This window comes from Orussus abietinus, unplaced genomic scaffold (assembly GCF_000612105.2).
Source record: "Orussus abietinus isolate OABI.00-Male unplaced genomic scaffold, Oabi_2.0 scaffold3, whole genome shotgun sequence".
NCBI lineage: Eukaryota > Metazoa > Arthropoda > Insecta > Hymenoptera > Orussidae > Orussus > Orussus abietinus.
In genome coordinates, this window is record NW_019395984.1 from 2,717,085 (window position 1) to 2,861,263 (window position 144,179).

Sequence of the window (144,179 nt, forward strand, 5' to 3'; positions counted from 1 at the left end):
TCCCGGGTTTCGTTAGGAAGGATCCATTGAAGGTGGCTTCCTACGTATTACTCCGAAACGATACGTGCGGACCTTTCGGTGCTCGTCAGCACCTTGCTCGTCATCTCTGGGAAGGAAGTTGGGTCTACTAAGCCGTTGCTAAATTCCTGAGCCATCAATCGGCAGCCACTGACCCCCCAACCCAAAGGGGCAACGCTCATTAGTCTGCGAAGTTACACCGCAGCTCCTCGGAGAGCCCTTTCGGCTTCCATTGTCCGGAGCCGCACCAAAGAGGACGCTCGTTCGGTCACCGTTCGAAGGACCCCATCCCCATCAGGAGCACCGTCGAGTTGCCCTCTTTGATCACTTTCCTCGTGACAACGCGATCACGGCCCCACTCCGCACAGTCCCACCAAACTTTCATCTCGCCAAACTCATCGACACCCTTAATAACAGTCGGAAGGGTGCCCGGAAGGAGCCACCGCTAAAAGTTACGATCCCCTCTGTAGGCCCCCTTTTCCTCCCCCCGGAAATCCAGAAAACCTGGAAACCCGGCAGAAGCTTCAATCTCTTCCACCGATATAAACCACGAGTTTAATCCACCACTATAAACATCCAGGAGGAATAAATATAAATCCCCGATAAAAATCACCGATAGAAACCACTAAAGTATCCTCACCCATCAATCGGCGCGCCAGGTCCCTCGTGGATCTCGGACCCCGGAGTCCCCTCCAGGGCTCCTCTCCGGTCGGCGGTCGGGCCCCGACTGGCCTGGGCCGGTCCTAAGCGCGCATCCCACCTCCGCGGGCCCAATGGCAGACGTGAGGTCAGGCCGCGCGCCGCTTTGCCCCCATACGCCCCGTGTGGTCCTGGATCGCCGCGTCGCGCCTACCGGAGCTCGCGCACGTGCCGCGCGCGCGGAAGCCTCACGCAGACTGAACTCCGCTCGGCTCGAGGCATCGATTTTAAACAGTGCGCTCAGGACTCGGGCTCTCGCCTCGGACTTCACGGGGAGGGAAAACCGAGCCCCGCGAGGAAGCGGAGAGAGAGAGAGAGCCCGTCGAGCGTGCGTGCGCATCGGACCGAGAGAGAGACCAACCACCGCCTGGCCGCCGCCTGCGTGATGCGCGTTGCGTGCCGCCACCGATGCGTTTTCGCTACCCACGCATCGCCCGATCGAACGGCGATGCATCGCCGATTCGACCGACGCCTTCGGGATGACCGATTTTCTGGCCCCGCCACCCCGAGCCGGAAGCTTCGCGCTCTGCCGCTGTGGTACCACCAATTACACTCCGCATCGATAATTACCGTGGAGAACGTTTAAGGGGCCTCGATGCCCGAGCCGGTCGGATGAATCGCCTCTGGTAATTCCGAAATGATCGAATCCTTTTTGGAAATCCCTTTTAAAGTGTAAAATTCATTTCGATCACGGTTCGCCACCCTGCAAATGGTAAAATTTGTACGACGCGACCTGAGCTGGACGATGTCGGAAGATGGCCTCCGAAGACATTTCTAAGCGGTCTTTTAATCAACTCTGGCTCTAATTCCGCTGCGAAGGAGCCCGGGGAAAAAGTGACGAGAGGATCGCGGGATATCCTTTGATAATGTTATTCCTTTTCGCCGTTTTTAAAGCGGAAGGCCGAATTGAATGGACCGCGTTCCTGGGGTTGATGTTTTCCCCTGGCCGGTTGACGTTCAACGCTGCGAATGAAATGGACCCAGAAGAGGCAGAATCCTGCAAAGTCGATCCGTTACCCGATCCGAGCCCAACGGTGCTTTTTCATATATTTATCAGACTGCCGGTACACGGCTCTGGAAAATATAATACTCGGGAATTCTGCTCGGGTTTACGTTTCAGGAATCCGAGACCGTCCCTCCACCCGATGGACGATCGCATGGCCAGACTCGTCGCGAAGGATTTCAACCTTGACACCCATGGATCACCGAAATACGAACTGTATCGACCTTCCGTACAATCTGAACCGTATTTTCACGTTTACATCGAGAGAAAATAAATCCCATTTAGAGGAGGAAAAAAAAAGTGGTAAAATTGAAAAATGCGGGGGCGCAATTAGGGACCCCCCGCAAGGCGTTGGTCCGAGGCTAATGATCAGCCGCGGGTGATGCGGCCCCGAATGATTGTAGGCTGTTTGTAAATACCGCATTTAACTGGAATAAATAAATTGAGAGTGATGCCCGTTTACGATGGTGGGATGACCCAATGACACCGGCTAATGGGTCACAATCATCGCAATCGAGCTGGCTGATAGATGTGTAGGTTAGGATTGTCGATGGATGTTGCGGGTGCTTCTATTGGGTGAACGAGTGCGATCGGAGTCGATGATGGTGCTGATTACGGTCGTCATCGGATCCCAGGGTGCGCCTTTTAATTACCGACACTTGAGCCGGCAAACGTGACGGTTGATCCATTTTGTCCAATTAATGGGAATTAATTGTCGCGCGTTTTATTATTTCCTGCGAAAGTGGACACGCAAAGGCGGTTTTACGTCCTGATGCGATCGTTTCCACGGAGATGATCGATGACGCCAGTCATCGAGTCGCCGTTTGCCCAGCATCCCTTTTAGTCTCCGGACCGTTCATTCGGGTCCACGTGGAAGGACCGAAATGGATTTGGACGGCATCGTGTACCAACTTGGAGGTCCGTCGTCCTCGTATCTCTGCTTGGATAAACCGTCTAGCCCATCACGGAGGGAGTCGTGTTTTCGTGACAAATCATTAACAAACAAATAACGAAAGCTGGACCGCGCGGGATGCTGCGCCGGGTTTTACGACAAAGTGAAGCGGTTTAAAGCGGCGGAGTCAAAGGGTTTACGAGCCGGAAAATTTAATGCGAGATTTTACGATCGGGGTAATGGTAATTGAAACGCAGTAGCGAATATGCCTCACTTTTTTTTAACGTGCGAGGCGGCTTTGAATGAATTAAACCTGGGCCCTCGACGATTAACTTGGATGCGTTAAAACACGGATAATAATAACTACGTGAATTATTTACTGGACCAGGGGTAACATTTCGGATGCATTTATCTGAAAAGGTCGCAAGGATCGTTCGGCACAATGCGAGGAGGATCCTGAGGAATTTCGGAGCTCTCGATCTCCCGTTCTTCCGGCTTCTTTTACCGATGCTGGGAGGAGCATCAGGGAAAATTGGAGTACCTTTAGGTTCGATTCTACTTAGACGTGCAGAGGGTCTTTCGTGGATTGTTTGTCAAGGATGCACCCTCGTTAGGGTCTCCCGTGGGTCGGCCAAACGAGGGGAAATTTCCGGGAAAAGTGGGACTCTTCCGCCGCAAGGTTTCCAATTAAGCCGGCGCGCGGCTCGCGAATGTTGCTGGACAAATATTAGGCGACTCCGCGGCTCTCTCGCAGGTTTTATGAAATATTCTTGATTACGACGTGTACGCCCTCGTTAGGTTGCCGCAAGCGACGTCTCCACAAATCCCGGCGGGCCCGTAAGAAACAGGGACCGTGCTAATTTTGGGAATAATTGAGGCCTTTATGAATTATTTTTGGGAACCTTTGAATCCCCTCATTTAAGAACATACGAGCACCGCGAGGGAAAAGTCGCGAATCTCGACAAGAGACGAGACACCAAAAAGTAACAATATCCTCCACCGTTTCAGATATTTATGCAAATATGGAAAATTTTAATGTTTAGCTTTGACTTTCTAATGTGATTTCTATGGCTACCACGATTTTGCCCAGTTCGTGTTAAACGTGGGGGACGACGCCCCCGGAAAGGGGTGAAACGTCCCAGGGCGAGATTCGGTTAAACGACCAGGAGGTGACGTCAACGGCAACGGCACCACGTCTCAATGAAAATGAGAATTGAAATGTACATACGGGCCACACGGGCGTTCAATTCTGCCTTTCGGCTTTCATCTTAGGACAATACTTCTGACTCACGCTCGCGAGCAAAAAGCCCATTGGCTTTGCCTTCTGTAAGTCCCTCCACTCGGGCAGCCTTATGCTAGCCACGCGTTCGCCTTTGTTCCTCCATCCAAATTTTCACCTTTATGTCTACATGAATCAGCCATCGCCCATTGTGATCCGTGACGAACGCGGAGGGACTTTTCGCCGTGAATTATGAGACCCCGCGAGAAATTCCCACAGAGGAGCCTCCCCCCAGGGAACATTCAAAAGTGGCCAAAGATCGTAGGTCGTCGTTTTGCTAGCTTTTGGATCTGTCCGTGGAGTGATTTTTTTTTCATTCGAAAAATCAGGGGAACGCGATCGCTCGACCCAGCCCGTGAGCAATCTCCCAACTCATATTTGCTGAAAGTACTTGGCAGCGAGATAACTCCTAATTTTTCCTCCTCCCCATAGCCACGGCTAAAGGGCACCGAATCGGCTTAAAACCCGCCGCCATTATATTTATTCCGCCAGGAGTGATTCATAAATCGTAAAGAGATTAATGAAGGAAGGTAGAAAAAAAGAAGGGTTTTTTTTAAAAATTCGAGACCGAAGCGGAAGCTGCGGAGGAGCTGCAAATCCGGTATTTCAATTCACAGGGGGGTCCTTTTTCCTCGCAAAATGGGAAAAACAAGAGATTACGTATTCCGCATTTCAACCTCGCTCTGCCTCTTTCTGGGGGATTAATTTACTCCGAAAGTCTTGTAAAGTCGCGGAGGTTAATTATTGAAAGATATCCACCAGTTCCGTAGGAGAGTAGCGGGGGCGACGGCGATTCCGCAGCGAAGTTCCCGCAGATAATTCCCGGCTTTCCCATTTTTCCAGGGCGAACGCCGAGTCTTCTATCCGGCGCTGGCGCACTCAGGGCTCCGATTAAAAGCCGGATATTCGATCGAAAGTCGAGCCGCGTGACGCGGATTAGCGTCCGCCGCGGAACCTCCGCGCGGATGATATCGCGTATCGCATGCGCGCCCCGAACGCCTAATTGTCGTACAAATGCCGGGGATCGATGCCGCCGGAAACGGACGAGCAGGCCGACATTACGCGGCCAATTAGGCCGTAATCGGATGAAAATTGTACGCGCAATACGTCGTTACCCTGCCCCCTCGGATCCGTGGAAGATCCGATTCGCGTGGCCAAACTGACGGCGAAACCGACGAGGAATACCCGTGGTTCCTCGACAATCCCCTCCGCGAGTCGATATCCGGCCACCCATTCCAGAACTCCCACCAAGATTCCTAAATAACCTAAATCATGATAATTAGTGGTCCCCGAAATTATTCGCGAGACATGTCCTCGGATTATCGAGAAAACATGTATTTAAGAAGAAGGAGAAGGAACGGAATTAGTTATGAAATTTTTCTTTTCCAATCTCTTGGGACCACGCCGACTCTTCCGGTACCAAAATGGCGGCCGCGGAGAACAGGGTGGCGCTGTAGGTGGCGTCAGATTTTTCTTGGAGCTAGAATTTTCGACTCAGCCCGGGTGCCAGCATCGCACTTGTTACTAGTTAGACAAAGTAATTAAACGTTATAATCTGGCATCGAGTAGCCGTGGGAGTCCGTGCTCGGCTTGCATTAATAATGGCGGCATAATTCTCCGCGCAACGACGCGCGGCGCGGGCTAAGTCGAGGCCCCCTCGGCCCGGAAACGCCGCGTTTCGTAGCCGGCTCTAGATTTACATTTTGTCGAGGCCACTCTCGGGATATCGCTGTAACCGGGCCCTCTCGCGAACGAATATCGATGCCGGGCCGTTTGCTCGTTTGGGCGAGCTTGATTGCCCGCCAACGGCGAGAATCCGCGTGAATACATTCCGCAAGACGGAATAAATCTGGCGCACGCTCCGTCTTCGGGGTCTGCGGAGAATAGGTGTTCTCCAGTGTTCCCGTTTTCCCTCTATCTAAGCACGATAGGAATAAATTATCAAGGATGGATAAATACCATTTCTAAACGTCGCCATTTTGGGTAAGAGGTGGAATATCGGGTACCAATAGATTTTCTTCGGGTTCGGGGCAATTCTGGGGTTTGCCAATAAAAAATGTGGTTTTCAGAAATTCCCATTTCCGGCGAGATGGGGATTAACGGGTACCTGTAAATTTCCTTCAGGAAAAGCGGGTCCTCGAGTTTACGGCGAGCCCTGGGGCTTTTCGAGTTAAATTCGATTTTTGGAATTCTCTATTTCGAGCAAAATGAGGAATAACGGGTGCCTGTAAATTGTCTTTGCGAAAGACGGGTGTCGGCGGGGAACCCGAGGAAGGGTCTATCGCGGAGCCCTGCAAAACCCACGAACTCGGAGGCTGGAGCACGGCGTCTCGTATCTCCGAGGTACTTTATTTACTCCGCGGTCTCCGACCTTAGCCCCGGAGAGTTCGGAGGTGGCAAAGGTGTGCCCGGACCCGGGAACTTGCTCCGAGATAAGTTGCCTGTTGCAGAAGGGACCGGGAACAAATTGCCGAGCCCGCTCGCGAAACCCGGGTCCTTCGGTTTGTCCGAATCATCTCCAAATGACGATCCCCCCTCGTCGCAAATCCCTGAAATTACTCCCTGGTCCAATTGCCCGGAGCCCGTCCGTGTTTCTTGGTCTCGACATCAGTATTCTGAGATTTAATGAGGCTTTGGGCGACCAGACTTCCGCGGGAACCACGCATCTCTTCATTATTCACGGCTGAGCACTGCCGTTGGTCACCGTCTACTCTCTCCTTGCTCCAGGAATAGGAACGCCTGGTACCGCATCAATACGCACCCGGAAAACTGATTGTGAGATCGGAAATAAAAAATGAGGTCCTACCTCGTTTGCATCTCCCTATCTAAAATTTGATTAAACGATGTCTTAAAAATTAACCAATTTCTTTTTTATTATAGGATGTATGTCGCACAGCTCCCTGAGAATTCATACACTCGTGTAATAAATTCATAACACACGTTGCAAATGCGATATCATTTGGGGAGGAAATAAAATGACAATAATGAAGGTGAGACCGCGAAACGATATCGCTTGACAGTTTATTAGTGTTAATAAAGGGCATTGCGGAGTCGCTTGTCGAAAACAGCTGATGTCTCCCTATCGAGCCCCGAAGACCGTCATTGGTGGCGGCGCCGTAACTCTTCCCTCTTCCTGGCCGTCCTCCTCCTCCAGGGTCGGGTTAGCATCTGCGCCAGGGAAGGTATCGCCGGTGGGAGGTGGGTCCGATCCGCAGGTCCTGGATGAGCCAGGGTGGACGATGGACCAGGCGCCGCACCATGTGCTAACTTAACCGAAGGGATTACGAGCTTAGCTAATGGATGCCCTGCCTAGGGTTAGGGCGCGCGCCACCCCGTAACCGATGGATTTCGAAAATCTCCGGCAATAAATTCGAGATTATGGCCGCGGTTGACGTCGCCGCCGCTTTATTACTCGACGGGGACCGGAAGTGGGAGGCGGCCGACTTCCGGCCGACTTGGGCCGGCCTATGACTTGGGCCGGACTTAACGGGACGGTCGGCGATGAATTTTCGTGGGGTCGTTAAACGGCGACGTTCCGCGTCTCCGAGGAGGTTACGGCCGCCGATCGATGTAATGCCGATGTTACGTCGACGTAAACGTGCCCAAGGAAAGCCGAGAGCCCGGGAAGGATCGAGCCTTCGGGAATCTCGTCCATTCCCCGGGGAACTCCGAATTCCGCGATAAATCCGCGGACTTTGGGTAAGGAGCCCTACCCTCGGCCGAAATCCATGCCCACGTTGATCTTAGTTCCTCCCCACAATTAATGTTTACTCCGAAAAATTCCGAACGTAGAAACTATTACCCCAAAATTGAAATACACCCTGAAGTGCAGGCGTCGCGCAAGAGACTCCAGAATTCCGGCGCGGGGAAATGATTTTTTACGCGTGGAATTCAGGTGAAAAATTCAGATTCGTGAGGTGGCACTCCTTCGTATTGCTTTTTCGTATCGAAAAAATTCAAGTCCCTCAAATTTCGGAATTGTTCCCGCGGATATATGTGAGTTCTTTCACGTGGACGCGCCTACACGCCCAGGACGTGTTTGCGCCGTGCGGCCGATTCACGTTCCGTTCACGACTAATATTTAACCCGGGATTAAATATGTGCCCGGACCAGGGGTTAATTGAAACGTACTCCGTTTCATATTTTCCCTGCCCTTTGACACATATCGAGCGGGTCCGCGCTTCGCGGGGGGCATTTTATTTCCCCGCGCCGTTCGGGAGAACTAACCGGGCCACGATGTGTCCCGGGACATCAAACCGTAACCGGCGTTATTTATCGCCGGCAGTTTAGCCGGTGAAAACTTATCCGCGATATCCGCGATTTCCGGAGAGCCGTACGGCCCTTGGCACCCACAAATCTGCGCGGATATTGGCAACTCTCTTCGCCGCTTCGCTTTTTGCTCTCTTTTTCGCTCCACCTCGCCCAAACTCCGTTTGCAAGGCGATCTCTCGTTCCCCCCCCCGACCCTCTCTTCTTCGCCTCCGACTTCCGGCCGAGCTTTTTCCATCCGTTCCCCAGAACTTTAACTATTATCAACGCTGCGATCATCGCCGCTCTAGATATACACCGAGCTTTTTCCCCCACTTCCTTTCTCGGCTGCTTTTTGCGACCAGGCATTACAAACCCATTTATAAAGATCGATCGTGATCTTGATGAAACTTCCCGCTGATATCGCTGATAGGGTGGGTGATGATACACGTGGGTGCACACAGACACCGTGTTGCGTGCTTTTTGGTGGAGTTGGGTCATGGGTTATCACACGTGTAAAGAGTTGCCGAAGACATCTTGCCGGGTCTCTTGAACATGGATATCAAAGTCAAGGGCCTTGTTTCTTGTCCAAAGGGTCGATTCAAGATTTGGAGGGCCCTTCCACGTTTCAATCGCCTCCCGTCATTGCCACGCTCTCCGAATTGAGGGGTATACACACGTACAGGTCCCCGTTGTCCCGAGGCATTTAGGGTTACAGGGCGTAATGAACGACCCCGCCTTCCCCCCGGGCCACGCGACTCAAGACAGGAAATCCCTCTCCGTAGATTCGAGGGAATTATCCGAGGGATTACGAGCATATTAGTTATTTGACGTTTCGATCCCGAAAGGAGACCCGACGCAGCCGTGAGCTCCCGCACGCATCGCGACTGCGTCGTCGTCCTCCAAAAGTACCAATTTCGGTCCCTTTGCACCCCACATCAAAAAGCTAGACATACCCCACTAATTACATCTCGTCATTCAGCATCAACATCCCCTTAAAAAAAAAAAATCCCCCTGTTGGATTCGATCCCTCGACCGGTGTCGATGAATCCTTCAAAGACGAACCCCAATGTCCCCACCGTAAATTACGTTTCTTCACTTCAGTTACATTTAAAAATTTCACGTGCAACTTTTAATTAATACTATTCTAGTGTCCCTTATCATTTCTGAAAAATCGGAAGTGTTATTTACTCTTTTACATCGGCGAGTCCAGTCGCGTTAATTCCCGCCGATTGCGTGCACCGCGCATTATGGCTGTACGGTATGTACGTAATCCGACACCCTCGGTGTACGTAACCGGGTTCGGCACCGACGACGAAGCGTAAAACGTTGTCCGGTCCGTGGAAACGCTTCGCGGAAAGTGCGGAATCGCTTACGTGTCGCACGCGAAGTCGTCGCGGCCACGCTATCATCCTCTCCGCTCGCTTTCTCGACGCTTATCGCATGCCGCGCGACACGCCGTTTGATATCCGTCCATATCGATTCTTATTATTTTATACGTATTTTATACGCGGGCCGCGTTATCACCGCGCGATATCGCGCAGGTCCGGCCCCCGGCCAGCCCCGCGGCCCTGACGTTCCATTACCGCGCGGGAGAATTATTAACCGGGGAGCGAAAAAGGGACGCGTCGACGATCATTAATGAAATAATAAAGTGCCCGATTCCCCTGCCCCCCCGGCCCCCTCGATATGCCTCGATTACCGTCCGCTCGATTTTTAAAGGACTTGCTCGCCGACATATTTCAAGGGTTATAAATTACCCGAAAACGTTCGCACTTCAATAGAACTTTTTATTCCGCCACCGCGGAACCTGATTAGGATGATAAGTTTTGTTTCATTTTTAACCGGCAGGTCCGAATCAATTTATCCGTAGTCGATTTATCGCGGAAGAACGGCTCGTATCTGTAGTTATAAATATTGCAGCAATCGATTAGCACGGCCGAACATTTGGCTCGGCCTCGAATCGAGGGTCTGTATAATTATTTATACGGTTTACACCGTACGTTCTCCAAGCCGATACAGCGCGCTCCTTTTCACTCCATTCCCGACGTCGTAGTCGGCTCGTAATCGCGTAGTCGATTAGAAATTGCCCGGTATCGTTTCTCGATACTTTACGCCGTCATTGCGGCCTCTTTATATGGGTCACGCGGTAAATACCCGCAACGTGCGAATTAGATGCTCGAGGAAATCGATAATCGCCGCCGTTTCGCCGCGGAAATAACGCCGGTGCGAAATCTTTCATGCGTCGACGTCAGTGGCCCTCGTTCCCATTTTAGGTGACCCCCGATTCCGTCACAGTTGCATAAACCCTCAGAAACGTCATTTGCAAACCCTAAATGCCAAAATTCCTTCCCACAATTGCACCTAATGAATAATTTCATTAACCTCAAACCTGCTAAAAATGTCTCCCAAAATCCGCCTGATAAAAAAAATCGCAGCGATATTTAACGAAGTGTTTCAAAGTACATCGTTTAGAATTAGGGAATTATTTTTATAATGGAAATATTCGTGGAAATAATTCTTATGCAGGATGCGAGGGAATGAGCGATAACCCGAACTTGGAGTAATTACGGGTGGAGGGCGCGATCATCCCCTTCTTAATCCGGCGCCCTTAATGCAGGCCTATTTCACATTTGCGTAATGGGAGAGATTTATGGCCGCTGCTTATACAGCTGTTCCCGAGGGAAGATTCAGCGTATCGTTTCTCGAAATTCTGCAATTATACGGCTGGGCATTAAGTCCGGGAACGGAGGGGGTGCATCTCTCGCGAGCGCGAGGGTGGCGTCTCCCTTCCCGCAGGTGTAAAACCATAAACGGGGGATCGCTGATCTTAGAATTCCGCTTTTAAGATTTATGAGGGGGATTCACCTTTCTCGGTTTTCCGGAGACCCTATGCAAATTTATACGGTAAATAGTAATCCCCTTCGTGCGTCATCCCCCGGTTTCTCGATCCCTTCGGGCGCCCTGCCTCGTCCGAGGTCTCACCCTCTTCGGGCCGCGTTTCGAATAAATCTGCGAAAGCCTGACGCCGCGAACGCTTACAGCCATACCGTAACGTTTCATTGGCCAAATCCCCTTTTGATGGGAGACATTAACATCCATACTTTCCGAACGGTTCGACCCTGAAATCTGAATCCATCAAACGGGGATCTTGGTCCATCCAGCACCCTCGCGCCGCGTACATTGCACCCCACTTCAACCAACATTAGAGTCGAAGAATCCCCCGAAACTCGAATTAATGTATAAGATTTAGGATCAACTCATTTTGGATGGTCTTTTGTTGGATTTTTCCAATCTGTGTGGATCTAGGGATTTTATGGTGACTCTAGCTGAGGTACCGGTGAGGGTGTTCTGTTCTTCGTCCTCTTCAGGGTGATTGTCTGTGATCGAACGTCCTAGGGTGTCCGAAGGGAAGCAATGGGCAATCGCCTTGGCAAGACACATTGGTCTTGGTCGGCAGCTTCGAGGGATGGAGTCGTCTTCAGGGCCCGAAGGTATGCAGATGATGCGTCGTGGTCTTCGGGGTAGGAATCGGGGATGGGCCAAGGAGAGCGTGGCAGGAGTGAGTGCTTGCACGTTACCCAATTCGGATTCCTATATTCTCCACGTTGTGCACGATACTCATTCCGCTGTCCAATAAAATGGAAATGTCCGTCGCGGTGACAGGGGTTTCCTTTATTGTCCTTCGGCAGCGGAGCAGCCTGCGGGCAATGGATTTTTTGGGAGTCTTCTCCCGAAGGTGCCGGGAGGATCCTTGAAAGAAGACCCCCCCTCGTTCGCCTTTCCCCCGGGGGGACCAGTTCAAAATACCCCAAATTAAACAGCATCTGAAGACCCTCTCGCTACCATCACCAGCGTTTCGATTTCAATTCCCAATCCTTCTTTCACAAGGATTGGGATCGATTTTTCCCTGGTCCCACCGCAGGGTCGAAGTTTAACAGCGGACTGTGTTCTCGCTTCGGATATCCTTGGATACCAAGAGGGCCTCCTTCCCTATTCTGGTCCCCGTGTTCCGGGGCTCTTTTTCTTCGGCGGCGGGACGTGAGGAAAATAGGAAAATTTAATCGGCCGCCCGTGTGGAGGTACGTACATAACCTCGAAATACCAGGAATACCGCGAGGCCGAGGTATATATCGCGGAAGGACACCGTAGGAAATCCTTGTATCGATCCCGGTGCCCAGGACGAGGGAGGCCGGTGGACCTCCTGGGCAAGGAGTCGCCCACGTTCCAGGCGCCCGAGCTCGCCAGGAATTCGTTATCCCGTCGGGAACCAAGGACCTGGGGTGAAAATCATTTTTCACCGAAGATACCTACCAATTAGCACCACCAGATCCCGACTCTCCACCAGGACCCGCGTCCTCGGTCTCGGGAAGATCCTGGGATTCCTTGCACTCGTGGGGCTCCCGATGCTCCCGGAATAGCAATATGCACCGGGGACCTGACTCGAATCCTGTCACCCCCTGAAGCGATACCCGTGATAATGGGGGATGGTATTAGTGACGCCCCAACACGATAGAGACACGTAGAATCCACGTCTATTGAATAGCTCCCACGGAATCCGCATGTCAATGGAGATCACCATCATCGGAACTAGGAGTGGTACCCAAACCACCCTGGTCCATGCACCATGAAGGACCAAGGAATGAAAAAATCCCAGGGAAAGGAATTCCCGTTTGATGATTTTCCATCTATAGTACTCGGTGATCCCTACCAACACCTAACCTCGTATGGTCGTTTCTGCCCCCGATTACCTGGGAATGGAGCTTCCTGCCAGTGACCTCCATCTTTTGAGGTGTTCTCCATGCAGTAGAAAAATCCCTGAGGGTGGAATAACCTCCCATCCATGTCACGATGGGAGCACCATGAAGAAGCGATCCAGCACCCATGATAATCCTCCGCCTCGCTGCGGGCACTTCCGTTGCCCGATTTCCTGACAATGGGGCCTCCAGCGTGCATCCTGGCCTGACTGTTCCCTTTCTGGGTGTTTTGCGAGTCTCTTTCAGCAGAGGTGGTCGATCAGCCCATTCGCATGACAATCCCGCCGTCCCGTTGGACCGGCGCCGTCTCGAAGGACGCCTCGTAGGGGAGGATGGCATTGTTGGCGGTGAGCAGATACGTTATCAGAGGAAAGGGGTGAGACGCTGGCGGGGGGGTGAAGGGGTTCGTAGGTGGCGTCGGAGACGCCAAGGAAGCTGGTAACTGAAAGCAGCCTATGAGCAACTAGGGTGCACCTCCACTAGGTGAGCTCATCTAGTCGAGACGTCTGTCGTGTGTGTACACGGTGGAAGGGTTGAAGGGTCGAAGGGGATGTCGCGGAAGTGGGATCCAAGGGGAGGGGAAGTAGGCGTCGAAGGGTGAGGGACGAGGCAGCTAGGTCTACTCCTCCACCTGGGGGTGGAAGTGTGGATACCAGAGGGTGGAAGATGGCCTGCACCAAGGCGTCGACTGGGGGATGTTGGGAACACTAAGAGCACCCTGAAGTCAGACTGAAAATTTCGAATAAAAGACTCAATCAACAAGGAACCATTTACATCCGGAAAACTCGAGGATATTTAATTAAGAAAGTCTGGGAGATTTTCATTTAATAGCAGGGACATCCGAAATAAAGTCACTCCGAAGAAAAGAAACCACCTCGGTTCCTCGCGCTGATTAAATGGGCTTCCGCCAAATATCTGCACAGAGAATTTCCGGGAGAGCGCGAACACGTTCACGTGTACATCCCAGAGATTCGTCTTCGGGGGTGCATACCGGGAGGGGTGGGCAGATTTTAATCCAATTACTACCCCCCGTTGACTCAATTGCTGATTACTTGCGAGCGGAGGTACCGGCAATTAAACGGAGCCTAATGAAAGTCACGGTTCAAGGGAAAAGCGCAACCCTGAAGAATACCTCGGGCAGCCGGGGGCGATTAAATAAAAACGCCCCCAAACAGGTGTACCTCTCTCTCTAGGGGTGGCGGGGGGACATCTAGATGCGACCAGGGGGTTCGGAGTCCCGAGTTGGGAACTATCTCGGCTCGTGTGTGGGGATCTTCGGGGTGGGTGTATCGCGGGTGCGGTTGGAGGTGTTGGGGGTGTTGGGGGTGTTGGGGGTTGCCGAGTCTTGCCGTGTACCGGAAAGCGTGCCTCGGCATACCGATGAGCGTGTGCCGACCGACGGGGTTGGTTACCCCGTCTGAGAAGGACACCCTCCGGGCCCCCCCTACGTTGGGGGGAAGCAACCCCCCCGCGGTCTGTGTACTGTCTCTGACTAATTGCAAACCCCCCGCGTTTACCGCGGCCCCTGGAAACCGAAACCGGCGGAACCGACATTTTTCCGGAATTTTCAATCCCTTTCACCCCCCGACGTAGCCCGCGGTATCGCGCCATGCAATCCGCCCTTGCGACGCCACCAACCCCCGACTGAATAGTTGAGTAGCTACGAGCTTATGGGCTCCAGTGCTCGCCCAGAAGCTGGTCCAGCTGCCATGCCACCTAGATAAACGCAATTTCACCACATCTTTTAGTTCGCGCACCCCCGGTGCATACGTAATTCTCTGTATCTACATGCACGAGGTCCCCTCAATTTTCGAAAATTCCAGGATCGGCTAATCCCACCCTCTAATCTGGGAAACCCGAGAATGGCCGCCCTCAAAACGTCGCGATAGATGCGATAGAAGCGGGTGAAAAATTCGGGATTTTTTTTAATTTTCTATAATTGTCATGCATCCCAAATTTCGAAGATCGACTGGAACATGCCCTGGTTGATAATTTATGCCGATAACCAATTTTCCCGCATTTAACGGGAAATTTAATTTCCGCTTTAATTCCACACGTTGCGAGTTACGATACTTTGGGAGCGGACTTGAAAGACGTGGGGATTTTTTCAAAGTCGGCGCCGGATGAAACGCGCCGCGGGAAATTCAGTTGGGCGCGCTTTTCACCGCGTTCACACCCCGCGGAGATTTGTTTCGCAATTTTTTCCAAATTTCCGTCGCGCCCCTTAATTGCCAGGCCGAACAAATGCCGGGGGAGGTTTCTCCCGGGGCGGTTTTTCACGCGGAGTTACCGCCGCGGAAACGCCGCGTCATTAACCCATTTCGAGCTGATTATGAAAATAAGGTAAAACTCGGTATCACGAAAGGGAACAAACATCCCATGAAAGGCAGCAATTTCTGTTTTATCAGAAAACCTGGCGAACCGGGAAATATCGATTTCCCGTCAGCGCGGCATTTCTCTTTGAATTTTCTTCATACATTTTAAAGCAAGTACGTGGAAAATAGCGGCGGGAAACGCGGCGCAACAGTTACCGACTTTCCCAGGGAGAAATTAATGCATCCCCGTTTCTCTCGTAATGCATGATCACTGCACCGTTCTCGTTCTTCTCCATTTTTCAAAGTTAATTTAAAAAATCCAGGGATGGTCCGGCAATGGATCTTTTAATTGATAACTGCCGATTAATCGGGCCGATTAGTGCCGTTAAATATAACAATCGAGTCGGTACCGAGTCTTACTCGTCGCTTACTTGCCATTCATTCTTGATGCGCGCTGTTAATGATACAATGGGAACTTTCTAGGGGTTTCCTAGGGACCCTGGGCCTGTCGGCCGGCGACGAAGGGGTTAACTCGTTCGGTTAATTGTCGGACCAGGGGCGGGTGCAGTTCTGTCGTACACGGCCGTGGGTGGAGGCGCCGAGACGAGGACCGGGGCGTGTTTCTCCGGCGAGAGATAGGAGCCGATCTTCAAAGGATCATCGGTATTACCACAACGAGGGGCAGGGGAAGGACGGGATTATTCATAAGCGTCGCAGCATATCCGCTAAATTGGTACCAACGCCGGATAAACCTTAGACGCAAACGAGGCTTTGACCAAGATAAACGTCGCTTCTGGTCCGCAGGAACCGCAGCTGGGCGTCGCTTCCTGGACTTCCTCCCTTAAAAAAAATTAATAAACCTCATGGGGGAACGAATAATAGAAACATGTGTTTTTTAAACAAGTACACACGCTGGAAAGTTTGAGAAATAATATGCGAGTCGCATTTTGCAGAGTTCTGGGTCGACGGGGAGACTCTTCGGGAACGGCTGAGGGCGACTCCGATTGGGGATTAATTAGCCGAAATTCGTGAATTAATTAGTACGGCGGGTTGTCCGGTATTCCCGGCATTTCCTGGAAACGAAAATGAAAAAGCGACGGAGGGGCGCCGATTTTTCACCCCCGGGATCCGCAAAAGTGCTAATCGGCTCGGACCATTACCCAATACAGGGCGCGCTTTCTGGCGTGTACGGCGCCTCCACAAAGGGCCTTTCCCTTCCCGAAAGTGGAAGACTCATGGTCTTCCAGATCCCGCGCATTAGACCGGCCATATTCCATTCGCCCCCAATTTTCTTTCTGCGCCCCTTCGTGCCCGCTCTGGGCTCTTTCGCGTGCCTAAAAAGGTTTAGTCACGTTCGGCTTGGCATCGATCCGGCCTCCATGGTCGGCCCTTCCGCGCCATTTCCGCCGCCTTTCTCTGGATGACTCTCCGAGACGCCCGATGATAATGACAGGTTTCGCAAGAATCCGCACTCGGTCGTCGGAAACACCGTTCCCGGAGACCCTGGACCGAGCCACGTCCTGCGGAGCCAAGGTGGAGGTGCAGTTCGTTGCCGATGCCGATGCCAGTTCGCCCGGTGGAGTTCCCTCCGACGGGGTTCTTTTTCCTCGTTTTGTCAGGCCGGACTATCTGGAGGTGGAAAAGTTGCCGGTCCAAGAGGCGGCTCGGAGCAGGAAAAGTGCAGCGAATCGCACGATCGCGCTTCTCTTATGTGCACCGCCACCGGACCGTGAGGGACGGCCGAGGGGGGATGCAATATGGCCAGATCGGCGATCGCCGATTGAGATCGAGTGGACTCCTTCGTTGGAATGATAGAGTGCCCCTTAGGAAGTGATCACGCGAAAGGATACCACCATCCATACGGCTTGGGGTCTAGCATGGATGGTCCTGCGGAAGAGGTGGAGGCGCCATCAGCGTCGCCAGGAAGACGGATCCTCCCCCTCCCTGGTTCTCATTCTCCCTCCACCCCAACCGCCCTCGATAAGTCGAAAAATGATCCGCTTCCAATTTCCAAGTCGAGCGATTCTTTTTTCCTCGCGATCTTTTTTCAGGGCCAGGCGGTAAAAAATGGCGAGAATGAAATTGGCCCGGAGGTCTCGAGCTGCACTTGCGCAATTGCCTTTCGGGCTGGCGTGCCGGGGGCTTTGGAGGCACGCATGGCCGCGTGGAGACTCGCTATGCCGCTGCAGAGATGCAGAATGCAAGTGATTGCAGCTGCAATTCGGCGGCGTCGGTTTGCAGATCAATGATTCATCGGGAATCCGGGATTGACGTGTATACGCACCCGATGCGCCCGGTGTGTGTCGAGCACAAGACTTCCCTCTCCGCCGCCATAGCCAATCGAATATTCAACGCGGCTAAAATCTGACAGTCCTGGTTCCAGCGATGCATCCTGCGTCCTGCATCTAGCCCAAGATTCCGGGACGACGGCAATCAAATTTACCCCAACCCTGTAAACCGAGATCCACGTTCGAGCCTCCCCATAGAACTATTCGAACGGTTCGAAATGAATTAATTTGCAACGACGTCCCGAGATTACCTGATATCCCGATTATCACCCAGTTCATTTCGCCGGTGATTTACGCGAAGTCTGGAGCATCCGCGGATTACTGCAAGTGCAACCATGGACCACGGTTACAATAATAATGGCGGATGGATTCCTGGTATCGGGATTGTCAGATTTTACCCTCGTCGAATATTCGATTGGCCAATCTCGCGCAGAGTTTCATCGCGGTCCGGCACGTCGAGGGGATCGATCGATTTAAAATCCCATTTTACGTATCACCATAAAATCGATAAAATCAATGGTGAAGTACCTACCCCTTGTTGGGAGCTTAACGCTCATCGTCGATTTTACTAGCCCTGGCATTATACATTAATAAGAGGGAATTAATATATAAAAAAGGGTTGGATATCAGTTTTGCTTAAGGAGTTCCTGTCGCTTCGACCTGACATGGCCTTCATCAACCAATGGCCCCACATTGAATTGCCCCAGCCCTAGTTTTACATGCTGATAAGGACATGTTAATTAAAAAAGAAGCCTAGGTGCCATCTTTGCCTGAGAAGTACATGTCGCGTTGGGTTGACGTGGCGTTTGTCAACCGACGAGCCCAACGAGCGAAGCCAGCAGCCTAGCCACATTGAATTATCCTCCAGGCCAGCTGATCGATCACTCCTGTTGGAATGACCAACGACCCCGTGGCCAGGCCTGGAAGTACCCGACCTGGTGTACCGGCGATAATTCAACATGGCGGAGACCCTGGTCCCAAAGCTGTGCCGTCGATTAACCGAACGAGCAGTCCTGTTGAGTCCGGGTCTTTGGGCAGTACCTACACTGGGTGCCTACGAGTGCACTCGACTCAACGAGGCTCCTGATTTGGCACTTGGCAGTGTCGGATGTGGGGCCATTTGTCGAGAGACCTCGTATCAGCGTCCTGTCGCCGCATTTATCAGTTTTTGACCCCGCAACGGGGAATCAATCCCCCGGAAAAATTATTAAACGCCTCTTCGGGGCTCGTCCCGCGTTCCGAAGAGGGTCGATCGATTCCTACCCCTCGTTCGGGTTTTTCGTGGATCCCTGGGAAGGGAGCAGTAATCGAGGACTGTCTTCGGGGTCGATAATTCCCCCTCGGCCGAGACGCTTCCGGGTTTGCCCGGAACGCCTGACACGACCTCCGTGGATTTGTCGGTAATTTTCTGTCATCAACTTGTCCGCCAAGGAGGGACGTTTCCACGGACGGCGCAACAAGTTCTTCTTCGCGTACGTGGACGTGACCATGTGCGCGAGCTCGGTCCTCCTTTTCCCGAGATTAGGGCAAATTCGACGAAACGAACCAGTACGTCTTCGGGGGAATTTTGCGCCCTTATTTCCCCTCCTCGGGGGATTTCGACGGGGGGAAGAAATTGAAAGGGAAGCAAGACCTCGTGAAATGTATTTTCGCTTTGAATTGCAGCTTTCTGGGATCTTGGGATGGTTTGGTTGTCTCTGATTTTGGATTTACTTACCTTGATAATCTCTCCCCGCTTCTTCACGGTCGACCCAGTTCGCGGTCGGAGAGGTGAGTTCTTAAATATAAAATCGAGGAAAATGTCCTGAGTCGGCTTTTCAGAATTCCTTGGTCCTGGAACGCCAGGAATTTGGGACGAGGACCTTAAGGATGCCTCTACTTGGGATCTATGACAACGATCCCTTTTTGGCTTGGCGAGGACTTTTTATTCCCGAATATCTGAAATTAGAGGGGAATTCTTTGGAGCCTGGTCCAGGAATTCTGAAGGCTTTTGGATCCTCGGAATCTTTTCGGAGGAGCACGGGTCGAGCGAAGAAAAATCAAAGCGTCGAATATTTATTGAAAACGGATGGCTATGTACAAACGTTATTAAATACACGTGAACATTTATACAGGGGTCCGGTTAGGGCGGCGGAGGAGAGGAACACGATAGTCAATATGCTGCTGATAACAATAGCTCGAAACTACAAACACAACGCTGTACTCATTTACAACCCATTTCACGGCTTATTTGCTCTCGAGATTGCTGACGCATTGGTATAGACGCACGGGTGACGATTTGCCTAAACCGCTGTATGTACTTGGCGCGGGCCTCGTGCCCGACTCGAAGTCCAGCGAGGACCGCGCCAAGTTCAGGGAAAATGACCACAAGAAATTCCCCCCAAAAAATTCCTCAAGTTTTTCCACACCCTTAAAACGTCATTTCTGACGTCCTGAAATTTTTCCTAAATCGCTATTAATTATTTGGCACGCGCCTCGTGCACAATTCCAGGCCCAGCGAAAATCTCATCAAGTTCAATGAAAGTTGCCAATTGGTGAAAAAATCCTTGAAATTTTCTCTTACATTCGAGATATCATTTCTCGAGTCCCGATGGTCGTGGAAATCGCGGAGCACTTGATAAGACCGAATTTGATCAACATCTCACCCGTGTCAGGAAAATTGATACCGCTTAGTTAGGTGCCATCGAAGGGTGGAGTGAAAGGGAAACGGAGGACTCCCGAGATTGTCAGGAGACAGTCGGGACAGTAGGGCCCGACTGGTTACCCGAAACACCCGTCTGGCGAAGTGTTAGTTAAGAGCCAATTTTCCCGAGCACAGGTGCTCGTTAATACCCAGAAGCTGGCAGGCGACCGTAGGCTTTCGCGGCTTAACGACTAAACCGTAACATAACCCTTTACTGACCCGACGTTACCGACTGTTAGAGCAGGGAATATCGACAATCCAGGACAGACACATCGAGATATATCCCGAGATAAGTCGAGAAAATATTTCGCAATATTTGTCCACGTCTCTAAATTGAATTTCGTCAGTGACGTTTCGATTGCCGTGGCCCAAAGTCGAGGTCGTCGCTTCTTTCCGGCACAAAGGGGAGGTCATGCGCGCAAAACGCTTCCGATGGCGGGCCAGCGTCGGCATTCATCGTCGAGCAGCGTATTTAACAAAATTTAATTGCCCCGGAATGAACGCTCCTTTCATTTTGAGCGGCCCTTTTGTTCGTCGGAACACAGAGGGGAAATTTTTCCCGGGAGTCCCCTCCACCTCCGGCCCTCCCTTGGGGGGTGGAAGCCTTCGGGAGGGAGGCCCGTCGCGACAATTAACATCCGCAACTGCGGCCATTTTCCGCGGGCGGAATCTGCTCCGACGGAATTGCCCCCTTTCGGGGGAGGGCCTCGGTATTTGATAAATAATCGTCCTAACCAACGCCATTACATGGGGAAAATTGTATCACCCCCTCGACGCGTGCCACGCGTGTTCGCCACCCTCGGAATTGCGTAATTGCCCGTTGCATAATTGCGAATTGCACTTGCCTCTACTTTCCCTGTCGCGGCCCCGGATTTCACCCCCCGCGAAATTCTCACCTGCTTTTCCGGGAGGGTGTCGGAGTTCGTTTACATTTTCATCCCTTAACACGGAGCTCAACGAGGGCGGGAATTTCGCCCCCTTTTGGAGGAATCAGGAAAATTAGAGAAATTAGCGAAACAGGAATGAATGAAATTTTGAAAATTAATACTTCGACTTAAGTATTTCCCTGTCAGTTCTTTTTTTTTTTTTTCTTCCAGGGAAAGTAGATAACGTAGCGGATTATTGGAGACGCTGCAGTTGCATCGACGAGACTCCTCGTTACAATTATCCTTTTCCAGCGATGCGCAACTTCCCTTCTTTCTCGGGGGGCCGCCACCCCCCGCGACAGTTTCGGCGACCACCTCCACGAGGTCCTTATTCTCCAATCGGCTTAAGTCATGAAAGAAAAGTCCCCTTAGAAATCGCCGGGGAACTTCTCTACTTAGAGAGTCCGTCTCCAGTGCCTTCTTTCGCCCTACTTTCGCTCTCTTTCAGGGCGACTCCTTCGCGAGCAACGTCGGGGGTTGCTAACTTTCCGCCCCCTTGTTCTGCAAGTCGACGAGAGTCGATCCGGGTGTTTCATATTTCCAAAGAGATCGATACCACTTATCCGGAAATCTCTCCGCAGTCCAACCCCCTTGCACTTTGAATTTCTGCATTCCACCCTTAAACCCAAGAAACCGCCTGGAAATCACAAAACTCCTAATTGTCTCCCATTATCTTTAAAGCTCGTCTTACCTACTCCCTGTCTGTCTCAAGTTAGGAGTTCCTTTTCACCCTTTCCCTTGAGGGTTAAATAATTTTCTTGGTGCTAAATACCAAGGTGTCGATTCTTGCTCGGAGGGGTGTTAGAAGGGGTCAGTAGAAAAGGCGAGCAAAGTCAGCCGCGAAACGCAGGGTATTTCTATGGGCTACCGGATATACCTCTTCGTATTTATTAACATTCCCTTTTAACGTAACTATCACGTGTATTAAACTGCAACCACTATGGTATTGTCAAATATTCATGCACTCCCGGCTAAGCGCATTTCAAGCTTAACGAGCCCGGGCGAACTCGTCGACTCGCCCTTTGCAGAGCAACGCTGTTGGTTGCTCGACAAGGGCAACGTGCAACATCGTGCCCGAGAGATGTTGCACCCAACGGCGTTGCTCTTCGGCAAGAAACTTGGGCATCCCTAGCGGAAGTGACGCGTCAAACGGGCGGCCAGTTTCCTCCCCGAAAGTGACATTGGAAATTCCAACGAGCAATTTGCAAATTAACGATTCCATCTTTCCTCGGAGTTTTACCTAGGAAGAGGTTGAACAAATTCCCGAATATACCTCGACTCTTCAACTTCCGCTTCGGGTGCTCAAGCGCACACTTCCGGGCGCGTTGGAAACGTTTCTGGGTACGATTATCCGCTCCCCGTAATTAACATTAATTATGTACCTAGTTCTTCGAGGTCCTCGCTTCCTCGTCCGGAGGAAAATCGGACTTCGAGGTCGAAAACGAACGCAGGATGTGACGTCTCTTCGAGTCCTGCCTTGCGGAGCGGCACCTTCCCCGGCAGAGGATCGTTGGTCGCGATCGATTCGATCATCGATACTTATATCTCGAGTGCCTCGATTACCTAAATCCTGTTCACCGACTAAAAAGATTTACCCTGAAGAGGTTGGGCTAGTGGAACTCTATCTGGGTCCAATCTCCAGCAACGTAGCAAAATCCAGATACCTTCATCACCATTTCTCCTCCCTCGTTCGAAATGTAAAGTATAGGAAGTAAAGGGCAAAAAGTGATATAAAATCGCGAATCGCCATTATTTTACTTTGAAAAAATGGAAAATCTCGTAATGGGGGCCGTACCGGGAGTTTGTGGTAATGAAGCCAGGGTGATAATTAACTGATAGATTAGTTCAATGAATTCGTGTCATGACTTTGATCTGGAAAAAATGGAATAAAAAAAAGGAATCAAGCGGAAGGGATGCTCGGTATCGAGAGTACGTATTAGCGCGATGAAGCCCGATCGGCCACTGACGATCCTTCAGCGTCATCGACGCCTCGTCCGATGGCTCATCGACGAATTGGAATGTCATTGGAAATCGTGTCCACCAGTCGGCGTCTCTTTGATGCGTCGAGCCGGGTTGAAAAAGTGGACTCGCCTTCGGGAGAGGCCAGCGTCCCGATGCCGGTGCCAGTCAGCGAGCTTGACGTATCGATCGGCGCCGATTCTGAGAGCTTTCGAACAAATGGCTCGACCCGGCTGGAAATCATTATCGAGAAGTAATAAGTGTCCTGGCCGTAGGGGTAGCTTTCAAAGCCACGGCCCTCGACGGTCGATTCGTCAAAACGCGGCCGACCGGCCATCAGAAATGGGAGCACCTTCTGAGAGATGACCGGAAACTTCCATCCCGGAATCTCGGCGTCCCTTCGATGGGAATCGCTTCCCGGTGCCTCCTCGTAAAATCCCCCAAAGTTTCCCGAAGTCGCACAAAGTCGACCTAAAGTCGCTCGACTTGGAGAACCAATCGAGAACGAGAGATCATTAAGGACGGTACACCCGAAACGATGGCGTCCATCGAAGGGAGAACTCTGGACATTGAACTTAATGACTGCACGAAGTATGTGAAATTTGGAAATTAATTATTCATATGGCACTGGAGATGGGGGAGGGTTAAAGGTCTGAAGGGTGTTGGGGAAGCGTCCTTAAGTTTGTCTCAGGGCACCTTTTTCTGGAAGATGAGAATGATCCAGCCCATAAACTTATTCCATGACACCCGGAGAGTGGAGCGGGTTAAAAGGGAATTTTGAAAAATGATACGACCCGGTTAGAGTGCGCGAGGAGCCCGGAGGTGCGGCAAGAGGGTTCATCGATTGCGAAAAGAAGCCTCAGGTATCTTATCGCGGACGCTATACAGGGCAGCCCGTTAAGGACCTTAAAGTCATGAAACCGCACTTACGCCGGGGATAATTAGCGGGACACGTCAGGGAATAAATACGGCGATTGCGGGGAAACTGCCGAGCCGCAGACTCGGCACTTAGTGCGGACCATAAATTACATATTTCCCGGTTTCCAGAGGAAAAAATTCCCACCGTCCATAAATAGAGAATTAAATCCAGAACCTCCCCTTAAAGGAAGAAATTGAAAAGGCAGCGTTTACTCGAAAATCCCAGTGGAATTTTCACTTGACCTTTCCTTTGACCATTCATACTCCCATCGTTGCGGGAAAAGTGTCTCGAATGGCCGCGCCGCGGAAAAGCGATCGGTGGGGAAGGAAAACGCGGAAAAGGTATCGATTGATCGGCGAATTCCGAAGCGTTCCACTTCTTTGTCGGGCAGCTCGACTGATATCTATCCCAGATATCCCCCGACGATCGGCTCCTATCAGCATCCCAAACAGGGTGATCGGGATATCGGATGCTGGGCCGCCGATCGGGATATCGAATGCGGCCCTGTTTGGCAACGGTATCAATTGCCGAACAACGCCGTGGCTGTACAATTTATTGAACGTGCCCCATTGGCCGTTTACCGCTAACCGTGGTGTGACCCCAGCCAAATGCAAACTGGAGGCCGAGGTATAATCCGTCCGTTTCGATTATTTAGGCCGCATAAGTGTTCGTGCTCCCATGTGGATCTATCATCCTGCCGAGAATGAGGATCGATGACGAGATTTGAAGGATCGCCGGACTCGATTGGCAGAAATCAAAAGAAAATTGACCGTCAACCACGTGGTCATTTTTCGGAGTCACAGCCAAAAAAACTCTCTATAGTCAATGGGTTAATGACGGTTACTTTTCAATCAAATTTATCCACATTGCTGGAGAGACTGTTGCCCAAATGGAGTTGCGATCAATTTCAACATTTCCTTGAATTAAATTCTTTGATAGTGGCCTTTCGAGTAACACTGGTAATTGACACTGGTGATACCTGAGGATTTTTACTATTGACGAAACGGTGACGGACCAGGATCGGTGCCCATCGGATTGTCGCAAAGGGCTCGAATAATCGATCGACCAACAATTCCTCCGCCTCTTCGAGCTTCCGAGGCCAGGGAATAAACACAGGAATGGCGTCGTCGAGTCCTTAAACAATTATTTATTTACAAGCGATGCTCGAGTGTTTCCCGGTGGAGGGTGCGAGAAAGACCGTCCCACCGAGGTGCCATCATGCTACAGGAAGCCGGTAATTATGTCAAAAGACAGGGGAAGTTCGAGCGAGGACGCGACAACGTAACAGCGATTTCATGTTTCCCGGATTTCACAGTTTTCCTGGACATTCAGTCGGAATGTGCGGATCGATTGGGTCCCTTTACCAGATCCCGCGTTTTTCGGGAAAATTGGTGATCGCCCTCTTTGCGATGCAGTCGCTCGTCATCGGGAAAGCGGGAAGCCTCCGGAAAATATTTAATTGGCAGGATTTCGGGGCTGCGAAATGGCCAAAAGCGTCCCGGCGCTCCCAGGAGACTCCAGGAGGCGCCGAAAGTTTTAATGGTCACCTAAGAGGATTTCCACTGTTCCCGTGACTTTTCCAACTGTAGGGAAATGCAGGATCCTCCCTGACCAGATCCTCTCCTCGCGGAATCCTCCTTTTCCCGACTCCCACTCGTCGAACGAAAGTATTCTCCCCAAGGATAGTTGTCCACTTAGACCCCCTTCCGGATCCAGTGACCTCGGAGTGGCAGAATCCGAGATTCACCCCAGGAAATTGGAAAAGTCTCGCGTCGAAGCTCGGCACTAGGTGAGGAATTTTCAAGAGATGAGGAACGGTCGTCAGTTGATCAATGGTCAAAAGATGAGGAGCTGCCCCCAGCTGAGAAATGGCCAGACCTCTTCGAGTTCTGGGACCTGTGTCCAGGGGGTCCCGCCATTCCCGGTCATCCTGGTCATCAGATCCTTGGACTTCGTCTAGGAGTCACGATTATTGTCCTTCCTGTCATGTACTGGTGTGCAATTGTTGCGCTCCTTGTTCCAGAGATGGGATATCCGGCTCGGCGTCGTTGCTGATGGTCACTGACACGGATCGTCGGTTTCCAGCTATTCGCCGGTACGATGGACAGAAGATCAAAGATCAACCGATCGAGATCCCGATCACCAGGTCCCCTTTATTGGGCAGGGCGACGATTCCTGTTTCGGAGCCATCCCTGTTCTGATCTCTGCCTCGTCGACGTTCCCGGTCAATTCCAAACTCCTTGGTCGAGCGGCTTGGTAACTCCTGGCACGATTATTGTCCCCTTCGTAATATGTACCCACCTAGTTAATTTCGCGTCCCCTGGACGTCGAGCTACCTTGATTCCCTACTTGGTCAGAGGCGAGCAGCCCCACCAATTGCCGTTGGGCTCGCCGATCATAGAAAGCCGGATCAGGTTCCAGCCTTCCAGTTCTCTATATCAGGTGTCGTTGCTGTTGGGCTTGTAGCCGAGATTCTTGCGCTGAAGGAACAGATGGATCTCCCGGAAGCTGGGCCGGTCCGTCTCGTTTCGCTGCCAGCACTCTCTCATCAGGTCGTACATCTCCTTCGGGCAGTTCTTCGGCAGGGGCAGGATGATCTGAAAACACGTCCAAGTGGACGACCTTACTACGAGTTCGGTGCCGACTTCGACATCCTCTTCGTGTGTGACTTATCGATTATTAAGCAAGAGGCCATCAAACGTACCGATTCTCGCTACGGAGTTCCCTCTTCAAATTTGATAAGCACCCGAAGTAAGGAAAAATTCCTCCACGGAGGAAAATATCACGTACCCCGGAACCCAAGAAAAACAAAGCCAGCGCCGCGCTCCGCAAAATAATCATCCCGAGAGGAATTACATCCCTTTCTAGGAGGTCGATCGAACCTCAAAAAAAATTCCCTCCCGAGGGTTGGCGAGCGATCCCTCGTTTTTCCCGTCGCTTTCCCGGACGGCAGAAATCGAAGATTCCCACAAGCAAAGTGATACTATGAAAATTCAGATCAGGGAGGGGCTAGCAAAGGTATTCACGGGTTGCAATTGGATCTGTCCGGTATATTTGGGGCGGAAATAGGAATTCATTCTCCATTTAGGGGGACGTGTCGGTCGACTCACCCTCCTCTCGTCTTCCTGGTAGAAGTGGGTGGCGTTTTCGACGATCCGATGATCGGGCAGCTCCTCGAAGGGCTGCTCTCGCGCGAAAGTCAGGATCTCCCAGAATGTCACGGCGAAGGCCCACACGTCGCTCTTCACGGAGTATCTCGCCTGAATCAGAGCGTGACTTTAAGCGGTTTTCCCGATTTCCCGGGACCCCTACCTCCGGGAAACATTCCCCGCTGAAAGCTCTTTCTAACGAACGCCGCTCGAAGAAAGTCTACCCCGCGCTTTAACCTAATTTCTAAATCCCCGAGAATTCAACAAATCGGAACGCAGATTTTCCGAAGCGGCAAACGAGAGATACACGCACTAGGTTCCTCTCGACGCGGCTTTTCACACATTCCGCGAGACTTTGAGCGAGACGCCAGAGTCAACTGGAATTTGAAAAGTCGCGGAAAAAAATTTTTTTAATTTAAAAACAATTTTTTTAAATTTAAATTAAAGGCCGCAGTGCTTTATTAAATTGTATGTAGCGCTGTATTAAATTTTTCAGACATATGGAAATTATTGTATTGGGATCGAGTCATCAGGAGGCGGGATGTCTCGGGTAGTCCTGTTTTGCAGGACCTCCCATCAGCATCCGGATATCGCCTGGACCAGGCACAACTATATCGGGTGTCTCCAGGTTCTTGAATTCGCTCTGGAATCCCGAATTTCACCTGGGGATGACTCTTGGAGGAGTCATCGAGGACTCGCCAGGACCTCTAAGGGCTTCAAATGGACTCGCGCGTTAACTGTTATTTAATAACAGGGAAGCATTTGACGAACGGGAGTAATTCCTGGCTCCTCGTGCGAGTACCGAAAGTTCCGCCTCCGAAGTCGAGTTTGAGAAACGATTTGACGCGGTTACTCCGCCTCCCTCCGACCCCCCTCAAAGTTCTCGCGAACACTCCCAGGGAAGAATTTCAAAGGCAAGGTGAGGCGAGAGAAAGCCTGGGAGGAGGAGAAAAGGGGAAAAAAAAATCCATTCTTCGACGAGCACGGGAACTCGAGCTGCGCACTTACCCCCTCGCTGCCCCTCGACGTCCCAAAGTTTCCCGCAAAAGAGACACCCAGCGCTTCGCTGCTCCCACTTGTCTCTCTTCCCTCCTCTATATATACATATACCGACACTTCCAAGTCCCAGGACGTATCGCTGCCTCGCAGGGCTTCAGGGAAAAGGAAGGACTCGAGAGACGCGAGGGAAAGGACCCGCGAGGTCCTCCCAGCGAAAACAGAATTTCGCGAAAATTGACCCCCGGCGGCAATTTTAAACCGAGTGGAGCGAATCGACATTAAATAACTCCTTTACGTAAGAACGGTAATATTTTAATATTGACAACGAAGATAATGAGGATTTTTCGATATCGAAGAATTACATCGAAGACAGAGAGGGAAAAATCCTGGAGATTTTCCATCGGGGTAGAGACCTTTGAAATTTTTGGAACAAACGGGATTGGAGACGTTTTAGGGGTGAAATTCGAAGGGTGATTTGTGGCCCGAGCGATAGCCATTTCGCACATAAACGCGTCTCATTAGCAGGACATAATGACCGGGAGGAGAACGCGAGACAGGAAGAGACGGGCTCTGCTGGGGGTGGTCCAGGGGTGCGTCCATGAGGCGGGATAAATAACGAGGGCATAATGAAACATTAATGACGCAGTCAATTTGAGGCGACTATGCAAATGTATGCTAAATGTTATATTTCCAGTTTGCTATCGCCACCGCCGCGGACATTAGGGGGTTAATTTGCAAAACATCGGGGGAGATCGCGCGACACCGTCCCGGGTGCAATTTCCACCCCCTGGGGGCGAGTCCCCCGCGTTTTCTGAAATTCTGTCCGCGACTAATCTGCCGCAATTAGCCCCGGTCGTGTAACACTCGCGGAACTCGTTTCCACCCCCGTCAAATGGGGTTCCTTCGCGAGACCAGGACCGGCCAATCGCGGCAGGGAAAAAATGGCCAACGGACAGTGTTGGACTCAATGGACCATTTTCCTTCTCGAGTTCATTGATGAGCAGCGGCTAAGATTGCTCTTCGTTGAGCCCTGTTAGACTCCTACAGCCGGATGGGCTCTAAATGAAACGATCATTGGTGGGGTCGCTTCCCGCTATGGCGCTTTGTTGCTCACTCGGTTTCCTTTGAGCAACGCGAGAGCTCCGTGTCAAGTGTACTCACCATTAGCATTGACTCCCAGGCCATCCATCGAATGGGAAGAGGAGGTCTTCCTTCAACCCTGAAGTAGTCAGCGGCGTAGGCGCTTCTTCCTGGCCCCAGGTCCGAGACCTTGACGGAATACCCCCGATTCACCACGCAGTTCCTGAGGATTAAAAATTCCGCCCCCTTCTCGTCACCACTCCCCAAGAACTCGACCTTAATAAACGATATAAGCGATATCGAAGATATGAATTCCACCCGCTAAGAAGTCATTTCAATTTCTCCTACATCCGTCACCTTGGATCTATTCATAGGGACTCAGCAAATTAAATTAAATTAATTATGCGACGTAATGGAGTTATCCAGACATTTTCAATTTGATTCTTCCGAGATGATCGATTCGGCTGATTCGGGAGCCTCTCAAAAATTGGGCCGTTATTACCCACCGTATTACCGTAAAAAAAGATTAATGCCGAGCTGATGTATCGCGAGCACATAATGGCCAGTCGAGGGCATCGGCATAAAACCCCATTACTCACGAGCCTAACCTATTATGGATTTTCGCACAAAAGCGCAAAAATATCCATAGGGTCCGGACACAAAGGAGCGGCTCCTCCGCTACCAAAATGGCCGTCGATTCCCGTCCCGGGGACGCCGTTCGGCGCAAATTCGTTTCTGTAAATTACGCTAATTAATTCCCGTCCCTGCAGGGACCCGGTTTAATGCGCGCCACTACGCCGGGGCGTATTATAATTAAAGTTTATGATTAGAGTTAATAACTTAAACACGCTCCGCTACACGACGGGACGCGCCGCCATGTTGGCGCGCAAGAACAGCTCCCCTGCAGGTACTCACGTTCGCCCGTTTTTTAATCGGCTAAAAATCCTAGGAAATATTAATTTCATTAATCTTCCCGTAGATTTAGGCGTGGATATGTTGGGATGTAAGGGGAAAGTCGATTTTCCCTTAAAGGGACCTCCCGAAGGGAACCGGCGTCTCGGGGCCGAGGGAGCGTTTGGCCCAAATTCGTTTCTATAAATCAGGGTAATTAATTCCTGCGTCCACCGAGAGCCGGCGCATTAATGCGTGGCAGTACACAGAAGGGCATTATAATTAAGGTTTATGATTAGAGTTAATAATTCGAACACGTGCCCCCATTAAATGGCAGCGCGTGGCGCCATATTGGCCGCCGTGCCGCCGCCAGGCAATATGGCGACGCGAAGGGTGCGAGAGAGTGACGGAGCGATGGACCGACCGAAGGCTAGACAAGGATGGACACATTCACCCTCCAGGACGGGTTAAAGCACCAGAAGCGATAAAACAATGAAGCGTGCCCCCCTAATAAAGCGATCGCAGTAGCGCACCCTGAAATTCCCGGCGATCGATCCACATCGCCGGCGATTAACTCGCAGAAGCGAAATAAAAAAACCAATAGTCGATTCCATCCCTCTCCCCCCTCTGGAACGACCTGCACGCAATGCCTGGCGAACGTCTTCAGGGTTCGCGTTGGGAAAAGAATTTATTTATACCCGAAGAGCGCCTCCTTGGTGCCCCTTATCATCCCATGCCAACTAGTTTGAAAGACTTTTGTGAGTCTGGAATGAATTCCAACCGCTGTTAAGTAATGATCTAAATTAATTGAATTTAATTCGATATAACTTGAGGTTAAGGACCATTCGGCAGAGGAGAGACTTCCCTAATTGTGATCGCAGGGGGCACGTTGCAGTTTCCTCGTGCACCCTGCAAATGTCCTTACCTGGTCGCCAGGTCGCGATGCACAAAGTCCATCTCTTCAAGGTACTTCATACCGGAGGCTATTTGTGTGGCCATGTACACGAGCGCGCCGAAGCTGCAACACACACCAGAGTCAAAGAACAAGGACGGTCAGTTGTAATTGCAGGCAGGTCCGGGGATGCAGTTTTGTTTGCACCCCTGTACGCAAATTGCGTCCCCGCGCAAAGCGAATTACGCGAAAGGAAGTGCATCCCCCCGAGCGAAGAAATGCACGGCCGGGCCGGAGGTGGGTTCGCCTCGTTACTTGTAACGCAATTAGTGAAATTAAAGAGTCCTGTGGGAAAAAAAAAAAATAAATAAAAATGGGAAAAATGAATAAAAGATGAGAAAATCCGCCGATTCGTGCGTTCATCCTTGACGGGTCTATCCGATGTCCATCTGGAGCATGGAGTCTCGATTCTCGTACCCCCGGCGATTTTTCGAATTAACTTTGAATGAATTCAACGTGAATTACGGGGCTATGCGTAGGCGCACCGCAAAAAGGGCAATTAGACATCCCCTCGCATTTTGACGGGCCTTTTCACTTTCGGCCCGGATTTCCGAGGCATTGCGCAGCATGTCAGAGCTCTTTCCGCGTGTTTTGCTTTGAGTGGTGCCCTCTCAATGCTCGTCGGATCGCGAACGAAAATCGCCGATGTTAATGTCAACGTCAGCTCCTTGCTCCACGGAAGAGAAGGGATTGATTTAGTCGGCCATATTAAAAAACCGCGCGCCCGGAAAATGTCACGGCATTTGTAATGCCGTCAATCGGGATATTGGATCGGGGGATGCACTCGCATTCACGCATTTATCCTGGCACGCATGAAACGGTTTACCCGCGTCGACAAACTCGCACACTTTCCTGGGAGTATATACAGTTGTTTGTAATATTGTTCATATATTTACGTAAATATTTATATGCAAAACAGGTCGAGGGGAAGAGGATCTAGGAACGAGAGAAGGCGACGTAATTGCATTTATCAAGGAATTTTGTGGACATTGTTCCTCTCCAATTTCGAGAGAGAGAGATCCTCGAGGAGCGGGATCGTTCAGAGGTCTTAAACGGGAAATTCGAGGTAAATAGTTTGTAACTTCAATTACTCCTGGCCATGAAAATCCGGCGCATCCTGGAAGACGGAGTTACGTCCAGAATTTGCATAAAACCGTGTACACCCGGCATGAATACCACGAGGGTATTCCTACCGCGCGGAAAGAAATGGCCCATAAAAAGCACGAGGATTTTTTAGCATTTTCGAGACCCGCGCCTATGTGTGCGCGCACACACACACACGCGCGGACTCCGGCAGAAAGGGGGAAAGAAGGACACAAAGGAAATAAAACGACGCAGGCCGACTTTCCCCCATTTTTTTTTTTCCCTCGTCCCAGAAGTGCCAAAGATCCCGAAAACTCTTCACGCCCCATTTCTCCTCCACCTTTTTGTAACGCACATTAGTCGGATTAAGTCCATCAGTGGAATTAAACGAGGGTCATTGCGCCGAAAAATTTTGCGAAATTTACGGAGTGCTACCGAAAATTCTCTAAATCGCGTACCTAACCTTAAACCCCAATATCCGTATCTACTCCCACGCGTGTATACCAAAAAATTCCTCAAGTACATTGAATTTCTATTGAATATCAATTTCAACCGAAACGTGTATTACATCTCCCCTAAAATATCCGATCGATTGAAGCCAGCGATTTGATCAAGCGAAAATTCGGTTTACTTATATCGAAACGTGTTCTCAAGTGTACCGAGTTGCAGTTCAAACGACTTCGTTCAACGAGGAAATATTTTTCTTGATGTTCGCGGGTACTTAGGGAGCAAACTCGACCCATCTTCGGGGAGGCCGAATCGTAATTCATAGTGCGTACTCGGGGCGGCCTTTAAATTGCGAAATCGCCGAGAAAAAGGGAATTATTTATGGCCGTTCGAGATGCACCGGGGTGCATCGCGGACTGGAAGTCGTAAATACAGACCTGAGAGTTTTCGCGGTGTGCACGGTGGATGTCTCGGCGATGTGGCTCTGCAGGTATTGATTCAGGTCTCCGTACTTGCCGTACTCGGAGACGACGCACATGGGGTCGTCGACGAGGCTGGCACCCAGAAGACGTGCTACGTTCCGATCGGCGAGTCGCGACAGCCTCTTTGCTTCTTGTTGAAATTCTATCCTGAAATAGAGGGGAAGCGTTTCACGGTAATATCTTTATGGCCGCCAGCGGTCGGTTCTCTTCAGGGATATCGGATGCATCTGGCAGTCGCCTGGTCTAGCCACGAAGTTCCTGGCGATCGGACCACCCACTTCCCACACCCGAGGAACAGGAACCCCACAATAAATAGAACTGCGAAAGCCCCCTCAAAAACGAGACATCTATTGAATTTTTTATCGACTCTTCGGAGAGGTCTTCAGGGTCGCTAATCGGTCTTGGTCTGGCATTTCGTTCCCACAGGGTCGCGGCAGGTGATTTCCAGCACTAAAATCCAGGATTTCCTGAGTGAATGCCCCTCGTTCCGGGTTTCCTTGGGGGGTTGGTATACGTTGACCTCGTCGTAGGGGTGCAGTTTTCGAATTGACCCGATAGGGCGAGATGAAGAGGGAGGTGGGACTCTGCAGGGGTGGGCACGTACGCTCAACAGGCCACTTTGACGCGAGTTTCGTATTCCCCGAACAGTGGAATGCTAATGCGACGAGTGCGTCTGGGCGCTTTAGGGTTAATCTAAGTTGGAATGTTCAATCCGGCCAGGCGGGGGCAGTTGCGAGGGGCAGTTGCGAGGGGCAGTTTCCATTGGCACGGGATCCGGAGGGACATTACTCCAGAATGCACGAGCGGCTTGCGCAAAGCGTCATACTCGGTATCGCCTGACGATGCCGAAGAGTGGCAACATCTGCGAGTCCAATAAATTTCCCCTAACGTGGAAACCTACCATTAAACCTGAGGAAAAAAATAAAAAAAAAATAAAAAAAAAATAAAAAAGAAAGAACATTCTCAAAATAAGAAAAGAAAAAGAAACGAGGATAATTTCCCAATCGCAGCATCCAGCTCCGCTCCGGGATCAGGAAGACGCCCTCGGTTATTTTCCGCCGATCGGCCAGGAATTTCCGATCCCGGTTCGAAAAAAGCGCTGTTTCCACGATTTTTCCAGGGGCTTGAAGCCGTGTCAGGATTTTTCCGGGGAAAATCCGGGGGCGCGGCCCGCCGCCCGAAAACCACCCCCGTCACCCATTCCCGGTGCATTTATATCCAGGACTCCATAATTTTACGGGACCCCGAAGTGAATCATTCCTCTAAACCCAATTTACCCTTCCATCCCGGGAAAAGCGACCGGTCGTAAACATACCGGCCCGACTCGATGATCGGACCCGAAAAATAGATGGCGGCGCTGAATCGGAATTTTCCGGGACTCCGGGTGGAGGGATGGGCGGGATTCGGTCCCGGGTGTTGCAAATAAGGGGATTTAGGGGCGGCTTCGAGTTCCTCACCTCAGGGCCTCCGAGGATCCCGGTCTGAGGGACTTGACGACGACGAGGTCGCTGCCCGCGCCCTCCAGGACCTCGTCGTATCCCGGGAACCTATCGACCTCGCACAGGTGGATGTCCCCAAAGTTACCGCAGCCGAGATTCTCGACGATATTGAGCCTCTCCCGGGGGAAGTCGAAGATGCAGTCCTCCTCCTCGTCCTCCTCCTCGGTGAGCATGTCTTCGGGGCTGTAGCTGGTTAGGCTGCTGGAGGCCTTCGCGCTCGCGGGCGCCGGCGTACTTGGCGTCGGCGACGGCGGTAATGGCGGCAAGGGACTCTAAACCAGACACGTCACAAACTTCCCGTCAAGCCAAACTTTGCTAATGATTATTTGTTAGTACCTGTCGTTATGCATCGCTATATGTCACGGGAATTCCCCGGAACGCGGATCCCGGAGCAGATATGTACAGGAAACCGAGTACGAGTGACATGACGTACCCCACCCTGAGGCCGCTTGCACCCGCGCCGGCAAAACCGACTTTTCTGCTAAAGACAATGTAACTTTCAGAAATCTACGTGTTATTACCGACGAAATTACCGCTGCCGGTCCGTGTGCAAACGACCTAACGAGTGCAATTTTGGATTGCCGAATGCGGTGATTCTTAAGCCTTGGGGAGTGGAATTTAGGTTTCAAGGTCTTTCCCGGGAATTTCCTTCTTTTTCTCCAAGGGCGGGGGGGAGTGCTTCTTCCAAATTTTCCGAGTAATAACCAGTTACGGTCGCCGGGAGCTTTTCCGTCCTGCGGGGGTTGATGTGTGTCTGGTATTGGTGGCAGCAGTAATAGAGTTAGGGGACTCTGGGCCAGACGTGTTCGAGAGTTATTGAAAGTAAACCGGAGAAATACTGCGAAACTTTTTAACGAGGCGGCGAACTGACTTTCATCGAATAACCTTCGGCAAGGAATAGTTCTCAGGCGATGCCGAATGGGGACACAAAAGCCGGCTCCGTTTCTTCGGCATCGAGGGGGTTCGTTATATCTGCCTCGAGGAGACAAATCACCGCCCTTCGAGGCTTGCCGAAGAGTTGACCGATACTTCGTTCTCGGGGAGAAAGAAAGAGATCAAATTAAGTTGGCAGGTGCATTGCGCCGTGGATAATAACGCGGTAATAATTTTCAGTATTTTTCACCCACCTTGCAGATCTCCGTGCTGGCGTAATACTTCTCTGGTGGTGGCGGTATGGGCGGTGGGTTGGATGGGTACTCCTGGGTGGGCGGAATTGGCCGGGCGAGATTGATCGTGTTGAGCAGGAGTGGAATGACTGGCTGCGCCTCGTGGACCCCTGCATAAAAAGAACACAAAACCCCGGTTTATACCTCCACCTGGTCCCCAAACTACTCGAGGAAGGCGACTAAACTGATCAAACACACTTTAATTCGCGACAATCCCATTATCCACGACAAACCCCTAGAAAATAATTATTTCTCGTTTCCTACCCTCCCAAGAAACCAGGATACCGATTCAACAGGTCAATTCAGATTTGTCCAAGTCCTGGAGAATTAAAAGCCCAGATTGATCCGAACTCCAGGGCGGACAGTTTCATGGTCCTACGCGGAATCGTGCATTTGGTTAGAGGGCAAGTCGGGTGACAGGTTGCATCAATTCTAGGATTGACCAATCGCGTCCTGTAGGTACAAGGCTGTGGACTCAACACCTGCAAATATACTGTAGGTGTACCGACCAAACATTACGGTGGTGCAGGTGGATGCGCCAAGGGAGAGTTTCCCCTACGGCGCGTCTGTCGGTCTCTGTGGGTCTCTTCAAGGCTGGTTGATCAAACCCGGTCACTGAATCTTTGGAACACTTTTTTTTTTCCCACATTAATATATTAAGCCAAATCGCAATTTCGAGGTCGTCGCTGATCACCCTCTTCAGAGCGCCACTCGTCTGTCAGGGACGAGCCGTTCCCGGATTTCGGTGTGACGGATGCGATAAAGCAAAGTTTGGCTCCCGACCATCTCGGAAGTTGGCCGTTTAGGTGGCGATAACGTGCCTACGGGAAACTGCCAGCAAGGTGGAGGGTCCAATCTCCATTTTGCCTGGCCGAAACTTCGGGCCCTAGTCGATAACGACCCTAGACGTGCTCTTTCGAGGCGAGAATTTCCCGGGAGCTCGAGTTAAGAAGTACGGAGCTAAAAGTTCTTAAAATCATGAGAATGTCTCCCGGCCTTTCCGACGGGGCCGTAGAATATTTTTTTGACGTTAATGGCCCTGGTCCCGGCTAAGAACTCGGTAATGTCGTACCTCAATAGGCACCCACCTCCACCGCTGCGAGTACACGAGGAGGTGCCAACACTTCGAGTAGAAATTTCAATTTCCATCGAAACCGCCATTAAAATCGGCCCTTCCTGTACATCTACCCACAGAATGTGGCATTTTCTAGGGGATGTCGAATTTTTTTCGGTAATTGTAATTGAAGGTAATTAATTACCTTGGTACTCCGTAGGTTTGTGCAGCTGCGGCGTAGTGGTCGCGGTGGAGGCGCCGTAAGCTCCGGGGTGGTATTGCGAGGGAAGTGGCGGGCAAATTGGCCCCTTGTCCTCGGCCTCGTCCACCGAAACCTGCCGAATGTGAGCCAAAGTTATTGTTAATGTATGTGACGTTTGTGCACAAGTGCCCTTTACCTATTGAGATGCAGGGTCGCTGCAACTGCCATAAACGGACGACCCCTTATGTGCCTGTCGTGCATATACTATTCGCCAAATGTTTCCGGTTTCCCGATATGGCGACATTTTAAAGCGACACATTGCACCCCGTGCAACCACTGCACCGGATGGTCCCCCCAACCATCTAATATAAGGGAGGGAAATTAGTCCAGAAATTCTTCTTCCGCGAAAAAATGTGAGAGGGTAAATTCTCCATCGAGAGAAAAAAAAAATTGGACGTGTAGAAGTTCCTGGGAATATTGGAGAACGCGGAGCCACCCTCCTTGGGGTAGGTCAGGGACCGATCGACCCCGTCATCGATCTCTGCGCTTAGATATAGATCGGGCTTTAATAACCCGCCATTAGCGTAATTATCGCCATCAAGTTGACGAGGCGAGGACTTAATCGGGGGAAAATGAAATCGCGGGGGATTCCAGGGGAGGATTCTGATCTTGGAAGATCGTCACCTCGTAACCTCGGGGTCGGCGGGGGGTGCGGTTCCCAAGTGGTCCCAACGGCGGTCCGCCATCGCGAAATCGTTATGCTCGTTTACTTTCGCCTAATGCGACATAAAAAGCAGAAGAACCGTAAAACCAGGTTTATTGGGCGGCAGGAGAGCCAGGGGGAGGCGTATCCTGGGGACGCCCTTATCGCACGACTGTCCCGACTTTATACGCCCTCCTTAAGGGTAGCAGGGGCTCGGATGGCCCAGGGGAGGAGAGAGGACTCGATCAAACCGACACCTCAGGAAATTAACATTTTTATAACAAACAATTTGCCCCGCCGCCCCGACGCCCCCTTGATAAGACACAGCAAAGTGGCTCGTACCTCTCGAGAGAAAGAGGGGCGCTTGATAGAGAGGGTGGATGGAGATAAGTGAGGGTTAGACACCCCCGGGTGGGGTTTCTTCCCTCCCACCTTATGATATATAATATCCATTGATTTTTGTGTTGGCTCGACTCGACGCCCCCCCTGGGGGTGTTAATTTCCGTTTAGGGGGCTGAAGCGATAGGGGATGAAACGGACGACGCGTTAAGATAGGGCCACCACTTAGCCATTGGGATTCCACGACTCGATTCCCAACCCCTCTCTGCTTCATTGGTCATTCCCGAGTTTAACCACCCCCGTAGTCAAGGGTGGCCGGAATTATTCCAGGGAATCCGCGGACAAAGGATCCATCTCGGCTTTTCAACCCTCCAGAAGGCGCCCCAGACGTCTCGCGATTGTCTTCGTCACGGTTTTCACGTCCACCCTCGGAGTATTCAATTTCAGAAGGGGTGGAGGCGCGTCAGGGGAGATGCACGTCTTTGGGGGTGGTTTTCGGAAATTCGCCCCGCTATCCGGGATCGATCTGCCTAGATTAGAGTATGCAGGACCAGTAGGACCATTAACTCTAAAGGGTGTCCTTCCCCCTAACTACGCCAATGTCCGATACGTGTGACCGGGGGTGGCACACCCCCCGCGGAGGAGGGGCAATTCTCAGCGGGACTATCTACGAAACACATAGTACTAGTTTGTTGTAAATGTCACCGCCCCTCCCTGCGACCTCTCTCCGCCGCAATTGAGGCAATGGCGTACACCAGAGAGAATATATTACGGGGGCATGCGCGGCCTCGAGCTCAGACCCCCGAAATCTCCCCCAACTTCGGCAACCCCTAACCCCGCCAATTTTCGAGCCAGAAAGTAGCTGCCGGGCTAATTCTCCGGCGCATCCCTCGGCATAATAACTCGCTTTTAAGTGAACTTCCCGCGAAAATTCCCTCGCGCACTTTGCCGCGCCCCCTCGTCGAGGCATCCCCCAAATACCACCCTGGCTTCCAATCCCGGGTTCCATGAGTTATGGGAAAATTCCTCCAACCGTAATTATAAATGTATAAATTTATTTATCAATTTTTTACACCCCGAATTTCTTGGGATTCTCTTTTATGTGATCGGGGGTGCAAGTTTCGGGGACGCGGAAAATCGAAGAGGGGTACCTTCAGGGGTGAGATTAAATTTCCCGGTCTTGGAGGCGATCCTTTCGATTATCTCCGACCGCGACTATGGGTGTATAAATCGCCAGGACAAAAGGACTCGCTCCACTTTGAGGCCATCGGGGGGTGGAGGTCCGAGAAGTATCCTTCCTCCCGGAGATCGCTTTATTGGCGTATATATTCGATATCCGACGTCCCCTGTCGAACTTTCACCCCCGCCCGTTTGTTTTCCCCCATCGGAAGGGGAGGCTGAGAGACGTTTTCAAAAAATCTCGACTGCTTCTCAGGAGCGCCTTCACCCCCGGGGGGAATGAGGGCAACTTCCTTCCTCAAGTTTACCAGACTCGTGGGAAGCTCCAGAATCCCGAAATTCCCACTTGCATCAAATTTTCAGGGGGTGGGGTTCAGCGAATTTTCCTACCCCTCCCACCTTCTCTCAACGGGTTTAATGATAACACTTACGCCGGAAATGCTCCCATGAAATATGGAATAATAAACGCCAAACGCTCTGGATTATACTCCGTTGAAACTGCGCGCGTAAAAAAATGGGGGGAAAAAAAAAAATTCGACACACTAGACACGAGTGCTCTCTTTGACATGGGCCGTACCCTCTGTACAGGTAATGGCCGGTAATACCGAGCTCTCGATTGCGCCCCTCGAAATTGGCCCATTTCGTAAGGGTGGGGGACGGTTTCGCAAATTCTGCAGATTAATTGCGTAAGCCCGGGCCACGCCATAATCTTCCGATTACGTCGATTATTTTCGGCCTCGTTTCGAGGGCCGTGCACGCCCCGACCGTAATTCACCGCGTTGTTGCACCCCCCCTCGATTAAACAAATAAAGGGTGGAAACATCCCCCGGATGACCCCGAACCGCGCCGGGTCACCGATCGAGAGCAAAAATTTTCCAAAAATCCATGCACAAATCCAAGTGCCAACGGGCTTCTCTCCTCTTCATTAGCAAATCTGATGAATTCGATATGCCCTGATATTCCATACAATTCGAGTTTTATTCTCAGCCGGCCTCCCATTGTTTCGGAATTTTAGTGCGACGGTTAATTACGATTCATTAGTCGGTACATGTAAAATTGTTGGGTCGACGAAATCCCTGTTGGTATTTTAATTATTTTTTTGTTACTTCTTTTTTTTACGTAAATCCAAGTACCGAGCAAGGGTTCTGCTCTTTTTCATTATCAAGCCTGTTGTATTCGGTATGCCCTGATATTCTCTACATTTCGAATTTTATTTCTCACCAGCCGCCCATTATTTCCGAATCTTTAATCCGACGGTTACTTACGATTCATTAGTCGGTACATTAATTTCCCAGTTGACGAAATCGCTGACGGTAATTTTTTATTTTTTTTTTCGGTCGGTTTTTGGGGGATTCATAGGGAAGAATCATTCTGGGTGGACGCGCTTCGGTTTTCCGCGTCGCGCGGCGGAGTTGCAGTAAATCGTCGTCTGAGACGCGACGGAAACGAGTGAAATCGTGTATACAGGCAACGTGTATATACGTGCATGTCCTGTTTATACCGCAAGTCCCCTCGAGCCAAAAGGAGTACTACGCTCTCGGTGGTGAAACGAAAAACTTCGTTTCGCTCGATCTCCCGTCCCGGAACTTGAGCTCCACTCCGGGCGGCCGAAAACCGCGGAGATACTCCGCGAACTCAAATAAATTCTAAGTTGTTCCGCATAAATCCCTCCCCAGCGTTACGCACTTCCGGCGCGACTTCCTGTCCCTGATTTTTCCCCCCGACCCGGGAAATTCCCCTAAATCTCCTTATGCCTCCACCCCGGAAGGGGTGCCGCCAAGTTTTATTAAACAAACTGCAACTTCGCGACAACCTAATTCGAAACTCCGTCCTCAATCTTCGGTTTTAACGAAGCGTCGGATGAACGTTACCAGTCACTCCCTGATTATCCCATTCTCCGATTATTCCACAATTATAGTTTCAACCCCTTCTTCCGACTTTTTCAGGGAAGGTTAATATGGGGAAATCGGGGAGGTTCAGGGTTGCGAATTGAGATGGTGAGGGAGGTGTGCCGATTTTCGGATTTTCGCCCTCCATGGGGGGTCTGCGAGTGAACTATCACCCCTAGGTCTCGCGAGGGTGCAGCGAGCTCCCCGATGAAGGGGTGCAGATAGGGTCAGTCCTGGCGGAGTAGTTGTTAGTCGAGCCGAGACAAGTAGCAGGTGGCTAATGCGAGAAGTGTCAAGCCACGTAGACAGGGAAGGAATGAACGATGGCGATAGCGCACGTCGTCTACGTCGGGACAACACAATGCCCGTTTTACCGGCGACGCCTCCACTCTAATTAAGTGGAGTCAGCTCGGCTGAAGAAAGAGGATCGAAGCCCAGGAAATAAAAAGAAAAATTGAATATCAAGGGGAGACCGATTTCACGCCGGAATAATATTGTTCCCCTCAGGATGCCCGTCAATAAGTGGAGGAGTCCATTGACTCCCAGGGTCTCGCCGAGATTCCTCTGAAAGCCCCTTCTTGTCCCAGCATCCGGCGGAGTAATCTCGGATTTAATTATCAGAACTCGAAACTCTCGGAGATAGAGGGAGAGAGATCTTATTGATAATTGCGCGCGCGCAATTACGGTCCCCTTTTTCTCCATCTCGGATGACTCGAGGATGACTGGAGCGATGAGGAGATATTTTAAAGAACTGGAGGTGGAATTTGGGGGCTGCTCCCCTTTCCTCCGGCTCGTCCCGATGTTTGCCCATTATCTCCCTCCGTTCGGTCGCTTCTTCGCATATTTCCTTCTCGCCTCCTCCGTCCTGTCTCTCGTTTCTTCCTTCCCCGGTAATGGGCCTTCCTCTTTCTCCTCCCCCGGACATTTGTTTTCTGGACCGACGTGGAAGTTCCTGCAGCCAACTCGGTTAAATCCGGCGAAGCGGTCAAGCGTTCGCCGAGGAAATAAAATCAGCACTCTCTTGTTGCTGCCTCGCCTTCCCGGGGAAAATGCATCACGCCGAATGTGGGACATGCGGAAACAAGATTTCTGCCTTTTTAACGGGCCCGGGAAAGAATGAATAACGCCGTGCGTTCCTTCCATTGGGTTTTCACCCCCCGGGAAGAATCCTCGCGGCGAGGTTCCCTCCAACGGGAAGACGGTACATTTTTTTTTCTTAATTTCTGCGCGTTCATTTCTGCTTCTTTCACCTCCACCTCCACGTTTTCAGTTTCCAGGTTTTCCACATCCTCCGTTTTCGCGTTCTCCCCTCGGACGTGAATTTCGCGACTGGTCGCCGATTCCCCGGCACTTTCAGCCCTTCCTCGGGCGGCCATTTCCGGGCTTTCTCCGTCGTTTATAAACGACCTTTCTTCCTTCTCCATCACGTCAATTTTTTTTTCCCCCTCCCGGCCAGCCTGAAAGGTCTCGGAGTCAACTCGAAATCCGGCGGAGCGGTCAAGCGCTCTCGGTCGGAGTAAAATGGGCATTCTTTTGTTACTCCCTTTCATATTTCCGCCCGACTCGGCCGGCGTCGATAAATAAATAAAAGGCGTCGGGGAGGGACGGAGGAGCCAGATAGAAAATGAAGAATTGACAGGAGTGGAGACCGCAAAACGATTCCCAGTCGACCAGGCGGGCGCGATGAATTTCGCGACCCGCGGGAGAAAAGGGTGAAAAAAAAAGATGCCAGACGGACAAGGGGGAGAAAAAAATGATTTATGCCACCTCGCCACCCTCCACACGTCGGCCGACGTCGCGGCACTATCGCGAATTAAAATGTCCCATCCAGACCTCAAGTCGGCGCTCTGGATTAATAATCCCGATCGCGAGGTAATAGCTCTCTTCAGGGTCGGCGAGAACGAGCCTCGTTACGAGAAGGGAACACGAGGATTCACCACGCACCCCGGAAACTGGGAATTAATCAAATCGAACCACCACGTACCTTGAAGTCCCTCTGTTGGTCGTAAAACGTCGAGGGCGTCAGGGTCCCCTTCAGACGTCGACTCCTGTAGAAGATGAACGTGATGGCAGCGAGCAGCATGACGATGACCGTCGTCAGGATCCCGATGACGAGTCCGATGAGCTGCTTCGACTCGGGCTCCTTGCTTTTATCTAAAACTTGAAGGAAAACCAAAAATTTTGGGACTCGTGCCAGGGGTGGTCCAGATTTCGCGAGGATTTTTTTTAATATATTTCTTTATTTGTTCTGTTCCCTCTTAATAATTTTTTCCGGATATATAGAGATGATAGGGATTTAGCTTCTTCCGGGGAGATAATAAAGCTTCGAAGCCATCGACGTCGACGGCGTGCATTAAACGTTCCGCAATTTCCCGTCCGCGGCCATGGCTACGACACGGGGCAAAAAGGAAGGTAATTTCTGTCCGAAGGTCCGCCTATCAATTTGCATCTCGCGTTTTATAATTACCGGGAATTAATTCGCGCGACCCCACGGAAGAGTCGCATGTTCCCGGCGGTCCCTTTAAACCGCGGCTCCCTTTAATATTCATTCCTTTCGAGGACACTCGCACTCGGGATGCACCGTTTCCCTGACCTAGGGCAACCGCGAGTGCAGATGCACACGCCGAATTGCGAGGGGCGGCTCGAAAATCATATCAGAATTTATTTCGCCGCGCCAGATAAGGGGAGATATGAAGTTCCATGATAACCTGCTGAAAATCTTGACGATTTTCACCCCTGAAGACGAAGTCACGGAGAAGAACGTTACCCTCGCGTGTACGTATGCCGGGAATTAACGAGGACCCTTTGGATACGTGTCGCGTGCTCTTATCAGGATTTCCCGTCACTTCGTTTTATTCCTCCGGCCGTTAATATACATTTCTTTGAGAACGGGTCTGCAGGAAGCCGAGGGAAAATGGAATGCCTTGTTACGCTCTTGCCGTGCATTTTTAAGGAATTCATCCGCCACGTTGCGCGCCCCCGAGACGTTAAAATGCACCCCCGGACGCGGAGAATTAAAACTTGCACTTATCTATTTAATTATTTGGCTTGTTATAAGAGAACATGGCATGAGAGCATGAACAAGGCAATCTACGGGGTGCGGAACGGTTCGCGTGGTTCAAGCTTAATAACAAGAACCGAAATAAACTCAGAGTTCCGCCCGTGTCACTTGAACGTGGGATTTCCACTCCCGAAATAATTTCTCTTGAAAGTTAATTATTCCGGTGGGTGGATTAATTTTGAAAAAAAAAATTGATAGTCAAGTTGGAAGGATGGATACGTAATTCCTCGCAAGGACACCAACGAAAAGCTACGTAGCTACTCGAGTAGCTTTTGGAGAGCCATGTGGTCGGGCCGAATGTCGTCCAACATAGAAACACCCTAAACAGTGGGCAGTCTCGAACGAGTGGAGGGTGAGTTTGGGCACCCCGGTGCCGAAGGGGTTGCGCACGTGTACACGCGTTTCAATTATGTCCCCGGACAATGGGGTTGGTGGGAACTTACAGACATTATCGTTGTTCTCCTCCTTATTGAAAGTAGCCTTCACCTCGTCCCTCTGCAGCGGGCCCTCGTTGTTCTGGTAGGGACTGCCGGTCGCCGGAACAATGGCGCTCCTGTTTTTGTTCTCCTCCTCGTCGGTGTTGTTCCACTCGGATATGACTGCGAAACCAAAGGAACGTTTCATGGACGCGTTTATCCCACGGGAATGCCGGTGAATTGGATTAGATTCGGCCAAATTCCAGAATTAAGGGTGATCCCCATCTCATGGCATCGAAGGGGGTGAGTTTCAAGAACTGATTAGACCTCTCTGATAAAAGAGGTTACACCGAGGTTATACAAAAATCTCGAGAGAACTTCGGAGAATGTAAAATCCGCTATGGGGATTGCTGGATCCGGAATTCCATCAGCCATTTCCGAAAAGTGGCAAAGTGGCTGGAAAACTACCCCTTCGGGGAGCGACCTCTTTCCCCTTCCTTGGAAAGAGTGGAAGGGTTGTATCCCGGGGCAGGGAGGGGTGTTTACGCGTAGAGGGGTGGTGTATGAGAGCAGCCTTGATTACGAGTACCGATGTTATCAGCCTCACTTGTTTAGTGCCGAGCCTCAGAGGGTTGGAGTCGCGGTTTCACCTGGAAGCGGGAAAAGGGGGTGCGAGGGCCTTTTTTCCCCGCGACCTCCATCGAGAGATCTCGGTTGCTCCGAGGCACTTGGAGTTACGTTTCCGACGTGAAACAAAAATGATAATGCACCCTCCACCCCCGCGACTCGTCCTCGCGCCACTTTTGCACTTTGCCTTGGAACTAATGGACCGCTGACCGAGTTCGTCGAGCTCTCCTTCATGGAAACGGATTTCGAGCCGGTGGTCGGAAACCGCGTGCTGCTTTCTCTCGTTTGCACTTCCTGCGTGCACAAAGGGCGGATTTTTACCTCGGGAAATAATCCCAGCCACCCTGAAGCTACCTGTTACCTGTAACAGGGTGCAAGGGGTGGAGCGATCCAGGGGGCGATATTTGCAACGAATTCCCTCCGAGACCTCCCTTCTGCCGAGAGATGTGCCGATTTAATTTAATCACCCGCGGAAGACTCTAAAGACGTTGCCGCGGAATTTAATTGAAGTGCATTACGGTTAACTCGTTGCACAGTGCACTCACTTTCTTGCCCCGAATGCAGTGTACTGCAGGAACGCGAGCTGTAACGCTCTATATGCGCTCCCAGCAGGTTAGCACGTCAAAGCGGGCAACAGTAAACTAGATAAGCAAACCATCTACCCCACCCCCGTCAGTTTTAGTAGGGGATCCACTTTGCGGAAGCATCGTTTTCCACGAACGTTTCCGGCAGGTGCAGCTGGCTCCAGATATTGGGAGGTCGGCCAGGGCGCATGCGCTACCGGTGTCCCTAGCAAGTACTCTCCTCGAGGTAGTAACCTACTAACGGGTACAATCCCCCAAGAAATCCCGTTTACAAAGAGATATTGCTGAAAAATAAATTATTCATGAATTATTCCTGAAAAATTAATGCCATGTATTTTTTGTAATCATGGATAAGTTCCTTTTGAAGGCGAACTCGGACCATTCTGACTCCATGGTTTTGGAGATGCATCCCCCGTTCTCCAGAAGGGAGGATATAACCTCTGCAGGTGTATATGAAATTCAGCGTGTTTGCATTGGTTTCCCATAAAAATCTATGTGACACGGGTCGATGGAGTATCGTGTCTCTTATCTTCCTAGGGACCAGAACCAGGGCTAGATTCTGGTGCAACCGATGCTCGGGGGGGAACCGCTCCATCGGGCGCCGCCATCTTGGCCAAACAAGGGAGCCCCTTCTAGCTTCGCGAATGATTAATGGCTTCGTCGGTACCGCTCCAGTCAACAAGTTGAGTTTTATACGAAAACTCCCTCCACTGGCAACCAATAAGTCCGGGTCGGGTCGGGACCAGCCAAGCTTTCCAGGCCGCGGCGATTTTTCCGCGCGGCACGACCGCCGGCGAAAAAAAAAAAACGACGTAAAACCCCGAGTTAGTGCGTACCGAGCTGCATCCACCTCGACGGGTCTGCTGACTTATTGGCACTTACCCTCGGCCTTCGTCAGTTGCAGCTGCATCGCCTCCAATATGACTTCTTATGCCACCCCTAACGTGCCAAATCTACCGAAATTGGACCACGATTCGAAAATTGAAACCCCGAAAATTACCCATGCATAATCGGATCTCTGCCTTTGGATCAAGGTGCGGAAATCATGATTGATCGGTTCCCCCTTTTCAGTGACGCCACTTCAGGGTTTCGACTGCCTCTTCATCGGACACCTGACTGAAGGCTGATCGGACCCATCGGACTCGTAATCAGGTGCCAGTCGGTCAGGGTATTAATCGAAAATTCAAGGACTGGTGGAAATTCCCAGGAATAAGGAGGAAAAGGATCCTGGAGGGAGGATGCATTTCTGGGGCATAAGTCACGAGTTTAACCCAGAAGTACGGGAAAAATGTGGTTAAGGATTTTTCCTCCGAATCTTTCCGCCTCAGGGTTGATACGAAGAGGTCGAAGTACCCGAAGAGCCTCCTTTTGGAATCGCTTACCCGATTCGAAGATAACCTCGCTGAGCATGATCCAGCGGGCTGCAAAGTATAGCTGCAGTTTGAGGTAGCGGCCTGCACGCGAGTGCAGCTTGATCGTCACGTCACGAGCCTGTTCCAAGACCAGGTCGGGCATGTAGGAAAAGTGCACGGGTTCCCCGGTGAACTGGTTGGCCCCATCTGCGCCAAGGTAGACCTTGGCGTGAGAGAACACCTGGAGAACAATAAGTCGGTCGTCATAGGCCAGATCCCGAGAATGAAGGAACACGCGAAATGCGGAATTTCATTGAAATCTGGAACACCTGGTAACAACATTTTTTTTATCAACGACTCCCCGTAATTTCCTCGGCTCTTCAGGTTCTCCATAACGGCGGTTCTCCAGGAGCGATGCACTGGTCGCTGGGACTCTTTCTCCGGAATTAAAGCCTGGCCATCCTTCATCCTTTCATCCCCTTAAACGCAGGACTCGGAGCCCGTTTCCGATGAGACGCACAGAAATCTTGACTTACGACAAGCCCGACATTTCTTGCCCCGGATTATTCTTTTTCCCTCTCTCGCCTGAGTGAAAGACATCGGATAAGGTCCCGCCCCGGGACGAGGGGGAATGATTTAGAGGTGGAAAACGCGGAAGGGAGGAAACGGCCCGGAGGAAGTGTCGTCAAAGTCTCTCCTCAGCGAGCGGAAGAAGGCTCGTTAATTTAAGCGAGGCCCCTGCAAGAAGGGACCACGATATCTGGACTTTCGTCCTCGTTATCCCGAGGGAAGACTCCTGGACCCCCACCTGGACGTCCTTCGAGAAGAAGTTGTTCGTGTGCAGATGCATCGCCGTGAAGTTCCTGGAGACGTCGAACTCGAAGACGATCTCTACAGGGCGGCCCAGCATGTTCTGCGTGTCGTTCTTCCAGCCGACCCACTCGTACCCTGAAGAGAGACCAAACGAGCCCGATTAAAAATACTTCCTGCCGCGCAAAAGATCTAAAAAAATTCACGCACACCCTTTACGCCCGCACCTACAATTTTCGTAATAGAACCTCTCACCCAAGTATTTTAGATCTCCCGTGAAAAAAAAAATAGAATCGTCCCCACAAATCCCGTGGTCCTCCCATGCGTACCTCGAAGAGCGGCCGTGACGGGGGTCGCAAATCGCGCAATTCGTTTACGCGGGGCGCGGAATTGCGCAATAAGGGGGCCAGAGGAATTAACAATGGTTTCATTAAGGCAATTCCAGGAGATCCTGGCCGAGGACGAGGACGGCCGCGTCCCTGAGGAGGAAGAGAAGTCAAGACGAGCGACGAGAACCCGTCGAGGCGACTCTTCGAGGGCACTAAAGCCACTATTCGACTAACGAGTTTAGGATTCACGAATTACGAAGTGCCGGTGTTTACCTTAATAAGGCGCTCTTTAAGCCCGGGACACCCTCGAGACTTCAGGGTAGAGAAAGGGAGGGCCCTTGATAAGCGCATTCGCAAGTCGTACTCTTATACACGCCGAGACGCCCGACCACGACCTAGGGGAACGAGGCGGGGGTGGTCTAATTGCTCCAATTTGCACCCCCGTCTGTGAAAGGCATCACCACCCCGAGGCCAAGGGTCCTATTCGGCTTTCTCCGCGACAATTAAATTCAGGACACTCACCACCCCCCGCGAGGGTTAATATTTTTTCCCGACTTGCGGAGACCGACCCTAGGTACACAATTTTCGCACTTAAATTAACCTGGATGCGAAATAAGAAAAATGGAATAAAACTGAAAAAAAGAAAGAAAAATAGAAGTAAACTGGAGAATATTTTCGAACCATTGATTTTGGATTTAATAGAGGATGTGTTATTTTTGCTACATCCCTAAATTAATTTGCAGGGAATCTTGTAAGAATTTCATGCAATCGATGGGGGATGCAGCTCCTGATGCCGAAGAGCCACGTGGCGTGCTCTTCAAGGCGTTTTCCCTTCTTCGAGACGAGTGCAATAACTCTTAAAGGAGCTTTTCGACGAATGCACGAAGCTCCTTTCCCGAAGGTATGACCTTTTATGGCCGAACTTACGACTTCTAGGTGGTCACGCACTGTGAAATAATTGCAGCCCCGCCCCGTCCGCGCGTTCGCGGAAATGTCATCGGCTTGGAGGGAAAGAAAAAAAAATAATCGCGGGGGGAGAAATTGCGTCTTCGACGCCGACCGATTTACGACTTCCCCTGGACACGTTTCTCTGCAGCCGAGCCTTCGCGAAACTAATAAAATATGAAACGTCAGCAAATTACCGCGCGACTCGCGGAAAGCGTCATTCCATCCGATAATGGGAGTGCGTGATGAGCATGAAGGGTGCACCCTCCCTCCTCGCAAATGAATATCCACGGGGGGGAAGGGACCCGCTGCGTTTTCCCCGCACCCGTGGAAACGTCGACGCCCCTCGTAAAAATCCAAAAGAATTTCGTCTCGACCGGCGACGGGTTTACGAGGCGACGCGGATGGCCCGCGCCAGGACTGCCGCAATTCGCGAAACTAATAAAACCGGGAATATCAACAAATGGGGGACATCCTGGAGGGTGCAGAGATCCCCGAAAAATATTCAATTTGAAAACCCTGGGGCACTTCCTTCCCCCTATCAAGCCCGAGCCCACCCCGATACGGAGAGAATTTCGGAAGAAAATTAATTTCGCTCTTAATAATCAAGAATTATATCTTTCGTGTCAATTATCTGAACGTCAGATCGAACACGAAGGAGAGTGGTTAAGATCCCTCGAAGGTATCGGATTGAAAATCCTGGGAAAAAAAAATAAATAAATCCGGTCCCAGGAATTAGTGTTAATATTTTTTCATGGGACCTAGTCTCTGTTGTAACATCTCGAGGATCTTCTGGAGAATCGTCGGACGGAGTTGAATACCCGAGTTTGGATTTGTCCCAAGCCTCCAAATAGGTTGGCGGTCCCCTGGGTGGGTAGGGCGAGGGGCAGGGAATTAGCCAATAACAATTTCATCAATTATCCTAACGGGGAATCGAATTCGCCAGCAAGGACCCCCCGCAAGGGGTGGCCGAAGGAGTCGCGAAGTCACGTCGCGTAGTCGCTACGGAATATCCGTTTTCTGGGCTTAACGACGTCCCGGATGGTTACCGTTATTTCCCGCTGACGTACTCGCTTTTGTATGAAACCTTAACGTCGTACCCCCGGGTAAATAGTTACCATTTTCAGGGTACATTCTGCCGTATATCCGCGTCGCTTACACCATTCCGCAGACACTGCCGCGCCGAGGCAAATATAATAGTCGTCTCCGAGAGCGCGCCTATCTTTCTCCGGGTTCCTCTATTCCTGGACGGCCATCTCCATTTCTCCCCCTCCCTCGTTTCCACCCCCGCACCGTGGCCCACGTGTAATTGACCATAATTCCATTCCGCCCGACAATCCGCACCCCCGGGACCGCCGCGGACACCAAGAGGACCCTGAGGACCCGACGCGGAATCTCGACCTCCTGATCCCGTACTAACTTTTCGGTCCCGGTGCTTATGTAACATTAACGTGAATTATGAAAATAATAATCCTCCTAATGGTCCCCTAGGAAGTCGATCCGCAATGTTATCGCTTTTTTAGAGACCCTGAAGACTCTCCATGGGAAATTTATCGGTGGTTGCGGAATTGATCGAGATTTAAAATTTCTATTATACATGCACGGGGCTGTAAATTCTCGCTGTGCAGTTCTTATGCAACTGCAATTCCTCGCAATTTCGGGGATATTCCGTAGCCGATTTTCGGACAGATTGAGAGAACTTTGATAGAGACGCGAAATGGCGGCGCCTCTTTCGGAAGGCCCCTTAAAGAGGGATGCAAATCCCGCGGCGTAATGATGTTTTCCGGGTCTCAAAGAGTAACGAGATTACTCGAAACGTTCGCCAGAAGAAACCGACGGGCAGGAAACTGAGGCAGGAAGAAAGGGAACGAGAAAGAGACCCGTTCGGTATCGAACCTTTGATCCCTGAAACGCGAACGAGAAGCGTCTCTTGTAAAGGGATGTCAACGTGATTCCTAAGAGCCACTGTTTTATTATTTCCCCTGCCTTTTTCTTCCTTCTCCGCCAGTAGTTGCACCGTTCTTTCATATTCCGGGAGAATGACGGAGAGAGATGAAATTCGATGTGAAATCTAGGATTGACGCGGTATAAAATATATACGAGAGTGACGTTTAGACATCGTCGACAACGATCGCTTCCTCCTTCGCTAATAGAAGACAAAATGGCGGGTGCAGAGGAGGTGAATTTCGAGTAAAATCGAAAAAGAATGGTCGTCGATTAACGACCGGCGTTAAAGGATCGCTCGAGAGTTCGTTTCTCTTTCTCGATGGAGCACCCTGGACCGCCATTAATGGCCGCACTAAACTCCAGGGATGAAATCTCCCATTTGGCTCGGAGAGGGAATAACAAATGAGGAATAGACAGGGGAAAATAGAGAAGGTCCCTGTAACCTCGTCGTAACAGGTGCGTACCACTCAGGGACTGGTTTGCGGGTGGTTTAAAATCTTTTAGGGGAAAGAGCTCGGGTGTGCGTCGAGGATGCATATACACCGGCGAATGGGAAGAGGAAGAGAGAGGGAGAGAGAAGGGCGACCGTGTATCCGTAGAGCGGGTAAACAGGAGTGCTTGCGGTTCAATATAAATGTAAATCGGAACAGATTCGAGTGTAGAAGGCTTGTTCGCCAGAGTGGAGAATCAGGGTGCTTTCGCCGCTTTCCCCAGGGGTTGAGCGAGCGGGGAGGGAGGGACTCGAAAAGAACATTTTCCCCGCGACCTCCGGGACGCACCTCGCCGATGACTCCGATGACACCGAAAATTTCCGATAAAAAAAAAATGAACAACCCCTTCGCAATAAATTCCGATGTTCTCCCCTTTCTATATGAGTTTCCCCAATTTCAATAAATCTCCTGAATTTCCTGAATATCCTGAATTTCTCGATTTCTCGCGCGATTAAATTCCGAACGAATCCGGCCGTTCTCCAGGAAGCGAAACACTTTGAGCGGCGAATCCCTCCTGTTAAACGCCCGTTAAATCTGTGGGTGAATTTTTTCAGCCGACTCGAAAGGGGTGGTCCAGGCCGAGGGGACGATCGAACGCGATCGAATCGATCTCTCCTCCTCCTCCTCTTTCTGGCCGTCCACGCGGCCGCGGCTTAAACTGTGTTAGGTGGCAATGCCTCGCCGGTTACGTCGAATTTCCATCGAATGAAGTGCCGAGGCGGGCCCCTTCAATTACAGTTAATTGAAGCCTCGGTACATCTGTGCGCCCGCTCTCGGCCCGGATCCCGCGGAAACAATCGCTGCCATCTCCTCGCGAGCGCGAACGTGTAAACTCCGACGATATCGCGATAGGAGTCTTTATCGTCCCCGCCGATAATGGACCGGGGCAAATTGCGCCAAGTCGCGATTGCTGAATGGCCAAAGCGACCCAAGGATTCTTTATCATGGGCATTTTATCGACCGTGAATTTTTCTTTTTTTATTAAAAGCCTATCGGAATTGGGCCGATTTTTGTGTCTCATGCAGGGTAGGTCATTTATTTCGTTGGGTTGAGTATTTTATTCGGTACCTTTGCCATTGTCGCTGACGTCAGACCGGAAGTTGTCCGGCCCCTTCTGGCCATCTACCAGCTGACCGAGTCCTCCGACGAGCTGACCACCCTCTTCTCTGCCATCGTACGTCCTGTCCGACAGATCTATCTCGGATCCTCGCTGGACCCCCTGCGGCATCGAGTAGGACAACAGACCCTCTGCAAGCAGGATATCTCGTCATAGCCGGCGCTCGACATGTCGCCAGAGAAAACACCATTAACGTCGCGACGCTTTTCCGGAAATACGAGGCCTGATAATGGATTCCTGATTTTTCCCTCATTAAAGCGACGGGGCCGCCCCCCTTGATGGCGTTTAAATGATATCCCGATGGTGCCGGGTGTCGGAAAATAAATAAATTCGAAGCCGACATCCCTCAGGAAACTGTTTTCCCTTGACGCTCCCACCTAGCTCAACAGGTCCTGACCTACGTCACTCGAAAGCTTCTTTCCGCCGTTTCCCGCGACGTCGCTGAACGTCCCGACGTAATCCTGCCAAGTTAGCTGTCAACGAATTCGTCGGAGGGATTCTAGGATTTTCTTCCTTGTTCGACGCGTTCCTCCGAGGATTCCGCCCCGGGCAAATCTGAGCTTCGCAGGAGGATCCAGGACGCGCAAAGACGTCCTGTCCCTTTAACAATTTTCTGATAGCTTATCAGGACACTTTGACAATTCTGCGGTGGCCGATTTCGTAAACATACGCTTCCCATTGACAGGAACCGAACCATCCCCTAGTTGAGCCTGGGCACCCCATGGCGAATCGAACACCCTCCGCACCCCATAACGATCTCCATATGCTTTACCCTATGGGACTCCTCCATACCCAAAATCCACCCCTCGATCCACTAAATTCCGAAATATTTGATATCGACAATTATCCCTGTGTCGCTTTTTTTATTATATCGCCTTTTATTATAACGCCCTGAAATTTTTCGACGCTTCCTTTTTACTTCTGGCTATTTTTCCGGGATATCGCGTTTGCATCCGGAATATCACGCAGGGCTCGCAATATTTTCACCGTGCCAAAGAGGCAATTCGACCGCTCGATGGCGGCCTATGGTCAAAAGCTCAGATGGCCGGACGCGTCGGGCCATGGCCCCATTCGGCCGGGCATTTCGGCCGGGATTAATGCGGACACAGCTGCACCTATTGCCGCCGCTGCCGTAAATCCGAGTTAATCTCAGATATACGCGGACGCACTCGTCAAGAAAATAAAGGGGAACGAGTCCCGCGGGCATTAAATCCGCGAACAACCGCGGGGAGGCCGCCGGCCTGGCGGATACTTCGTCGCTTTTCCCGCGTATTTCGGATAGCTTATAATTAGAACGGGAATTACTGGAGGAGACGGCGACGCCGTAAAAAATGCCGAAAGATTTCACCGAGTTAGGGGGAAACGAAAACAGTCCGATCCAAATACCTGCACTAATTTCGGGATTCCTCTATTCCGTGCATCCTGATAAGACATAATCAATTTGCTATCATTAGGTGGGTCTGACAATTCAACACCCCTCTCTGGAATGAAGGAGAAGCGTCTCTTCGAACTCTCCGATCTACCTAATAATCGGGAATGAAATAAATCCCACGATAAACCGAACCGATTAAATTTTGGAGTAAGCAGGGCTGGGGGGGGGGAACAGCTGGTGACATAGAGTTTATTTTCTTTTATGAACTTTTTGATACGCGAGAGTCAGTTTCCACGGCGGTAGTCGTCTGCACGCTTTCTCCCCTGGCTTTCAGAAAAATAATATCAAAGCAGATCTCGCGGGGGACATTTAATAAAAAGGCCGCGAGACGCACCGCACCAGGTGTTCTCCCCCTTGACGAGGTAAAGTGTCAGCCAAGACCATAGCTCAGAGGATCGTCCTTTTTCTAATAATACCTCGCAGGTGGGGTACGGTGTCCTTTTTGTCGGTTTTCGTATTTTTTTTTTATCTTACCTTATTCCCCAACCTAATATATTTTCCTTTTATATCTTTTTTCTCTCTCGCTTATTGTCTATACTCGCGAGTCGGCGTCGCAGGGTCGGGTCCTAAAGGATAAAGGACCACCGAGGATGTACCCTAGTTAGCCAGCTCGGCTTCCATAGATATCACTTACCGGTCCAGGAGCATCCATAGAGCTCCAGGCGCAAACACACCGTACGTATGTGCGGCGTGTAAGGGATGACCCGGATTTTCGTCGCTATTATTGGCGGGTCGAAGATCTGTTCCTTTTCCGTGTAGGGGTTGTTGTTCCCCACGAGAAGCTGCAACGAGAAAAATTCCACCTGAGGGCAAAGGACGATTTTCTGTCGGAATCTTACGCCCCAGTTATCCTGGCGAACGTGACTTCCACGTAACACATGGCACAGGGCATACGTAATTGCAGGCAATTACCACGAGTAGGAAGTAAATTGGTCGATAAGGAGATAAATCGGGAAATCGTGTCTGACCATGAACCCCCTCCTCCCTCTCGGACCATTTACCATTATTCATAGTAATCCGCGTTTCCGTTAAATTACATTCCACCCCACCCCAGGACCTCAAGGATCTCTCCTGTTAATCCGGGTCTCCGACTGGGATCCTTTAGTTAATTAAAAGGGCATGCACCATGCATGCGCAAACATTTAACGCCATTACTTCTCGTCCCCTTCCCTAAGGAAAATTTTTCTCCGGGGCGCAATTGAAAAATAAGGCAGCATTTGTATATTAATGGTTACGACAAAAAATTCAATTATAAATACAGCTTGCGGCATTTATCATTTAATTATTGTCGTTGCCGTTAAAATACCTAATCAAGGTATCTCCTGCGCGATATGGGTATTTTAATAGGACAAATCTCGAATTATCTCTCGCAGCATCCGAGCGTCCTGGACCGCTCTTCGCAGGACTCGTCCAGTTTTCAGGATCCGATTAGCTCTTGGGGAACGCGTACGGGCGGGCTTCTCTAAATGTAAATTCGAGGCGTTAAATCTGCACCGTGCTACACCGTCGAGCGCACACCCAACGGCGTTAAGCGCAATGTATGGTCGCGCTGAAATATGAATACCTAAACGCAAGCTCGGCCTCCGCCGACGATCCGTGTAAACTGGGCTAACCGGGGTGCACCGCTGTTTCGGTTGTCTCCACTCGGAGATCCCCGTCCGATCCTGCGATCGGCCCCCGCCCCGTAACGTATGCACATGCAGATAGGTGCATACGTCATGCGCCTTCGATTGCTATGATTTACGCCCGGCGCGATGGCCGCTCGTCGAGCTGCGAGCAAGACTCGGGACGGACGAGAAGCGCCGATCGTGCAGCTCGAATCGATTTTTCAACCCGAAGTCCCTCCGAGTGAAGCCCGAATAAGTGCATTTTAGAAGGATAATAGTGCAGCGACCGGATATGACGAGGACGAGCCGCGATGTCGGAGGGATTTGGAGATAATCCTAGGGAACTATCTGGGCATCTTCTTGGGGATGAGTTCATGGCAGAAGGGGAAAATCGGGTTTAGATTCCTTGGAGCAGGCCGTCATGCGGCATGTAATGACCCGGGCTCGGTGCATCGTTTATCTACTGCACCCCCGAACTCGCAGCATCCGACTGCACCATCCACAGTGGGGGCCGCCCATCCCAGAGCAAACATCGGTATCGCCGTTTCGTACGTACGTCAGCCCGATACGAAACGGGGAATATCCATCTCCCGGCGTCCAGTGGTCAGCCCGGACCCTCGTCCACCTCTTCGCCCATCGCGCCCTGTCCCCGCAAACGCGATTGCGGCATGCACGCGGGATGCACGCGGGATGCACTCCGGGTAACCTCGTGCTCCCTGAGCGCTCACACCCTTGCGAGGGCGTATCAACTCGAGTGGCTCCGATCGTTTTGATTTATGCGCTGCCCTGATCGCGGTCCTACGTCGTTGTTCATCCCTAAACGGCGTTAACGGCCGCCGTTTCGGTCCCGAAACGACGTAAAAAAGCGGCTCGCAAACGAGCCCGTGGATTCGTTAGAGGAACTCTCCGTTAGTTGAGGAAATGTAGGTCGCCGGCGAGTGCCGTTGCACGTCGTTTAACGAAGTCAAATCGCATCGGAGGTAGAGGCGTGCGCGCGTTAACGGGCCCGTTGCAGCGGGAATATTTCACGGGTTCGACGTAACGGCTCGCGGGTGCACCGGGGCTCTTCCTCCGGGATCGTAACGATATTTTCCCGAGGGCAGCTTTCGTTAGACAAACGGCCCATCGCCGACAAACCGCACACGCGAAATCCTACGAGGGGGTGGCTCCCCTCTTTCCGGATCACTTTGTGTGTCCACGCATGGAATATCGCTGGATCAACACCGATCGCGCAACGAATGCTTCCGCGAGGCCCGATCGCACAAATCGTGCCGACCTGACGGATGCACATCTGCATCCCCATGGTTCCGGAGAGCCGCGGGATCAACGAGCGTTCCCAAACTAAAGGGATTTTCGTTGGTCACCTCCGCGTCCCGACAGACTCATGGAGCCCAGTATTTCCGGCCCGATGCAAATTGCCGCGGCCCCGAGTGCAAACTGCATCGCGTCTCCTTGCACCCCGCAATCATTTTTTCCAATAATTTCAATAACCGCCCCGAAATTCCCCACAGCCTCCAGAATCGATCCAAGCACTTTAACCGCTACCCTTTAAATCCCCTCCAAGAACGCACCCCCAGAGGAAAAGTGCAACCTGCATCGATAACATTCGCGATGCACCGAGGGGTGCATCAGGTACACGGTTAAATAAAACACCTGCAAATCGCGCGAATGGCAGACGCATCCTTGAACCGGCGTTCGGGTGTGCAGGCATGCATCGTGCCGATGAGGGGTCGGAACGAGGGGTGCATCCTGGATGCACCCTGCATGCACCGCCCAGCGGCGGGCCGTAACCTGAGATCCGGGCACCCTCCGTGTACGCGATAGAAATAATTAATACAGCCATAAACAAGGGGCGAGGAAGGGCGCGGTATCGCCCTACCGACACATAAAATTGATACCCGGCATGCACCGCACTGCACCCAGTTCCGCGTGCGGTAGAGCCGCGTCCACCCGGAGATGCCCTCGAGCGTCGGGACGCCCGTTGAGTGGCACTTCGCGCCGGCGTTTAAGCCTCGTTCAATTTACCGGGATAATTCGAGAATACCCCTCCCTGAAAAAGTCCCCCTCCCCGAACCACATCCAATGCAACTCGTCCGAATGCACCGAAAAAAAAAAACTCGTATAAAAAATTCCTGCGCAAAAATTCCCAAAATATGAAACGAATAAATTATTCTTCTCCCATCCATTTTCTCTTTCTTTCTTTTTCTGCTTTTCTTAAAAAATTCAAGTTATCGACGATAGCTTATGAACGGTTGGAAAAATCGGGAAAAATTGGAAAGGGTGCATTTTCAGTCCAGCGAGTCACTTTTCCGGGTCCTGGAAGCGCGGGACACCTTAAGCCGGGGGAGGAATACTGGGGGAGGTGCTCGCCGATTTCGAAAAATCCCGGCCGAACCGGAAGCAATGTACACGGGGCGAAATCCACAGCGGGGCGTACAATGCACGTCCCGTGTAGAGACAAGGGATTTCGGATGCGTCCGCGAGCGGCCGGGGGGCCGGGGAAAGGTCGCAAACATTATTCCGTCATGCGAGGGCGGGGTAGAAAAAAAGGGGGAAAAATACGTGGGCAGGGGGAGAGAAACGAATTCTCGCAGGGTCACACCGCTGGTGCATTTCCGCGTACCGCTCCGCAGCTTGGCACGCTCGCGGAAATGCGCGGCGCCAGGAAAAGCCGGGGGAAAGCGTCCCCAGAGGTCGCATCGCAATTACTTTAGCGTCTTTCCCCCCCACCCGACCGTCGCCGCCCCCAAGGCAGCCAGAGCTTTAATCCGCTTCCTGTTTCCTCTTTCTCATGGAATTGGGACACCACTTTGTGCTAATAAAGTAGCGTTTAATGCGCGCTCTTTAACGCACTTGCTACCCTCTCCCCCCGGGAGGGAGGGCGAGCAACGTCGAAACGTCATCGCCGACGCCCCCGAGACGCGGTACCTCGATTCATGGCCGACGTCTCCTCGGAACCCTTAATCCTCCCGACTGATAAAATCCGCGATGAAACCGGGACGTGGGTGGGGAATGGGGGAAATACCCCCCGGACGAACGAGGGTCGTTAACGCGCTCACCCGGACGCTGCACTCGACGATGATAACGACCGACTGACACCCGTTCGCACCTATCAGCGGGAGAATGGGCCAGCTTGCAATGGGCTTTGCTGATAGATAACGAGGACCGGTGCCGAATTTTTTTCGGGTGATATCAGCGAAACCGGGGGAAAATATTAAGGGAAGGAGGGAAACGCGTGGACTCAGGTGTGGCTTGAAGGTACAGGAGGGGTGCAAAATGCATAAGTCGCGGCGGAAAGGGTGCAGGTCCTGGGGTAGGCGTGAACAGCTCTGGGGAAAAAGTGCATCGGCAATGGATTTGCAATTTGGTGCGGTAACTATGGGTGTAGATTCTGGGACGGTATGAAAATGGAAAAATCGGCAATTGTGCAGGACTTGCTGCGGCAGGATGAGGTGCGGGACCCGTTTCATCAGAGACGGGGATACCAAACCTGGTGCAGCACCAAATGCACCAGCGGGACTGAAACATCCGCCGTAAGCTCGGCAGCTTCATTAGCAAGCGAGTCGCGTGCATTTTTAAGTGCAGGGCTCCCCGTCTTCGTTAGCCCGCGTCCAAAAGCCGCGGCCAAAGCCCGCGGGAAAATGAGGCACAGGGTCGGGAATAAAAGGAAAAAGAATCGAGGGGAAAATATAGAAAATCGTCCGCCGGCCATCGGGCGAACGACCGGCGGCGACGCCTCGTATCGGAGGACGCATTACCGATCGGACCGATCGCCCACTCGGAAGGCTGGCCCTTTTCCGAAGGGGAAAAAAGCGGAGATATACGCGGAAAATTGTTTCCGCGCCCTGCGGTAATCCGCTAATAGCGTGTCCAGGTTCGAGCCGATAATCCGCCGATATAGACGGCGGCGCCGCGCGAGGGCTCCGCGCGCGGCGACAGTCCGAGAGTGCCTCCGCACCCTTAAATCTGGCCTTTTAATCGCGCCACGTCCTCCTGGCCCGATAATACGGCTCCTCGGCTGCCAATCGCTTTAGTCTTATTTCCACTTCTCGAAATCCGGACCCGGCAAAGGTTTCCCACCCAGACCCCTCACCCATTAGCAGTGATAATGGCCGAAGAGTGTCCCGATACGGCGAACCGTGAAGTAAGCCACTCCTCGTTTTTCACGGCTTTTCTCTTGCCATTTCAATTTTTACCGGTCCTTTCACCTAAACTCCAAGGATCGCCACTTATGTATCTCCAGGATCAAAGACCTAGGATCACTCCATTGACATTTTTACGCAACGAGATGTTATCAATTAAATGACAATCTATTCCCCCGAGAAAATATTTACTCCCCTTTGGGGTTGTTACCAGGCGGGCGAAATTCAGGAGAAAATTCACGGACTCGAAGGACTCACGTCCCGAATTCCCGAGCCAGGTCCTATTTGCGATTAAATTAATCCCGCTCGGCGGAATTAATTTGACGGAACGCCGGGGAAAAATCTCGGAAGCGGGATTTATGCGCCGCTAGGCGATACATGGAAAATCATCGCGAGGCGCCACATTTTTCCCGCTTTTCCTGTTTCCTCGTCTTTTTAGCCCGATTTTTTTGGCAATCCTGCCATCGAAGACAGGTCACGTATCCTTCACGCACGTCGACGGGTCCGAATGACGAGCATTTGCTCATTTTCGGGCTCTCCTGTCTCGCGTTGCAGGGATAAATTCGGCCTTTCTATAATACGTCGCCGCTCCTATCCGACATCTATCATCATCGATCGGGTCTTTTATGATTTCCCGCCCCCGTCCCCGTAATTACGTCCGATGATTGCAATGCAACCCAATTTCCCCGCGCCGATTCCGCGACTCCGATGATGGGCCGGGAAAAAGGGAGAAAAAATTATATATCCCTCCAACTGCACCCGCGGGACCGGAATGTTTAACACGCAATTGCATTATATGCGCTGCTTCGCGTGAAACCGCGCAAACCCGTTTTCACCTTGTCGTTGTGCGCGTCCACTCTGCGTACATACGCCATGGAAGAGGACTTCGCAACTAGCGACGCACTTTCTTATAATTTTTCGTAACGAGTTTCGGTCGTGCCAGTCGTGGGGTTAATGAGAGATTAGTGATCGATACGGTTTTTACTTTCCGTATTGCGCCTCGGATCGAAGCCGGAGAAATTTCTCGAGATGCGTCAGGTGAACAGGAAGGGTTGAAATAGTCACCACCCGGCTCATGGGGGGTGTCGAGGGGGTCGTCGGCGTAAACCCACCTACGTTAACGAGCAGACTTTGCGCGCCATTAGCTCATCTGCACTTTCGCACCCCTTTCGCACCCCTTTCGCGGGCTCTTCACGCCTCGCCGGTGCGTTCGGCCTCCTCTCTTTCCCACTCTCCACCCTTCTCCATCTCTCCCATGCCCTTCGTATATCGCCCTCTCCCTCCAGCCCCTTTTCACCCTCTATTCGCTTTGAGGCCACGCATGTGCACGCATCAGAACCGCCGACCATCCTTGCGCGACGTATCCTTTAACACGTGCGAGTTAACGCGTTACGTACAACTATATATAATAACCACATATAATTTCGATATTACCTACAATTATCCATGGCATCCCCTGACAGTTCTGAATTTTTCCATTCCTTTCAAAAATCCCGGATTATTGGCAGATTAATCTTAGATTAATTTCAGGATACATTGGACGAGAAGAGATTTCAGATTTACCCGAGACACCGGAAATGTCGAGAGAGGAAAAGAGATTATAGTCAAAATTCGGGAGTGGGGCAAATGGTGAATTAATTTGACGGGGGTTAAGCGGCGAAACGAGACCTGGGCAAACGAACGGACCACCCCGGAATTCCGCGGTGGAATAACGCGCGGGGGATAACGCGGATTACGAGAAGACGTCGAGGGCGGGTCGAGTATCTCGCACAAATATACCCCCCACAAAGCCACGTGGCGTGTCCACGTTAATGAAACACGTCCACGCGGTCGGCAATTGTCCCGCCGCGAGAGCATGGGGTGGGGCATGGGGTGGATCCCTCTTCGGGGGGTCCTGGGGTGGCGTCGGCGTCGCATCCAGGGCCATGGCCTTCGGGACGTCACTCGTGCCCTCGCCGGTGCATCCTGCATTTAAATGAGGAGCCTAAGGCCGACTTAACCCCTCTGGGGCACCCTGGAAGGCGTCGACAAGGAAGGGAGTGAAAATTACAAGAAGCGATTCCCCATAGCGAGGGGTGACGTGGAATGCATCCAGGGGATGATAGAAACCATGGGTCAAATGCAGTAGATAAATGAGATTAATTTAGAAAATTGACTCCTGAAATCAAATTTTTAAAATTCAACCGAGGATAGAGTCCCTGGAAATAGGGGCGAGAATGAGAGGTGATAAGGGTGCTAGAAAGGAGAGATAAAAATCGGATATCAGAGATGATTTTTCTAGATCGAAGTGGGATTTTCTGGGCTTCTTGGAATGGACCTTCTTTCGAGGTTATAATTCCATTTTTAGGGGAGAAGAGCAGTCGGGGGATTTTTCTTAAATTGCAAATTCTCGGCTGTCTCCGAGGGTTCGTTTGGATTCCGCGATGGTCCTCGTCGGGGAATGGGTCGCGCCGAAGTCGAAGGTGGAGGAAAAGGTCGGAGGGTAAGGATAGGTGTCCTCTTTCTCGACGAAAGAGGTGTCTTCTCACCCCTGAAGAGGTCCGACTTGGCGAAACTACCGTCAGGAAAAATGGCAGTAAAGGGGTCGAGTCACGTTCGGCCGACGTCCTCCCTCGGCGTATTCAAAGTGTGGACGAGGTAAGGACGAGGGTCGAAAGGGGGTGGGAAAGGGTTCAGAAAGAGAAGGGAGGAAGAGGAGAAAGAGTCAGGATCACGTTCCAGGAGATCAAGACATGGGATAAAACCCTCCCCTGAAAGCTGTCGAAGGACTCGCGCGAGGACGCGAGCCTTCTACTCGGTGATAAGGACGCAGGGGTTGCGACCCCTCCCAACAATCTCGCAGGATCGGAAGATGGGTTATCAGGCCGGGTAAGAAAGGGGTAAAAAGGATCCAGGACCCGTTAACATTGTTCCATTTGCCCGGAATCCGCGTGCAACCCCCTGGCTGCGAAATTCGAGGTCCTTTGCCTGCGTTCCAAGTGCACCAGGGGGGTGCGCAGAAGAGAGAGGTGCTCCAGGATGGAAACGGCGGGAAAAAGAGGCGAGATTAGGTTTACGTGTTCTCAGATCGGGACCGGATTAACCCTCCTCCCCGTTTTGAGGAGATCCGCGCGGAGAGGACGCGGAATGGCCGTCGTTCCAGGGGTGGAAACGAAAGGGTGGAGGCGCCGCCGCTGCCCGAAGGATATCGGCCGCATCTTGATGGCAGATTCCGAATAATGAAGGTTCCAGGATATCGTTCCGCGAGTATTACCGAGCACAGGGCATTGCAGGCTCACTTTGGGCGCGGAGGAAATCCGCGTTGCGGAACGTCTTCGGCATGTTTCCCAATTTCCTATTATTTCCCTTGTTCCTTCAAATTTTTCGTATTTCCCGGCGCCGCTTCGCGGAGAAACATTTCGAATTGCTGATTCCTGCCATCGGGAAGCGGAGGAAACCTTCCGCGCAGCGTAACTTCGGATTTACGTCAAAAACGCACCTCCACCACGAGTTCATTGTAAATTAATTAAAAGCACACCTGACCGACGAGAGAATGTCATTTTGACGGCGCTTCGGAAAACATTAGTGGAAACGCCGACGGCGCGACTGAAATATTCCCCGAGCGTGATTTACGCCACTGGAAAATACAGAAGCAACGGGAAAACCTCCGGGAATACGTCGGGAGAGCTCGTCGATACCGTCCAGGAGAATGCACCCCGATGCACTTGCTAGCCTTCCGAGTGTACAAGAATTTGCATTTTTTACCGGGGGTATAAAGTGATCCCAGAACTCTGCACCCCCACAGTTGCACCGCCCCGCGAAGCGTTGAGTTTCCATAAAAATTCAGAAACTTCCTGGAAAAGCCTCCCCTCCGTAAAATCATAAACAAAGTATGGGAAGATCCTCTGATAATTAGATCTTCCTCGAGGTTTAAGAAAATCCAGTGAAATAATTAATAACAGTGGAGGTGTACGTTTATCCCAGGTGTAGTCATTGTCGATTATATGGTGCATAGGACAAAAGTAAGTGATTCGACAAGTATTGGATGCTGGCCGTACCGCCGGGAACGTCACGAGCCAGTGGATCCACCCTGCTCTCGGAACACAGCAATCACGATGCACCGTGCACATTGCACCGGAATTACATATCCGGCCGGCGGAGCCCCCGTAATTCCAATCCCACAAACGATCGAGCAAATAATCAAGCTGCAAAGTGCGCACCCACCGTGAACCCCGGCGTTCCTTTCGGCGGATAAAAACCCAATTAAAGCCGCATAAAGTGACCCGGCTAATGCATCCCGACCGGGAGGAGCGAGAGCTCGGGTGCATTCCGGCGGGCGCAACCCCTTTACATACATAAATGTACATATATAATATACTATGGGTATACATGGCAACATGCCTACATATAATAGCTGAAAAAAAAAGTGTATATATATATCCCGAGAGTGGCATCATTTTTCGTCCCAATTTTTCCGAGGGTGCGCTCGGTCGCGCAAAGTGCGTGCCCGGTGCATACGATATATTGGTTACGCGGCTGGATTTTTTTTTCGCCCCCCCTTCAGGGGTGGAAAAAGCCTCCATTATATGGGCTATTGGCACCAGAGGCGAAATCGGGGTGAAAGAGCGAGAGGGGAGAAAAATCGGAACAGAGATGCCCTTTCTGCACGGTGCATCGTGGACGGGGTCCGCAGGGGGCGGGAAAGGGAAATGCGGCGAATGATCGCAAATCTCGACGGTGCACTCGCGGATGTGCATCCGAGTCCTTGTTGCACTTCCGGAGTCATGCACCTCCCCTGTCGGGGGAATATCCACTTATCGCACTCTCGGCAGCAGACTGACACCCGATTCGCCCGGAAACTGACTCCGGAAGTTGGGGAACTTCCGGAAGCCAACCGGCGGCGATCATTCAATTAGGGAGACACTGATGCATTCGCGGTCCAACTTGGGGGTGAAAGAGTAACTAACGTCCCTTAGAAAAAGGTAAAAAGAGGAAATAGAAAAAGGAGGCACAAGGAGGGGAGGAACTTCCCGAGTGACCCGATTCGAAGGGCTTCCTCGGGAACGACTCGGGGGATCAGTCGGAAGCTGGTATTCCTCCGCAAGGGTGGCTTCGGATTTATTTCTTCTCTTCTTATATATATTTTTTTTTACCTTAAACCACGATATATGTAGCATGGCAGGCTGTGTTGGGATTTTTTTTTTGACCAGGAGAGAATCTCCGCGAGCGGGATACGTTCACGGGGCCACGAGCGGACCCCTAAGACGCAGCTGATATCCCGATATCAGGGTGCCCCGGTGCAGATAGCCCGTCCCAATTTCCATCTAGTGCCTCGCTAATGGACCCGCAACACGGGCGATCGATCAAGCAAAGGGACGGTGATGTAGCCGTTGTTGGATCGAGGTAGCAAGAAGCGACGTGTCTCGGCGAGGAGCAAAAAGGCGCCGAAGAGGAGGCTGAGGAGCCTCGCTCGAGAGGATCGATTTGAAGGGCTCGCAGCGGCTCGCTGATAGCTCCCCGCGAGATCCTGGCCCTTGCGAAAGGGTAAACACGCATTTCGGGGTGAAAAGAAAATGATAAATAATTGATACCCCTCCAAGTGAGCCGTGGGAGCTCTTTAGTAAAGAACGCGCCGAGGGGGGCTGGATTTAACCCTTTCGCTATGGGATATTCTAATACGTGGCATATGTACCTGCAACCTTTTGAATCTTAAACGGGAAATGGGCCATTTTACCCAACGTCGTCATATCATAAATCTGTACGTAACCTAGTATTTTCAATTCTTTTCCCCAATGGAATATTTTGTTAATTCAATATGAATTATTCTTTAAATTAAGAAAGTATCTCTTTGGTTCAGTGGGTTTTCCTTTTTCGGGGTGCTGCAAGGAAATTTTTGGAGTGCATGTTGGCACTGGGACAACAAGTAAATTTTTGAGCTGTCACGAAAGGGTTAACAGCCTCGTCGACCCGCGACCTCCGATTAATCCGCGGTCTCTGCGTTTCCACAAGGGCCGCGCTGTCTCCGCCGATTTCAGGGGTCGGGACCCTGAAGAGGGGTGCAGACGATACGATGTGCACTCACGTCCTTGCCCCTGCGATTCCTCCACCGCACCCACTTGTTGAAGCCGGGCCTCCAATACTCGACGAAGTACTTCTCGGTGTATTCCACCCCGTAGCCGTTCCCGAACCTGCCCTGGGTTCGAGCCGACGTCAGGACCCTGGGAGTCCTGAGGTACACCTCGAGAAACTCCTTGCCCTCCTGCGTGATCGCCTCCTTCGGGCACCAGGCGCCTCCACCCTTGTCCTGCTTGAGCCTGAAAGAAAAAGAAAAAATGTAAATACTTGATACAGCGACAAGTAAATATCAATCAAATTAAATAAAAAAACAACACCACGAAGAGACCCCCAGATGAATCTGGACCGAACGCCCATCTATTTAAAATAATACCCGAAAATTACGGTTCTGCGGAAAAATCAACACTGCCCGGAATAATCGACGAGGGAAGGAAACTTGGGAAAAATGGGAAAAACAACGGAAAAAAACAACGAAAAACAATTTAAATCCCGTAATACCGTCAAACTATCGACACCTTTTACCGGGCTGGTTTACACGGGCGCCGACAATCATCGAGAAGCAAATATCCGAAAATGCTGGAGTTTACCGGATTAAAAAAGGAACACGTCCGAGCGATATCCGAGCGCCGATGGAAACGTAATTACTACTAGTGGGTAAAACATCACGGAATGTTGAAACAATCCCGACTGAGCATATCGAATCAGGGGGCGCGGGAGGGGGGCGCAAATATATCGCCCCTGATTCCTGCAGCAATCTCTTTTCCCTCGTTTCATATTCTGGCTTCGCGGGGGGGAACTATTTCCGGCGGGTCAATTGTCGCGTTCGGGAGGAGAAATGAGGTTTACTCGTGTTTCATCCCCCTTCTAGGGGATGTCCCATTTATAAGGCGCGTAAGGAAATCAGAATCCCGGGGGGGTCGTAAATCCACCCCGCGAGGTGGTTCCTTATTTCCCATGTCCGGTCGAAATTGAATTCGACGAGAATAAATTGCACCCATCGCAAAAATTCGCGAAATAGATAATACTCAATTATTAATCGCGATTTTCTGATACCGCTTGACTTCAACCCCTTCGCTCTCGGCGCGATGCACTTTCGCCGCGGTGCAGTTTCAAAGGGTCAATTACGGGGGTGTGGATAGTGGGAAAGGTCGGAATGGTGGAAAAGGTGGGAAAGAGGATGCACTTCTGTTTCTCCCTCTCGGAAGTCTCTCATTCGGCCGCACAAGGAGGGTCGAATCGGCGAGATCGTAATTTCAGATGGGACAGAGAAAGAGAGGGGGCGAGTTTCGCCCGGAAACGCCGGCGACCTCCGGGGCCGCATTCGTGGGAATATTTCAGCGGGCTTTAGACGGGCCGGGGGTTGCATCTACTATCATGCACCAGGAATATACACCCGCATGTAAACAATAGACCGGCGAAGCCCACTGAAAGCGTTTGCGGTTAATTAGGCAGCAATGCTGTTAACAATGTACCTAGCCTTCCGCCGAATCGTGTATGGCGCTCGCGGAATTCCCTGCGAATAAAGTTTCCCCCTGGTCCCACCCCTCCTGCGACTCCGTTTTCCCGCGATTCGCCGAGCTTCATATGTGGACCCACCCCTGGAGATATTATTCGGTCCGATATGGTCAAATTCCAGCCATAAGGAATGTTAGTTGACCAGGTCCGGCGACTCCGCGAGGCTTCGTTTTTGATTATGACGGCAAATTCTCCGCGGGAAAAAAATTGCCCGTTAATTACAGCCCCCTCGATTAAAATTCCACCCGTGAACTCACTCACGGGGATATCGTGCGGTCCGATGCGATGGGATTTCGGCGATAAGGAGTTCATTTTGATTGATAAGACCCGAAGACTTGTGGAAAAGTCCTTTTTCGCGTATGGCCGGCCACTGGTCAGAAAAGGGGTGAATCCAGTCGATTTCTGGACCAGCTTGCGTGGGGCGGAATTTTGTCAGCTGTACGGCAGTTCCTCTGAATAGTGGGACATTTTTTCCTACCCCCCGCGAGAGTGGAACGGGGGCTTAAAAAAATTGCAGAGCTCGCTGGAGGTGCAAGGAAGTCGCGAGAATCATGTTTCCCGGTTTCCGGATGGAACGCCCGGGGGACCAGTTTCCCTTCCCCCTCATCAATTTCTATTTCTCCGTTGTTCTCGGACTTCCACGTATGGAGCCGGGCACGCGGAAACGAGGAATCGGGTCGACGAAGGAATCGATTTAGATGAAACGGCCGATTGGAGCTCGCTGCTGATAGCGGGCAGCAGCCATCTTGCCAGCCCGCAAAATGGAGCGGAAGCTGCGGCTCTTCCTTCCCCTTTTAAGCCGATAATATCGGGCCAATTATAATAAACTTTAATAGACCGCTCTTTAAAAAAGAGAAGAAAAGAGGGGGGAGGGGGCGGAGAAGAAACTGAAAACCCGGGCGGAATCTGAAATTGGAGCAATCTGTTACACCGCGAGCCGATTTTCCCGGGGATTTTCCCGAGAGGCTGAAGCTTCTTTCGAGGTACCCTTCAAGTTACCCTTCGAGGTACTCTTCGAGGAAATCCTTTCGATATCTCGCGATCGGTCCACGGTGAGGATTAAATTCACGGAGGTGGCTAAAGCCACGGTGAGCGAGGCTAACTCGCGAATCGACTTCTCGTCCTGAAACAACAAGCCGGAGATTAGGCCGACCTGGAGGGATGGAGAGGGTTACACCCCCGTCCGGGATTTCGAGGTTAGGATTGGAAGCTCTTCCCGCGTTACTTCGCGCGTCCTGCATACCCAACGAGAACATAACGCCGGTTGATTGAATTCCCGAGTATCCTTCCGGCCATCCCGCAGGATCCCCCGAATGCGTGTCACCGGGCACGCAACGAAAAATCCCCGGATACCAAGCCGATCGTCATGGAAACATAATTCCGCGTCATGAGGGCATTTTTAATCGCCCGGAGCGTTACACGACCCGGCCTCCCATCCCGCGGTTGTAATCCCTAATCGATGATAATTAAACGCGGTACACGAACTCGCGACACGCACCCGATCGATTACCCGCGTCAAAAATGAACCGCCGACAAATTCCTGCATGAATTTTCCGAAACGCCCCCGCCAGCCTCTGATACCGCGAGATCTGATACGCAATTGGATAATGTATTCCTGGACGTGTCGGTTGACGTCCGGGGAAAAATACAGGGGGAGGTCGTGATTGCGCGAATCGCAACTGGTATCGGCTCCAGGAGAATAATTCCTGATAATGGATGACAAACCCGATGGGGGAGGACTGCGTGTGTATTTTGAGATTTACTTATTAAAATGGGGATTTCACCCTAGATAGGGGGTTATTGAATTTTATCGTTACGCGATAAAAAACGTCAAAGGGATATGTCGTTCGTGAAACTTCCCTCCGGGTGTACCGAATAGTTCCCAAACATTTCAACGTAAATATCGAGGCCACGAGTGCAGTTAGAATTTTTCGAAAATTTCTTCACGGATAGTTTTCCAATACTTTGTGGAAAATGAAATGTCACGGGAGAGAAATCTTCGTCATAGCCTTCATATTCGCGTTGTAAAGTTGGAAACGTTTTGGCGCATCCGGTTCGGAAAATGTCTCTTGATCGAGTGACCCCTTAGGTGACGCTCTCATAATCACGTGATAACGAAATTGACAAAAAATTGAGGGAATTGCGGAAATCGAGGAAATTGAAAAAAAAAAGAATCACGCGGCTCGGTTGTCGTGTTCGCGATAAGCGGTACGTCGATAAACGGCGAATTTCTAGGCGAGGGATATCGCCGCGAAATAACCCGTCAACGTCGCCGACGTTCGTTCGTCGCATGCCGTTCGTCACCGCGGAATCATCCGATAGATCGTTTTAATTCCCGGCGTCGGCGCTCCCGAATAATGTCACCTGACGCTCTGATTCACCTGCGCGCCGAAGCAAAATTCATTTGCTCGCGCGTCCGCGAATAAAACGGGATAAAACGGGGCCGAGCCATTGGGGGAGGTGGAGGGTGTGGGCGTGTAAACGTGTGGATACGTGCCTATATACACGCAGGTGCGAGCGTATGTAGACACGGATGTACAGAGTCGAGATAGACGAGGCCTTCCAAAAAAGTGAGCTCGAGCGTCATCGAATTTTTACCTCTGGTGGAAAATGCCAGGCTACCTCTGTCACGAGGACAGGTCCCGATGGCGACCGGACCACAACTGACCAACCACCAGGCCCATCGGGACCGACCTGTGAGAGCCTAGGAACCTGCAGATCGGTCTCAGAGAGCACGACCTGCCTTAACCCCAAACCAACTGACCTGCCTCACGCCTAATCGCGATCACCTTCCCCGCGCTCCAGTTATCCACCCCCAGCCTCAAACCATCCAAACTGACCTCCCCCAAACCTCAACATATCCACCCTCTGGCGCTTCCACCCTTCCCCGATACTTAATTCGCTATTCCCAACCCCTGGACGCGAAACCGCCGATCACACGCAGGGAATCCCACTTGCACCCTCCCTCGCAACCCTTAATACCGCTCGCAAAGTGCATCGACACAAGGGCTGCAACGCCGAGTGCATTACGCGGCCGCCATAGTACTCGGCCCAAAGATGCATTAGCATTGCTAACGACGAGTCTCGTTAACGGCGCGCAGAGAGGAGGCTACCCCTCTCCTCTCTATCCAGAGTGGCCATTGTCACGAGGAAGGGGTCGTTAGATTTCTTTCTCGAAGTCGCGCTTTTAATTAAATTCGGAAAGAAATCATTTAGCCAGGCTGACGGGGCCGCGCCTTAATGGGGGCGCGCATTTGTTAGGGGATGCTCTCTTATCAGCGGAGGCTGCGGCTCCCGGGGGATGTTCGATTGCTCCGATGAAAATTGCGCGGTTTAAGGTGATTGGAATATTTGTCGGGCGGGGGTGGGGCGGGGGGCGGGGGGCTCGACAATGTGCCTTGGAAATTAATACCGCGAAAATTCATCGGACCTACTTCTCTAGAGGGACCATCGCCGCCGGGATTTAATCCATCTGCCCGAGCAACCGGAAGTGTGAAATTATTTGACCTCTAATTATGGGATCCGGCTCGCTGGGTAATACTATCGGGTAAACTACTCGAGGAATTATGCGACCGCCGGCTAATTATTTGCCCCCGCAATCCAAATCGTGTCTCGAATAATGAACCAGAGGATATTAATAGGGCGATTTTCCAGATTTGAAAATTTGTCGGAATTGAGATACTTCCTTTTCTTGAGGGCTTGCTTTATTAGTGGCGATGTCGCGTTCGATCGTTGATTAATCGACGGGTTCGAATAATTGAGGCCCGTGGAACGATTCGGCGTCCATCTAATTATCGAGGTAATTTTCCCACCTAGTTTTACCGGGCTGACTACTCGCCATTAAACCGCCGACAAATTAGTCGCTCCCGGCTCGGTATTAAAATTAAAATAGGATTAAAGGAGCGTTTAATATTTTGCCGTCCTGGTCGATTCCATCGGTTGCCCACCAAAACGCGATATCAGTGAGCTCGATACGTGCTCGACGACTGATGTTGGGGTATAAAAAATAGCGGTTGTCCTCAAAAGTAACCAGAAAGAAAATTCCCAACCGAGGAGGATGTTATCACCAGCCCTGGGGTGGAGGCCGTCGTCCAGGGTGCCTATGGGGCCAGGATAGGGCAACGGGGTGCATTCATATTCAGCCAGCGGCGCGTAGCCGCTTTCTTCCATTATCCTTCAGCTACGTGCCGGGCCCGGGGAAGCTAATTAAATTTTTCCATAATACGGCAATTCGAATGGTAACGACGCCTACCGGGCGGCAGTCGTTAAGGGGATCACGCTGCGGCCGGACAGGATGGGTCTCGCGTTACGAGTGTTTGACGGAAACTAATGCGCTCGGTAATTATGCCCAAACGAGGGACGATACGTCATGTCGCCGGTTGCATGCGTACATGCACCAGGGAGGGTGCGTTTGCCCGTTACCCCGGAAACGCGCCGGTTCTTTCGTGCGCGGGCCTCGTTGCACCTCCTCGTTGCACCTCCTCGTTGCACCTCCACGTTGCGCCTCCTCTTTGCAGCGTGGAGGTGCAACGGGGGCGTCAAAACGGGACGATGCAACGGGGCGATGAGGGGAGGTGCGGGAAAATTCGTGGAAATTCACTCCACCCTTCTATCCCCATGGAAGCCCTCGAAAACGCTTCCCGGCTGATCGTTAACGAGTTCGCGAATTAACGACCGGGTCATTTCCGGGGGGTGCACATCGGTGATCGGCCACGTTTTTTATGGGGGAAAAAAAAAGCTCGAGTGACGGTGGATTTTTTCCCTTTTTTTTTACCCCTAACGCTGGAAGTCTCCGTGAATTATCAGGGACAGCCTAATGCGTCGGACCTCCACCTGGACCGGCCAACCGGAAGTGAAAATTCATCCGAGCCAATTCATCGTGAATGAAAACTCATCGAGGGTCGATTCGACCGAGAGAGGGGGAGGATTCGACGGGGTGGAAAAGTCCTCCCCCGAAATCCCCTCGAGAAAGAGCGTCCGCTGGTTCGATTGATCGAGGCCGATTCTATGAAATCCTGAATGCGAAGAGTGGGAAGGGTGGAGGGGGTGGCAGTCAATCGAGACTTAACATTCCGGTCGATCGAGATAATCGAAGAATACCATTCATCTTTATTTCGGGCTTGACGAAATTATCACGAATTAAATGAATTCTATAATTGGTAGGGCTCGTGGTTTTGGGATTGGATTCCCACCATCTTCCGTCATCGATCACCCCATGGATCAGTTCTCAATCGATCTGGTATGTATAGATTCGCCAGTAACGACGGTATAGGTCATGTACATCTAATCATGCCGCGAGTTTTTCTGCATCCCCTGGAATCTGAGTAACCTCGCCTTTGGTCCAAGAGGAGCGGGATGCTGGGAGAGATCCCGGGTCATGCGCCTCCCATTTACGAGGTGCATTTAGGAGAATGCATCGAGCTGCAATCTCTTGCACCCGCGTGTCCTAGGGTGGATATACCCCGGAATGCAGTGTCGAATTCGCCATCAGGCAAATGACCCGCGAAACTACTCGTTAACCATCGCGCTTCGCTCGCTTTTCCGTTCGTTTCACGGCCAGGCGCCCTCTGCAGGGCGGGGGAGACCGGAGTAAAGGGGGAGAGGAGGGCAGCCCTCCTCCCAGGAGGTTGGGAAAGGTCCCGAGGGAGTGTCTGCACTTTTCATCGCAGTCCTCCCGGGTCCTCTCCCGGATATCTCCAGGGGTATCCCGCGGGACTTTCGAGAGACAATCCAAAGTCAATCGGCAAATCGGCGCGCGTCCCGGGTCCTTTGTTACCCTCTCTCCCGACACGTCCTCCCGAGGGATAAAGCACCAAGAGAGGAAGTGCGTTCGCCGATAAAGCTGGATCCCTTCCCGTGGAACGAAAACATTTAAGCGACCTCCCCCGGGATCCGACTCGTTCGATTCCGTTGTCTCTTCCCGCGGGACCCCGGTCCAGGGATGCACGGGAATGGGATCAGTTTGAAGCGAAAGCGAGGGATAGAGCTCTTGTCCACGGGACACGAGTCCTCGCGTCGATGGGGACCAAAAAAGGTCCTTGATGGTCCTGACGGGATACTCGGGCCTTAACCGCTCCCGGGGGACGTGGGTTTTCCTGGATTTTCGTCCTGTTTTCGGGGCCTCTTTGAATTTCTACAGGAATTTTTTCTAGCTGACGGTCGACCTATCTCCTTGATTTTATCAGGTACTCTTTTCGACTGTGTCTTTTGAGCGCTTCCTGCGTCTCGACTCTACCCGAAATATTCCGAAATATTCCCTGGCGAGATACCCACGCGAAATAGATTTCGTTATCACGATATTCATCCTGCATCGGCCCTCGTCGCGCCCGAATAATCTCCCCGCGAGATCGAGCAGCGGCCGGGTAACCGCCCCGGCGGATATTCCGCGCGCAAATGGTTCAGCTCAGGAATATCCGGGAAACTGGGGAGGGGGGACCGATGCACCGGCTGATCGATCAGGATTCGCTGATTTCGATCAGCCGGATCCTTTTGCTCCTCTCCATGAGGGGAAAAAAAATAAAAGTATGAAAAAAGTCTCACCCAGCATCCCTGCAGCGGAGCGAAGATGTGCTCTTCCAAGAGACCCTCTCGTAAGGGATGAATCCCACCCTTTGAGAAAGCATTCCAAATGAATCCCCCGGATGATTATCACTTTGATAAGTGTAATCGAGTACAGATACATCAGGGATCGAGGAAACGGAGGACGCGCCGGTCCTCGCCGGAAACGACACCCCCGGTGCACCACGGTGCATAAACTCGGGGGTCGCGATGCACCCCTTGCACCCCAGTGCTGACCCACTTTTGGCCTAACGACTATGTTAATTTAACGAAGGCAAAATGCCGAGCGGAAACGCGAGGGTCTTATCACCGGTCTGAAGAGTCCGCGAGAAAGGAGCGAGGGGGTGCGGACGCCTGGGGGAGGGAGACATCTCCTCGGGGTGAATCGGCGAGCAGGACGTAAGGAGCCCTCGGCTACTCCATTCACCTTCAGGGCGCGACTTTACGGCGAGTTGCGTTAAATAAAAAACCCTGTCGAGCACGCGTCACCCCGTGGCGTGTCTCACCCTCGTTCACCCTTAACAGCCACTCGTCACCTCGAGTTGCTCGAATTACTCGCAAGGAAGTCGGGATGAATGCGGCTGACGTGTATTGGCGGTGTAGAAGACGCCACCCCCTCGTTACCCCTTTTCTTTAACTAGCCCAATAGGGGGAGGGATGGTAAATGACGCGGATGCCAAGACGAATGCGCTCCTACCCTCAAGAGATGAAAGAATCCAAGTGGAGATAGAATTCCCAGAGATGATCCAAGACTTCCCTCCACTTCGTTAATGACCTTCCCTCAGGGATGCGAGATGAGACTAGGGGTGGGTTTCGTATATAATTTCCTAAATATGGTGTTATTGAATGTGACAAGTGTACGAAAAATAGGAATGCAATCCTGGTTTGAAGAGATCCAGGAGGGGGAGGATTGAGGAGGGGTGGGTCTCTTCAGGGGCTACTTCAGGGTCCACCTGTAGTTAATTTCGGCTCGTAAAGTTGTCAGAGCTCGTCCCTGGATTCACGTGTAAGATTCCCTCCCCTCGATCTGTGATGCTCCCCCAGGTGTTCCGTTGGGATCTACCATCCCTTCACTTAACCTCCTAAACTCCCGTCCCCGTTTTCCTCTTCATCCCCGAAGCGTTCGGCGTCCCACCCCGGACTGGCACACTTGGGCACGCAGGGTGTCATAAAAGGGTAGGCGTAATGCCACCTCCAATTTATGCGCCTCCTTTATGCGCCGTGCCGGCCTGAAAGGCGTTCTATTATGCCGCGGCAAGAATATAGCGAGAAGTGAGCGCCGGGGGTGTGGACCAGCCCCGAAGGGTGGCGCAGCATCCCTTGCGGTTCTTCAAGGCCTCTCGCTTGCATCCTCGTACCATCTTCGGCGACAAAAAATTTTCCAAAAGTCGTATCTCCATTTTTAACCTCAAACTCCATATCACTTGAACGAAATACGCAGCCACCCCTCATTTCCATGGATATTTACGGCGTTTACATTTTTTAATCAATTTTTTAAATCCAGCAGGACCACTTTCAAATTGCACCCGCAAACCCGGACTGACATAGGCACAAGTAAGGTAACCACCCCATAACTTCTCCATCGTTTTGCAGATATATTAACAATGTTTTATCAGGCATCAACCCCTTGAATGGATGCTCAGTATCGGTTCACCCCTCGAAGACCACCCCTTGTCAGCCGAAACGGCCGCGACGTAACGCGCGTCCCCGCGAGCGCACGCAGGGTAATTTACGGGTTCTCGTAGAGGAGAGGGCACCCCTCCCCGGGGGTAGATTTATGCGGAAGCGGCGAGCTGAGCACCAGGGGAAAGACATTTTCAGGACACAATATGATGTATCCCGACGATCGTGCCTACACGAATGCATCACGTTATTTGCGTGATACGGCCGAAGGAGCCGAGCATAAATCACCTCCGCGGGGCGGCGCGCAGGGGTTGATACGCCGGGGGGTGTTGCGGGGGTGGCGGGACGTTTCCGAAGAGCACAAAGTGGAAGATAGGTGCCTACCGAGAATACGACCGTCATTTTTATCCCCCGCTCCGGGAGGGGTGCCGACGATACGAGAGGCGTGATTCCACTGCGGACATCCGCGCGGAGGTGGTTCACCCCCGACCCACCGCCGTCCTGCCCCCGAGGCCGTCATTGACAGCCGGGGGGATACTTACGGCTACTTCTCGCCCCCCCCCGGAAACTTTTCAACCCGCTAAAGTCGCCGCCACCCCCATCGATCTCGCCAACTTTTTTTCCATAACCACCCCCAGGGGTTGGAAGTCGCAACGGTCTTGTTCCGAGGTCGCCGAGGAGTCGACAGGGTAAATTAGGACGTCGCGGTATAAACGAACGTCAAGATAAGCGCTTGTCAAGAATGGGGTGACTTTTAGGGGTGGTCAATTTAATTTCATATGAATCTTATTTTTACGAGTCACGATTTATTAATTTTATCACCTTCCTGTTATAAAGCATCGGGGGGTTGACCGGTGGTACCGCTCCAGGGGGTGTCTCGCCCGTCCGAAAGTACCCCCATGGCTTTTCGCGCCACCCCCGGGGAAGATACCGCCGCTAATATGGATTTATTGCCGCGCAGGAGTCGGCGGTATATGGACGCCTTTAATATAGGTTTTAAGAGCGGGGTTGGCGGGCGGGGGTGTTTGCGCGAGATTGCCCGCAATTTGTAGGTCCGCTTCCCGAAACTTTACTTCCCCGTTATCAAGGCCCCTGAAGTTGCCCCCTACCCCCTGAGCTAAATAAAAACCGGACCATCCCTCGTTACGCGCCGACGAAATTATTAATCCCACAAAGGGTGGAGGTCGTTAGGAGGGGGAAAGGGGTAGCAAGGCCAGACGGAGGGCGCGGCCGAAGAAAGAGCCGCGGAGAAATATGTATTACGTGTGCATATATGTAGATATGTATATATATACACATGCAGACGTCCATATATGTATATACGTGCCCGCGGATCCTCCCGGGAAGTCCTCCACGTGGTTTTTAACATTTTAAATGCGAATCTCTCGCCTTCACCCCTTTCCTACCCCCTGTCTTCGCGGTAATGACCACTTTTGTGCGAGAACGCCCTCCCGGAGACGAGATATTAGACCGGGGGTTGCGCACCCTCTCTGGAGGGCGTCTGAAAGTTCAAGTGCGGAATGCCCGGTCGAAATGAGACCGAACTTCGCCGGAGAGTTCAACGAGGGGTTCGCTTGCACTTGTTCAACGACCGGGTGCAAAGAGCAACCGTATCGCTCTTCAAGTACGATATCAAGGCGCTCCGTTTTTAAAAAATTCACCTTCACATTGCTTTATCATGGACCCTTTCTTCTGTTGATATTTGTCATCTGATGGAAACGCGTCCTCCACCCTTTTATAAAAATTATTTCCCCACTTTTACCGAGTTCCTCGGAAAATTTGTAGGTGGTGTCCTATCTGGGAATCTCTTATCAGTTATCAAGGAGATAGGGCGAAGTTATGCCACCAGGTGGAAAGGACCTTCGTAACTAATACGGAGCGCGATGTAGGACGACTCGGGAGTTGGTTCCTCCCGACACAATCGTACTTCCGCGGCGGAACGCCCGCGTCAAAATGGCCGCCTACTCGAGTCCTCTGGTGCGCGATATCATTGTTCAGCAAGCCCTTACCTGGCGTATTTGGGGTCGAGGCTCGGGGCGTACATAGAGCTCGCTGAGATGTCTTCGTCCGGGATTTCGCCGTTCTCCATGCCCAGCGCCGCGGTGCATTGTCCTGAAACAATTAGCATTGTGCTCGATATTAATCGATGCCGAGGCACGCGGTGTCGGTGCATTACGCACGCATTACACTTGCATTGCGCCCCGTGCATTCGAGGGGTGCAGAACAGAACGGAACAGCCTGGACCATGGTCCCCCGACAACGGCACACCGAAAAACATGGGGACGATAACAACCACCCCCTAATATCCGCGGCAATAAATTAAGATAAAATGGAATATCTTAAATAAGTCCCTCGAATCTAAAATGACAAATATAAATGGATTCATAGATAAATTCTAATGAATTTCCAAGAGGCTACCTGACGGGGTAAAATTTTAGGTTAGAGTTTGGAATTTCAGTTTCATTTCCCGAAAGGATCTGGAGGACCAGACGGGGGCAGGGCCGCTGTGGAGATCCGCGAAGAGCCCCGAAGAGGGAAGGATAGGGCTCCCCTCTCCTCTCGGGAAACTTTCTTTCGAGATCTTCGGCCGGGGACGCGATAATGCTGATTTCCGCGAGAGCGAGTTTCCACGGTGGAGTTTCTCCGGGCTCCGGGCCCGGAAGAGAGCCCCGAAGCCGCGAGCAGCACATTTATTCGATCCCATAAATCCACCGGGCGCCTCGTATTAGGGACCTCCCCGGCCGGAAAATGCAGGGAACATTCGCCGGGGTCCTCGCTGAAACTTTTCCCGAGGATACCCTCTTCAAGTATATATCCCGGGGCGGAAGATGGTGGAAGGGAAGAGCCGATGCATGGGGTCCTTAGCTCCTCGACGTCCTGGTGCATCGCCGTCCTTCGATGGATTCGAAACTCCACTTTTCAGGGTGGTCTTTCAGGACTTAAATTTCTCCCGAAACCCGCGACCCCATGCTTTCGATATTCGGGGGATGATTTCCAGCCCCGGGACATCCGGCTTTCGGCTGGTCCTCGATGCACCCTGGGGCCAAAACGCGGCGGTGATAAATCGCAGAGTCCGCGGTTCCCCCCTCCCGCCCCTCACTTAAATCCGGGGGGCAAAGTTTCAAAACTGCAGAATATAGCGGACGCGGATTAGCCGCCCCCGGCGAACCGCAACCCCCGGGGTATTAGCTGAGAGAGCGACTTGGGGGCGTTGGTAGCCGCTCATCAGGATTGCTCGAGAGCCACCTCATTACCCCCTTGAATTGAAACAACCCCCTGCAGACGAAGAAACGCGTGCATCTCTATATCAAAGGCCAATAGGTGCGAGACCACTCTACACCCCCACGGACATGGGAATTCAACCCTTTCCTCTCTCACGCGATTTGGGGGTGAAAAAAGACCAGCCCATAGAGGTGTGTGGGGGTTGGTGATGGTGGAGAGGATGAAGAGGCTACTGGCCAGAGTGGGTCAAACGAAAATGGAACGCCGGGTCGAGGGGTTGGGACGGGGTGGCGCGGTCGGAGTGATAATAAAGAACAATGGGGGATGGAACGGAGAAAAAATACAGAGAGGGAAGAAAGAGGACGGAGAATGGCGGAGGCTGGAAGAGAGCCGACCAATTACCGCCGCGACCTTCTCTCATTATCCACGTATCGAACGCGGGGGTTGGTAAAGCGTCCTTAAAGGGCGGCACGACAAGGGCTGCTCTCGCTTAGGGTGGCAAACGTGCTCGACATACTCCCACGATCCGAATTCCGGGAAAGAACCATTCCATAGAGGAAGTCTGCACCCCATAGGGGAAAATCTTTAGGATATAAAAATTACGTTAATGTATAAAGACCTCCACGCGTCCGAAATAAGGGTTGTAAAAGTTAAGGATACGGTGGGAATAAAAATGTAATAAAAATCTTATAAAATCGGGCATAATTCGCAGTCTCGCGCGCGGATAACTGAGACCCTTAACGGGGGAGATAACATTACACTTAATACCGCTTCATCCCCATTAACAGGGATGTTCCGAGCCGCAGCCACCGGAGGTCGACTCCGCAAAAGGGGTAAGGGGGGTATAATCGTTTCGCGGGCAATTAATTAGCATAAAAATCATAAAGAGTCGAGAGTGCCGCGGTTTCCACCCTGCAGAGGGTGAATAGAGGGGGGCCTGCACCCCCGTCTGAGCAGTCATTAGATGGTATTGTTAATTCGTCCTGCGTCTGACATTTCATTTGCGGGCGTTGTAGACAATGGCTGGGACAGTCTCTGTACACATAAACGAACACGAGGAGACAGTAAGTTATACAGGAGTTCCATGTACACGTGTATGTATAAATATACGTGTATACAGATGTATATACACATCTCTCTGGTGTCTCGGCGTTTATAGACTATGGTGCTATTATTGCGGTAGTTCCGCCCCGGGGGCGGGGGTGTCCCCCGGAGAGGGACAGAAAACCCGGATTCCGGGTGAAAAATAAAAAGAAAAAGCGAAAGGGGGAGAAGAAAGAGGAGAGCGAGGGAGAGGTCTCGGCACGAAATGAGGCGAGAGGCACGAAAGTAGGTGAGCCCGAGAGCCTCGCACGGGTATAAAATAAAAAATCACCCCCGGCCGGGGGATGATTTTTCCAAGGGTAGTCCGAGGTGGGGTTGCGATATTACGCTCACTGACAAAAATAAAGGGTGAATCCCTAGCGCGAACTTATTGTCGCGAGGGGGTGAACGCGGAACATCCCCCTCGTCGACACCCACCCCCGTGCTCACCCCTTACGACCCCAGTCGCCTCTGGCAAAATGGAGGCGAGCAGGGCTGACGTGACTTCGACGACACAAGGGATGTTTCCGGAGGTCCGGGTCACAGGCCCTCGTTTGTGAAGGGGGTGGAAGGTGGAAGGAACTTGAAAATCGGAGTATTTCAAAATCATTTGTACAGAAATTTGGATGTATTTTGATATCTTTAACCGGTCACAGTTTTGGTTGGCCACTTTATCAGAGAAAATGGCTTTTCGGTCGAAAGTCACCCCCAACGTCACTCACCCCCTCGAGCGCCGGAGTCCTGGCAATCGAGTCCACCCTAAATCATACACCCCACTTCGTACCAATGGGCGAAGAGAACCTCTCCCTGCAGTCTAGGGTGTCCAAGACGGGGGCGCAGGGGCAGCCTGGGGGTGGGATCCGGCCCGGGGGTGGCAAGTTTGCCGGCCACTTTGCAGCTGGACTCAGCAGCCCCGGCCGGGCAAAACGAACGGCTGGAAAGGGTAACTTATGGTTTCGCAGGTTCACGACCTGCTGCTCGATCGACCATAAAGGTAATGGTCAAACCCTTCGAAAAGAGGGGGCGGCGAAGTGACCTTATCTGGGGTAAGGAAAAGCTCGCGTGTCGTGATCGGGGTCGATCCTTGCCAAGGATAAGGGGGGTTTACGGTAACGGGAGAAATCCCGAGTCACCGGCACGAAAGTCCCCGCGATTAATTTCGACGATCGCCATTTTCCCCGACAGTCACCCTCGGAGAGGGCGAGGCAACGGAAGTCGGGAAAAAGGAAAAGTACAACGGGGCTCGAGGCGAATTGGGAGCGCCCTTTCCTTTTCAAATGGAAAATAAAAATGCACCGATTCTAACTACGATTTATAATTTTTCAACATTCAGAATTCGTGACATCTTCGAGTAGAGCTTCGAATTATGCACTCTGTGCATAAATTCAGTCAGGGGGTGGAGGGAACTTAGGAAATTATTAAAAGGCCTCGAAATGATCCGCAGTCCCTCCCCCCTGGGATGGTATAATTTAAGGACGTTTCATGATTGATTGGCCCTGTCAGGGTGGGAGATTAATTCCAAGGATAGCTATTTTCTCCGATCCAGGGGGAGAAAATGAGACCCGGAAGAGGAAGTCGCTCGTGCTGGCGGTGTTGCCCAGATTGGCGTTTATGGGTTGAATCTGGGTTTTGGATTTTCTGAGAGGGGGTTGGAAATTTATGTTCCAAGGTTTTCACTTTTCTACTTGATTTAACATCTATCTACTATCGATCTCATTTTTTGGGAGTGGTGGATTAGGCGGTTTTAGATTTTAACGACTTACCGAGATCCAAAGTGGAGGCGCCAGGTAGGGACAACAGGACGAATATTAAAACGATCTCTGCGAGGCAAGGGTCACCGGTGCCGGGGGTCGACATGATGCCGGGCAGGTTCATTAGGTCATCAAGAGCTTCATCGTCGCAATTCTTCGTGGTCGCGAGCAATTAACTGCCGCAAAAGATGGTCGCCATTATCGCCGTGAAGGACGCCATGGTTGGTCCTCGACCGGCAGACACCAAAGGACGTCGTCCTTGTTGGCCCCGGTCGGTCGGCTTAAATCCTGAAAATCCAAAATTCTCGTTATCACCTGTCGTTGGATGAACGACACCTCTGAAACCTATCTACAAGCATTAATAAAATAACTCATCGATAACTAGATAAGTAGATAGCTCGATAAGGTCCATCCTCCCCATAAACATGGCACCCATGAATAAATGTCGAGTCTAAGTCGTAACCTAAAATGGCCACCGTCGAATGCATACATCACAATGAAAATAAGCCTGAAATTGGTTGAATAAAACTGAAACGCGAGAAAATGGTAGAATTCTTCCGGGGGCACCGAACGGCGTCGTTCCCTTTTCGGAGTTGATTCGGGGACAATCGGTTAGATGCACCACAATATCATTTCGGTCGCATTTCCCAAAGCAGCCTCTCGTTTATTCGACAACGAACGACACACCGCGACCCACGTACGTGGCATCTCTTTCGCGAGATGCAATTGAAGCGTTCCGTTCAACGATTGCAGTCGTTGCAGCGCATCGAGTCGGCGCCTCCAGAATTCGTTTTCCCTCTTTTCTCCTTCACCGTCGGTGACACGAAAATTTCACTAGCCGCGGAAAACGTGCGTGCCTCGTATCCCCTGCTGGAACCGCACGGCAAGAAGTGGCAGTGCACCTTGCGTTGAATAAATAAAAAAAAAATAAGAAATTAAATGCAGGTAAACGTTGCGGTGGAATTTTCGCTAAAAGAGGAAAATAACCATAACGCGCGCGTAATAACTTCCGGGAAAGAGAGAAGGGGATTTTTCAATTTCTCATTTCCAGGAACGTCGAGACGTCTCGGAGGCCGAGTGCCTCCTGCAAGGGCCTCGCGCGCTGCGCGTCGCTGCATCGCGCTGCATCGCGCTGCAACCCCTGCACCCTCCGGTCCCGGCTCGCATCCGTGAGTTTTTGCTCATTGTGAACGCGCATTTTGCTAGGCGAACGTATTTTTATCGCGACTCGAAACGCGTACATAATAATAACTCACTCCGCCGCGGCTCCTTCCACCCGTTCAAAATGCACGCCGCACAATATGCATAATTTCTTGCGACCATCGATCGGCCGGCGCATGGCGCCGGCCCGCCCTTATCGTCCTATCGCGCATTCAGGAGATATTTCACCGGACTGGATGGAAATTCCCGTTCAGTTCGCACGAAGTCCCGCTGGAAAGATACGCCCGAGGAATTAATTATGCCAAGAGAAAAAGTGAAAGTCGATCGACGGAATGAAGCGAAGAGGGAGGTACCAAACCGCATCAGCTGATTTCGGGGACTTTTACCACGAGGCACTTCAACTGATAGAAACGAACCCTCGAGTTGGCCACTTCCCGGATTAGAAGTGGCGCAAGACGATGTTAAACCTCCCCAGGGAAGCGAAAGGGGTGTAATGCAAGTGCAACCAGCGGTGCACCCGTCTGTCTTCTCTATAGGCACCTTTATCAGTCAGGGTTCTATAGGCGATTATAGGGAACCGGGCTGCAGTCTGCAACAAAACTGCGATACACCTCGCGTGTGGGGTGCAAAACTCACCCTGGGGGGGTGTTCACCCCCCAGAGCTTGCGGCGTCGCCGAGCCTTGCCCATCGACCATCTCCTTCGTTTCTTTATGGACGCGGAGCACCATCATTACCCATAGACCTCGGGCAGAGGGGGGTAAACGGAAGGATTTGCGATGCAAATTTCATTCCGCTTCTTTTAAGCGAGCTTTACGTGTCGTTGCCTCGCGCGAGGCGACGTTATCGCCGCCTCGAGAGTAAGTGAGAGAAAGTGAGAGGGCGCGACTGGGGAAACCAAAGGAAAGAGGGAGATCGCGAGCATCCTTTGCAGTTCGTCCGCTGCAAAAAAAAACTCCGATCCTGTGTCCCTAGATCCTGGATTCTGGAATTATGCTCCCTAGCATCTCCAAAACAGGATTGAACCACAAATCAGAAGAATCGCCGCTGTCATTACTAATCAGTACCTATATTATCCTCGACATTAGTTCCTCCGTTTCTCTTAAGCGTTGTTTTATGTCATGGGAGGAATAGTCTTGACCAATCCTGATTCCTCGATTCCCTGATTTCGATGCGGTTCCTATGAGTCAAAACAGGAAATTCAGCGCCTCCACCCTGGTTTCGGGATTTCGGTCACGGCTGGCCATCTCGAATGTACCGAATATACGTACATTTAGGACCGGACCTGGCAACTTCCCTGGGCATGCATTGTTTGCTTGATCCGCAATCGCATTATTCGCTGCACCGTGTGACTGGCGGATGATCTCTGCCAATCGCGGTCTCATTTCCGCCGGAAGGTCCTGCGAGCTGGGAGGACTCCTTCGTATTCAGGCTCTGGAATTCCGAACACGATTGCCGGTCATCCGCCTCCGTGTATATGCGAACGGGGTAGGGCGTCCCGGCCTGGGTCCCGGTCCCGATCCCTATCCCGGGAGCGAAATCTCTTGGAAATTGCTTCGGACCTTCGGGGCGAGAAAGGAAAATGCAACGGCGGGGCACCACTGAGTTACGTAGTCCGGTGGGTGGACCGTCGATTTCCACCATGGTCCCGGCACTCGATTCCCATATCCCGAGGGCGAAGGTGCCAGGATAACGCCTCGGCCATGGAAATCCAACGACTCGGCGAAAACTTTGTGGAAATCTCTACTGCACTCCTGGCATCTGATTCCTTCCCCGGCCCTCCCGAACGAAATTTTACCCTCACATTGAAAAAAAAAATCTACATTTTGAGTGACTCTCGCGAGGGCAGATTCGTTTTTTACCCGCGACAAATCCGAGGCTCCCGGACGAAACGTCGTGTCTCCCCCGGAGGTCCGGTCCGCGCAATGTCAAGAATCTCCGCGGGGGGTGGTCCACCCCTTCGCCGTCGTTCATTTGACACGGCGTAGCGTCGCACCAACCGGCGCGGTTTGGACGTCATGAATTCTAGCGATTTGCCGGCGTCCGGCCTCGGATCTTAATTAAATTACGAGCGGCGGCTTTCTCGGTACAGGGGGCGTTCGCCCCCTCGGCCCGCAATAAAACGACTTTTGCCGGGATGCCATTGTTATTAGGTTCGGTCCCGGGCGTCGGGGGGGTGGTTCCGCCCCTCCAGATGAAAACGTTTCCTGCCCTTGTCTTAGTAAATCATCCCCCGCATAATTCCGACCCCCCGCCCGAATAATCCGCGTTTAACTCGTGCAATTAATTCCACTCTTCCGCTACTTCCCACCTCGCTTATTTCCGCCGACCCCGCTGCCGTCGCGGAATTATCATTCCAGCGCCGCCATCTTGGAGGGAGTACTCCCCCCGAAACAAATAATTTCTCTCGAAATTCTGAAATTCCCAGTTGATAGAATTTCCCACAGGTCGATTGTTACGAATTTCGAGGTGGCATATCGGAATTCCGGTCCAACCGAGTTTCTCCCGTTCGGCCGGGACTTCCGGATTCCGCGAGCGGACAGAAAACGCCGAGCGGGCCGCGACCCAGTTCAGTTTCCGCCGACGTCCCGCCCAAGGAATTGGGATTCTTGGCCGGGACTCGATAGGGTGACCCTCGAGGAGGGGTGTTGCTCGTGCGGAAGCCAGAAGGAGTTTTAAACGCGTTAATGGGCTGCACTCGGGACCTGCATCGGGCGTCCCGGTGCAAGCCGACACGTTGGATTTCCGCCAATCAGCGGCGCAATTAGCGGAATTCAACGAACGCGCTTGCTCAGCCAACCTCGCCGATCATTGAACGGGTGAATGCGATCGTTAGAGTGTGGGCCCTAGATAGGGCCGCTAATCAGACCGGAAGACCATGCACCCTTCCGCGACAGTGCATCCCAAGAGTGCACTACGGAGACGTCCTTCGGAAACGTTAATTTATTAATAATTTTCATTATTCATTAATAATTCCAGGGCTGAGTATAAGAATGGCGTACGATTGCATAAAAGTGCATCGAAAGGATGCACCCTGATCTCTTACGAACGAACAAGAAATACTTACCGTTCTAATTTTTCCTGCAATGATAAATCGATTCCTCGCTTTAAATATACCGCAACGATTTGCCCGCCCCTTTAAACGGTCTAAATGGGACAAGGGTGATCGCGACTAGCCCCGGGGTGTAAAAAACTAGCGCCTTATCCGGGAATTGCAGCGCACCCCATTATCGGCGTTGTTTTTCCGCCCGGCCGATTTTCCCGCGGGTTTCTCGGCCGAAAAACGAGACCGGCAGATTACGCGGTATCGCGGCAAAATTCGAACGCGGACAGTACGGGGTTTAATTTACGCCCAACTTGCGCAATGTATATTTACGAGCCCGGCCCCTTTCCACCCCCAGGTGCACGGGGTCGAGAGACCGCGGTTGCATTTTTCTCCGGGGCTATTTCGGAAGCAAACGAAACTCATATACCGGGGGTATTAATCTCTTTCCGCGTCCATTTTTCCTTGCACCGGAAAAACGGACGTGCAGCTTGGAAACTATTCTTTAAGGGACTCGCCCGTAAATTACGGCCAGCGATAACGGGTCCGTCTTCGCCCCTCCGGCATTATCAGCCACTACAAAGAAATACCCCAAAACGAGTGACGCGGAGAATTTTCATAATTTTCCGCAGATCGGAAATTAACTGCAAATGTTCCCGGGCGATGTATCGGTGTCCTCTCAGGCGTCCTTGAGAATAAATAAATAAATCATCGAATGTATTCCCCTCCTCCCTTATTTCCTCCCCTTTTTCCTCGACTCTGCGTAATACAAGAATATGGGGGAACTCTCCCCGCCAAATCGGATAAAACCGCGAATACGGAGGGAATACAGGGAACGCGGATTTTCCTCGGAGTCTCCACATGAGCCGAAGAAATAAACCACCCCCGGTTAGGATATCGAATCCGAACGCGGGGGTGCACGGTTAATTTCCGTTCAACTTGCGCAGCTTGTGCTACCCCTGACCACGTTTCCGCAACCGGTGCTCCTTGTTCACGTACGGAACCGGACCACATGTGATCCTTATGTAACTACGTGCGCGACCTATCCCACACCTAACCTATCACGACCGTCCCTGCAGTCGCATCGTGGCCATAGAGAGAGAGAGAAAGAGACATGGAGGGAGGGAGACCCTGCAAGTCCACAATATTTCACACCGACCTCGGCCGATAACTGCACTCTAAATGCATTCGCTGCAGGTGCAATACGTGCCGTTCGACCAGACATGCGGAGAAACCGCATTATTGTATGACCGACGCGTCTCAGCCCATATCAATTTATAGGGCCTCATCTGTTAAGAAAATTTCGATAAACGGCTTATTATAAAACCTGCACACTAATAATATTTTCCAAGTTCTTACGAGTCGTAGATAGTGCTGGGATCGGGAGGAAAGTGGTGGAAAATTGGAGGAAAATCGCGGGGATGCTTTCCGGAGCTCTCGTGCATACGCATGTGTATCCTCTTGATAACGCAGCGGTTGGTATCAAAGTACGGATTTGCCGGAGCATCCCCTCGCGGGGGAGTGGGAGGGCGCGATAACAATGGTCGGCATTGACGGTGTACCCCAGGGCCTCCGCAAATTGCATAATCCCTGTTCCATTTGTTGCCTAAGAGCCGACACCCTTCCCTGGTGTTCATCAGGCTCGACGGCGGCGTTTTGATTGAGGCATTCATCAGGGCCGGCGGATACGGGGAGGAAAGAACGGAGGAAATCATCGCCGGGGTGGGAAAAGGGAGGATGAGACCCCGAAGACAGAGACGAGAAAGTCGGAAAAGCAAAGTTCGCCGCTAGGTGACGCGCGCGCGATTTGCGTCCCGGTAGCATCGCGGAATTTTCATTCCGGGGGCGGAAACGCGGAAATAAAGCAAAAGCCACCTCGGAAGGAACAACGGGTCTCATCCCGGGTCCTGAAGGATGCTGGGGTGGAGAGAGCCGGGAGGACCTCTCGGGGACGCGATTGCTCTTCGACTTTGGGGGTGAGAACGAGATCATCCCTGAAGAGACTCCGAAAAATGTATGCCGAGGGAAATTCACCGTCTCCCGTCATAATTGACATTATTTTAGCAAGTTCTAATTTGAATTCGACTCTTTGGCATTATTAATGAAATTTATATTATTCTTCTCACTATGCAGGTTTCAATTCACCGTACGGAAAAAATTCCTAAATAGAAATTTCGAACGGATAAATTTTCTGGATTTTCCCGAATTTCTGAAATTCCGGATCACGGTCTCCCTTGACGTCGCGCGTGTTCCGGGGTGCGCTCGCAGCTCATCCTCGGGGTGTACTTCGAGGTGAGGATGTCGGTAAATGGCAACCTTATCTCGAGGAGGAGGCTTCCAGAGGATCGCATTGAATAGGCGGCACTCGTCCGGTGCTTCGGACCGTTCGGCCGATTTAATAACGTAAATTGTGCCCGAGCTCTCGGCAGTACTGTCACGAATTTTTCTAAAGCGCGCTATCGAGTGGCCCGGCTTCCTGCTGGGAATACGGAAGCCCATGGATTCCCTTCCCAGGTCTCCTGTAGGCACTTCCCAGCCCATCTTTCCATCCCCAGGGTGGCCGAGCTGCGACTCGACTTGCTCTACTTATCTCCTCAAACCTCCCCAGAAAATCTGCACATTACAAATGAAAATATCGAGAAATGGCAGAGTATGTTTTATGAAAAAAATTAACCGCAAACTAAGCCGGTAAATAATCAGAGCAACCGGATGCGTGGCGGTAATGTCAATTGCGCCCTGAGGTAGGTCAGTATTTACCGATTTGCTAACCATCAAACGACGCGCCCGGTGGAGTTTTCATTGGGCCAGGCCAATACTTTAATTCCATTACCATACTAAACGATTCCCGAAATAGTCTTTACAGTTGCCGGGCACCCATGAGCGATCGATCGGTCGACGTCGATTGAGTTAATCGATGCAAATCTGATCATATTCCGCTCGGCGCGGACGTCGCGTCACGTCGACGGTACATGATTATTGCGGTGGAATTGAAAGTACATTCGACGTCCGAATTGCCGGCGATAGTAATTCCGCCTGTTAAACGACTCTGCATATGTATTACCGGAATGATAAAAATTGAAATCCCTGATCTCGCGAGCCAAGGAGAAATTCTAGAAATTCCTGTCATCCGAGCGATCGACTAATCATGGCTAACTTAACTAATTTCTCTCGCGTTTATTCCCGTCAAACTACCTGCAAGGAGGTGCAAGAACATTTCGGCGAAAAAAGGTAGCAAACGGGAGAAGCATTAAAGACGAAGAGCCAGTTCGCGAGGGATGCTGCAGGAGATTCCCTCGCGGGAGCCGGGGAATGCTTTAAAAGAATCTCATCCCTATCAACGTCGTATTCAAGGGGAAAATGCTTGGCAAGAGGTGGGCGAGGGGGGAGGAAAATCATTTATTTTTGGAGTAAGCACCGTCGGTATCTTGCGGCTCCAGGCTCGTAGGTACTTTAACCTCCCCCTCGCCCATCGTCCTTATATACACGCCTATCTAGATCCAAGAGTATAATTCGATCAATTTATATCTGTCGTTATCAGAGCCACCATAAATACGGAAGCCGCGAGGCCAAATAATAAACTCGGGTTATTTCCAGGATTTCCCGCGACTACCGCGTATTAAACACTCCTGAAAGGATGAAAGAACGACCCTAAAAGACACCCCCGGAAAAACCTGGGGAAGAAAATTCTCAAGGGACCGAAATGATCTGCCCAAATCGAAGCACGCCGAAGATTTCGATGTAACGTTTTCCCCATGATTTTTAATATCGGTCGTTTTTAAGCGGGGCAAATCTTTGCCGCCACTTGGTTTGCGAACTCCGGGGGAGGAGCACATCCCCTAAAACCCCGGGATCGGTGTAAAAAGGAGCGACGAGGATTTCGCGAGAGAACCAGATGGAGCGCCCGGAGAGAATTAGCAAAGTAGTCGAACACTTTGGCGTCGGGCTGGCTTTTCTCGTTTGGTGTAATTCGAGCAAATCGAGGAAAACTCCCGGGGAGGGGGGACTCTTTCCTTCATTAAATCCACGGCGAGTAGCAGTGAAAGAGCCATAAATATGCAATCCGACGGGTCGGCCGGTACACGAGTTCACCTCGTTGGAGAGCGTCGTGACGCGGTTTATTTTACATAAATTTCGCGAGTTCGGTCTTAAGACGCGGAGGGGTGCTTTGGGGTGGCCATGGGGAGTCCCGGGGGTCCAAGGGGTCCGGCTTACAGGGGAGGCTTTAAGCAGCGGCCATAAATCGGCCCCCAAAAAATGGAGCAAGATGCTGAAATTGATGGTAGTTGGGTAAAAGGGAACTAGAAGGGTAGGAAGACCGACAGGGAGTACGGGGTGGAGGGGGCTTCTATAATTCATCCAGGCCCTCGGTCAAAAACGCGAATGGCTCCTCGAGTCGGGCTTGCTGTATCACGATGTCGATTTCGAAAAGAGTTCACCCCCTCCTCCAAGGGGTGAACTCTTACGGGTTTTTATTTATCGCCGCCCCCCAACGCGATGAGAATTCCCATTAGGGGAAATGCGTCCCACTCGTTTGTCATCGGGGATTTAGTCCCGGATGGGAAAAACCACGGCGGAAAATATGGACCTCGCATTTCTCGCGAAATACTTACTTTTCATTTATTCTTTTCATTTATCATCATTTCGGCATAACGACAAATTTCTATGCGAAGTATGTACAGAGGATTAAATCCTGGAACCGAGAAAAGTGTGGGGAAATGTGTGAACTCTTCTGGAGTTTTCCGAAAATATCTTTCGTTCACTTTCGACGTGAATTTCTCGGGAAAATTTTGGGAGATAAATACTAGCGATCGCTCTCCGGGCCGTGAAATTCCCTCGTCAAATTCTCGCCGATATTGGCTCGCCCGTCACGACCTTTAAACGGCCCTGCCGGGCGCAAAAGGAAATCGCAAATTTTAATTTCGCAAAGCACGCCTTTTTAACGAAGTCTTTGTCCCCCGTAATTCCGCTCAAAGGCCGCTCGATGGGCGTCGCGTCACCGCCGCCGCGGATACGTACCGGTGAAAGCATTCCGCGGACAAAGCTCCGGCGACTGCATTTAATTTAACCAAGGGAAAATGTTTATGACCTAAAAAATTGCCATCCCTCGTCCCAGGGCGACGAAGGAGTGCTTTGATGTCCGCAAAGTGTCGAATATCAATTTCATTCTCCACCCACTAGGGGGGTAGATTTCCCAATAGGAATATCGCCGAGAATTTCGGGCAAATTGATCCAGTCGACTTCCATTCTTCTTCCAATTCTCCCGTTTCACGAAGAAACGTCATTTCAGGGAAACCATTACTACCGAAATCCCTTGTCAATTTCGACGTACCGTTTGCAATAATTCCACAAGACCCCCTGCTTATTATTTTCCCCGCTCGCATGGCTCGGTTTCCACGAATATTTATCCCGGACATCGACAGGTCGAAAGAGCCATGTGGAACACGTGGGCAAGGCAGAAAATCCCCCGACATTTCCGAATTTCGCGAGTGCTCCTCCCTCGTGTTTTGTTCCTCTCGTTTGGTGTCTTCCCTCGCAATCCGTTGGCGTCGAGTACACGCTCGACAACATTTCCTTCCCCGTCCTCGTAAGCCCCGATCCCAGGAGGTTGGGGGGGTCGTGGGTTTTCATCTTGGATTCCGAATCGTTTTCCGATACCCCCGATTTCGCATTCCTGACTGAGTTTTATTCTAAATATCTGGCTCGGCGCTGTCGGTGGGTGACGGCGAGGGGTGCGAGAAAAAGGCGCCCTCGAAATCCAAGGATTTCTGAATTTACACCGAGGCGATAACCAAACCCAAAAACGAGCGATCAAGACACCGCCCTTCCAGGATAAAAGAATCCAAGATAACAGCAGGAATTAATAAAGCGTTTCATTAATCCCAGAAGTCGTCCTTCTGCCACTCGGAGGAGTTACTACTGCGGTCGCTCTAGAGATACGATGGCACGATTTCCCCCCTGAGAGATTCATAGGGTAATTTAGGAAAAAGAAGCACGAAAATAAAACAGTGAAGTTGAAAAACGGGGAAACACTCGGAGATACGCAATTCCATACGCGGGGGGATTTATGCGCGCAGGGGGTGCATGTCGCGGGTGCAATACTCCAAGTGCGAACAATTCGTTCCAGATAATGGCCGGGCTGTTTGATTGGTGAGGCAATACCAGGTGAGAAAAAGGAATTGGCTGGAAAAGGATAAATAAAAAAGGGATGAACGAGAAGTGGACATCGATGGGCATGCGGATGATTTGCCTGGGGACCGGATGCGGGGGTGGCCGGAAAGGGCCAAGATGGAGATCCGGCATATCGGGGGTGGCGAATTAAAAGATTGACCGAGACCAGAGAAGGGGGAGGGTCGAAAATGAATGAGCCCCTCTCCCTTCGTGTCCGACGCTCGCGGAAACGACTCTGAAATTCAATTATCCTTCCGCGGGTCCCTCCTAATTAAACGCTCGATCCGGTCGCAGATGCGCCATTCCTGGAGGTAGGGTGCACCCCCGGCGAAATTTGAATCCAGGAGGGGTCTAAATGTTGCGCCACCCCTCAGCCCTCCGGAAAGGGTAAATATTCTTCCGGGCCGGGAGGCAAAATCTGGAGGAACGGCGGAAACTGGGTGGGGGGTGGTGGAAAAAGTTTTTATCGCTCCCGGAAGATCCTGCGGAGGATCTCCCCCGTTCCTCTAATTATACGGTCCTCCCCTAAGAATCCAAGAACACATTGTTGTCCCCTCCATCCGCCAACCCCCTTTGTCACCCCTTTATTAAGAGATCGCGTTGCGACTTCGAATTACCGGTACTCGTTTGCCTAATGGGATTTCCGGCCGCGTCCAACTCTTTCCGGCTGAAAAAACGGAGGAATAGACGGGATTACAGGGGACCACCCTATTTTGGGGGTGGCTGCACTATGTGGGACTTAACTTGGCGGATATGCGAAGGGTAGGGTGAACCACCCTTACCCCCAAAAGTTAGGCCCAATTTTCCGGCGACAACCTCCAGCTACCTTGGCGTCGTCTTGAGGCTGCCCTGGAACTCGGTTAGAACCTATCAAATTGCTACGCCTCAGAGGGTGGTTTTGACCCCGATACACCTACCCCTAATCCCGAACACACGCTGCAAACTGGTGCAGCGAGTACACGACGACATTATTCGCTGCGCCGAACTATGCGGCAGGGCGCTCCGAAGTGAGGTTTATAAAATCGTTTATAAAATCCAGAATAGTATATACATTCGCCTTAAAATGTGCATCACCCCTAAATTTCAATGTAACCCCTTCTTATCCGAGCCTCATTAAAAATGGCGATATTCAGGGTTGTACTTCTACGTTTGTTAAGTATCGCACCTGATCTCGTTTTTCAAGATGCATCGTTCTCTGGGGTGCATTCAAGGGTGCGCTCTGGGGGGTGCACCGGTCGCCCGTTTCCCGTTTGCGCGAGCTCTTTATTCCATTTAGAGCTTTATAGAAAATATCGCATAAATTCCGTCCGATTCTCCGTGGTGCGGCCCGCGAAATATTGATCAGCCTGGGCAAACGCGCGGACGCGTTCGGTCGATCGGAGGTGCCGATTTACGCGGGGTGCGCAATTTTCATTGTCACCTGCAGAACGCTGCCTCGACGCCCTTCCTAGGGCGCGCGGAATCCGTCGGCATTACCGGGCGATTCACGCAAAACGGCCGCACGCGGAATGCCAAACGCCGTCCTAGGGGTTGCGGCCGCGGCTGACCGATTCGGCCACCCCTCTGGGGAAACGCACGAAACGCGCTCGCACTTTCCGACCACGTAGCCGATTCGTGCCGAATTCCGGACGATTCCCCCCGCAGGGATGATTATTACTCCCGTTTCGGCCTGATTTTTCCAAAATATTTTCCGCGACGCCACTTCCGTCCCTCTTTGAATGCGGTATCCGCATCAAAACTCGAAATAGTCTCAATAACGCGGCTGAACGATCTGACTTTCAAGAAGAATTCTCCGCAACGTAACTTCCGCCCCTGCACATGCGACATCTGCATCGGGACGGAGATGGTCACCTTATCGCAGGTGAATAACCGGAGCATTGCACTTTCCGCACACGTAGTTGATTCATAAAACGCAGATAGGGTGGCGTAGGGGGGTACCAGAAGAGGAAAAGAAGTGTATATTCGTGTCCTGAAATTCCAAAGCTTTCAGGATAATTCCGCATTCCGCGGCTAAGCTTGCATATCAAATAGACATGAATCGGGACATAGGACGCAGAGACACTTAAAGGATTTCACGGTGGCCATTGCCAGATTCCTGACACATGCAGTTGCACTGCTGCACTGCTGCACTTCGTTGCGGACCACCTATGGTGGTTTCGGGTAACCTTTTAAAGCTTCTCCCGGGCGTTACGTAGAAAAACTCCACATTATGGACCCGTGCAACCGTATCCTCGGATCTCGTGATTACAGACCACACGTGGTTACATCCCATAATTATCAGCGCGAAGAATGCTCGCGGGAGTCATTAATGCGCTTAACGGTGGGCGCCGATTCGGCGGGATTTGCCGAGTGCTCCGCGCGCAGTTACGCTTAACGGCGTTCCCGTAATCCCCGATAATAAATAATTCTCCCCGAAATCCTTTCGGGCTTATTCGCATAACCGAGTACACGGGGATTAAACTCGACCGCGCTAAACGTCGCCGCGGGGATTCCTCCTCCTAAGCTGCATCCCCGAAATGCATCACAACTGCATAGCGTCGGACCATCTTCCAGGGGGTTGATGGAGTTACGAGGATTCCCGCACACCGCGAAAAAGACACTTTCCCCGCCTTTCCCAGGAGACCAATAAAATAATTTGACTAACAATGTGACTTTACTGCAATTTATCATGACATCCAAATAACCAACGATTGAGTATATAAATTGACATGGGCATTGTCAGCTTGGAGAAAATGAAAGATTCTTTGAAATTGCACCTCAGGAAAAAAAGATAGATTTAAGAATTGCATCGTCGGTGTCATTGGTCAATCGAATTAAGGGTGGATTTATTATTCGGCCATTTTTAATCGGGTTACCACTTTAGCCAGTGGAGTATATTTTTAAGACACGGTTCCCAGGATTCGGATTCGAGGTGCATCTTAAGTGGGACGACATCAGGGGTCCATTTTCCTGGTCCCTGCCCTATCAGCCTCTGATAGAGTGCATAGAGCCTCGGAGTTGGTGTTGGCGCCGACACTGGTGGTGGTGGCGGCGGCGGGCTAAAAAGTTCGAGTGGGTGCTCGAGAACTTCTCGAGTTTCGAAAGTTCGACGAGTCGAGTATGAGCGGGGAGTTTTTAAAAAATTTTAATCATGGACCGCCCCCCTCGCCGCCCGCGCGTGTCCTTCCGTGTAGCCGCGCCTGCCGAGCCGCTCGGACCCCCCGCCGTCTTTTTCCGCGATACCCTCTTTTGAAAAAAGAAAAAAAAAGGGGGGGAACGCGACAGGGAAAGCGTTCGACAAAGCCTCCCCTCCCACTTTCCCCCCGCCGGTCCATCTGCCTCTTGGTCTGCCTCTCTGTCTCTTCAGCAAAGAGACCTTTTACTGATATGAGCGCGTCGCGCGGCTCTACCCTCTCCGCGGATTTCCGCCATTTTGTTTCCTCTCTCTTCGCCCCTCAAAGGCCTTTAACCAGACTCTCGGCGATTTGTTTCTAAACTTCTTACTCGCCGAGAGCGGTTAGAGTCGAGAGTCGGGAATGAAAATGACCCCTCCATTATAGCGGACGGAAACCCGCCGGAATTTCCGCCGATCGACAGGTCCACCCTCCGCAGAGAAGTGTAAGCCGTTAATTTGTCGTCCCGATGGAAATGACCCGGCCTAATGGTCCTCCCGGTGATTTTTCCCCGGCCCCGGGAGAACGGCCGCGATTGAAGTACATCGGGAAAAATTCACGTGGATGTAAATGCGCCGGGGAAAAAAAAAAATAAAAATACAAGTGCACAAAGTCAATTCCGGCGGTCGCGATCCTGCGCGATATACGGCGGCGTTAATTGCAAACATGGCCGGTCGAGGACTGGGGATCCCTCAGGGCCCTGAAAGCGGTATAATAAATATGATAGGCTCGGGGATTATTTTTCCGGGGTGGAAATTAATCGGAGTCGTGCCGGGGAAAGTTGGCAGACCGATTTCGCGGAGGACGAGTGGCGTGAAATTTTCAGACACGGCCAATTCGCGGGACGCCCGAATTTTCCTGAAATTTCCGCCGGGTCCAATTTTCCCCGCGTCCGGGGATCGATATGGCCAATCGTCGAGATGAGTTACGAGGAACGACGACCGTGAATTAGCTTAAGCTGGTGACGTACGGTGATATGAGTTAGGGGGTGATGCGAGGGCTGCGCGTTTGCAGGGGGTCGGAGACACTTGCAGCGCAAGGAGCCGCAGCCACCGATCGTGGGGCTCAGCAGTTCGCCGAATGGCCACCGAGAGCGCCTCTCGGTGTAAACGAGGATTAGCCAGTTCTCGAAGGAGCCGGAAGTGGACTTCTGCAGCGACAGCAGGATTAGCCTGGCCCGACTCGCCTAGATAATTACCGCTCCGGCTTCCAATAGTAGCGACAATAGCTTACCAGGGGTGATACCCCTGAGCCTCGGTTAGGCGCCGGATGGTGATAGCGCAGCATCCCTGATTTTACCCTCGACCAGAAATTAGTATCCCTCCATCTCCTATGCGCCCAGAGGTACGCGAGAAAAATGTAAAAATTCCCAAACGCTCATAGAAAATCTACCACGTTGATCATACCAAGAAGGAGGTCGATAAAAATGCACTTTGATAGTGACTTATAATGTTAAATCATTAATATGCCATTTTTCGAATTTTCTAGGGGGACAATGCCTGACAAGGAGTCTTTTGACAATATTCTATCAGGGGGTGGAAATCAATTTCATCTTCCTACGGCTCGAGATCGAGGAACTTTGCTCTTCGCCCCTAACGTCTGACTTGTTCCGAAACGTCCGAGCGGGTCACAGGTCAGGCCTCTCCGACGTTAGACATTTTCACGGGTAATTCAGTGAGCCGCACCTCGGCCCTGGGCCGATTAGGCGTTATCATTACGGGTTGACTTTGCGTCCGATCGACCCACCGATCGATCACCGATAGATCGCGATCCCCCTCGTCGCTGGTCGCCGAGGCGCCGATAACGCCGAGTTTCCGCCTTTATGGAAACTCGTTAAAGTAAGTTAATCAGGCGCGAATGCACTTAGAGTGACACCGCGATATTCTGTACGTGACGCGGTCCTCTCTCTCTCCCTCTGCTTCCCTATCGATCCCTCTCCGCAAGTCCTCTCGGCACTTTTGCCCCTTCGAATGCCTCCTCTCCCTCGTTTTGTCCCCAGGGCTCGAGAATCGCCATTGCCAGTCCCTGATAAAAATTTCACCGGTACATCATAGAAGAGACTTACCGATTGCACGGAAGTGGATGCACCACCAGGAGCTGCATCCTCCCCAATGCACCCTTCCTTGACCAGGTCGGAAGACTGAATCGACTCAAAATCCGGACCTGCAAGCACGGAAAATACATAAAATATTAAATATTAATATTTAATATTAACTAACATAAAATATTTAATATTAACGACACTCTGAAATTTTAGAGGAGTTTCTGTGATTATGGTCCATACCGATTCGGCAAATGTATAGACACCTCGAATCGATATCGCCCTAACACGGCCAGTTCCCACAAACGTGGAAACGGTTTCGATACCTCGCACCGTAAAATCGCGCAGGGGGTGCGCATCCCCCCGATAACCAATGTTTCCCAATTTCCGCCACACTGAATATCCAGACTGGAACGTCACAATGGGCGACGTAGATGGTCCGAAAAAGGACCCTTTCGGGGATATCGGGACGAGTGGTCGCGCGAGTCCTTTTAAGGACTCAGGAGGAGATCCTTGTCGGGCCATTCAGGGCGAATCCCATTTGACGCACCCCAACCACTTCCAAAAAATGTCCTGCCGATTCTTCCCTCGTCGAGACCTCGCGGAGGATCCTGAAGCTACTTATTCGGAGTGTCACTTCGATCCCCTGCAGGATTCAATCCGGCATCCCGCGACAGTTCCATTTCGTAGTTCTCAACAAGGGGAGTCCGTCAACCCCGTATAAACCAGCCATTCAGCCTCTTGTATATCCGACGTTCTCCGGGTTAACAAAATAAAAATCATCCCACCATCCCAGGAACCTCATTAAATAGACACATAATTACCTTCCCACGTCCCTTACCTCCGAAAAAATCGAGCAAGCCCAAAATTCAACAACGGGGGACAAATCGCCCCCCAAAAAATATATTAATTGTTAAGGTGGAGGAGTGAAAATCCTGCGGTCGTCTTCACCGTCGTCCTATTTTTACCTTCCTTGAAATTTAAATATCGAAATTATCATAATTTAAGGAATGGTTCGTCCGAGCAAAGATCGGCGGCTCAAGTCTCGTGGGCCTGGAAGGAAGACGTCTCCGTCGGCATTGTTGCACCTGCAGGGTAACAGCTGAATGGAGAGTCCATTAGCCCATTGTTGGGCTACCTGTCGGGCTGGCTGTGCGTTTTGCAAGTGACACGAGCGATTCAATGCGCCCTGAAAAACTGGTCGGCGGCATTGGTGTCTGCAAGGGGTGAGCCCGAGGGGGTTGGCTTTCTCTCTCCCTCTCGACTTCCTCGTGTTCGACGGACTATTGTTGACGTGAAACGTCATCCCGTAATCGGGGAAACTGGTTACTTTGGTCCCGGGGATTCCGTTCCTCGGCGTTTCCATCGGCGCGGGAAATGTCGGTCGAAGACGCGAGTTGTACGGAGCACTCGTTGTCGGCTCATTGCCGGGGGGTGGGCAGCGACTTAACTCCTGTAATTCCTGTTGCAGTCAACACGGCATTGTAACTTGCTTCGAGCACCTGAATAGTTTCCCTATATCCCTGGTTAGTTCCGCCCGCCGTCACCGAGAGTTGGGGTGCGCAAGGAGGTACCGCGTTAACTCGCACGGCCTCGTCACTCCGCAAACTTGTCATAAGCAGAGGTATTAACTTGGCAGTGCCGAGCAAGAGGAACCTCGACATCGATGCGTCCATAAGAACCGAAAATCCCCGGCACAACTATCGTTAAACAATCTTCCCACCTGGGAGTTTACCTGGAATTTATTAAAATTTAAAAACACGTTGCCCACCCTCCCGGAATAAATCCAGAATTAATAGTGAACTTTCTCGCGAAAAGTGGACTCGGAAAGTCTACAATCTTTCTCTAGGATGCATAATTAATTGATAAAAAAATAAGAGACATGACTATCAGGGAGGGGGACTGACAATTTTTTTTATGGAATTATTCCTGGGAAATATCTGATTTTAATATGCGTATAAAAATGTGTTTATACTTTATATCAGCCGCTGAAGCACCGCCAGGGGGTGAACTCTCGGCGGAGGGAGAGGAACGGGCAGCTTTAATTCCCGGCGAATTCCTCGGAAAACACGTGGAATCGGGTAATCCAGTTTCACGGGATTTTGAAGGTGCCGACAGGGAAAATCTCCTGGCGCCCCTCACCCTCCTTTTGGGGGTGGATCCCCCGCGAAGCGAAGCGGCTTTGTATAACTGGAAACCCGACCAGTCCGAGGAAAATTTCAATTCCCTGGAGCGTCGCCGACATCAGGTTTGCGAGAGGTGAGGTCGAAGGCAGGGCAAAAGGTTGGAGCACCTGCAGGTGGACCTTCGCGTCCAAGTCAAGAGACGACTGTATACAGCTCGACGGAGAGATATGAATATTCCTTCGAGTGGAAATATAGTAACGACGATCTGAAGGATGGCTTTGAAAGTGGCGTTAAAAGTAGCGTTAAAAATGCCGTGGAGAATGGCGCTGGGAACGGTTCATCGCCCTCCGCTCGTTTTTCGAGATTCCGGGCAAAATCAGGGCGCAGAGGCTATCGGCTTTAATCGGGACTCGCTTTAACGTCCTCGATCCAGGCTCGAACTCCCTGGAACGTTTCCATCAGCAGGGAAATTTAAAAACGAATTTCGAAAATCTCCCCCGACGAGCCGACTTCGAAGCCGCTCGAGCTACCACCGATCGAGAGAGATAAGAGGGTTTAATCGACGCGTTTAGTCGATCAAGTCGATATGCATAATTGAGACGTCAACCGATCGGGACATTCGGGACGTCTCGAGTCCCGGGCTAATCTGGCAGCACGAAGCTTGCGAATTTATGCATATTGCATAAATCGGGACGTCGCGGTACCTTCGTGTGCCGGGATCAGAAAAGGCTCGTCGGCGATACCGAAATCGATTAAATAGATTAAAATCGGCCCGAGAGACCGGATCGCGAGTAATTAACTCAGCGATGCGGCCTGGAAGGGCTGAGTTAATTTCCTTGGGCGAAAACTCGAGCCTCACGGTGGAGGAACCAGAAATTCCTCCGAAATGTTTCCTCAGCGATGAGCAAAATTGATCTTCCTCAGTCTTATCCGTGAAAACATAATCGAGTCTAGGTATCGATTCTGCACTTTCCTCGCTTTTCACGGTATTTAAAACACCAACACCAAGACCATAAGGACCAAGACCGAATTTCCCTCCGAGTTCAGGATCTCTCCCTGGAAGTCATGTGCAGGTGAACGTTTCTTGAAACAGGATTCATCGAACCGGGAGAGTCGCCGTCTGATTATTCCATCTTTCCAGGGCAGTTCCCAGGTAAGGGGAGAGAGGGGATAGTGGGAGAGCTCCATGGAAGCGACAGAGGGAACCGGAGACTGTCCTGATCCCCAGCAGAGGCTTCGGCCATGTCTGGTGCGGGCAGACTTTTAAAATCCAGCTTGATGTATGCAGGCAGTTTCCACTGCATCACCTCGGCTTAACCACTAATTTGCATTCCGCGAAAGGATCCCCCCCTCCCCTGACACGGGGTCCAGGATGGGAGGAGAAAAAACCGACCCCCGACGAGACCGAAGCGCGAGTCGAAGTCGGGCTCTTCAGGGTCGGCCGACACGGAGGGCATAATAATCGGACCAGTTCGCAGCCAGAGCTGCTCGAGAACTTTGTTCCCAGCTCCGAACACACGCGTTTTTCTAATAACACGAGCGCTCCGGCTTTCCATTCCTCGTTATTAGGAACGAGCTCTGCAATATCCAGGACGACGTACGCCCACAGAAGTTGACCAGAGGGCGGAGGTGGACGCGTCGTTGGCGTCCCTGGGAAAACTGCGTGCTCGCCCTTCCACCTAGAGGTGGAGAATTCTGCGAGATGCGAATGCCTCCCAGAAAGTACCAGGGATGAAATATCGACTCGGCTAGAATTCAGGTCGAAAATCGAGTATCGAGTATCGAGTTTACACCGCGCGTTTCCGCACCCCCCGTGTTCCGGGGAACGTTCCTTGGTTTATCTGGAATGCGCAGGAAATGGCACGGATTCGATGTACAGAGGGACCTGGAAAAGTATTACCGATAACTGGGGTACATGCAGTTTGCGGGGTACCAGGAACAGGTGTACCTGGTACCGTCGGAGTCCATTGCGGAAGACGACGAAGGGGCGGGATATTAGGTGAGTTAAAAGGGAGAATTGCAGGGGATCTTGAAGGGGCTGATCAGGGTGGTCCGCCATCTTGGCTTTTCCAGGGAAACCGGGCACGATACATCGAGGGGGTGGCTAAAGTGTGTTTTGTTGTCGGCGTGAGGAGTCGTACTCCGGGTGGGGCCGGGAAAAGGGCCGACGAAAGGAAACTACCGAGTGAATTCAGGTGGAATGGCTCTCGGGCGACGCGGGGAAGCATTGTCGGGTCGAGAATTGAATTTGGCCAATCAAAAGTTAGAAGCTCTCAAAAATGGCGGACCCTCCAACCCCGGCGTGTAAGCGCGGCCCGAAAGGAAACGCTGGTCGACTTCCGGAGGGACACGCGCACCTCCGACGTATAGAGGAGGTAAAGGGCGAAATGGAGTCCCGGATTCCGGAATTCCACCCGGAAGATTCACAATGGCGACCTGTCAGGCCTTAATTTCGGCCGATCGAGCCCTCCGATCGTCCGAACTTTCGGCGCCTCCGCTTCCACGAGACCGGTCGATTCGAGCAACCGCGCCGTCATCGATTAACCGATAAACAATTCACCCGGGGAATGTTTTATCACTTGATTGTTTGAGCTACGAGCAGTTGAGGTGGAAACCGGGTCACCGAGAGAAATAAAATATTTATCCCCCCCGGGTCGTTCGTTCTGCTGATTTTTCCCGGCACTTGGCGGCCCGGTCGCTCTCGCTCCCCTTGTCTCATTATTTACATCGCGCGTTTCCTCATTCCCTGTGTGCGCGAGAGGCGGCATAAACTCACCCTCTGTCGGCTGACTGCCCCTAAACGTGGAATCCAAATTGCTGCTCAGTCTAGGCTGCAACAATGGGAGGGCAACCGGCAGATCGCGGATGAGTAGACTTTACCTTCGGGAGCGTTCAGGGAGTACCATCCACGTGGGGACCTTAAACTTAATTTCCATCCGTTCCCATTGTGCAAGATCGTTGAGCGATCGGGTTTGTCTTCTCGGTCGTTTGATTTTCCACGTTTTCGAACCCTGGTCGAAGTTGCCGTTGTAAGGTACCATCGCAAAGGAGGCGATCGAACGCTGTTAAGTGACCCCGAGTTCCTGAGATGGGAGAAATTAAGATCCTCGGACTCTTCAGGGAGTCGGGTTGAAAGTGGATCGGAACTCTCGGGCCTCACTCGCGGATTCGTCACTCGGGAGTAAGAACCCTCTCGGGGCCAATTTTCTCTTAATCCTTCCGAATTGAAGCACTTTGACGTATTCATTCAATTAAAGTCGTTGTATTCCTCCAACGACTTGGCGACCCTCCTCGATGAATCGAGTGTGTCTCCAGGACAGCGGTTCTCCATCTCGAGGAGCTCCTCCCAGAAGCGACCGACGTTTAATAATTCCCTTGCCCAGTTAATTGCCCAAACTTTTACGGCCTGGCGTTAAAATCGGCCGCTTAATATCCATGGAATTAACGACTTTGTCCCGGAACAATTCGCCGAACTTTCGTCGCGGCGGTTTCTCCCCGCTGTAAGGAACTATGCAAATACCGGGGCTCGTCAATCCGCGGGAATAAATCATCTTCTTGCGTGCCGGGATTAATTCGCCATCAGGTCGTCCTGGAGGAAGTTGGCGTCCGTCCGGTGGCGGCTCACTTCGGAGTCTTTTCCCTAGGACTTCGCGCGCTTCTCCCTCCTTCGGTAGCCTTCTCTTCGCTTACTCCTCTCTCTCCCCCCGTCTCCGGCGATACAATTTCCGTCAGACCCTATTTGCAAATCTAACGAGGGACGCTCGCGCGCCTACTCGTGAATACGAGATATCGCGTTGTACGTGGCGAGAAATTCCCGGAGCGTCCCCGCCGAGGCGTAAGCCGCTCTCTTTTCACGACGCAAGGCCGTTCCCCTTCGGAAATCGCGTTATCTCCGTCCTGCCTTCCTCGAGGAGAGTCCCACCTCGTCCTATACCTCACTTCCGCCCGTCGTTTCGGGAATTTCAGACCGCAACTACCGCGTAAATGGCGAAACCGCTGCGCAGGAAAACTGCACCTACCAGAGGACGGTCTCTTCTTCCAGGGTAGAAATAGCCTCAAAAGAATCCGTTTCGCTTCTCGCAGGGATACCTTTCTGCCTCACCGAACCCCCCCTCGAGTTTTCTACCAAGATTCGGCCCTTTTCTCGCACCGGGTGACTAATAAGTTGAATATTCCACGTCGGATCCTACGAGGCGCGGCGCGAGGCAACATGGCCGCCGCGTCACGTGACCGCGTCCGGGACATTCGAGTAGATTGAAACGCGAAGGCAGAACCCGACAATTTTCGCATTAGCGTTAACCGTCCAGACGATTTTTACGGTGCGAACCTTCCCCCGCCCTTGAATAGTTTTTGCGGTTTTCATATTCCCCTCGCTCGGGCGGAAAGGAAGGAGAAAACGCGAGTTCTAACGGAGCGCAAGATGGCCGCGTGACTCGGCGAGGCGTGCGTGCGCACGCGATAATTGGACGGCTACGACCCGGATTAATTATTTGTAAAAGGCCTACGGTCGATCGGATAAGGCGTGCCACGCGACAATGGCCTGCCTGGCGGCTGATTTCCTTGTGGATTGACTCGGAGACTCGATATGGCCGGATTTATGGGAGCGTCGATGGGAGATCGGATCGAGGAGGTTAAGGCGTGCTGCTTAAATTTGTACCTACACGTGGGTACACGCGATCCATGAAATCGCTTTAAAGGGGCGAAATGCATGATAAACCAAAGAGGAAACCACAAGATCGCCTCTGAATAAAATCTGAAAGTGAGGAAAACCGAAATTTCCTGTCGCGCTACGTTGGGGCAAGATGCAGAGGTTAGGATCGCGATCCGGCGCATGACGGCGAGGACGGTCGTAAAGTCACGGTACGTGGAAATTTCACGGGCGATCGGGTGCTAGGCACCTAGGACGTGGAGCGAGGGTCGGAATATCACGTGTGAAATTTAACGCATACGAATTAAGACGGGGCCGCTCGATAAGGGCGCCGCCCGCCGGCTGGTCGGCGTTCCGCCCTTAAGCCAATAACGTAAAGGAACTTACCCCCGACTAACCCAACGCCGTCTCCGCGATCCTCCCCGTCCTGAATTCAGCTTAACTAACCTAACTCGATTTGTTAGCCGAGTGGGTCATATCGGTAAATCCGAGTTACTTGTCTTTCCCTTCGCCTGGCTCGATCCCGGAGGGTGGAGGCGCCGCGACGCCCAGGGGCAGGGGCGCCTCAATTAGGCAATTTTCCGAGCCAGACCGCCAGGGAGAATCGCAACTCCCCGAGTATCTTGGAATTGTCACCGCCATTCTGGAGCGGTACGACCTGTACATGATAACCGATTCCTGATAAATCATTCATCGGCCGACAATTACCCCTGATTGACTCGATATTCCCGACGCCTTAATTCGGAGGGATGAAATTTCTAGGGTAATGGCGGTCTTCCCGGGGATCCATCTCGACTGACCGATATCATTCCGGATAATCCCCTAGATTACACTTTTCCTCCCAGGGGGAAACGATGTCGTCGTTACTTCGACGGGTCTTGAGATGTAGGCATACCCGAGGACTCTGCTTGGTTAGTCACGAAGAAGGAGGGTATTGTTCCAAGGAAATATAATTTCTGGGGCGATAACGACCTAGCCGAGGATAGATGTAGACTAATTGATGCTCCGCGTTATTCAATTCCCGTCTAGGGGAAAACAGTATCATAACGTGTCGTCGACACGTCGTCGCCCCGGTAAGCCCTGAAACGTAGTTACCGTGTCGGAGTACACGAGTCTGCACCTTCATAATGCAGAAGACGTGCAGGTCTGAGTTACCTGTAACCTGTCTTCTCCCACTTCTGAAGGTATTCCCGACGGCCCGGAGAGTCGAGGGGAGAAATGCCGCCCTCTTGCCAGGAATTGACATAAGCGTCTCGGGGTGAATTTTCATCCGAATCCGAAACGATGTAAGTACCCTGCGTCTGTACGCCGATACCCGACCGACTGAATATTTCAACCGGCGAATCCATTTATCTCGATCAATAAGTCATCCCGACTGCTTGACGCCTAATTGTCACGGTGCCATTTCTCCGGGTTAATAATTAACTCCGATTGTCTCGGCTCCAGGGTAGGGGATATCTCGAGACGGGGAATGTCTGGAGCACGTAGCATCATGACTCCGAGCGGGGATAAATCGGGACCGATTAGATCAATAATTCCCGGCGTAATTCGATTTCATCGTGCCATTGAGTGCCGGATTGGCGGATTATTTTAAATGTCTGGCATAGACGTCTCCGGTTAGGGGTAGCCTCCTGGGGGGTCGTCGAGGCCCAATTAAATTAACTATAAGGTATTTGCAAGTAAATCGGGAGCAATTCCTCCGCGCAATTCGAGCCCCGGGGTAACAACCCTTGCGACTACCCGATGGAGCGCCACTGCGAGCAGGCACTGTTCGTTTCTGTAATTAGGCAAAGCCATTAAAAGACTTTGAAGTCCCCTCCCTCACGACGAGGGAATTGGGTGCCATTTCGTGTCTTAACGGTGCATTCGGCAGAGCCTTGTAATCGCCGGGAGTGCGATAAAAGGAGCCGTTCGATCCCCCTCTTCCTCCTCCTCTTTTCCCTTCGGCCACGCAGAGGTAGATGTCACAAAACGACAAATCGTCACCGACAACCCGGAATTGTTTAGACTCCTAATCACGATTCTCGCCGTGCCTTGAAAGTGCCTACGAGAAGTCAATAAAAATCGTAGCGATTTTCAAGATTCAAGATTATTTAAATGACATTAACTGTCGATTAATCAAGTTTAAAGAAACAGTCTCGGCGAAGCTTTCACGTATATTTTTCCGCACTCCCATCCGCGTAGGTTAAATTCGTTTCCGATCACATCGCAAGGATTTACCGCGAGGATTTATACAGCCCCGCGTTTTGCGCGTCTTCATCTCTTCGGACGCTGACTCGAAGACGCAAACGGAATCCGTCGACGCCATTCCAAGTGTACAACAATTCCTGCCTCGCGGCTTAACAGCGGAAAGCTCTACGGAGCGTTCCCTCGGCACGGTGCATTCCGTATGAGAATTGAAGCCGTCGAAATCAGCGTCTCGTTCCTTTACCCCGGCATCCCCCAGGGTTCCCTTATCCCGCCAATTACAGTAATGTCGGGGAAACAAAACGGCGGTAGAGCCAGAGAGAGAGGAGACATAGCGGAATATCTATCCAGAGAGAGGCGGCCCCGAGTTCGCGAGTGGCAGGCGGCAGAATCCGAGCGATTCCGCCGCGATCGGCGAACAGAGGGTGGAATTTCTTAATCCGGAAGCGATTGCCGGAAGTATGCATCCCGAAGGAAGAGGACGCCCACGCGTTCGGGGGGAAGCTGCGCTCCAGTTTCACTCCGTGAAATTGCTTCCTATGAAAACTTGGCGGCGAAGGGGGAGGGTAGGGGCGGAAAAGCGAGAAAGCGTGCCGGGGGAGGGACAGGGGGGTGACGAGAGAAAATTGCCAGTCCGGGAAGAGAGAGGAGAGCTCCGAATAATATACAGAAGAGGCTCGGTGTTTACTCATCGAGAAGTTCCGCACTTCCGGGGCCGCCATCGCCTCGTTACGTCCGCGGAGGCTTCTCCGCTCGCGCGATAATTAGGCTCCCTTCTCCTCGGATATCTTCGGATAATTTTATCGGCGAGTCGATGGGAGGAGCCCTGGTCGAGGATACGCTGTTAATTTCGGGATCGATTGGACCCGGGACGCGGAATAATCCGGGATTCCTTCGACTCGATTGTTTCTTGATGCACCTGCCTGTGTTAGAAGGGGCGTGCTTATCATGTGTTGGTAGGAGGCTCGCTCTGTATGTACAGGCTAAGAAAACCGAGAGGGAATGATCGAGAGTGACCGTCGCGGTCATAGAAACCCGCAGGACGACCTAATAATCGGCCAGGATCTTCCCCAGGACTCGGACCTTTGGGGGCCGCCCTGCGGTCCTGGGAAGGGTTGGCGGTTTCCGCTGGATGAGGGGTTGGATTACACCCCAGAGGGTCAGTCGTTCGGCAGGAATCAGCACGATCTCGGTGAACGACCCCGTCGTGTGCCCACAATGGCCAGGGTGATGCGACTGGCCGTTGCGGATTACTCCGGGTCTTCTTCCGCGGAGCGAGATCTCCTGAGATCGAGGAAGATCGACGTCTTCCCTTTCCATCCGTCGATCCTCCAGGGGATAGGAAACCCACCCCGGCAATTCCCCTCTCCCTCTCCGACCCCTTATCGAGTTAGTCCCTTAGACCTCGACCCAGATTTTCCAGGATCTTCTTTTTACTCCACCGTATGAATTTGTCAGCTCCCTAATTACGTACGAATCGCGTTTCCCGAGGAATCGGCCCTTTCCCTCGAGCCGCCCTCCAAGTCCTCGGGAATTTCGAGAGCCCTCTCGGAGACTCCCCCGTTCTCGCGGGGTAGAAACTTTAATTGGAACGGGATTACTCCCCAAATTCAGATTTACTCCGCGAGGCTTTGACGGCGCCGGCGAAGAACGATCGCGCCGGATTATCGCGTCCGACTTCACTTTCCATTTCCACTTCCTTTCCATTTAGTCGCCGCATAGCCCGAGCACTCCATCCTACGAGGGATTGAATTATACCACTCGTTAACTATGAACCCCCTCTATACAAATCGCTGATTAATCGGCGGAAATCGTCCCGATAAATGTGCACCTAAGTACTTCCCGGGATTTACTTGCGCAAATTGATGCAAGCCACTGCGAGAAGCCTAAGCCACGGAAAAAAAAAAAAAGGAATCTTGAAAATGGTCATTCTAACGTTATCGAAGTTCTGGGAGGCTCTACAAAAAACGTTTTCTTTCGGTCTCCCCAGTTTTCCAAAGTCCCGTCGCGGAAGTCCCGGTTTTAAGGGATCACGTCCGACATGGTCCTCCCGAAGAAAGCCCCAGGTTGCTTTTAATCTGGGAATTCGGAGCGCTTTGCCGGATTATAACTATGTAGTCGGTAAGCCCGAGACAATGGCAGGGAGTCTCCAGAATTCCGGCCCGGATTCTGGAGCAGGAGAGAAGCGGTCTTCCCGCGGGATCGGCCGCGGGACGGGGATAGATGACGAGCCCCGAGATGGAGAAAGATGGGAGTAGGGAGGACGGGGGGGAGATTTAACACGGAATAAGACGATTACGGCTTAGCTTAGCGCCGTTGTTTCGCTCTCCTACTAACTCTTACGACCCTGTCGTCTCTCTTCATGTCCCTTTGCTCACAACTTTCGCGAGCTCCTCCTTGGCGCCTCCACCCCCCTGCAAACTCGCGGTAAAAAGGACACCCCGCGGAGGGGCCAGAAATTTAATCAAATCGAATTGCCTCGCGAAACGGGTCGACCTCGTAAAATCGGCGGGATGGCCTGATTACGCTTATCACGAAATCCTTACGGATCCGAAATTATTGGCCGCTGTGTAAGCCAGGCGAGCGGCCTGCTCTCGGCTCACGAAGGCGGACGTTAATCCCATTAAACGAGCTGCGTTTTAATCGGCCCAGGGTTCAGTGCGGTTAATTGGCGGCGAAAGCCGAGAAGCGCTTCGAATTGATATTAATTGACGCTACCAGGGCAGATGTGTCCCCGCAAATGGGTCTGATTAATGGAAACATGAGAACAAGCGGCCCTTGCTTCCCGCGTCCACCGACCCGGTGGACGCGTCCCTTTCCGGGTAACGCGGAAAAGTTCGAGTGCAAAGTGCACCGCAAATTTGATAACGGAAGGATATCCATTAGGTCAGAACATTGGGAATCCTCCGAAAGGGGGATTTACCAGGAAAAATTCAGAGGGTATATTTTTTCGCCGCGATTCATTTAGGGTGGGTTAGCTCGAAGTAGGTTAGTTCCTCGTCCCAGGGTCGTCCACAGGTGCGGCGAGCTCGCTGCGGCTGCACTCGAGATTATCCGACGACATTAACGAGAAAAGGAGAAAATGGAGAAAGGTAGGACCGGGAGAGAAGCTCCAGGAACGACAAATCTCCCCCCGGGGAACCGCTCCTCAAGATGGGGACCCGGCAAGTCGGGGAAACGCAAACGCAATTTCACCGGGGGTAATTACCCCGCGAAAATAATCGATCCCTTAACATAATGTGGGGGCGGTTAAGGGGGAGAGGGGGGGCTCGTTAATTCCTTCGAGCTCGTAATCGGACTCGCTCCGAGAAATTACGATTCGATCTAGTTAACGTCGACGGTCTCGGGGCGATCGGGAGTCGTTACCGAAATTATAACCGAGCAAATAGGAGGGAAATTAGGGGGTCCGCTGATTCCTAAGCCCCCGTCTTAGGCCGGTCGCCCCTCCGTTGCAAAATTCCAATCGGATCGGATCCGCCTCGAGGCGGCCATCCTCGTTTTTCTCGTCTCTTTCGGGAGAAGGAGAAGAGCGCATCCCCGATGGCCCGTGAATACCGTGTCTATCGGCGGTGCACCGGATTATACAGGGGGTGGACCCCCGATTTCGGAAGTGCACCCCGCCGAGCGACGAAATTAATTTCCCGTACCTTGGGGGGAGGGGGCTCTTTTGCGGGGGCCCGCGCCCCCGCCGTGGGGGATTATTAAAGTAATCACTGGAATCAAGGAGGGCGCATCGAGCGGGCCTGCAGGAGACTGCACAAAATGTTAAGCAGGGAACCACGGTCGGGCGGGCATGAATCTGCCGTATAAAGATTCGCCGGAAACGCTCCGGAAGGGGCCACGGCGAGGGGGCCAGGGGCGGGAAAAAGAGACGGAGATGTCCCGCGCATTGATTTCCAATAAAGTGTATATCCGCGCCCCCTCCATATGTATTTTTATATTTCACGCCAGTTGTGTCAGTGATATCCTTCTTTATCATTTTTATGGCCGAGTTAGAGGTCGTGAAATGAGGCCCCATTTATCCGCCCGGCCCCGATAAAACACACGCCGCGCATCTTCCGCTCCGCACCACCCTCTAGAATTCCCGACCCGGCTTGCGGAAACAAACAAACCCACGAACCGACTTCGCGTTTCCCCGGATTCCCGATTTCCCCGACTCGCTATCGGCCCTCCAGGGTCGACACTTTTCCGCCGCGGAAAAGCGTTCTCCAGCTCGCTCCGGATGGCGTTCTCCAGCGGCCAACGTAACGAGACGCCGTTTCGCCTCGATGCCGGAATTTCGTAAGCTCGATCCTGCGGATTTCCCGGAGGGTCGTCAGCTTTTCAGGGAAACGCGTGACGTGGGACCGAAAAAGCGGAATCCATCCCGACACAATTTACGGCGCGACGAGTCTTGGTGTTTCCGAAGCAGTAGTTTTCGCAGCGTACTACTCGCGGGTTTTCCGCGAACCGGAAGAATCAGATTTTATTGAACCCTTCCCGAGAGGCAGGAGGGAAATTCAGCAATTCTTCCGGCGAGACGCACATCCTAACGGCGAGACCATCGATCCCAGCTGGGTCTACATCTTCCCGGACCACGCGAGGGAGGCGAAGGATGAAGCGATTCGAAAAATGGGGCCTAAACGAGAAAGGATCACGGAAATAAACGCAAATACCCGATGCTGGCGTTTCCGATTTCCCGATTTTCCGAATTTCGAGGGGGCACAGTTCGCCCCTGGAGGGTCCGGCGTTCTCCAACTTCGGATCCGCGCTTTCCGAGCTTTCCGACCCATTCTAGGTAACGAGCACGGGCGTTTCCGTCGCGGAAATTTCATAAGTTTCTATCGATCCCGCGACGTCTAGATTTCCCCGAGGATAGGAGCTTCCGCAGCCGTGGCTTCGCCATGACCGAGTCCCCTAAGCCTCGGCGTAGCCGTTTCCCAAAATTGAGACTCTTCGCCTCCAGTCCCCGGGATAAATCCCAAATTAACGGGAGGTTAGTGGGCTCCTAGGAACCCGAATCGCCAACAGAAATCTAGTCCAGTTTGCAACAAATTCGGGTGACAAGTCCCCGAAGTCGGCACCCTGTTCGGGTGCGATTAATAACCGAGTCCAGCCGGGACCAACCCCAACAACTCCTGATGACCAAATCGGCTTAACTCCAGCTGACGGTATTTCCAGATAGAGTTTGACCCATTGAGGCTAGAGCTCGATCTGACGTGAAATAGAGCAGCTCGAGTCAGTGTCGGATTCAATTTGCAGGGTCGCTTTGGTGGGTACTAAAATTACCAACGAGATTATCGAAAGCGACCGGTAACCTTATTCTCACGCGAAGCTAAGGGGCTCGCGTAATCCACCTCGCAGAAATCTAATAAATCTCCCGCAATTATCTCATTTAATTCATATAGATTCTGAAAATATCTCTCGGCCGATTACCCCGGGGATCCGGTCGAACCTCTCCAGAGAACGTTTGCGATACTTGTCGCCCCGAAGCGAAGCCGAGGCCGAAGACGCCGATATTCCAAATTATATTCCGCCTCTTCTCCGGAGCATTGAATACTGATGTGCACTTTTCGAATTTGCATCCAAGACGATTTTCCCGGTTTCCGGGCCGATGGCTCGGCGTCTCAAAGGGAGGGAAAATGGACAAACGGAATGGAAGACAAGCTCGAGCGAGGGCGAGGAGTCCCGGATTCCCGATCTTCGGGGAGGCCCGTAACCGAGGCGAAATAACTTCAGGACACGACCGGAAATACCGAATATCGGGCGAAGTAACGAAGGACCGAGTTCCCGAGTCCTTCGGGCGGCCCGGGGTTTTCGTTATAATTAAACCGAGCCTCCCCGGGCCGGTTCGATCCCCGATATCGGAAATTCTTCCCAAAGTCCGGGAACGGGTCGAGGAATAATTCCGGGCGTTTGTATTCTTGGGGATCCGGAGCCCGAGTAAACGGGTCAGGCCGCAGGTGTTATTTCGGCGGAACGCCTTCTTCGGTCCAACCTCGAGATTCGCCCCTACGGCGCAAGATCGCCTTCAACATCTCCTTCAAGGTACCAACCTCGGTTCTGGAGCCGTTGCTCGGAAAAAAAAAGAAAGATAAATAGAGCCTCTTTCCCCGCATTACCTCCAGGTCTTGAAAGTCCTGAAAGTCCCGAAAGTCCCCGAAGAAGTCCCTAAGCCGTTCTCCAGGAGTTTGGCGCAAAAGCTTCGCCTTTGGTCGCGGATAACGAGGAGTCTCTGTCGAGAGCCTGGCTCTCTTTTCCGGGAAGAAATCGTCTTCTTTGCCATGCGAAACGTCGTTACCCGGACTGACGCCCTCGGTCTCAAAGCACGACCACGAAGAGCGCAGCCTTGCCCGGATCTATCTCAACATCTGGTCGGTTTCCTCCGGTGGACGCGCAGCATCCCGACTATCTGGCTCGTAGATCCTGATACCGGCACGGAGGGAGGTACCATAACCTCAAAGTACCGAATTGTTTGCCGAGAGCCGGCCTGGGCGCGAGGTGGACGCCGGGCGTCCACATCGGTTCGTTTCCACGGTTCTTTCGGTGCCTCTGGGATCCCCGGGAGAAACGGAAAAGCTCTCCCAGGCCCCGTCTTAATCCCGCCGGAGTTTTCCGGCCCCGAGCTTGTGGTCGTTGGCTGACTTTGCGAATGCATTTTCCGGTCCAATAGGTGACGTTAAACTTGAAAGGCCTAAAAAAAATTGCATCCCCAAAAAGAGAGCCCTCTTCCCTGCCGAATGATCAGGGTCCAGTGAGAGGCCTCCTTTTCTATATCACAGTTACTTCACGGAGTTCTGAATAAGGTTCATTAATTTCCAAAATGGAAATCGAGCCGTTTAATGGAAACTGTGGTCCATCCGGGTCTGAATGCCTTTTTCTACTCGCAGGCCGTTCCACTGCAGTCGGGGATGCACATTCACCGTTATTGCGGGCGCACTGACGTTTCGGTGACACGCGAGGATAGTTACAGAGGTATGAAGGGTTTACAGGGTTTCGTTTAAAAAGCAGATAGAAATCGAGCCGTTTACAGGGCGCCGTCATTGGCCGGCCGCGTCTGAATGGCTTTTTCTACTTACAGGCCGTGACATTCGCGGACCGTGCGTTTCGCTGCAGTCAACTATGCACCCTGTCATTGCAGGTGCACTGACGTTTCGGTGACACGTCCTGCTCGATGTCCGAGTGGAAAGGGCACGGTCAGCCACGGGCGCAGTTTCCATGGACTCGAATTGTCGGCTGAATAATTCCCTCGGGAACGGGGATAGCCGGGAATTGGGGAGACCGAGCGATACGTCTTATTTTCCCGTCGCCGTTTAATATTGCATCCGTAATTCCGGGGCCAACCGAAAGGGCAATTTTCTGCGGAGGTCTGATTCGGTGCCTCGAAAACGGGGCAGCAATCCCCTCTGCCCTGAAATCCCATCAGTAAATGAAGGGTTAAAAGCTCACGAAGACGCCGCCGCTAGATATTTCATGAGCGGGAAGACCGATGGCCGGGGAGACACGAAGGGGAACGAGGAACCGAAAGGGTGGAAAGGCTGGAGAGGACCCTGAAGAGACACGGAAATCTCTGTATAAGAAACGTATCACGACTGCCATATTTAACCCCGTTCCATCCCTCAGCCTAGGTACTCGATTAAAAATTCCCCATTTTCAAAATTCTCCACCCTGGAATTTATTTTCCGGGGATTTGCGGTGTTCATGGGTGAGGTCAGTGATGGCGCGTTTATGGGTGCTTTTCGGGGATGCCTAGTTGATTCGTGGAGGCCTTGGTAATTCCGCAGCCATTTTCCGTTTTCGTTCCGGAAGAAGCATCGAGGAACGGCGGAAAGACCCAGCGGAGACCACTAGAGCGGAAGAGATGGTATCCCTGGGAAGCTGTTTGCTTTTGAAACCACCCTGGGGACAAGGGGGTTTTCACGGCAAGGTTCGGGACTGGCCAGGGATATCCTACAGTTATGCGTACATACGGCAGGTATTTATGTTTTAGCACCGTACCGGAGCAATATCGGATTATCGGACTAACAGGAGAGCCCGGCACGAGCTACAAAGTGAATAAATGTTCGCGAAGGGAATACCACCGTGATTCTGGTAATGTACGTAATCCGTGGGCGGTAAAGAGGAGGACGGTCCGGGCGCGTTTATCAACGCGGAATTACGCTTGACGGGCCGAAATTGAAATGAAATACATATATAGACAATTTGATTTTACGCGCGAGACGGCCGACCGAGGGCGCAAATTTCTGCTCCCACCGGAGTCCTTTGCGTCGAATTTTCTTCTCGATTTTCGTATCCTGGATTCCCGTCGCCTCTAATCGCGTGACAGCCGGCACTCGATGTGAAATAAAGTGTAACTAAAACGTCTCGAATTCGCCGGAAAGCGTTTCTCTCGGCCGTTAAACGCGCGTCCAAGATGGTCGGATAAAAATTTTATTGCAACCGTAAATTAGCCCCCCGAGTGCCATTATGCCCTCGGTACATCTCCGTCGGCAGATCGGCAGTAATACCAGAGTTAATTAGCGGCAGAAAGCGCACTCGGCAAGTGCACAACGGGCCCGGTAGTATGATTTACAACAGATTGCATTCAAACGTACGCCAAGAATGCATTCGAGACATGCACAACAGCGCTGGCCGTAAAATGTACGCTATCTGACCGTGATAACGACGTACGAACCATGAATGCGAGATTTGACATAAAGGTTGAGTAATTCCTGCGATACACGTGATCATATGACCTGACTCCGATCCGACACCATAAATGTTACATGAGCACGGCGCCATCGGGCATGCATTGCATCTCGCGCGGTCCGTAAAAGACCGGGCAATAAAAGTAAAAATCCGGAAATTAAATTAAATTAAATTTCCGGTTGCTGAAAACTGGAGCCGGCATCGAAGAGGACCTTCGGAATGAACCCCTCGAAGAGCTGGAGAACGGAACCGAATTTCTTTTCCTGATTAAATCGACTCAGGACCAGTCGCACTCTCTGGCCACCCTCGATCAGCTGATCGGAAAATTCATTTTTATTCCGATTAATTGCCGGCTGTCTATTCGACGGAGGGGGTTTGTCTTCCACGGAATTCCAGTTTGACCTCGAAGAGGAACCAATTTGCTCGTCTTTCGCCATTACCGTAAGTTATCCGAGAACAATGTATACGATGTAACGATCGACGGGGACCCTAGTTCGGGACCGCCCTTAATCCGCGTATCCATTACAGTTAGGAAAGCGTTACATTGTGAATCGAAGTTGTAAACCCGTAATAATTCCCTCCCTCTCTCGTTCTCTCTCTCTCTCTCTCGATGGCTCGTTCTTCGGCATTGTCCCCTTTCTCGCTCGCCGAGCAGTCGCGGTCGCCAAGGGCGGCATCATAATTTGAATATTACACGGGTCTGCCGATATCGCGACGTGGCGATCAAAATTTATTAGGGCACTCCGAGTTATTGTTTAAGGTCCCTATTAACATAATAGCATACGTTATGCTGCCCCTCGCCCGAGACTTATTTATACCGCTCCTAGCGGATTCCCGAGGGAGAGGGTGCGTCCCGGCATAAATTTTATACAAATGCCCCTCAACTTCAACGTTAGTTTCCCCAAAGTTCCCAAACTGAGCTTTCACGTCATATTTCTCAGATGCCCCGAAAAATGTCCAGGGTTCAAAATTCCCATTTCAAGAAATTTCCCTTCCGAAATGTAACCAACCCTTTCTACGATACCCTTGACACCTGTTCCTCCACCAGTCCTGGTGGTACCTCTTGACGATAAATATTAAATGTTTATTTATTTATTTTTATGCCGTCCTACGTGTTTTAGTGCTCATGACTCCCCGGGTAGATATGTAAAGGGGAGCTTTTCGCGATATCCGCGAACAATTCCTCTAATGGCGAAACCGAGTTATCATCCGAGATAGGATCTGCGATCAGCTGATCGGATCCTGTCAGTCGGTATCGGCGCGCTTCGTCAATCGGGGAAAAGACCCTTTTAATTGCACGACGTGTACCTATCCGATAGGCACCTCGTCGAGGGATGCACAGTGACTCATTCGAGTCGTGTGCATACACGACGAGTAATTGCACGGAACACGAAAAGTCCGGGCGCCGCGACGCCGGGAATAATGCCGACTTTCGCGCCGATAACTCCACACTCTCCATAATTGCGCGCGTTATCAATCGCGGAGCATCGCGGCCGTCGTGACGGCGACGATTGCGGAACTATCGGCGATACCAATAGCGGTCGGCTTTGTCGGCGATAACTCGCGGGTCGCCGCTGGTCGATATCACTCCGGGCCCCGATTGATCCATTAGGGGATCGATCGCTCCGGATTACGTCTACGAACGCAAAACCGCTCCGATTCGCGGAAATCCAGCTCGAGACCGCAATGAAAATGTGTCGACCCGTTCCATGAGCTGTCGATTGTTTTCCAATAAATTTCAGAATTTAGGATTCTATCGAATCATGGGAATTATAAGTAGAGGTGGTGAACCTCCGTTTAATCGAAGTATCGGTACCGATCCAAGGGATCGATCGCTCCAGATCACGGAACTCTAGCCCGAGAATGAAATCGTCCTAGTTGACGAGCTGTCAATTATTTCCCGATAAATTTGAGAATATTTATTAATCTGGAGATTAATGGGAATTTTAGATACAGCTAGTGAACACCATTGACTTCGCAACCTTTGGATTCCTCGTGAGGATTTTATCGGCAGAAAGGGTGGAGGGAAAACAGACTTTCAATTGGACTGGTGGTCGGATTTGCAAAGTTGTCAAGGACGTCACCGTCAGCGGGGTTCCCCGGTCGGCGATCGGCTAATTCGCGAGGTTGACTGCGAGAATCGATATTAGAGTCAGCCGCGAGGGAGGCTTGCGCGCGCTGCCCGCGTTCCATTAGCGAATCAAAAAAAGACCAGGAGCCATGGGGACCGCAGATTGGTCAAATATGTGAAAAAGCTTTCGTCGTATGTGGCGGGAATTGAAAACCACGAGGGGGGGCTGGGGGAGGGCAAAATCGCCCGGAAGATTTGATGGAACTCCGGGGCCGGACGAGCTCTTTCGGGTCGAACCCCGACGCCTCCGAAAATCCAACAATAACTACACATCTAATTCCCGAAAAAGTGCAGCTTCCGCTTTTACGGCGTTTCCAACGGCTAACAGAAAAGGGCGAACAAAAATTCTCTACCCCACTCGCAGGATTCCATTAAAAAAGGAATCGTAGGGCACCCTCAAGAACGAGCCAATAAATTTCCACGGCAATGTGAAGAAAAAAAAGAAGAAAAATAGGAAAAGGTCCATCCTCTCCTTGTATTTTCAGGTATCGAGGGGGCCACGAAACAAAGGGCACCTCCCATGAGAGGATCAGAATCCATGGGATAGTAACGACTCGGTATTACGTAGAGCTCTCATTTCTGCGTAACTTCCACCTTAGGAAGCCAGGGGGGCGGAAATCCTACCTTAGGTCCTGTTTCCAGGAATCGAGTAAATCGCAAGAAATCGCGGCAGTCGAGGGAAAATCGCTGGAAATTGCGGGGTATCTATCGGCGACCCCGGGAACGGAAACCGCGGGGACAAAAAGGACACGGCGACGCCGGTGATAGGGCGTTATCGGCGTCGCGAAATCTTGGAGGCCGAGACGGCACTTAACGAAGTTAGCCCGGCCTTGGCGGCCCTTAAATCGAAGACACTCGAAGAGATCGCGTCGCGTCCCGATCGATCCCTCGTCCGGTCCTTAACGAGTGGCTCCTCCGTTAGCCTCCCTAACCTCCCAGACCCGGCTCGCTTCGTTTCCCGTCCAATTACCGTCGTATCCGGCGAAAGGAACGAGTCACCCTGTCCCGCCCGTTTCCCGAGTCATTCCGCGAGGCCGGCTCGATATTTCCCGCGAAACTCCGAACCGGAGCCGGAAACTTCCCTGCCGAGCCTTGGGATCCTTTCCGATCCCTGGGGATCCCGATAGTCGCGGGTTCCCCTCTCGATAGAGCCCAAGGAACCCACCTCTATCGGCCCCCCCCCCTATCAATAGGGACCTCCTTCGGGAATCCGCGTCCTGGAAATCCGCTTGGCCAGCAGGACCACCGATGGGGTCGGTATCGGGAACGGTATCGGAGGTCGCCGCAGATTAGCCCTACTGGGGGTAAGAGTTATTCGCGGCTCCGGGAAGGTGTCTCCCGATCCCGGGGATCCTCCTCCGATCGACGTGCCTGGGAATCCGGGACTCCGGATTCCCCGGGGAGCCCACCGCATCTTGGACCCCTGCTAGCCAATTTGGGGCGTGACTTCGATGGTTTGAAGAGGCATTACGGTGGTCACGTCTACCTCGGTCGAAATATTCGCCATGTTTGAGGTCTAAGAAAAGACCTCCACTGTAACACGTGACTCTACCTCGTATCACCTCATACCAAATGAATTATCATATAATCTGCAATTCTAATTTCACGAATCTAATTTTAACCCAACGTGGAAACAGTTATTAGTAAATTATTTTCAGTTCATGGTACCTAGATTATCGGGGTTTTGGCACGGAATATGCGTGTAGTCACGTTTTCGAGTACCTCGGATTGAAATCTGCAGGTCGGACGGTGGTGCAAAATTCCTGGACGAAAAGTTATCCCACGGACTCCGGGCCGAAATCAGATGCGAGCCTCCCCGTTGCGTCGAGGTTGGTTTCGGGTCCCGCCTTCCGCGGCCGCGTTACGACGCAATAAACCTCCATCCGGGAATCATGCCAGACATCTTCGGGATTAACCTCGACCTCCGTCCCCCACCCGGGCCCCGTGGAGTCCTCCACCGGAACCAGGATTCACCCGCAAAGTGAATCCGTAGCCTTTCCGCGGGATGTTTTCAGCGCCTCCCGGAATTCAGGCTGCAGGAATTCGCCGAACGAATTCCGGCAAATTAATACGAATAAACCGTAATTTTTCTTACAAATCAGGCTAGCTCGATCGTCCTCTATGTCGCGGAGATCGGCGATAAGGGCTCGCCGATAAGACCCCGAAATACACGGCGGGGATCGAAAGAGGAGAAAAATAAATGGGAAGCGCAAGAGAGGCCGGTCCAGGATCAAGGGTGATCATCGGGCGCGGATCCCACGGGACTCGGTGCCTCTTCCCGTAAATTACTCCCCCGGCGCAGGAATCTCCGTTACGATTTATGCGTCAGCGGCGGTAAATCATTTCGCAAACCGAACCGGGCAATTTATAACAATTAAGCCCGGTGGGCCGGGGGAAAGAGCCGGAGGAGGGCCCGGCCAGACGGACGCGGGGAAAGGGGGGAAATGATTAGGTGTTTTCTGGTTGGATTACACAACGGTGATAAATCCCGGAAAGTAAGAACTAACTTGCCGTTTCGCGCCTTCGGGAGCACGGGGGAAGAGGATGGGGCGGCACCCCGAAGAGGACGTTCTCCACCTGGTCCCTGATCACCGAGGAACATCCAAGCGCCCCATCACCAGACTTGTAAAATCCTCCACCACGCAATCGATACGTCATACGAAAATTCTTAACGTCAAAACGATTAGCCCGGGTGTTGCTAGAAATTAATGGAGAGCGATAACCCATCGAGATTAATCAACATTAAATGAAAGAACACTCCCCGACATAATGTCCTCTTCGTCCTGTTTCCCCTTTTGCCCACCCAGTTTTCCAGTCACCTGACTCGTGAAACTTTTTCCTTTTAATTACCGTTTAACCGGATTTCCGTGGAATATCCAGAAATGACAATGCACTACGAGAAGCCGCGATTTGTCAAAATTAGCGGGTCAAGCGGTGCTCGAAAACCGGCCAGAGTGGGAATTGCAAGGGCCGACGCAACTCCACTTTCGGAAGCCCCTAATGGAAATATAAATCGGCCTTAATGACTCGTTTGTTTTTGATGTAACACGCCGGAGCGGAAAGCTCCTTCAATATATTAATGCGAGAGCCGAAACGGCCGGGCAGGGCTTCGAACGATGGTCGGGAAACCGCGAATCCCGAAATCGGACCGGCCCTTTATGCACGCGCGTGCACAAGTGCATCATTGTGCATCATTCGCGTGTATGCGCTTTGCGGGGAGATACCACTGCAATGTCGTACCCGCTGATGTGAATACAGGTCAACCGTTAAATGAAAGACTCGCGACTTTATCACGGAAATGTGTCGGGTTTTAAGAGTGCCACTTGATTAAGCGCGTTTTCCGCTACGGAATCGCTGCAAGGCGAGCTACCGGACGACGAGTCGCGATTACTCGAAACACCGCGAAGAGGGATCCAAAATTACATACGGACGATTTTTCTCATTTTCGGAATTGATTTTCAGGCCGATGGAATTGTTTCGTAATTTCGGGAGATCTGGATTTCGAAATGCCGGCCGAATTTGCGCGAGTCAGTGGTTTAATCACCCTCGGGAGGAAACAGACTCGTTTCCACCTATTAGTCGAACGAAATGAGAAGAATTTTAATTGATCGATAAATTATTGATCTCCCAGGATTTTGATAAAATTGTATATAATTACGTTACTAGCAATTTCCATGAATCTCGTGTAAAGGGTTGCGCACGGAGGGTTGAGAAATATTTAAAATTCTTGTTAAAGGATTTCCCGAGTGCCGGGATAATTTAGTCATTCCTGGAGGTCGGGATTTCAACGTTCTTCGAGTAAATGATTCTATCCCCGGGAGGAAGCAGGACCGTTTCCACCTGGCAGTCAGCCGAAGTTAGAGGGACGTTTGCGAGCGTGAGGTGCGAATCGCGGGAATAATGTGGAAAGTAATGTCGGCGAGGGCAAAAGAGCTACAGGGAGGGTAAAATGGCGACGCCGGGCCGGAGGGGGTTGAATTACACGGGGTGGGTTGGAGGGAACGACAGAAACGGTTCGCTTAGCTCAGCGCAACATAAAGTTCAAGAGCACCGAGGCGGAATAAAGTAATAACTGTAATTGATCTGATAAGTTATTACCCGCCTGCTGCCAGCCTGGTAGCTACTGTCCCGAGTAATCCCGCCTCCCGGTAGCTACCGGCCAAGATACATGGACTCGTTATTATTATGCAATCCAGCCATGACTCGTTATCCACTGCTGCGCCCTCCTTACGGCATTCTTCACCTCATCATGAATCATTTACCGCGACCTGGTTCCATCCCGATCCCATTGTCCGGTGGAACGCGATATGTCATCAGGGTCGCGTGTAACCGGTACCCGAAGAAGGCCATTAACTAACAAACCTGAACCTGATTTCGCTCAAATGAAAAATATCCACGAAATAAAAGGATCTATAGATAAATTAAATTAAATGAATAGAACGATCGACGAAGTTCTCTAAGTACCCGAAGAAGTCCCCAACAATTCCTTTCCAGTGATCGCATTTAAGGTTGTTGAACCGTTTCATCGATAAGTACCGATACATCCTGATACGGACTAATCGAGTCGCGATCGATGATCGATCGCGATGGATTCGGTGTCAGTGCCTCATCCCGATCGATACCTGGTGATCTGGGAGTCAGCCAACCTCGGAAGAAAACGCTTCCCCGAAGTCATCGAGTCATTAGTCTCTATTTGAACGCCATGGGAGGTCGAGATTTGCCTCATGGTCACCGGAAGGGATCCGTCCGCCCGGGAGCTCCGAGCGTCTCTTCGCTGTCTTCTTCGGCAAGCACCTCGAGTACCTACTTCTAGAGCACCCATTCCTTGGACAAATGTAGAAATATATGTCTCGGTCCTTTTTCTTCGAGGGTAACGACTGTCATCCCTCCATCAGGTCCGGACTCATCTCCGAAGCAGCCTCTCGAGGGTCCAGCCTCCTTCAGAGACGCGATGAATCTCCATCAATCGGCGGCGTTCGGGGTTCCCGGTGGACAGGAGCGTACAAACAGGCGCCATTTTTCGCGGCCTGGAGGAAACCAGGTTTCTCCAGGGTCGGAAATCCTGGAATCGCCGGCGCTTAGTCATGTCCGCGCGGGAAGAAGCCAGACAGCGCGGCGTCGGGACTTCCTCCGGCGGCTCTTCGGGGTCTCCGAGGGGCAGGTGGGGGGGTGGAAAGGTATTAGATTGGGGTCTCGAAGTTCACGGAGAACTTTCCAACGGGAGTTCCCTCGTCGTCCCTCGTGATTCCGGGCTTCTCCGGCTCGGCGTTATATCAAAGTGCCCTGCGAAGCTCTCCGCACCCTGACAAACTTATGTCTCCCCGATAGCCGGTCTATAAATAAGCCCCCCTTTCCCCCTGGCCGGGAAATATTGAGAAAAATCGCCCCCGGTTCGTACGTATCAATAAAGCAATTACTCCAAGGGGGAGTTTCATTAATAGTTAGCCGGGACTCCCCGATACATCGGGTTCTCGGTTCACGTAACTCTCCTGGACCTCCCCCTTCCGGAAGAAATCCCAAGTATCGATAAATCCCCAGCATTCCTGGACCCCATCCCAGGCCTTGAAGGTAGCGACGGACAAATCCGAGACCCCAGAGCCGGAAAAGCATGCTCTTGGTCCGGATCTTCCGTCCTCATCTTGGTCTTGATCTCGCAAAAGTGAGAGATGCCGAGGATTCATCTCGAGGATCGAAGGGGCCCCAAATACTCCCTCGGGAAGGATCCGAAATTTTTCTCGGAATTTCTCCCGGTAACAGGAATCACTGGGAGTCTTGCGGTACTCTTCGTGGTCCCCCATAAATCTTGGCGCCTCTTCTGGGAACACCGTAACGAGGTTCCCGAACGGCGCGTGGGGCTTCCTGAAGAGACCGCCGCGCAATCAGCATGCCCATGTTTCGCGCTTTGTATGCGCATTTGTAGCACTTATTTGCACGTCAAGAAGTTCGTTTGCCGGGCTCTTTGGGTCGGGGCTTGTCGAAGTGGAACATCGCCGTCGGTGGACAAGGATGTCGGTTACCGAGGGGGAGAGTTAGGGAGGTGCTCTTCGGGTTCTCTCGGAACGGCCTTAAATGCGGACCCCGTCTCGGCGATTTCGACTGCGCGAAAAATCGCCAACTTTCCCAGCCGTAATCCCTACGTACCTAAGGAGGGACGTCCGATCCCTCCTTGGCTTTTCCACTTACACGTTTCTACTTTTCCCGCGAGTACTCCGGAGTTCGGGGCTCGCTCGAGTTGTTCACCGAACTCCATCAGGGGCCTGATTAGAGCGGATCGTCTTTGCTTGGCTAGTAATCCACCGGGATGGTAGATCAAGTAGTTACCGCAGATATCAGAGTTGAGGGGCCAAAGTGCCCCGCCACTGATCTTCGCTGGCCGTTTAAACAGGGTTTACGAGCCGGAAGTTACGCGAAATACACCGGGCTCCCTAATTACGAATTTTATAGTGACCGAGGGTTAACGAGCCGAGGTGGACTCGAGGTACCTCGTACCTCCTGCGCACCTACTCCGAAATCTAAATGTAGAAGTTTTCCTTGAATACCTTGAAAATAGTACCCACCCCGCTTCTTCAACTACGCGTGCGATAATTTAAAAAAAGCTCCTCAAGATAATTTGCACCTACTACGTACCGGAAAGTCGGTACCAGGAATTTCAGCATTTCCGAGAACGACTAAGGGAACGACAATCGTTCCAATTAGGCCGATTACATTCGAATCACGCAACCCACCCTTTCGTCCACGGGGTGTAATCGCATGCCTCTCTTACGCGCGTCCAACTTTTTCTCCTCGGTACTTAACCCCCCGTTAGCTCGCCGATGCCCCAGGAGTTGCTTACGGCACTCCACTCGAGGTGGTAACCTTTCCCGGAGTTGCCAATTTGCCGGGATGATAGATTGGGTAGTTGCCGCGGTTATCGAAGTTCCGGAAGTTAAGTCGAGGCGACGCTTGTCACGGATCGGCCTGATAACGGGGCTGCGAGGACGAGGTTGCGTTTAACGAAACCCCTGCGTTTCAGCGGTCGTGCATCCGGGGATCTACGTCTTCCTGGCGCAGAAGGGGTTTCCATTAGGCAGTTCCATCGTGCAGGAGTGTTTCCCCCGGCTCAAACCTGCAAAACTCTCGGCGAAGTTGGGGTGGTCGGAGGCCCTGGATAAGGTGCTTCCAAGGGATGTCTGATTAGAGTGGATCGTCTTCGAGCGGGTACTAATCTAACCGGGATGGTGCACCCGATGGGTAACGCAGACAACGCAGTTGGAGGGGCAAAGTTTAACGGGTCCGATCACTTCCCAACGTGCAAACTGGGCGAGGGTGAGGTACCGAGGAAAGGGGAAAAGAGAAATAAACCAAGAGACCGGAAAGGTGGAAGTAACGGAAACGACCTCGAGAAGACGACGCGGGTTCTTTTGGGTAACAAATCGTTTGGAGGTGCGCGCGGAGAACAATGAGGAGTTTCCGCCCTGGGTCCAGATTAGGGATTCGTAATGCGTCTAATGACGTTATTAAGGCCGTTCCCAGGAAACGGCCGGCATTTCCTGGCTCCGAAAGAGAGGGACCAGAGGAATGCCCCGGGGTTGCCGGGAGAGAAGAGGAGGAGCCAGTGATCCCAAGGCAGCAGTACGTTTCTGGTCCATAATGGGAGGCTAACTGAAGTACGCGAGAAGAGGAAGGACATTATTACACCTCCCTCGGTCTCTCGCTCCATCCTGGTCGGGCTTTCTCGCCTTTCTCCATCTTCCCTCCCTCTCGCTCTCCCTGTCCGGCCTCCTCCCGCCCTCTTGCATCTTTCTTACCAGACAATTACTCCCGAGGATGTACCCTCGCCGGAGGAGCGTGTCCTCCATTGCCTCGCTAGCAATTTCAGCAGCGTTAGCCGTATCATCGCCGTGCATCTCCCGCCCACGACTTCATCTTCCCGCACTTCCGCCAAATAAGATTTCCTGGAGTCGTGATCGAGACCCCAACAAGTAGGAACGGCGATCCCGAGATGATATCTCGATGATCTCTGGATGATGCCTGGCTAGATGATTGGTCGCGTCGGCTCTAGGGAGCCCTTCAATTTTCTTCACTTTTTATTTAATATTTATTTATCGTAATTTGGTAGATCTCTCAGCTGGTAGTCAGAGTTCACGGGGAAGGGGCGAGGGTACAATCGGATGCTGTGCTGCTCTCCGGGTTGTCGGTAACAGTTACGAAGACGGGCCGATGAGTGGGGAATTAACCTAATTGGCCGGCGAACTGTTATGACGCTCTCCACGTCAAGCTCCTGGAATCCCCTAGGAATCGGGTGCCCCTGGAAGCCAGAACCTGGATCCAACTTGACGGGCCCTCGAAACGGGAGCAACCCTGGCTCCAAGTCCGCGTCGAGAAGTTGGCCGAGCAAAAAAATCCGCCCGGAGACAGGGAACCCATTAGTTCACCCGGCGAGAAGTATTTTGTTCGCCGAAGACAACTCGGGCGTTCCCGGGCGAACAAGAAACCGAACCCCGGACTCGTTAGCCCTGGAAGTGGAGGAGCGAACCCCGACAAACTGCCCTCGAAACGACTCCTCCGGGGAGTTCTTCCGTTGGATAAAACCCCCAAAGTGAGTCCACTTTCCCCGAGCTAAATAAAATCGAGAAACACTCCGTTGCCGAAGAGGACCCTAAAGAATAGCTCTACCAATTAATAATCGAAGTGAATTAACATTCTGAGGAATTCGTCCCCGGAATAGAACCCCCGGAGACCCCTTTCCTCGGGTTAAATAAAATCCATCAATATTTCGCTGCCCGAGATGACCCTGAAAAGTAGCTCTACCTATCATGGATAGACGAAGAAAATTTTCATTTCTGAGTTTTTCCCCAGGATTAAAACCCTCGAGCTCGGCTCATCATCCCCGGGGAAAATAGAATCGTGGAATATTTCGTTGCCGAGGACGACCCTAATAGAGTCGCTTTCCCATCCCTTAGAGAAGTCGATGGGAACTTTCGCGGGCCAGCTTCCGGGATGCAGGATGTCGACCGGAAGGATCGTCTCGAGATCGGAGAAGAAAGGACCAGCCTTGTCCGGGGAGCTTTCTTATCCGGAACAACGCGGAAGAGCCGCAACGGGGAGCGGCCCGGAGTGGCGGCGAGGGATCGAGGGAGTCGGCCTGTTAAATCAAAACTTTCCATCCGGCTTGTCCAAGAAGCCGGAAACTTACTTCCGAATCCGTAGCTCCCATGAATCCCGCGCGTCCCGGATCCGCTCCCTCGGGAACTTCGGGCCAGCTGTCAACGCTTACTTCGGCCTGGCGGGACGCATGGCTGCTCGAAGACCACCGTCAGGGCCGACTCGTCCTGATGGGACACCCTCGTCCCTATCTGGTAAACTATCCCACCAAAGGGCCAACCGGGCATCGCGATCGTGTCTCCCACGGCCGCCATATTGCAGCATCCCTTGCGGTCCAGACTATCTCACATTGACCGGGAGAAAATTATTTTCCGGTACAAAAATGTAAAATCGACCCGAAGGATTTTAACGACCCATGGAACCATAAGAATACTGACGATAGATGTTTTAAAAATTGGGATAATTATGAATTGTGGTAATTTAACGCTTTCATGGGGTATACCGCACGGACGGCTGGTCGCGGATAGGTTCGGGGAACAGCGGGAGGGGTGACGATGCCAGGGATAAATCCTGATAAATACTCCCATAATCGACGGGCCCGGGCAAAGAGCACAGCTCGTCAGTCTCGCAATTAGCAGTAAAGTCGAAGGGCTTAACACCGGAAACGTATGGCGTGCGTCGGGATTAGTTTGCCCGAGTGGAGAGCTTAAGCCGGGCCGATCGACCGCGTAATGGCCCTTTTCTTCCGTTTTTCCCCCTTTATCCCAAAGGCTCCACGTCTCCTCATAAGTCCCGAGATTAATCCCCAGATCGCGCACGACGGGATCGGGAAACATTCTTAATCCCCTAGTCTCCCCTCTTTCCTCCGCGTCTGAAGAGCACCGCCGGTCGTCCCGATCTTCGGGTGGACCAGGGCCAGAAATCGAGACGATATGATCGCATAACCCGTTCCCAGGAAGAACCATCAATCCTGACAAAAGTCGTCAAAAAAATCGGAAACCGTCTCCAGGGTCCGGATCAGCATCCGAGACGGTTCCCCGATCTGTACCCACTTATGACAGGACGACGGATCAAAGCCATCGAATTTCCACGTAGAACTTTGCGGGTCATTTTTTTTTTTAATTTCCTTTAATTTTCCTCGCAGTTTTAAATCCGATTTTGAAGGTCCCCGAGCTCGATCCGGCGTTCTATTTAGACCTTCAAACGGCACCTCTCTTGGACGTTTTGCTCGCTTCCGGTGGAGTCCGCGGAAGCTTTTGACCGCGCGCCAAGAGGCGCGTCGAAGCCGCCAAGTAATTTCGGAGCGCGGGCGTCGCCGGTGGCACCGCCCAAAGCACGGATCCCCGAAACGCCATAATTAATGGGGATTCAGATACTTCGCATCTGGCGTGGCCGGCTTGCGTTTGTTTATTGCAACGGAGACGGGGATGACGTTTATGGAACACCGCCGGGCGTGTTCTTCCATCCCGCGACACGAGTCCTCGCGTCTTCGCGAAAGACATGGATATTAACGAGGGAAAAATCGCGATGAAATTCGAAAACACAGGAGAGGATCCATAGATCCATCCCGTCGGTCCCCATGGGAGATATGGAAAGGGATGACAAAGAGGGGAGCTAATCGGTTTGCGCGATTCGAGCTGGCGCGATGCATCAAACGTCGCTCCTGAAACGAAGCTGCCAACGTCGCCGTGACGTCGGCGCAGAGGCTCCCCTTTCATCTCGGAATTTATTAAATTTCATCCGCGATACTTCTATTTACTCCCGGCGTATCCCAGCTTAACCCCGGGAGGGGGTCCCAGGGGAAGGATCGGAGTCCCGATGTACTTTACGAGCGAGTCGAATGATTCCCTCCTCTGCCTCTCGGGATCTTTATCTTCCCTTCTTTCCTCTCCAGCGCCGCGCTGCAGAGGAGGTCCTTTGAGAGGCTTTGATCCTGTATTAACAGACATTGTTCTTTAAAATTATCGTAACGTCCTGTGATCGGGAAACGACGATGCTCACTTGACCACTCGACTGGATTTTCCTCAGAAAACGTGAGCAAGCCACTGAGTGCGTAGTTTTCATTCCAGGATTTTCCTTCCTTAGGAATTACCTTACGGGACATTGCTGAAGACTAAAATGGAGCGTGGGATCGACTCGGAGTGTGCGAAAGGTCCTTCGGGAGGCTTTGATCCTCGGGTAAGGCGTTTAAAGTCATCGGGATGCAATCCTGTCGCGATGACAGCGAGAACGCGTGTTCATTCGACCATGGTCGAGGTTTTGTCGGAAAGTGCACGCCAGTGAATCTCAGTTTTCTTGATCCCAGGAATTTCCTCCTCCAGGAATCGCCTCGAAGGATTCTCTCCGGAGGCTAAATACTCAATTTGGTCGCCGCATAAGCCTCGGATCAAAGAGGAGCCCCGGTAGGTGTGTTAAAACGCCTGCAGCCTCGACTGCTGATTCGCCGCCAAAGTAGCCGACTAAGATCCTTTGAGAGTCGCAGTGGGACCCGACTTCGCCCCTTCAAAGAATCCCAGAAAATAGACGAGCGAGCCGCCTCGGTCGGCGCCATAACGCGAGCATGGTTTCGAAAATAAGCGGAATTCACTTTATTTTTAACCGCCCCGAAAACTAAGCCTCGCATCCTCGGAACGGTGGAGGAAAAGCCCCCTTCCCGCGAAACAGAGCAAACGTTGCCTTCACCGACGGGACTTGAAAAGGACAGGAAAGGAACCGATTATTGCGACCCTGAAGAGCCGTGCTTCGGGTGGGTCCGTTTGATCGGACAATTCCACCACCGTGTAGGCCTTTACTCAAAGGGAAGGTCGTGTTCCCTTTGCTCTCCCATTGGGTGCGTTAAAGTGCCTGCAGACTTGGCACTTTATTCCCCGTGGGAGTCGTTACTTAAGCCCTCTTTCAAAGTCGTTATTGCTTCCTCAGGAAGCTCTCGGACAGACGATTTAATCCTAGTCTGCATACCGTGGTCAATGGTACCCCTCGGCTCTCAAATTCGCGAGCACTCACCTTCCTCTTCGGGAGTAAATTCAACCGAACCCCACAATACACCGAAAATTCCACTTTCCAGTGTAAAATTACACCTGCACTTTTCCGGGATTTTTTGATATCGGGAATTAGATCCGATCTCTTAAAGCGGTACCTCGCGAAAAATCAGCACGCCGTGATCAGTCGGAGGGGCGATTAAAGTTTCAATTTTCCTAAACCCCACCCTCCCGATCCCTCCGCGCAAACGCGGCCAACTTTAATAACGAGGATAACAGGGGCGGGATAAAAGTAGCCCCCTCCGGAATCGATAAAGGTCCTGGCTGGTCCTCGGTTCCGAGTCGGCCAAACAAGATGTTATCCTGGATTTTCTCCATTTCCTTTTCCCGCCAGTGCTCGCCGCCTTTCCTCCAACTTGTAACTCAGTCTCTTTTTTCCTCCCCACCCGGCTTCGAATCGACGTAGCTACGAGGGTAACCAGAATTCCTGGGGGATGGAGGAAGCAAAGGCGGTGTACACAACGTGTGCAATGCCATTCCTGAGGGAGAATCGCTGCAGCCAGGAGATCCTGGCCAATACTTACGCCATCGCCTTGTGCTCCGTTATCAGAACGGATAGGAACACACAAACAGAAATCAGGAACCCGGGATCCAGAAGGACCCGATTCGACCCTGAAGAACGCCGCGATTAGCCTTAAGAAAATTCCTTTTCGGATAACCGAGCAAAACAACGAAGGGCTTAAAAAGTTGCCGGGGCATTAAGAAGCTCGGTGGAGTTTCGCGCCAAATGTTCAAATTCTCGATTTGCAAAATGAGATTCCACCGCGCATCGATCGACCAAATTGCCTCATTTCTAGGAAGGTCCCAAATGGAGCGTGATTCACCCGGGGGGGTCTAATTTGTCAAACGTGGTCGGGTTAATAAACCCGAATTATCCCCAATCCCAGAAGTTGGCCCCACGTCGCATTTTATAGGAAATTTCGACCGCTGTCTGGAAAAGTCCTGAAATATAGGCTCTCTCCCCACACCCCCAGTGTCCCGGTTATTCCAACGAATTACTTTGCAATTTAATCGAATTTTCCAGCCGGGCTTTTGCAGCCCTCTCGATATGCCAACGTATCAGGGGATTTCCACGAGAGGTGCGTTCATTAAGGCTCATTGAGTCCCTGGAATGCCCGATCGGGTCAAAAATACCTACGGATAGGTGAAATTGAATTTTTCGTGGGGACATTTGCAGAAAAGTAGGGAGTCGAAAGAGCGAGATCGCATCCGGAAGTCGGGGACGCATCCGGAAGCGAAGGTAACATCTCGCCCTAAGGTCCGCCCCTAAACAGACATGTAAATCCTGATCGCCGGGCGGAGATCGCGTTTTCCCAGGAGCGACCCGTCTTCCCGACCTACCCCACGGGATCCCTTGGAGCTGGGCAATAACGTCCATCGTCGGCAGTGACAATTTCCATAAGAATGCACGGCGGCGCATAAATCGGGAACGTCGTCGCGCACTCGGGGGCGTTAGTCCCCCCAGCTGACTGGGGCACCAGCGATGGCTGACAAGTGGGGAGCGAGCGAGGCAATTTCGGGGAGGCGGAGGAAAAAAGGGGGGGCGAAAAGAGGAAGAGGGACCAAAGAGAGAAAGAGAGAAAAAAAAAGAAATGTAGGAAAAATAGGAAAAAGAAGGAAACGCGGCAAAAGCGTTCCCCGGGCTATGGGGAGTTGGCCGGGGTCGCGAGTAAACTTCTCCCCAGCGAAACTTCGACCGAAGGAATTCGTTTGAATAACCTTCATTACAGGGTAGCAGCCGGCCGCGCCCCACCTTCTACCGAAACCGCCGCCACCTCCGCAACCTAATCCAATATAAATCTCCGGGTATAAAGCTGTTCCGATTAATGGCTCGACAAACCGATGTGGTGGGGCCGGCTATACGCGGCACCCCCTCGAGGCGGAGCCACCACTAGACGAGGCACCGTGGTGGCGGACCCTGAAGGTTGGAGGTAGCTCAACCATCCACCTGGTAGCGCTTGGTCTCCATCTCGTTTTATATCAGTTATTTTTTAATTAATTTCAGTTTTAAGAAATTTGGCATTTACGGCCTGGAAGATCGATTGGGATCTCTGGGTAGGGGAGACGGATTTTCCTCGTGGAACCCTATTAGTCGGTGCCGAAGACTGCCGTACGTCATGCAGGTCCCACCTTCTCCTTGCTCTCGCCCGACCCCAACTTCGCCCCCAAGGTTTAAGAAATGGTCGAGACTAATGAGCTTTTAAATTATTCCCCCGGGAATAAAGGAGCCGAATACCGCCGAAAGGGTGAACAACGTCCCCGTGAGTTCTCTTTTCCTTTTTTCTCCTGAAGAGGTTGAACCCCCGAAGAGGGACCTCCATTTTTTTTCACACGTTCCTTCACAACATCCACCGAAATTGAACTGCGAAATGGTACCTTGGTACCAAGCAGAACCCGACACGCTCACGCAAGGTGCGTGCAGGTCGCGGTGGAGGCTCGGGTCGCGTGTTCCTGGATAAAGGGGAATCGTGTAGCGAGGCGGGGAATATAATATCGTGACACTTAAGTATACCTAGGGCTCCCAGAGGATAACATCCATTCGTATCTCTTCGGAGGGTAGGTACAATGAAAACGTCCTAGGAGACTCTTTCGCAGGAAAGAATGGCGAATGCGCTACACGTGGGTCGAGGGGGGACTAGCGGGCTATCGGGGTGTACACTCTCTCTTACCTCATCCGAGTTCACAGACTGGTATACATATGCACCGAGGGTGTACATGCAAACGGCACAGAGAACCAGATAGGAACTGGCACACGAGGGCGGTAGGTATATCCATTTGTGAATATTGGAATAACTCGGATACCGCTTTCTCTACATGCAGGATACACGGATCCGCCGCGATTCCGGGAACAAGACATTCTTTGTGGCATCCATTCCTCTTTCGAGCACTTTTCCTTCCCCTCGCCATCCCGGCGTATCTGTGCCGCGTGGTAATCCTAGCCTGGATGCACATAGAAGAGGAGGATAGGTTTCCGTTTGACGAGTCGGGCTACGGCTAGGAAAAAAGCCTTTGAAAAAGGACCCGATCCCGCTCCCGATTTCCGTCGATCGGCGCAGGTTGCCGAAGACCGAAGAAGCGGGTGCCTAGGGGGTAGAAATCCCTACGGGGTGCGATTGCGCTCCGGAATTAAATCGGGGTTAATTTGGCACCGGGATGAATTCGGATCCTGAGTCTTCTTGTTATTCTTCTGGGTGGTTCTCGATCCCGATGGGGTTAGAGAATCCGCGAAGATTGTATTGGCACGTCCCGCGACGTGATTCCGGTGGACGGGGTGCAAGCTTACCGGATGAAATATTTCTAGACACGGGAATAGGTGCGCAGTCTTCCATCCTCGGTGCAACCATTCCCCTGAATATTGGAATAACTCGGATGCCGTGTTCTCTGTCACGGGATACCCCGACCTGGGACAATCGCGGGACCAAGGCGCTCTTTTGTGACGTCCGTTTTACAGATGGCTTTTGAAAATTTCACGCCGATTTCCGTCGAAATGCACCCCGTCAGCCGCAACGACTGACAATCCGGAGCATAATTGGGACCAAGGGGACGGTTAATAATTATCAACATATTCGATGAGGGGGATGAAATGGATCCAAAATGGAACCGCCACAGGGAACTCGCATCTGTCATTGAATTATCTACCAATCCTGGCAAACGTTTTCTTCGAATATTCCTAGACGATGTTCTCTGGTACGAGATGCAAGATCTTAGGACAATACCCGAAATCGAGGCTGTCCTACGCGTCTCGAAGTACGATCGAGCTTCTGAAACTTTAATCCCGATCCGACATCCGATTTCCCCGGCAGGCAGCCCCTTCCCTCGTTAATGTTAAGAGTCGGGATTTTCTGAAAATGTCCCTAGACGAGCAAGCCGAGGCGCATTCGGCGCAGCTAGGTACCTCGACCCGTGAATATTGGAATAACTCGGATGCCGTATTCCCCGCCGCGAAATACTCGGAGCTCGTGCGATTGCCAGGAACAAGACATTCTTTGTGGCGGCCCCTTTCCCCCATTCCCCAGGAAAAGACGGCCGCGGCGACGCCGAGGTGCAAGGGTAAAGAATTCCTCACCTCGTCGGGAATCAGATTGGCGTGAACCAATGTCTCCGGTTTCCTCCACGGCGGGAAATTCCTCGCCATCTTTCTTCCCCGACTCCTCGTTCGACTGCGCGGTAAGTAATCGTAAGACTGGGAAATCGAAGGAGCCACGCGAGGGCCCCCGTAAATTTGCATCCCCCGGGATTAAATCCCGAACTTTACGACGCCCCGCGATTTTTTCGCCCCCTCTGGCGACCCGAAAGGTAAAAACGCGGGAATTAAGCCAGCTCGCCGGATCGAACCTCTACGAGCATCTCGAGGAGTTCCGATTTTTTTTCGAATCTCTCATCCAGGGTGGCTGAAAAATCGCCGGGCGATTGCTGACAAAATTACCCTGTTTTCATTTCGAAGTTCAGATAATTCTGGTGATAGGCACCCCTAAACCCCGGAAATTGACGGGCCTCGTTTTTTCCTCCCATTTTCAATTATTTCCCAGGTTTCGGGTGGGTGTACGAAATTCTTCTTAGTACCCAAGAGCTTCAATCTCCGAGTTTGAAAGGGGTGGGAAGGAAATGATTGCCCGGTCCGCCTTAGAGAGGATCCAACGAGGTCCCCTCTGCCGGGAACCAGGAACCAGTCCGTTTGGACACCGACTCGGTTCGGTAATTCGTGTTTCGATTACGCCCGGTGCAAGTGCACGTTCCGGGGCTGCATCCGTGGGGGTGGAAACTAAGTTGGTGATTAAACGGTCCGACGTCTAAATGAACTCGCGTCCAATCAGGCTCTCCTATCCAAACGTCCTGGTGACCAGAGGACCCTCCTCGTGCGCTAGGACACTTACAACCTCTCGGTTAATAATCACTTCGGATGGACTGCGAATTCGAGATGCAATTTACCGTCTGCTCCCAAGTGATGGACCGGCGTGACCCAAGATGTGCACGAGTAAAAGTAAAAATCCACCCCGAAAAAGGAGAAGAAAATCAAACACGTAACCATGAACCTCCCATGCAATTTTACAAATCTTTACAATAAATCCTCGATGAAACACCGAGAGGAAAAAAATTCCTTTCGTTTAATGTATCTTCAGTCCACCCTGAAAAAGACTTCAAAGGTATTACCGCATCGACCCTGTCTAGATCCCCCCCAAGTGTCGAGTAGTTTGTACAACGACTTAGGGTCGATTTGCGATAGGAACAATCGTAATTGGCGGCTGCATTGTTCGTTCCTCGACCAAGTTTGCCTAACACAAGCGTCCCGACGTTTCGAACTCGTGTTCGCGAGGATTCGTGCGCAAAGGGAGGCTTCAAAGGTTGACGGCCTCCAAGACGCGGGGTGATCCCTGACGGACGAGAAGCATGGAAGACACCGAGAGAGAGAGAGGAGCGGGATTAAGCGGAAATTAATTTAATAGGGAAGAAATCCCGCGGCTTGGTGCATCGTGGCTCCCTGACCTTCCTGCACCTTCTTGTAGGTGGAGGAAGATTGCAGGAGAGATTCCAGGGAGAATTGCATCGCCAGGGGCGAGTGCACGCACTACCGGGGATCCGGAGACCCAGCAGGGGTGCGAACGACCCCGGCGCGTTTCGCAGGAAGCTCTTTACGGAAATTATCCCACGGATGATTGCGCCAATGGAGGGATAAGCATCGGGTTCGTCTCGACGAAGGTGGCGGAAAAGTAATTTCCCTCCCCCCGCGGTGTCCGTTAGCGCTGCCCCGGCGTTTCTTCCTTCCCTTCCTGGCCCCGTTTGCACCGAGGCCGATGCCTATTTTGCGGAGAGCGGCGTTTATCGATTCCCGGTAAGACCGCGTCAAGGGGCCAGGAACGCACCGACGTGCAAGGTGTAAAGAGCTGGTGAAACGCAAGTACGACCAGGTGGACGGTAGGAACGCACCCTGCGGGAGCACACGTATGACATACCTATAGGTGAGGAGTGGTCAGAATGCAAGTGGACAGGTAAATCGCACCTCCCTGCAGGTGAACCTATGGGGAGAGGCACCTATGCTGGACATGAAGGTGAAGAAAAGTACCGGGTTTGCGTGAAGTGGTCAGAACGCAGGTTCACGTGAGTACATGGAAAGAGGGTAAATCGCACCTTCTCAAGGGTGGACACGAAGAGGGCGAGCCATGAATGCCCTTCCATATGAATACATGTAAATCAGGTAAACCGTATTTCCACAGGTGTACACTTCAGTGACACCCGAGTCCTGGGAAAGGATTCCCCTGCCTGCGGGTAAACATCTCGATTACAGTGATCTCGAGGAAACGGAAACCAGGAATTGTGCCAGCTGAGTGGAAGAAAAGGAAAAAGGACACGAAAAAAAAAATGCAGAGCCCGCGAGGTGGAAGGAATCCATCCTAATTAACCAGTTAGCTGTTTTTAACGAGCATACTCGTCGTGAAAGGACATTTTTGAAAGGGGTCGCAACAGCTATCCGGTTAAAAAGGGGATCCCGACCGAGTACCCAGGAAATTCGACATTCGAGGGGCAAGATTAGGACAGGAGTCCAGAAACATCGCGGTTTAATTTCCCCCTTTCCTCGGGTCCTTCCTCTCTCTCCTCCGCCATGCGACTCCCGCTCTCTCTCCGTCTCCGCTTCTCTCTCCCTCTTTACGCCACCTACGTGCCCCGATTCCCAAGGAGCGAGAACCACCGAAGGATAACTATTCCCGAGGTTTCGCGAGCCGTTCCCTCGTCCCAGTTCCGTTCATACGGATTAAGTGAATATTCCTCCCGACTTCGGGGAAGATTCCGCCAGATATTCCCCGCGCCGGATCGGACGCGGGCCGATCGAACCCCGGGGGATATCGGCGACGTTTCCGCCGCGTCCCCGCAATCCGGGAAAGAGTGCGGCCGGGGTTGCCGCGAAAATTTACAGCGATTAATATCGCCGCCAACGCCGGACTGCGCGATATGCCGCTCCTAATCGCGCCTATTAATTACGCGTCCCCCTTATCGGGACAGCTGATTGCGGCTCGTGGACCGGGGACGGACGTGTCCTTCAATTACATCCCGGATCGCATCCCGAGGATGGAGATCTAATGCGGAATCCCCGAATGTCACCCCGAAAATTCCGAAATGGAATTTTCTCATTATCATGGCTAATTAACCCCACCCCCCCGGTGTTGCAAGTTTCGCTGAAAAGTGTCCCTCCAATTTCCCTGCGGAAAGGATCGTGCCCGAGATATCGGGGAGTCCTGGAAGTAGTCCAGGATTCTGGAACGGCTGTCGCGGGTCCCATCCTGCCGTTTCTTCCCGGATGAAACACGCGATGCAACTTGGCGGCGACTATTAATTACGCCAGGCGCATATCGCGGCCGGTGATTACGAGCCACGGTGGGCGCAGGGACGCGCATCCTCCAATTATATCCCGACGCAGTTTCCCATGGGCTAGTGCCCGCCATTGGCGATAATCAGCGTCTGCTATGACTGGAAATCGTATCTCCAAGTTCCGCGAGCTGGAAGGCTCGGTAACGATCGGAAATTGATCAGGGGGTCCTTCCCCCCCTGGATGCCGATAATGGCCTAGGAGTGATCACAGAGACGCGGGATAGAGAAACGTCAAAAAAGGAGAAGAGAAAGATAAAAAAAAATAGTAGAGGAGAAAAGGAAAAAGAGGGAAGATGGATGGATCGGAGTACGACTCGAAAGAGAGAGGGAAAAACAGGGGAGACTCATCGCGAGCAAACGGGGTTGAAACGCCCCCGACGGGCGCTAATTAGAATCCGAAACGTTGCGATCGAAAAGGACGCTTTATACCCAACAATGCGATTTGAAGGGTCAATTGGCCTTTATTGAGGGGAATATTCCTCGATCCCCGAAGGGTCTGCGAAGAGGGGGTGGTTTCGCGTCACGCGACCACCCCTTTCGTCCAAAAATCACAAATTCCACCTCCAACCTTTATTCTCGAACCAAGGCGGGTGTAATTAAATTACGACTTCATTTCCGCAATTACATTGAACAATCCCCATTGCATAATAATAATAAACTGGGCGACCAGGTCGCGACACGTCGTTTCAGACGTGGGGCACGCGACAGGTGCGAAGGCAATACACGCACCTCGGGGTGCACTAAGCACGATACGTATAATGTTATGCATTATTAAATGCACATTACACGGCACCACGTAGCCGGAAGCCGTCGACGGAATACCGGGGAAAATAAATTTAATCGCCGGTGCGCAAAACGCGTCGCACATATACAAAATATCGAGTGGGGGGGTTAATACTTATTATTAAAAAAATGCATGAATATAGAGGCCAGGGGAGGGCAACTCCAAATGTCCCATAGAATCGCTAATTGCCCCCCCCTCGAAATCCCGCGGCTCGAAGAGTAGCGGCGAAACCGCAGTGGCAACTTCATGCGGAACGATGCGATTTGACAATTCGATTGCCCTTCGTTTCGGAAGGATATTTACTCGGTGCCCATTTTCATTTGTTCCCGAAACCCTTTGCGCCATAGCAATAGGTTAATCGAGTTACGTCCCGGGTCCGCAAAGCCATACGCCCCATGAATCGATGGAGGGAGGGGGTAAAAAAAGCAAGAGGAACGACAAAAAACTGCATAAACTACCTTTTCCGGAGCACCCGAACCCCGCTTTATCGAAGTAAGCGAAACAAACGGGATACGAAAATTAGGAAAAATAAAAGAAAGGGGGCGAACACAAATAGGTTAACCCCGCGTACTTTTCCAAATTAACCACCCCCTGCTCCGCGGTTCCCCCAAGGGGCTGTTCCGCGGTGTAACGAAGTCGCATAATTACGGATCCACAATTTCGCGGTTTGTATAGTACAAAATCGACAGCGGGGCCCCGCACCACAGAAACAAGGACAAACAATCGCGGAGGCAAGAACGAGCAGGGTGTGTAACTTTACAAAACACCGAGGGGGTAACATGCATTAGAGAGGGATGTCTCAATTAATTAATCAGCCCACGTGTGCAAAATTCAGGAAAGAGGCACCACAGGTGGAGGGGCAGGGCCGAAATGCATATTCCTTCGTGATGGCAGAGACGCGAAATTCAAAATCGCCTCGATTCGAAAGAGCCGCGGCTTTGTGGCCGGGGGCTTGATTTAATGAACCGGCGTTTACCGAAGGGATATTTACTCAGATTTCCGCGTCCGATTTCCCTCCCCCTCCCTCTCCCGATGCACTACAAATCTGTTTTAATTAAATTACACATCCGCGCACGTCCGATCGCACGTGGCGCCCAGTGCAAATTTGACTAACAGAGGAGGGAATCATCGGTAACGAGGCCCCATAACTCCATAGAAGTCATTATTCCTCCCGACGCAAAAACACTGATACCGGTCCGAGCGTTAATCGATAATCGATACCGCGGCGATCGGCGTCAAAGGCGCCGATTCGATTGACGGAAGGATCGCGTCCAGGGGACACAAAGAAGCTCGGTCGGGACTCATTAAACGGGATTACCGGGCCTGAATTATTGAATCGAATTGTTCGACATTCCGCCAGAGGGAGCGACATTTTTTTTCCAATGCATTCCCATGCACCGAGGTCGGCCCGAATTTCGCGGGGAACCCCGGGAGGTGCACCGCCGGTCGGCCGTGCATTACCCCCAGTCCGCAAGATAACGCAGGAGGGTTATGCAGTCGAGGACAATGACAATCACTCGAGGATATTATCGGTATCGATTTGACCCGCTGCTCCGGCAATGGCGGCCGGCGCATCGGTGCATCGGTGCATCGGGTCCGGCGTCACGACCCGATGCCTGCATTAAATGTAATTATCGCACCTCGGCCGTTTGTCGGCCCCGATCAATGGGTATAAGGATCCCCCTTAAATCCCCTCGACGTCTAAACGTTTCATCCCCGTCCGGCGAGAAAGGGGCAGGAAAGGCCTCGCTCCGTTTCGCGAATCCCTGAATTTCCCAATTTCCCCAGCTTCCACCTCCTCGATAGGAAAAAAAAAAAAATAAAAACCACTCCAACACCCAGGAAATTTAACATCCCCTCGGATCAGATTAAAAAAAATTGATCACGCTATTAAATATAAACCGTCGCCGATATTCGCGGTACAACCACGGGGAATGATCTCGAAATATATTAAACGGCATCCCGGTGGAATATCGGCGCGAAAAATGCCCCGGGAAACCCTTCACCCCCGTATTGTCCACTTTTTCCTCCAGCCCGAAACGAGACGGCAGCCGAGGCATAATTTCGCGTTTCGCTCTCGGAAAGGCTTTGCGCATTCGGCGCTCCTTCCCCCCTCGTTTATTTGTCCTGTCGTTTATTTCCCCCGCGGGTAAGAGGGGTAGGGGGGGCGGAAATATTTCAAAACTCCACCGGCAAATGTTGGCCGGCGATCGAAGCGTCCGCGAAATACAAGCCCCACAACCCCGGCGAAGCCCCCCTTTCGGTCGTTACCCCGCAACTGTCACCCTGGGCCGAAAATACAATTCCCCGTGTAACTTTCGTCGGACCCCCCCCGTAAAACCGTGGTAGGTACGGCGGTGTTACCCCCCCGACCCCAGCCTACCCACACACATGTACATACATACCCCGAGCGCGATAAATCGTACACTTTTCGGGTAATACCTCGACGTAGGTTGGCGGGCGGCGCGTAACCGAGAATACGATATTTCTCCCACCCCCTCAGCCACCCCAAAATGTGGGATCGAACGGGGGCTCTCGATGCATTCGGGACCTGGGGAAAGGTTGGCATGAGGGTGCACCCCGTGCGATCACCAGGGAAACCAGGAAATCCGAGACCCACCCCCGAAACGACCTCCCGGAGCATCGCTTATTACATGACTTATTGAATCCTCTTTTCACGTTTCGTTGAGAATCCTACGCGGGGGGAGGGTGATCCACCCTCTGGGACGGTGATAACGGTGCGTTGCAATGGGGGAGGTCGCGGGGTGCAGGAACGCGCCTAGATGGGTCAGTGTCCCGAGGCGAGGCTTTAAGAAGCGCCGCTTTAAGGGATGATACGTTGGGGTAGGTCAGGAAGGCACCCCTGGGATGGCGCGAGAATAATCCGCGTGTAGGATAGGGACTTAATCCGCGACACCCCTGCTCGTAGGGGGTCGAATCGGGGTTAGTCCGAATGGGCGCGACTTGGGAGAGGGGGTGGACTTTTGAAATTAACTTTCAGGGAGGGGGTGGCTCCTCCGCGGGATCCGATTTTTACCTCGGTGTACACCCAGAGTCCTAGTTGGCTGGGATTGATTCGCGGGGGGTCGTCCGCGGCCGCGCTCCCTTCGCGGGGAGGGGGAAATGAGACGGGAACAGAGCCAGAGGGATGCAATATCGAGGGGGTGCGGAGATTGCGAGCCCGCCGGACGATTTTCAAAGCCCCCGCTAACCGTTGCGCGCTTTTGACGGAAGTCGAATCTCCCTCTGAAAGTATTATATATATACATATATATATGTAAAAATGGAGGGGGAGATAAAAACGACGGTGGGAGGGAAGGAGAAGAGGGAAGGAGCCACCCCTTCTCGGGAGCGCCGCTTTCGGCCTCGGAAAAGGGATCGCTTAATTCGACCGCGTCGAGATTGGCCGGCGCCGATTTTCCAACGGCGTCGCCGAAGATCGAACCTGCCGGATTTCCATTTGCTCGATTGTCGCCCACCGGTCCGAAGGGACCCCCCCCCCCGGGAATTTGTCACTGTCAGCCCCGCGGTGCATCCCTCATATTTTACGCCGCGGCCCCGGGAAAAGACTCGCCCCCTTTTGCGCGCACCCCCCTATTTCACGGGAGATAAAAGGACGATCAAAGGCGAGATTCATCGAAAAATATCTTGCACATGATCTAGGCAGCTTCAAGGGGATACGACCCTCTCGGAGGGTTAATTGCACCCTGCACCCCTGCCAATCGGAGAAACGTTTGTAAGCCCAGGGGTCACAGGGTCGCCTCAGGTGAGACCGGGTCTCATTGAACGTTATCAGGGCCGTCGCCGTTAACTGCGCCGGGGTTAAAGGGGGTGCAACGCATCGCGGGGAACAATTTCATCCCTGCGGGGGGTCGGGGCAGGTGCATCCGCGGAGACGGGGCCGGCAGGGCAGGTGATTAGCGTAGCGGGAGTGCCGGCACGGGAATCGGGCTGCTAAGTAGCATTTAATTGAACGCTCCATTCGAGTTCGTTAGCGCCGAGCGCAATTATTGCGTCGTACTTGGGCTCTATCTATTAGTAAGAGTTTAATTATAATTACGAGGTAACGCGATATCGGGTCGCGCTTATCGGCCGCTCGATTCCTGGACGGCGTCTTCCTGGCGTCGACCCGCGACGTCTGACGGGATGTGTTATATATTGACCCTCGAATTGCACATGATATTTCTTTGGCACCGTTCAAAGAAATGTTCCTTGGGTTCGATGACGCGACTTTGGTCGGTTCTGGGAGGACTTATCGATCCTTGGAGTGCGGCCACGACTCCCGGGTGTAATTAAATCCTCGATAACGAAGATCGCGGGTGCAACAGATAATAAATTTCGGCAATCTCGACGAGATCGCCAGGTTTGACGAGGGACAGGCAAACGTCCCCGTGCGAGCTCTACTCGCGGGCCGCTCTAATCTCGGATAAGTCGTCCAGATATACGACCCCCCTGGTCAAATGGATTTTACGACGTTTTAACGATCGCATTCCGCCCTCCTGGAGGACCCACCCCCCGCGAGCCTCGATTGTGGGAATGTAAAGGCACCCGTAAGTGCACCGAGAGCCCGACCTGTTACGGCTTTGAAACGATGCCCCCGTCACGGGGGAGGGTACTCTTCAAGTCTGAAACCGGGTCGTAAGGTGCATTTCTGACGAGTCGCGGCGACTCTCCTCGAGGCCCCCCGCAAAGTGGATCTTCAAGCCCTGATTACGTCGCTAAAATTCCGGGCAAATCGATCCCGATTATCCACGCCGCCACCCCGAAGAGCGCCCCGAAGAGCGGTTCCGACTCTTCCGCGACGCAATACCGCTTCTAGGGGGGAACCTCGCCAAGGGATTCCGGGATAGATTCCACCGGAGGTACACCATACGACATCCGAACCGTAAGGAGGCATCCCCGCGGTCCGGAGAATCCGGAGAATCTCCGATAGATTCGTCCAAACGGCGAGATTCCCTGCCCAGGAGAGAGCCCGTCGACCCCATCCAGACATCAAACCGGGTCCACGCACTCGAAATTCATCTCAACCTCTCCCTGAAACTACCCTTCCCGATTTCCGAACCGCTTTCCACCTCCGCGTGAAGCTTAAAAAAAATAAGAAAAGCCCCAAAACCCATTTTTAAGCCTTTTCCTCCCGAACCATGGTCAACCCTAGACGGACACGAGGATCTTTCCCGGGGGTTAAAATTACCCCGATCGTTTAAAAAATGTCTAAAAGAACTCCCGAGTACTCTTCCGAGGTCCAGGTTCATTTGTTGGGGTTCACGGGAAGGTACGGCTCATTTCGGCAGGGGATTTTCGCCGACTTTCGTCGGCAGGTCTGGCGCAAGGTCAGGTGTTTCCGCCACCTCGATCCGTCAGGTGTTCCGACAGGTAATTAACCTCGTCCGCGCAGCAGGAAGCTATTAGCGAAAATACGGGGGCAGGTCCGAATCGGGGTAAGACGGGGGTAAACGACTCGCGGGGAATAATAAAAGCCGAGTCCGTGGGGGGTCGGGGGCCGAGAGACAGGGAGGAGCCCGAAGGAGAGGGCAAACAGGGCTGAAACGGCGGAGGCGCTAGACGAGGGGGTTGAAAAAGGAACCAGGGCCTGGATGGAGCCGGAGACAACGGAGGGGAAACACGGCAGACCTCGTTTAAATCACGATTTTTCCGCACTCCCGTCAGCCGCAGAGTGCGCCAACCCGGTACCGCAGGGATGTTAACAACGCCGCTTACGATCGCTCGAGACCCTGTCGAACCCTCCGTCGACGATTACAGGGAACGTCGACCGTCGACGAGCGCGACCGTCGACGTAGACTTTTCATTACTCCGACATTACGCAGCGAAAAGGCGCCGAGGACTTTTCGCTGATTTTCCGCCGATCTTCCAGAAGTTAGAAAGAAGAATCTCCGTTTCTCCGATTTATCCTGAAATTCCTTAAAACGAGGGTAATCTCCCCTACAAAAAAAAAATGAGTTCTCGCTGGGAAGCATCATAACATAATTTCCGGTGTCCTCTCATGGAAGAATTTCATCGAGTCGATATTTTGAAGAAAAAAAAAATGGAGGAAAAAAATTCAAGATCTGGTATCTGAACGAAATTCATGAAATTCTTCAAACGTTTAAGGACGTCTCCGCGCAAGTGTTATATTTTTTAACGATTTCGCTTCCAACGTAGGAGTTAATTTTATTGGTTAGGGGTGAAAGGGAGTACGATCGGGGGATTTTCCACCGGGATGGCTAAATATCGAGTAACTCCAGGTGGGTGAGAAAAAAAAAATAGAAGGACGGCTTCCCCGAAGGTGGAGCCGCGTCTTCGGGGTAGAGGAGTCGGTTCCCTGAGAATAAACCGGGACAGAGGGAAGGAGAGGAAGGGGACTCCGAGAAAGGCGTCGACGAAGACGAGGCGTGGTATTAACTGCATAAATAACGCGCCGGAGCCGGCTCGGGGGATGTTAAGGGAAGGCACGAGACGGGGAAAAAAGGACCTCGAAGAGGGGAAAGCGACGGAAGTCGCGAGGGGAAGGGCATCGGGCTGAGATGGCCTCCTCCTCCAGAGTTGGGTTTCCAGTGGCGAGAATTTAATCGCGAAATTTGAGCAGCCGAGGTTCACAAGGGGAAAGATATGGATTATTGGTAAATTCATCGTCCGTGATTAAAAGAGAGGGTGCCAGGAAGAGGGACGCCCGGGTATTCGCGAAGGTAGGAAAGACGGGCGGGGGGAAATAGAAAATAAGAAGACCCTCCCCGGGAGGAGTCGAAGAGTTATTTCCCTTCCGGGGGTATCGCCGTAGCCGAAACCTCCCGATACTTGGCAGCCAACTTGGCATTCGTTTAACCCC

General features: G+C 52.0%; 1 protein-coding gene across 1 annotated transcript; it reads right to left on the reverse strand.

Annotated features, from left to right (window-relative positions):
• Nucleotides 1-26,216: 26,216 nt before the first annotated feature.
• On the reverse strand, nucleotides 26,217-77,838 carry LOC105699044 (discoidin domain-containing receptor 2). The gene is made up of 16 exons (XM_012423742.1): nucleotides 77,720-77,838; nucleotides 66,022-66,253; nucleotides 54,846-54,993; nucleotides 52,731-52,910; nucleotides 47,949-48,088; nucleotides 47,171-47,381; nucleotides 44,605-44,760; nucleotides 43,085-43,260; nucleotides 36,994-37,123; nucleotides 35,696-35,844; nucleotides 34,527-34,840; nucleotides 33,025-33,216; nucleotides 31,031-31,123; nucleotides 29,296-29,437; nucleotides 27,097-27,246; nucleotides 26,217-26,583 (listed from the first exon to the last, which is right to left on the reverse strand). The coding sequence occupies exons 1-16, from the start codon at nucleotides 77,836-77,838 to the stop codon at nucleotides 26,425-26,427; spliced, it is 2,691 nt and encodes an 896-aa protein (XP_012279165.1). The 3' UTR covers nucleotides 26,217-26,424.
• Nucleotides 77,839-144,179: the final 66,341 nt, after the last annotated feature.

What these genes read in the sequence shown, in the direction of transcription:
- LOC105699044 (XM_012423742.1), bottom strand. Translation starts at nt 77,838, where the DNA reads ATGCTAATTGTTTCAGGACAATGCACCGCGGCGCTGGGCATGGAGAAC. An exon ending in CTATGGATGCTCCTGGACCG is followed by an intron (nt 52,911 to 54,845) that starts GTAAGTGATATC and finishes TCCTGCTTGCAG; the next exon opens with AGGGTCTGTTGTCCTACTCG. An exon ending in GGAGAACAACGATAATGTCT is followed by an intron (nt 43,261 to 44,604) that starts GTAAGTTCCCAC and finishes TTTTCCTTCAAG; the next exon opens with TTTTAGATAAAAGCAAGGAG.